Source organism: Dipodomys spectabilis, unplaced genomic scaffold (genome assembly GCF_019054845.1).
Source record: "Dipodomys spectabilis isolate Male_0828 unplaced genomic scaffold, ASM1905484v1 ptg000125l, whole genome shotgun sequence".
Taxonomy (NCBI): Eukaryota; Metazoa; Chordata; class Mammalia; order Rodentia; family Heteromyidae; genus Dipodomys; species Dipodomys spectabilis.
The window spans coordinates 16,473,053-16,599,238 of NW_024870802.1; the positions used below are offsets into that span (position 1 = coordinate 16,473,053).

The window sequence follows — 126,186 nt, forward strand, 5'->3', positions numbered from 1 at the left end:
TTCTGTTGATGTCTGTCCTGAAAAGATTCATAGAGTTGGAGAAGCTTAGCACATAATACTTGCTCTTGATTGAAGAGAGGATGATGATTGAACTGCAAACCCACGATATTGAGATCCAATTGGTAGAATTCTCGACCTTCTATTCTGCTTTTAAAGGAGCTTCCTAAGTCAGGTTTTATGGCCTTTTAAAGAAAAATGTGGTACAATGTTAATTTGATTCTATTTTTTAATTACAATTCAACTATTCTGTATAAAAATAATATCAATTATAGAAAAATTCAAGAGTTAAACAAAAGCAAGAAATAATTTGTCTTCTTTGAAATTATCATTATTAATTTTATAAAATGTATTTGTCTTATAGCATTTATGACCATATCTTAATCATGTTACGAGAATACTACTGTCACCAACCTCAGATACTGTTTACTATGGACATTAGACTCTTAAGTTATAAAATCAAAATTACTTCCTATAGGAACATTGTAACAAATAGCAGTGTAACTTTTGGATTAAGAGTTTGGTTACACTGGGCTGGGAATATGGCTTAGTGGTAGAGTGCTTGCCTAGCATGCATGAAGCCCTGGGTTCGATTCCTCAGTACCACATAAACAGAAAATGCTGGAAGTGGCACTGTGGTTCAAATGGTAGAGTGCTAGCCTTGAGCAAAAAGAAGCTGAGGGACAGTGCCCAGGCCCTGAGTTTAAGCCCCAGGACTGGCAAAAAAAAAAAAGAGTTTGGTTACATGATGTTGGAATGGTCATGTGTGGGCTAGAATTTAAAAGTGATTTATTTATTTTATTTTATTTTTGTCAGTTTTGGGGCCTGAACACTGGGCATATGCACTGTCCCTCAGCATTTCAGCTGAGGACTCAAACCCAGGGTCTCATGCATGCAAGGCAAGCACTCTACCTCTGAGCCACCTTCCCAGCCCCCTCAAAGTAATTTATTTAGTATAAATGTTTTATTATAATGTTTTATTATAAAACATTATGTATACTGAAAATATTGGAATCTGAGAGAAATCCCCTTGAGGAACTGAGTCCCTCTGAACAAATGCTACACTATAAGAAACTATGCCCCTCTATGAGCTTCTCTATTTGGGTACCTCATTGGTTGAAGTCTGCAGGCCTTAGATCCCACACACAAAATGGTTCCGACAATTTTATTTTTTTAAATTTTATTTATTTATTTATTTTGTCAATCGTGGGGCTTGAACTCTGGGCCTGGGCGCTGTCCCTCAGCTCTTCAGCTCAAGGCGAGTGCTCTGCCACTTGAGCCACAGTGCCACTTCCAGTTTTCTATGGTTTATTGGAGATAAGAGTCTCACGGACTTTGCTGCCTGGGCTGGTTTTGAACCGGGATCCTCAGATCTCAGCCTCCTGAGTAGCTAGGATTACCGGACATGAGCCACTGGCGCCCGGCTTCCGACTATTTTAAGCACATATGTTTGAACATGAATGTGATTGGTTTCTGTGATGTAGTTTAGCGGGTTAATGAGTTACTTAGAGTATGTACCATAATTTATGAATACCTGGCTATCAGTTAGGAGCCATGACTGCATCCACTAAAAAAGTAGCACACTGAGGCCTCTAGCTAGAAATGCTGCTATGATTTAAATATCATTTGTTAAATATCATTTATTTAAATATCATTTGTCCCCTCTGAAATTCGCAATGAAATTTGATTACCATTATGAGGTAGAGGTAAGACAAGGTGAGACTTTTAAGAGGTGATTAGATCTATTACCTGATGAATAAATTATTTTATTCATGTCATTGATGGGTTATCTTGGCAGTGGTTTTGCTATAAAAGCCAGTTTGATTGGGTATCTTACATGTTCCCTGTGTCTTTCTAAGTAATGTGCCTTTGGTCTTGATCTTAGGGATCTGCAGGCAAAATTGTCATCATCAGACTATCTTGGACCAGAACCAAGGGCCAAACCAAACCTCTTTTCTTTACGTTTTTGCACAGTCTGTGAGAGACACCATGTTATTTGCAAAGGCAAATGGATTAAAACACATACAGTAAGGGCCTTCATCCTGGTCACTGTCTATCACACTGAAAAAACGACCCTGCCCCACCCCAGATCTGATGTGGCAGACTTGATGCTCTTCAAGGAGGAGGCTGCCAGCATGATGCCTAAACCTCTGCCTTCCTGGTATTTTTTGAGCTGGGAACCTTTTCTTCTTCCTCACTGGGTTTTGGGAAGACAGGGAAAAAGTCACTATAGTTTTGTCTAATCTGTTTTCTACATAAGATCCAATTCAGAATTCACCTAAGGGACTTAGTCAATTATTAATATACTGATAAACCAGTCATTACCAAGTTAAAAAATATGCTCATAAATAAACTTACAGAAATTCAAGTTGTCTGTTTTGGTAAGTAGTTTGGTAACTATGTTGCTTACTTTCTTTGGCTTTCTTCTGAAGTAACATAAGTCTTTGCTCTTGGTTCTGCCTTATTTAGTAACTAATAACTGTGGTGCTCAGAATTATTGAGATGGTGGACTTCATAACAACAATAACAGGATGAGTATTTAGATTGGAGAGAAAAATTAAGGGGGAAGTGACCGTAGCCTTCATTTATTTAAAAAGCTGTCATAGAGGTGGAAGTATTTTATGGGTTCTTTTATGGCCAAATGAAGTCAAATAAGTAATCAGGAAGCAGACTTTAATTCAAGATCCAAAAACAGATTTTTAGAACTCCGCAACACTAGAATGAATTATCTTGGGAGATAGTAAGCTCTCTTTGCTACACTAGTAGAAGTTGACTAAAGGGACTTAATAGGCTTCTAGAACCAGACAAGTGTATTACACCAAAAGCACAAAGAGGTGTGTAAAACTGAATTAAAGGCTAGACAACAACATCCAAGCCTTAATGGATTTACACACACTAATCTGGTTATGGTTTAAATGACAGACAATACCTAGTGTTGGAAAGAATCTAGTTTGCATATAATTTCCCAAAACTACTTTTGAGAAGCTGACATTATACACTGAGACCAAACACATCAGATCAGCATAAGATCAACATTTTTATTCTGAGATACTTAATCAACAAAAAATACGTATACATATATTAGTTAAAACACATGTACAGAAGCTAGGCACCAGTGGCTCATACCTATAATCCTAGCTTAGTTAGAAGGCTAAGATCTGGAGGATCTGTTTGAAGTTAGCCTAGGCAGAAAAGTCTGTGAGACTCCATGTCCAATTAACTGTCAAAATGTCAAATGGAGATATGGTTCAGGTGGAGGGCCACTAACCCTGAGCAAGAAAGGTAATGAGAATGTGAAACCCTGGGTTCAAGCCTTGGCATCAGTACAAAAAAATCCATAAAAGTATTGGTAAGAAAAAGTCAATAAAAGAATATACTTAAAATTCATCCAAGAAAAGTAATTTTATTGTTCATATAATGAAATGCTGCATAGAAACTTGAGACTGGCAGGGGAAGAGATGGATGGGAATGAGAAAGAATGATGGGAAAGGGTCACTCTTCTCAAGATATATTGTACAAATAGGTGGACATGTTAAATTGAATCCCTCTTCACATCTATTTGAATATAAAAATAAAAATTTCTACACAGACGAGCAAACTATTGCTGTAGACAACAACAAAGTACCTATTTGTGATTCTGATTCCAAAATAATGAGTAATCTACAGTAATAGAGATTGTTACAACGCTTAACTTGAACAAAATTAATTTATTCATTTTTGGGAGGGGCAATACTGGGGTTTGAATTCCAGGCCTTAACACTTCCTAGACAGGTATTCTACCACCTGAATCACTCTTCCTGTCCCTTTTTGTATTGGTTATTTTCAAGAAAGATCTTACTTTATGTCCAGGCTCACCTGGACTGCAGTCTTCCTATTTTTAATTCCCTTTATTAATGGGACAACAGGTGCACGCCATTGCATTCAGCCACTGCTTGAGATGATGTCTTGAGAACTTTTCTGACCAGCTGGCCTCAAATAGCAATCCGTCATATTTACCTCCTAAGTATCTTGGATTACAAGCCTGAGCCACTGTGCCTGGATTACTCATTTTTGCAAAATTAGGGTCATAGATAATATTCTGCTGCTTTTCACTTTACATTTTATTTGGAGGATTTCCCTACATCATTAATTATTTCTCAAAAACAGTCTTACGGGTAACTTAATCTTTTATCACAATTAAGTCATTATTAGGCTTAGAATCTTTAGAGAGTAAAATAAAATGACAGAAATGTAAGATATAATTGATATTACAAGATTTTTTCAACTATCATTACAAATAAACTATTCTTAGTTACCTTTTTGTATATAGTCTTTAGTGCTGGATTTAGTGACTCTTTGCTTACGCTTAGTCTGAAATTCCAAGACTGTCTAATAGGTGAAGGTAATGACATTATTTCTCCATTTTCTTCAAACCAACATTTTCCCTATCAAAAATATTTACAAAACACAGCAATTGAACATTTCACTAAAAATAAATGTCATATACTATTAGCTGGTTTAATTTGTTTACTGGTATACTTGCCTCTTCTAGTTTAACTAGGCGATTTTCCATTTTGTTGCAGATTGTTTTATGTATTTCTGGTTTTCTCTGAATATATAGTCCTTCATCTTCTAAAATGCGTGGCATCATACCTTTTGGTAGTTTATACTTGCTGGCCACTTAATAATAAAACTTAGATATTAATTTAGATTCCAAAATAGAGGAAATATATGTTAGTGTAATTTTAGATTAATACTTTTAGTTTATCCATGATACAAATAAGTTATTATCCTATAACATGATTCATTAATAAAACATTTTATTGGAAAAGAACATTACCTGGAGAAGTACTTGGTACAAAAATATTGGTCTGCTGTTTTTCTATTTGTTTTTTATTATCTTCATATTCAGCAGCTTTTACTTCAAGTAAATCTGTAAAAATCACTTCTTCAATAAAATCTTCATCTTCGCTTTCAGCAATATTTTGCAAATTATCATCAAGTGAAAAGTGTTTGGAGTAACTATCTTTTACTGATCTCTGTTAAATATCAAAATGAAAAGTAAGTCTAGATTTTTGTCTTTAATGATTAGTATGCAGGTAAATGAAAGGTACTTGGTACGTAAGATTACATGCATGTTTGATGTGACACTTTTTAACATTCATCAAATATTGATCAAATGCCTAATATGTTCTGGAAGCAGATGATAAGACTAATGAAGAAAAATAATATAGGATAAGGGAACAAAGAATATTGGGCTAGGTAGGGTGGAAGTTACTATTTTAAACAGGATTGTCAGACAGTATCTTGTATCATTCAAATAGACACCAAAGGTAGCAAAGGATAGAGTATGAGGATAAGAGAACTTCCTAAGTAGATAAAAAAATAGAAGGACTCTAAACAGATAAAAAAAAAAATAGAAGGACTCTAAGGCAAGAGTGTGCTATAAGCGAGGAACAACTCCAGTGTGGCTGGCACTAGGTGAGAAAGGTGGAAAACAGAAGAAATGAAATGAAATGAGAGGAGTAATAGAGGCCAGATTATATAGGCCTTGAAGAATTGTGCATGACTTCAGCTGTTAAGTAGCAAACTATAAGAAGGTGAATTCATTTTTAACAGGATTGCTTTGACTACTTCGTGATATGGAAAAATCAGCTCTACAGGCAACAGTGAATACAGAAGTAGACTTTGGCAGTGATTCAGATAAGAATCACTTAATGGTTTTTTAAAGAATGGTTTAAACTAGGATGAAGGTGGCAAAAAATTGATCAGAGAATGAATACTTTAAAGGTAGAATCAACAGTATTTATTATGAATTCGATATAAAGCTTGAGAAAAAGGGAGACTTCAAGGATGACACTAAGGTTTGGCTGAATAATTTGATTTACTACTATACTGCATTTATATAAAATTGTGTGCATGTATATGGGCATAGGCACTTGATAACAGTGCATGCAAGAGGCTGAGGAAGGAAAATCTAGAATTCAAGGCCAGCCTAGGCTATATACTGCAATGTCTCAAAAAAAAAAAAAAAAAAAAAAAAAAAGCTGGGTGCCAAGGACTCATGTCTTTAATCCTAGATTACTCAGGAGCCTGAAATCTGGGAGTTAAGATTCTGAGCCAGCCCAGACAAACAAATCCTCAATATTTATCTTCAATTAGCTAGCAAAAAGTTGGAAATAGAGGCACGGTTCAAATGGCAGAATGCCAGCCTTGAGTGAAAAATACAAGTAAGGGAGAGCACAGGACCCTGGGTTCAAGCTCAAACCCTAGTGTGGGCAAGCCCATGTGTGTGCGCGCATGCACACACACACACACACACACACACACACACACACACACGCACACACACACACACAGTGTCATCAGATTTTTACTGCAGACAACCTGCAAGAAGAGCAAAATTTGAGCCAGATCATCTCTTCTCTAATGAGGATGCTGAGGAACAATTTATAAGTGGAGAAGCCAGAATGAACATGTCTTTAGGTCAAGCCCCAGTATCAAGTGGTAGAGCACTTGCCTAATAAACAAAGGCTCTGGGTTCAATCCCTAGGATAGCACCCACCAAAAATAACATGGAATGAAAGGATTAGAGCAGATGGCAATAACTGGGAAGTAAGCTGGAAGGCAAGTGGTGACCTAGAGAGACATGAAAGAAGTATCTTAGGGAATTTTCTAGAGGTGCCAGGTGTCAGGTGAAAGCATTAGGAATGGGAGGTTCTGGATGGCCAAGACCTTAGAAAACCTTGGATATTTGAGGGCATAGAGAAATTGGAGAACATCACAGGAAAAGCAGCAAACAATGAGGCAAGTGTGGCAGACAAGTCATTAGGAGATGGAGAAAGGGAAGAGTAATGGCAAAAAGGGCAAGCACAGAGCATCAGGAGACTGAGGAGTCTGAGAGAGGTACTTGGAAGAACTGATAGAAACCAGAAGGGTCTAGTTGACCTGGGAGAGATGGAAGATTCGGGAACTGTGCGAAGTGATGGAGATCATGGAGAAGAAAGTAGGACATGTGGAGAGAAGGACAAGAACAACTAAAAGAGGAGAAATCACTGGCTCTAAGGTTACACCTTACATAACCCAGCTTTGTGCAGCTCAGCTTTTCTCCATCAGTTTCCTCATCGAACACCTCACAGGTGTTTCACAAGGATTGACTGACACATTTCACTTCGAAAATTTTATCTTTAACTTTTTTAACATCCAGTAAGTACTCAAATGTTAGGTATTATCATAATGAACAGTTTCTCAATTTGAAGTGAAGGTATAATAATAAAAATTTTCTCTCCAAATCAAGCATTTCATTTTATGCCATCAACAATAAACATTGAGAGAGGAAGATGTAGGGGAGAGGGGGAATAAATCCAACCTGTTCAGAAGACTGGCTCAGAGCAGACCTTTCTTCACCACTCAGGATGAAAAACGAAAGACCTTCATCCAACAAGACTTCAGTCTGTGGGTTGAACAATCATAAGTCACTATATATTGAAGAAATATTTCTTTCTAACATGGGAAGCAGTATCTGTGATATTATTTATAACTACAAAACAGCAGTAGGACTGAGCTATTTTTATCACCTTCAAGTATGTTTGGCTTATGAGTTTTTATGGTTAATGTTCTGATAACTACAATAAAATCCAAACAAAATAGAGCCCAAATCCTTATCTCCCCAAACAATATCTCATCATTCTAATCCAAGTATTAAGAATATGACCTGCTCTGGGCATGGTGGGTATGCCTGTAATCTAAGCTACATGGTAGACTTACATAAGAAGATCATGGTCCAAAGCCAGCCCTGGGCAAAAAGCAAGAGACCCTTACTGAAAGTAATTGAAGGGAAAAAAAGGCTGGGGTATTGCTCAAGTAGGAAAGTATAAGCATAAGGCTCCAACTTCAAACTTAATCCCAACACACACGCATGCACGCACGCACGCACGCACGCACGCACTCATACACAGAGTATTACCTCTCAATTTGATCAAAATACTTTCCCACATCAAAATTTTCCCCTCCTTATTTTCAGGTGTCCTCATGTATACATTTGTTTACATATATACATAAATAACTATCATATTTCACCATCTTTATTGACATTCTTAGCTATAAATTTGATAAGACCTCGTTTTTCAAGGCTGTAAAGTCTTAATCTTTGACATATAAATCACATTGCTTCTTTCTTATATGCATACATTAAAATGAACTGTTTAAGAAAGGTTTAGAAAGAATTCAACTCTTTAATATAAAGTAAAAATCAAAATCACTAGGAATTAAAAAATTCAAAATATCTTGTATATGTCTATACTGTAGTTGTCATATCAACTTTAAGTTATCCATTTTGGAAAGCTGCTGTATATATGGTTGCCAGTATAACTTTTACTTCTGAACATCTCTGCTCATCTCAAAACTTTCTGCTAGTTATCTACTTCCTGAATAGAAAATTTCTATCTAGCATTTGGTATGGGAATTCTTTTTCTTACATGCTTTAATTTTTTATTTATATTATGATGGTGCTATACAGAAGGGTTACAAATACATAAGTCAGATAATGAGTACATTTCTTTTTTCCCAAATATTTCTTTATTGAGATTAAGTACACAAATTTCACAGTACTGTGGCATAGTTATACTTAGCTAAAGTCACAAACACATTTTAACCTTCACAATGATAATGATCATCATTCTAATCTGCAAAGCTTATGAACCCTACAAACATTAATAATAAAATTCTTCCAAATCAGGTGATATGTACATTTCTTTCCTTTTGCTTAGTATCAGCTGTTCCCTCTTTCTCTCTCATTCTCTCCTTCCCATTACTGGGTATGGGAATTCTTAAAAGCAATTTCTCTTCCATCTTACCTTTTTTTTTGATATTCAATGATTTAACCTTGGTAAACTTAACTATTCATAGTTATATACCCATGATACCCAAGTTAGGCATGCTTCTATTGACATGCTGAATGAGTAACATATACATAGGCATCCACATTAGTCTGCTTTTATTTTTAAATTTATCTAAATTTATTTTTTACTACAGAGGAAAGGTACTGTAAAGTCCATAAAAATGAACCATTAAAAAACAATAGAAAGATTTGCTTTTAAAATGTTCAGAATCTCTATGTGTTATGGCAGGAACTACCAATTGTTCATTGTATTTTCTCTCATCTCTAACAACAGAATCTGTTGTTAGCTGGATACCTCAATATTTCTCCCACATTCTTGTACTAGAAATGATGTGTGCAGTTTGCAAGTCCTGTCCTTGAAATATCAACTAGCAATCCTTTTGAAAAAAGCAAAGCTTTGCCATGGTCTCAGGGATGAAGTTGAATATAGTGGTAATCTCCCATCAGCTTGGACTAATTTACCTAGAAGGACAATTATTTTCAAGTAAAACTTCTATTAATATTAAGAAGTTTACTTTGAATCTTTTTGTTACAGCTACCTAGCCTATGTTCTGAATAACACGGTTCCCTAAAAATATGAAATTTTGGTCATTTCAAGCTTCAAATGTGCAACTGAATACTGAACTTTAAAACTAATTCTGTACACTAGAGATCATCTTTAATATTGTTTAAATATAATTAACTAGAAAAACATTGAAGAAAACTCTGAGAAGACAGCCCTTCCATTTTACAAGTATACTAGTAAAAGTGATTTACAGATTCAATGCAACCCATCAAAATCTCAATGACATCCTTCATAGAAATGGAAAAAACAAGCCTAAATTTTACAAAATACCCAAATAGCAAAAGCAATTATGAACAAAAACAGCAATGCTAGAGGAACCACAGAACCTGACTTCAAATTACACTGTAGAGCTACTGGACATGGAGTTAACATGCTGTGTATACAAACAGCTCAAAAATAAAACACCAAAACAAACAAAAGAATAAATAATCCAATTAATAAATGAGAAAATGGTTTTTAAAAGAAGTACAAATAACCAATGGCCATATGAAAAATGTTCATCATCCTTAGCTATGAAAGAATGTTTGACAAGAAAAGAGTACTCACTACCTTATGTATATAAGTAAGCCCTCTGTACATCACCTCTGTAAGCCCTCTGTACATCCACAAAGAAGAATGAAAAGAGTTTATGTTAAGTAAAATAAGCTAGCTTCAGAAAGACAAATGACAGGGCTGGGAAGGTGGCTCAGTGGTAGAGTGCTTGCCTTGCATGCCTGAAGCCCTGGGTTTGATTCCTCAGTACCACATAAGCAAAAAGAAAAAAGCCGGAAGTGGCGCTGAGGCTCAAGTGGTAGAGTGCTAGCCTTGAGCTGAAGAGCTGAGGGACAGTGCCCAGGCCCAGAGTTCAAGGCCCACAACCACAAAAAAAAAAAAAAAAAGAGTCTTAACAAATTTTCCTGCCCAGGCTGGCTTCCTGAGTTGCTAGGATTAGCCACTGGTGCCGAGCTGTTTTCCTTCCTCTTTCTCTCTTTTCTTTTAAAGCATAATGGAGCTCATAAGTCTTATTCAAAATATTTCAAATTTTGTGTGGTACTGGGAATTGAACTCAGGACCTCATACTTGCTAGTCAAGTGCTCTGTCATTGGAGCACCTGAATCAAGGCCAAATCAAATTAAATTTTATTTTCCTATCCTGGGCATTGAACTCAGGTCTTTAATGCTTATGAAGCAAGCACTTTACCACTACCACAATCAGCTCTCAATGTTTATTTTTTGTGTGTGTATTTCCCTAAGATATCATATATTATTACTATGACTAAATCACTTAACTTTGCTTAGTTTAGGTTTGATATTTTAGGATTATTATGAAATAAAAGGGCAGGAACTTGAAAGCTTTTGGAACTACAAAGCTATATTTAGACTGAACCTCAGCTCTTTCTTAACAAAAAACCAAGTTTATTACACTCCATATTTCATATAAAACTATAAATATGAAAACAGGATATATTACCTTAGTACTTTTTAGCTTTCCTCTTACTTTGCCTCTCAGTATCTTTGTTATGTTTTGACTGCCTTCTGCATCTGAATAAGAAAAACAATATAGTCCACAACATTTTATTATAATTAAGCAACAAATAATCTGTAAAAATAATTTAATTGTATGTATTTAGTATATTAGAATGTATTTGGTACATTAAGTTAGGGGGAGGGGAGCTTGAACTCAGAATTTGAGCAATGTCCTCTGAGCTTTTTTGCTCAAAGATAGCACTCTGCCAATTGAACCACAGCTCCACCTCTGGTTTTTTGGTAGTTAATTGGAGATAAGAGTCTCACTTCCTGCCTTGGCTAGGTTTGAAGTACTCTTCACATCTCAGCTTCCTGAGTAGCTAACATTATAGGTGTAAGCTGCCAATATCTAGCATTTAAGAGAACTTCAATGGATTTCATGATTCTGTTTTTTCTTTAATTTTTTATTGTGAAAATACCGTACAGAGGGGTTACAATTACATGAACAAGGTAATGACTACATTTCTTATCAAGCACTGTTGCCTCCCTTCCCATATCCCCCTCACCCCATCTCCTCGCCAAAGTTGTAAAGTTCGTTTTTTGACTTACATCTTGTACATCTCATTGTTGCAATGGGTCTACTTGTATCTCTATTTAAACAATTTGTTTTTTCCCTTCCCCTCCCCAAATTATAACCAACATCAAATACAGTGAAAACAGGGGTTATACCATGGGGGAAATACATACAAAGCAACAAAGAAATCATCTTATAAGTATGTTAGAAAAAATAGCAAAAAAGAAAAACCATTTGAGTCCTTATCTTGGGGTTCATGTCACCTAACATCAAGTTATCTGACCATTTCTGCTTGTCTCAGACATATACTAGTCATTGCAAATAAGGGAAACCATTGGACCTATGTTTCTTTGGGCCTGGCTTACTTCACTTAATATAATTTTTTCCAAGTCTTTCCATGCCTACATTTGAACATGGAATATTTGTCATTCTCAATCATATTTATTTCTCTTAACATAATGATCTCTAGTTGCATCCATTTTCCTGCAAGTGATTTCATTTCATTCTTTACAGCTGAATAATGCTCCTGTATAGACATACAAATTTCCTTTATCATTAATCAGTTATGAACAAGTAAGCTAATTCTACAGCTTGGCTGTACGAATTTACATTCCTACCAACAGTGTATAAGAGTTCCTTCTCTCCGGGCGCTGGTGGCTCACGCCTGTAATCCTAGCTACTCAGGAGGCTGAGATCTGAGGATTTCGGTTCAAAGCCAGCCCGGGCAGGAGAGACCGTGAACCTCCTATCTCCAATAAACCACCAGAAAACCGGAAGTGGTGCTGTAGCTCAAGTGGTAGAGTGCTCGCCTTGAGCTGAAGAGCTGAGGGACAGCGCCCAGGCCCACAGTTCAAGCCCCATGACCGACAAAAAAAAAAAAAAAGAGTTCCTTCACCCTGAATTTATTTGTTTTCTTGGGGATAGCCATTCTGACTAGGGTAAGATGAAATCTGAGGGTTGCTTTGATTGGCTTTTCCATTATGGATAAGAATATCAAACAGTTCTTCATGTCTATATTGGCCATTTGAACTTCATTTTTAACAAAAGTATCAAAAACATTGGAAAAAGACAGCCTCTTCAACAAATGATGTTGGAAAAATATGGAGAAAACTGAAACTAGATCCTGATTGTTTACTTTACAAAAATTAGTTCTAAATGTAACTACAAAACTAGTAGAAAATGTAAAGAAAATATAGAGAAAAATACTTGAAGATGTTGGCATATTAACAAATTTCCAAATAGGATTCCAACTGGTCATGCATAAGACCAAGAATTGCCTAATGGGATTGCATCAAATTGCATGTATTTCTAAGCATCATGACAATCATGAAGACTAGGTTACTGCTTAAAATCCAACAGATGCCCCTTTCTCCTTCTCTTCTGAAACGAATACTTACCTATGGTGAATTTTCTTTTATGACATCTCCACTCTCTGCCACCTTCTTTTGCTACTTCTAGTAATTAGTCAGTTGTTGGGAGCCATTGGGAGCTGACAGTAAAGCTCAAAGGTCCTCTTGACCCTTGTGCTCCCTTAAAGGCACATACAAGGAACTGGCTTACTTAAAAGACACCAGGTGCCCAGGATTCCTTTGCTATGTCTGCAGTTTGTTTTAAATTTTCCTTGTTTTTCTGGATTATAGTAGAACGGCCTGAGTGTGGGGGCCCACGAGGATGCACCGGGCCGCATGTGTGGAACTCCCAATACCCAGGCTGCTCCCTTGTTCTGAAGAGGACGACCTTACGAGATACTGACCTTTATATATGCCCAGTAATTACTTGAACTGCTTCTGCCATTTCTAACTGTGGGGGGACTGATGTTTGTTACTGTGCTAGGTGGGGATGTGAGGTAACTGGGACGGGCTCGTGGATCATGCACAAGGGCCCTCCCTATCCTTGTCTGGCAAATCTCGCCCCCCCAGACTTGCCTCGAACCTCCTGCATAGCCAATGCTATCCTTACCAATGTAATCCTGTTAAAATAACCTTTACAGAGGAGGGAAAAGGATAACTAACTGGGAGGTGGGTCTGCCATTAAAACAAAAAAGGGGGAATCTGTAGGGCACATGGGCAGCAAAGATGGCGCTGAGAGGGAGTTGAGTGGGCAGAGCCCAATTTGCTTTACGTTCAGTGCATAACCAGCTGGTGGAAGCTTAGGTGCATGATAGGGTGTGACCTCTTCCTTCCCTGCCATGCCACCCACTCTTTTTGGCTTTAAAAAGGGCTGCTCTCTGTTAATAAATGATTTTTTTCCTCTTGATTTGACTCCCCGCTGCGTCTGATTGTCTCCCGGGCTGAGGGAGGCTGGGGAACTGGTGAGCGGCCAACTTACCTTTCCTCGGTCTGTCTTTCGTGGGATGGACAAAGACCCAACAGTCAGTTTTTATTTGTAGACAGACAAAACTTTTAAATAAAAAATCAAAAGTTCTAGCCGGGTGCCGGTGGCTCACGCCAGTAATCCTAGCTACTAAGGAGGCTGAGATCTGAGGATCCAAAAGCCTGGCCGGACAGGAACATCTGTGAGTCCCTAATCTCCAATTAACCACCTGGAAGTGGTGCTGTAGCTTAAGTGGTAGAGCACTTGCATTGAGCTGAAGAGCTGAGGGATAACGCCTAGGCCCAGAGTTCAAGCCCCATGACCACCACCACCACCACCACCACCACCACCAAAAAGCTCAGCTAAACCAACGTTTGCTTTTTATTCCTGTTAGAGAAAATAATGTTCCATGAGAACACTTATATTCTACAGCTACAGATATTAAAATCAAGTTATTTTGATAGTTAAACTGGAATGGAAAAAGGAGTGGAAAAAAGATAAATTTCTAGGTTTCTATTTTAAATCTTTTGTAAAATCAGCATGATATATTTCACCTCTACGTTGGCTCTTAGAGAAAATGAAACAATCAGTCTTGTCGGCCATGAAGAAGGCTCCTACTTATGTGCCATGTGTTATTTTCTCTTCACCCTCTAAATGATGAACTGAATGGATCAATAACAACAGTAGCTGTAGAGTCATGGGTTCAGAAAAAAAAATCCGAGAATCTATTATTCTCTTGTATTTTGCCTTTTCTCTTCCACTGAATCCTTAAAGATAGTGTAGGCAGAAATAAAAGGTGGCCAGGGGCTGGGAAGGTGGCTCAGTGGTAGAGTGCTTGCCTTGCATGCATGAGGTCCTGGGTTCGATTCCTCAGCACCACATAAACAAAAAAGAAAAAAAGCCGGAAGTGGCGCTGTGGCTCAAGTGGTAGAGTGCTTGTCTTGAGCTGAAGAGCTGAGGGACAGCGCCCTGGCCCAGAGTTCAGGCCCCAAGACTGGACCCCCCCCCCAAAAAAAAAGAAATAAAAGGTGGCCAGAGAGAAAAATCACAATAGGTTATAAGACTCTTTATAGTCTTAAGGAGAGTATTCATTTGTATAATTTAAAAATTACTAGTCAAATTGTTAGTATTGTATTCCTAGACTTTAGAATGACAGATACTCAATAAATATTTGCTGAATACAAAACCAAGGATCAACTACTATTTATTTTTAAGGCTCCCAAGACTGTGAGCTTTCTGAAGCATGTTCTGTATGTATCTTTAAATTCCAATACAGTATCATTCAAGCATTTAGTGGATTCTCCATGCTTATGAAGAAAGATGGTAAAATAGAACTTACCTTTATTATATGAATTGATTTTTAATGTATTTCCTTATGTCCTCTATTATTTAGGAAGTTTGTGTTTTTAAACTCTTTCAAGAACTTGAAGCCGAGTGCCAATGGCTCAGGCCTATAGTCCTAGCTACTCAGAAGGCTGAGATCTGGGGATTGTTGTTCAAAGCCAGCTCAGGTAGAAAAAGTCCATGAGACTCATTTACTCAGAAAAATCCGGAAGTGGTGCTGTGGCTCAAGTGGTAGAATGCTAGCTTTGAGCACAAAGAGGCTCAGACACAGTGCCTAGGCCCTGAATTCAAGCCCCAAGACCAGCAAAAAACAAACAAAAAACACTTCAAACTCTGCATGAAAATAATCATTGACATCTTTTAACAAAATCTAAAACCTGGGGTACCTCTGATCAAGCACTGGACACTCAGATGGACAGGTTAAAAGTAACCCCCTTGTATAACCTTTTGAGGTTCCGAAAAAATGCATGTACAAGGTATCAAGGTGAAACTCCTTGAACAACTAATATTTACTTTAAAAAAAAAAGGACAAGAAGCCGGGCGCTGATGGCTCACGCCTTTAATCCTAGTTACCCAGGAGGCTGAGATCTGAGGATCAGGGTTAAAGCCAGCCTGGGCAGAAAAGTCCGTGAGACTCTTATCTCCAATAAGAGAAAACCACTAGAAAACCGGAAGTGGTGCTGTGGCTCAAGCACTCATCTTGAGCTGAAGAGCTCATGGACAGCACCCAAGCACAGAGTTTAAGCCCCATGACCAAAAAAAAAAAAAAAAGGACAAGAAAATAAGCTCTGAAGCAGAAGTACCAGTGGGAATTATACTTTATAGATATATATATGAAAATAGAACACTGAAACTCTTCTAAGAAGGGGGAGAGAGGATGAAGGACAGTATTAAAGAGTGTGAGACTGATCAGGGCATATTGCATGTTTCTGTAGAAGGGTAATAAAGAAACATCCCTTGTATACCTTGTGTGTGCTAATAAAACATAATAAATAACAAAAAGGTATATTACCAAATTAAGACCCAGAAACAACTTATTCAACAATTGGATAAATAATACTAAACATATAAAAAATGAAAACTAAGAACATCAGGACTGTAGTATACTGATTGAGAACCTTTTGAGAGATATTTGTCCACAATGCTATTTGTTTCTTCTGATTCCTGAAAAAAAAAAAAAGAAAAACAGGGGGAGTTAACTTGCATCAGTTTTTGTCATTGAACACCTTTTCATCAGCTTGTGATACTATCATTCCCTTTTAAATGATAATTTATACCCTTTGCTTATTTTCTTAAATTTCATCTTATTCATTTGTACGAGCTCTTTATATATGAAAGATTTGTTGTTGTTGTTGACAACAATAATCTATATATATGTAAGGAATTATAAAAGACAGTAAGAAGCTGGGCACCAGTGGCTCATGCCTACAATCCTAGCTACTCAGGAAGCTGAGATATGAGGATCTCGGTACAAAGCCAGCCTAGCCAGGAAAGTCTATGAGACTTTTATCTCCGATTGACCACCAGAAAACTGGAAGTGGAGCTGTGGCTCAAAGTGGTAGCCTTGAGCTGAAGAGCTTAGGGACAGTGCCCAGGCCCAGAGTTCATGCACCACAACTGACAAAACAAAACAAAAACAAAACACTAAGAAAATAAATCACTCAATGTTTAAAAGCAGACAAGGACAATGAATAGTTACTTCTCATATGAAAAGATACAAGTGACCAACTGTGTATAAAACATGCTCAACATCACTAATCATCAGAGAAATACAAGTAAATGACAATGATGATGTAGCATTTCATCCCAGTTGGAAAGGTTATCACATAAAAGATAAAGATGGTGAGAATGTAGAGAAAACAGAATGCTTTGCACATGGCTAGTGTGTTCGTGGCAATGTAAATTAGTACAGTTATGGGGAAAAAAAGTTTACTCAAAGAATTAAAAAAAAACCTACCAATCTCACTATTTGATACATATACAAAAATAAAAGGAAACTAGCATGAAAAAAAGATATCAACACTTCTATATTGAATGCAACATTCTTCATAATAGGTAAGATATAAAATCAACTGTGTGTCCTTTAACAGATGAATGGGTAATATAGTATACTTACAGTGGAATACTATTCAGCCTTTAAACATAAGGAAGTCATGTCATTTTTAACATAAAACTTGAGGACTTATGTTAAAATAAAGCCAGGCATAGAAAGACAAATACTGTATGAACTGTATGAAAAGTTGTATTCATACAACTTTAGTAGACTGGAGGACAGGGCTTGGACTGGAAGAGTATTGGGGATAGGTTGGGAAGACACTGATCAAAGGCAGGAGGAGTAAGTTAGAGATCTATTGCACAACATGATGCATGCTGTATGTTATTAACTGGAGTTAATAACCATTTATTCTATTTTGAAAATTGCAGAGTAGATTTTTAAAATATTCTCACCAAACAAATTAGGATGCAAGGTAACATGTTAATTAGCTCAATTTATCCTTTCCACAATTTATAGATATTTGAAAACATATTATACAAATATATATATGTACTTTTTTCCAAATGAGAACTAAATGAACTTTCTAAAATTTTAAAAAAGAAAAAAAGATAATCTTAGTTTGTTGAGCTTAATAAATATAACTCATGATTTTACTAAGACTCAATAAATTATCCTGTTCTTTTAGGAAAAGTAAAAAATGATAAAAAGCATTTCAGTTTCACTGTGAGAAATGCTAGATAATTAAAATTAACTACCAAGGGACACTGAAGCCCACACCTACTATGGATAAAACTACTAGGTGAATTTTCATTTGCCCGAAAGGAAGCAGAGGAATGATTTTTTTTTAAGTGCATTTTTTTTGTTTTTTCTTTTTGGCGATCACACCCAGGATGTTTCACTTGCTAGGCAAGTGCTTTGCCACTAAGCTACATCCCAGCCCAAGGGGGGATGTTTTTGTTTTGGTTGGTTGTGGGGCTTGAACTCTGTCCCTCAGCTCTTCAGCTCAAGGCAAGTGCTCTACCACTTGAGTCACAGCACCACTTCCGTTTTTCTGGTGGTTTATTGGAGATGAGTCTCATAGATTTTCCTGCCCGGGTTGGCTTTGAACCACAATCCTCAGAGCTCAGCCTCCTGAGTAGCTAGGATTACAGGTGTGAGCCACTGAGCCCCGCTAAAGGGGGATGATTTTAACGACCTCTATAAACCCTAATTCTATCCATTACTGTTAGGCTCAAGTCGCAGAAAAGTTGTTTAAATCAAAATGTTTGACCGGAAACACAAAAGCAAATGAGTGCAAGTGTAAATTACTTTTAGAAAAACTTACATCTTAATAAAATTTATTGCTATAAAAACATTTAGAAGTCCTTTGGAGCTTCATTAATACTTTACCTTTTTAAAATTATCATCTCTTCTTTTTGAGATACTTTTCATGATGATTCCTTCATTTATACTTTCTAGGTAAATAAGAAATATTCTTAAAAATCATGATAAAGAAGACTATTACAAGAATTGAGATATAAAGTATGGTAGGAAAGATTTGTAATTTAACTAAAAATAAAACAAAGAAATAATCACATTTAGTACTTAATATTTAGTGTGTATTCAGCCTTAGTATATAATAAAAATTCTGGTGAATGTACGACAACATGCAAAAGGAGTAAGGTATAATTATTGAGAGGGAAAAAATGTTTTATTTGTGGATGTTAGGTTTAATCTAAAAAAATTTGACTTAATAAAGAAGTTGTTAAGTGACAGTATAACTAAATACATCGTGTGTGTGTGTGTGTGTGTGTGTGTGTGTGTGTGTGTGCATGAGCGCGCATGTGCACGTGCATGTGCATGCATGCCAGTTCTGGTACTTGAACTCAAGGTCTGGGTGCTGTCCCAGAGCCTCTTTTTACTAAAAGCTAGCACTCTAATTGAGCTACAGTACCACTTACAGGTTTTTTGGAGTAGTTTACTGGAGATAAGAGTCTCATGGACTTTCTTGCCTGGGCTGATTTTGAATGATGATCCTCAGATTTCAGCCTCCTGAGAAGCTAGGATTATCAACATGAGCCACCAGTGCCTGGCACATACCTTTTTTTTATATGATGCGATCATGGAAAAAATCACTTCCAAACTGCAAGTTTGCTATCGTTCCTTCTCCTCCTCCCTCTCTCCTGTATATTTTTGCAATATTGCAGGTTGAACTCAAGGGCTTCTTGCCAGACAGGTGCTCTTCCACTTAAACTACAACTCCAACACTTTTTGCTTTTTAGTTACTTTTTTGTATATGGTCTTAAGTTTTTTGCTCATGGCCGGCATTAGACCATCATCTTTCTAGCTATGCTTCCCACATAGCAGAGACTAAAGGTCTGTAACATCATACTTATTCATTGAGATTGGGAGTCTTTTTGCTGGGGCTAGTGTCAAACTATCATCCTTTCCAAGTAGCTGGGGTTACAGATGTGAGCCCAGCTTACAACAGCAATTAAAAAAATTTTCAAAATACTGAGAAATTATCTCACAGCACTTTCCCCTCCAAACTACAAACCTTACAGTGAATAAGGGAAAAAAGAATCTGATTAAAAATAGAGATACAACCTGGTGCAGATGGCTCATGCCTATAATCCTAGATACTCAGGAGGCTGAGATCTGAGGATTATAGTCCAAGGCCAGTCTGGTAGGAAAGTCTGTGAGATTCTTACCTCAAATTAACCATCAAAAAGTTGAAAGTGGATCTGTGATTCAAGTGGTAGAGTGCTAACTTTTGTTGTTGTTGTTGTTGTTGGTCATGGGGCTTGAACTCTGGGTCTGGGTGCTGTCCCTGAGCTCTTCAGCTCAAGGCAAGTGCTCTGCCTCTTGAGCCACAGCGCCACTTCCGGTTTTCTGGTGGTTTGTTGGAGATAAGAGTTTCATTGACTTTCCTGCTCAGGCTGGCTTTGAACTGCAATCCTCGGGTTTTGTGGTGGTATATTGGAGTTAAGAGTCTCATGAACATTCATGCCCAGACTGGCTTTGAACTGCAATCCTCAGATCTCAGCCCTCCTGAGTACCTAGGATTACAGGCGTGAGCCACCAGCACCCAGCTAATGTTTGCCTTTTCTTAACATTTAGAAATCTCTAGGTCCTGCTAATTATCTAGTAATCCTTTCTACTATGATGAAATTGAAAGTTCCTAAAGTCGATTTGATGTTGTATGCAAATTTAACATCCAAATAGAAATGTATCACTTGCAAAGTGATATATCAATGTGAAATAGCAAAAAGCCAGACATTGGTTTGGAGTTTTAGAAATATTTGAGGAACAGAAATTAAAGCCAAGGGGGAGGGGAACTGGGGAGGAGGGTAAGTGCGAGAAAATGAGGTAAGGGGTCACTATGTTGACAAGAACTGTATACATTAACTTACTTTTATAACTGCAATCCCTCTGTACAATAAAATAAAATTTAAAAAGGTTTTATAAAAAAGAAAGGGCTGGAAATGTGGCTTAGTGGTAGAATGCTTGCCTAGCATTCATGAAGTCCTGGGTTTGATCCCTCAGTACCACATAAACAGAAAAGCCCAGAAGTGGTACTGTGGCTCAAGTGGTAGAGTGCTAGCCTTGAGCAAAGGCAGCTTAGGGACAGTGCCCAGACCCAGAGTTCAAGCCCCAGGACTGGCAGATAAGGAAGGAAGGAAGGAAGGAAGGAAGAAAAGGAGGGAGGAAGGGAGGGAGGGAAGGAAGGGAAGGAGGAAAAAGAAGAGAGAGGAGAGAAAGGAGAGAAAGAAAGAGAAAGGGGAGAAAGAGAAAGAAGGAAAGAAAGAAAGAAGGAAGGAAGGAAGCTTTTGAAAAGCTAAAAAAATATGGTTGAGATGAAGACTGACTTATGCAGGTAATCCAACTCAAGCAGGCAGAGATTGGGAGGATTGTATTTTTGGGTCCAGCACATGCAAAAAAAGTTCTCCAGATCTCCTTCTCAACTAATGAAACAGCGTGTGATGGTATGTACCTGTTATCCTAGCTACGTGTAATATAAACAGTAGGATCACAGTGCAGGCCTTCTGGGCAAAAAAACAAGGCCCTATTTCAAAAGTAACTAAGATTAAAAAGGGCTTGGGTGTGGCTCAAGGTAAAGGGCCTACCTAGCAAGCACAAGGCCCTCAGTTCAACTCCAGTACTGCTCTATCACAAATAATGGTTGTATAGTGGGTATGTTTCTAGACGGGCTTGCCCCAAAATGTTCAAACTGTATTTTTTTTTCATATAGTTTAATATGACACAAAGTCTACACATTATAGAGAGAACATCCAATCATTCACTAAGGCAAACACACACACATATATCAAACTGTAGATTTGTGTGCATTATTTATTAATGGTGTTGTTCGGAAATAGATGTGATAAATCCTTCTATCTTTTACTATTAACATGATGGCAGCACAAAAAATTTTACTGTAGATTCTGTATATTTGCAATTTCTTTTTAATAAAAATTAATGTGGAAACAGGTTTCTAAAATTGTGCTTTATTTTGAAAATTTATATCTAATACAATGCAATGTAATTGTGCAACCTACAAGTTAATGAGAAGAATTATTAAAAAATATTAATTTGGGCTGGGAAGGTGGCTCAGTGGTAGAGCGCTTGCCTTGCATGCATGAGGCCCTGGGTTCGATTCCTCAGCACCACATAAGAAGAAAAAGCTGGAAGTGGGCTGTGGTTCAAGTGGTAAAGCGCTAGCCTTGAGCTGAAGAGCTGAGGGATAGTGCCCAGGCCCAGAGTTCAGGCACTACAACGGACACACAAGTATTAATTGGCAGAGCAACCCCAACTATGACATCTAGGAGTTATACATAAGTCCTGTGATATTTTTAAATTTTATCCTGAAGAGGTATGTCTGTGTCTCTGTGTACGTATCCTCAAGTGATGAGAAATTCCATCTCAAAGCTCCTTCTCAAAGTGAGGCTGCAAGCCCATGCCATTTCCCCATGTAAGCCAGGCTTACCACTGATCTCCACCATAAACTTTCCGGTATGATTAAATTCTTATACACACACAACGTGTGTATGAATATATGTATGTAAATATGTATTTCCTGCTAGCTCAATCCTTTTTTTATTTTTTGGTCAGTTGTGGGGCTTGAACTCTGGGCCTGGGCGCTGTCCCTCAGCATTTCAGCTTAAGGCTAGTGCTCTACCGCTTGAGCCACAGCACCACTTGGGTTTTGAGTGGCTTATTGGAGATAAGAGTCTCACGGAGTTTCCCTCCCAGGCTGGCTTCGAACTGCGATCCTCAGGTCTCAGCCTCCTGAGTAGCTAGGATGACAGGCGGGAGCCACCGGCAACCGGCTCAATCCTTTGATTTTTACAATTTCTCATAAAGGCGTCCGTTCCCTGTTTCAAACCCTGCGTCTTCCGGTAGGTTGCTCTGCTCTGGCTCTCCAATTCCAACGGCCCTTACACGGTGGGTTGCATTCTGCTGCTAGTTCCTCACGAGTTCATCTTGCTGCTTCTCTAGTGTGCGGATGGGGACCAGGGCGTGGACCCACCCCAGCGGGGTGTTCCCCACCACAGGGCTAACATGCCGGTTGCGGGCAGCCCCTATTCGGGGGACGCTTTTCAACTCCCTCACTTGCCCACGGGGCTGCCTAGCCGCCATCTTGTGCGGCTCTGGCCCTAACGGATGGGAAGTCCTTCTGTACTCATTTGGCCTCCTCCCGGCTGCCGATTTTCCCACAGACCAGGGTTCAGAGACCTACCAGACTGCACGACTTTTGCCTGGATGGACAGCGCACTTTCATGTGCCTAGGAAGTGAAAGAAGGGCGCACTACCCTCGGACACTAGGACGAAGCACGACCAGCCGCCATGGGCCTCCGTACTGAGCATGCGCAGAGCCGTCCTCGCAGCTTGAAAACACAGGAGCATGCGCAGAGCGGTCCTCAGGCATTATGGAAATCCATGAGCAGGTGCAGCTTTGTCCTCAGGCAGCCTTGAAATCCAGGAGCATGCGCAGTGTTGTTCACGACCTGCCTTGCCTGAGCTTGTGCCTTCGAGAACCTTCTTGCTGCCTGACAGGAGGAGGTGGGTTATGAAAACCTGGGGCTGTGGAGAACTGTATCCCCCACCTGACCAGGTGAGTAATGCGCATGGGTGCCTGGTGGTGCGCAGGGGCTCCCTCGGAAGGCCCGGGTGGGAGCCACCAGTCCCACACTCTGCCCCACTGCTGGTTAACGGGAGTGAGGGGTAGGGTAGGGCTGTACATGGATTTCTGACTAGTGTGGCATCTGCAACGGCTCTCTCCATGTAGACATGACTTTTTATTTCTAGAGCTTGTTATTCGTGCAACAAATTTATTGTTATTAGTACTGGGGTTTGAACTCAGGGCCCCTGCTTGCTCAGGTTATGCTCTGTCATTTGAGTTACATCCCCAGCCCGACTTTTGCTGGTTATTTTGGAGATGGGAGTCTCAGAAATTCTCTCAGGAATTTGAAACGCAGGATGGTTTCACCATCCTCAGGATGTCAGCCTCCTGAGTCATGTGCCCTCATGCTGGGCTAAAAATATGTTTTCGAGTGTTTGGGTATTTGACATGCTTACCTATGTTTATTAAAATAAATAAATGAGACCACTTTTTTGGTGTGTTTTTTGCCCCTGTTCTTGTTTCAAGTTTTATAAAATGAGTTAAATGTTAAGTGTTGTGATACTTATTCTGGGATATTAAACAAAGATGAAGTTAGGAAACTTGCTAGCAAGTGTGCGTGTGTGCTTGCTTGGCAGGTTGCTCTATCACTTGACCCCTTTTGGGCTTTTGATATTCCTACAAGGCATGTTATTTTTGGTTCTGGTCCTGGGGCTTTGAGTCAGCAATTGGGTGCTATCCCTGAGCATTTTTGCTGAAGATGAGTACTTCTGTAAACCTATCTACTCAGAAGGTTGAGAGGATGAGATCTGAGGATCAGGTTCAAAGCCACCAAAAAACTGGAAGTGCATCTGAGGCTGAAAAGGTAATATGTTAGCCTCAAGCCCAAAAGCTCAGGAACAGTGCCCAAACCCAGGACTGGCACACACACAAACAGTATGGCCAACACCACCAGCAGGAAAGTTTGAATATTTCTTAATTTGGTCTCTAATTCTTAATCATAAGGTCCAGTAAATTCAGGTGTGACTATCAGAAAAAAATCACTGCACACAGCTTTAATAAGTTTATATTCACCAGCTTTTATTAAAAAAAATGGCTTGATCGTTCAAGAGATACAGGGACATTTGGCTTTTAGTTTGTAGGAGAGCTTGCTTTCTTTCTGCATCGGCTCAAAAGTCAGTCCTTGGATCCAGAAATGGACAGGTTGCCTGGGATAAGGTGAGAATGATACTACCACTCAATCCTGCTCAACAGGTTACTTGTAGCGATCCTTAAAGGAAACGGTAGGGTCTCTTCTTGTTTCCATGAAATTCCATAGCCATTTCTCCACAAAACATTCTATGAAGTAAATGAAGCTCATGCTTGTATAACAGCGATGAGAACACCACCTTCAGACTTGGTTCCTGGCACAGGAGAAAAGCATGCCACTCCACCCTAATGCTATACTCTCACTAAATTAAATCTTAGGATGATAAATGTGGCATGGCTTTAAAATTCAGTGAACCATCTTTGTAGTAGAATTCATTAGCACATTTAGCTGTCAGCTGAAAGATTTGTGATAGCCAACTACTTGGTGAATAAGTGTTATGAAGCAAAAGAGTGATATCTGCAAAACATTGTAAATATACTAAATGCTACTCAGTGTACTGATTTGAATGATAGGATAGTGATATTTAGGTTATGTGTATTTTTAAGATAATAAAAACAAAACTTGAAAGATTGCATTGGAGGTTTGTATTTTTCCTGACCCTGAGTCATGACTGAATTTTTCTTCCTAACATCTACAACTTAATATTCTCTTACATCTAAATATTCGTATGTTCATCTGACTTAAAAAAAAAAATCTCTGGTCCAAGTGTTCTACCTGGTAGCATCCTGGCCTCACCCAGGAAATTATAATTAACTGGCATACCAATTTTAAGGAGATTAACAATTGTATTAGATGCACAAATGTATATTTCCTTGCAAAACTCTTTGGCTAAGACTGAGAATGGGATTTATGTCTGTTCTTTCCAAAGGCATTATATGGCTTTTTTTTTGTAAGAAGGAATGAGGAAGGAAGAGATTCATAAAGATTCTGAGTGAGCCAGTTTCTGAGGTTCTTTTAACTACCTCTGCTTCCTGGCATGGGACTTAGAACTCTTACTTCAGTATTGTTCAGTCAGTATTGTTCATTTATAAAGCAAACATCATGAAAGGTGGCAGGTCTTTATAACCTATACAAGAATAAAGTACAACAGAGAAAGAGGTGACTGGGAAAGACAGACAAGATACAGTTATCTGCCAGGAGGCTCATGAGGCAGGGGTTGTGAAACACTTCCCAAGAAAAGGCTTCAGCAAAAACGAAGGAAGCCTCAGGCTGGTCTAGATTGGCCCTGGAAATCAGGGAAGGATAATCTTGCTGCTGCCTGGAAGGAAGTGCTCCTTGGACAAGTTATTGTTGTTGTTGTTGTTGTTATTACTTATTCCGGACAGCAGATTTCAGCTGCTCGTGCTATACCATTTCTTTCCAGAAGTAGGAAGGCTTGTTACAGATAAATATGCCTGTGATGAACACTGCAACCAGGATCAGGGAGAAGAGGACCATGAGGAAGATGTAAGTGGAATGTGGGAGACGTGCAGATGATGGTTGCTCAGCTGGGATCATGTTGGTCAGATTCAGCATGTAGCCCAAAGTCCAGCCGGCGTTGCTACCCTCGACCTGCAAAGAGTGAAAAGTTAGCTATTTGTGGTTAAGAAGCTAGTCTAGTTTATATACAACCCTATCCAGAACAGTGGAAGGATAGTAGGCACCCTGTTCTCAAAATACAGGTTATATTCTATACTAGGCATCTGGTTGTGAGGAAAATGGCAGCATATGACTAAATGAGAGTTTAGATTTTCACTTAATTCCAAAGTTCAGAAAGGAATATGGTAAATGGATTCTACCTGGAAGGACTTAATCCAATAGATCTTTGCTTTCTTGCTTTCTTGTTTATTTTTTTTTTTTTTTTTTAATTATTGCTTTCTTGTTTATACCAATAGGGTGGGCATAGGAGGTGACAGGAAGCAGACAAAGGATGAGGAAATGATTGTTCTATCCTGTCCCGTCCTTTTAACATCTTTGCCAGGCCTGGGCTGGGCTTTACTAGGGAAAATCTAGGAGAGGACAATCTGGGAAAATCTGTGTAATAATACCAACAAGTTAATATTACTTTATGGAAGCTGGATAACTCTATATGCAGGAAAAAAAGGATTCTTAAGATATAAGATATATTCTGACCCTGCCAGGTGCCTAGGAATAATTTCCAATCACCTGAGAGCTGACTGGAAAATAACTGGTCTTTGAATGGTAATTTTGGAAGTGGTTAATTACATGAGTTGTGCATGGTTATAGTAGAAAAATGCAAATTAAAAAAGTTCAATTAAGCTTAAAAAAGAAAATTTAAACCACCTTTATTTCACCATTCAGAAGTTGTTTCTGTTACCATTTTGTGACATACCTTTTAATTCTCTCTGAGCATAAAAAATATGGGAATTAAGTTTCTGTAGAAGAATTCACTTATTACTATCTTCATGTCTCTAGGTATTTCTATGCCATTTTAGGATTTAAAAATCATAGAAAGGGCTGGGAAGGTGGCTCAGTGGTAGAGTGCTTGCCTCGCATGCATGAGGCCCTGGGTTTGATTCTTCAGCACCACATAAGCAGAAAAAAAAAAGCCGGAAGTGATGCTGTGGCTCAAGTGGTAGCATGCTAGCCTTGAGCTGAAGAGCTGAAGGACAGCCCAGGCTCAGAGTTCAGGCCCCACGACCGGACCCCAAAAAAATCATAGAAAATTGGAAATGATGTATCCACTTTTAGACTCTTAGCACATACTGTCAATCTCCCAAAAGACTGTATTAGTTTATACTCCAACTAAAACTATGTGGACATTCTTCTTTCCTCCAAACCCCTACCAGTATTAGGAATTAGTAATTTGTAAAGCTTCAATGCTTTGTTTTGCTTGAAATCACCACATTTTAGAAGGGGACAAAATATTTTTGCCATTAGTGTATATAGGCTTAAAAACACTGCCCTTGATACTTTCAAGCTTAAGTCCCACACCTGGTGTGTATCTGTTTCTGAATACCTGCAGGTGGCACTACAGTAAAGCACAGCAGGGATTTTGCTTCTTCAAGGGCTTCTGTTAAGTCTGGTTTCTAAGTAACCAGCCTCATTCATAGCCATTCAGTCTCTTCCTTCACTCAGAGCTTTCAGATTGGTCAGTTTTGAAGCAACAACCAACAAAGCTTTCATTCCTTATAAGAAACTATGATGGTCCTTTCCTGAATTGAAGAAGGGGTCTAGGGAGGGGGGCCGTGGGAGTCTGAAGTTTGGAAGTGCTGTTACATTGTTTTAGTATCTCAGTCTTTATGAGAATTAGTCATTGTACAATGGGAAGAAAGGCAACAGAGAATGTAGTCAGCTCCCCTTCAGTCCCATAGCTGGATGATATTTCCAGAAGAGTGTGAAACAGAATTCCAGTTTGGATCAGAGGTGGAATGACAAAACAGGACATTGGGGCCAAAACTTCCATCACACTGACTCCCATCTTTTTTGAGCCCAAAGCTGCTACAATCAACACCACCCAACCTCCACACATCCAACAGGTGCTCAAATTACCTTGCCCATAAAATGAATTTGCTCCCAGGAATCATTTGTAAAATGATAGCCTTGCAGAAGAAGGGAGAGGATGTAGGCCCCAGAAAAGCAGTATTCACTCAGATATTTCTCCTTTATTTCAGGAAAAGATGTCTTTACCTAGAAGTGAAACGAAGGAAATATCATACCTGCACAAAAGGATCTCTCTATAGCTTTCTTTGTTACTACTAGACCTGAGAAGGATCACGTGGGCTTGAGGGTTGGCTTTCCCAGAAGCACTGGGGATGGTGCTGTACTACAGTGGGTGCTACAATGTTTTTCAGTTTATGGTATTGTACAGAAGCACTTTATTCCTAGAGCTCTATATGTCTAGGAAAAAAGTTGTTCCTGTGGTATAGTATGTTTTAAAGCAGTTAATTTCAGTATCTTTTTCATCCCCTAAACTTGATATTTTAATATTATTAGAATATTAATATTTAATATGAACAGAATATTATTCTATTTAGTATGTTAATGTATTATATAATTTTATAAATACAGTATATGAAAGGAGTCTGTTATTTTTTAGTCAGTGTTTCCTATATATTCATCAGATTCTTTGGCTAAGAGCCTCTATAAACATCTTAAGGGAATAATGTCCAGAAAAAGCCTTACCACACACTTAGCTTAGTATGTGTACTGACAGCAACATTCTCAAAGAGCATGTTAGTTCTCACCCCAGTCACTCAAAATTTGCACTTTCTGATGATTCTTGGGTGATTCATGTGCACAGTACAGTCTGAGAAACACATTCAGCTCTGGAAACATTTTACTGGCTAAGTACTTAGCTTGGTGGGAAAGCACTTGCTTAGCATATGCAAGGCCCTGGGTTCAGTTTCCATTACTACAAAGCAACAATATGGCCAATTACAAATGGTCAATAAATACATGAAGAAATGTTCAACATCTTTAGTCATAAAGGAAATGTAAATCAAAATGACACATTTTTATCTCACTTTAGTCAGATTGGTTTTCATTAAGACAACAACCAAATTTGGACAGAGTATTACTCAACCATAGAAAGAATAAATTTGCCAACTACTGGTGGCTCATGCCTGCAATCTTAGCTACTCAGAAGGCTGAATTCTAAGGATCACAGTTCAAAGCTAGCCTGGGCAGGAAAGTCTGAGAGACTCCAATTAACCACCAGAAATCCAGATGTGGAGCTTTGGCTCAAAGTGATAGAACACTAGCTTTGAGCAAGATTGCTCAGGGACAGTGCCCAAGTCCTGAGTTCAAGACCATTGACCGACCAAAAAAAGAAAGAAAGAAAGAAAAAAGAATGGTGTCTTTTACAAGAAAATGGATGTAACTGGAGATTTTTATGTTAACTTGAGGCCAAACATAGGAATATGAATACCTCATGTTTCTTCTCATATGCAGAATCTAAGTTTTTAAAATGGCATGAAAGTATATTAATAAGAAATAAAGTCTCTTTTTTTTCAGTTGAAAATGGCATGGAAGTAGACCAAAGAACTAACTTGGGAAGAAGAAAGTACACAGGGGAAAGGAAGGGAAAGAAATAGAGGAATTATTATGATTAACGTACTTTGCATGTATGCATGAAAATGTCACAGTGCAACTGATTTTGTACAATATATGCTAATAAAACCTTAAAAAAAAAAGAACACTGCATGGGCAGCTTAGTGGTAGAACACTTGGCTAACACATAAGGCCCTGCATTCAATCCTCAGCAACACATAAAACACTAACAACAAGATAAAAGGTAACATGTTAGTGAGGATATAGAGAAAAAAGAACCCTTACATGCTGGTAATAGGAATGCAAATCAGTACAGCCATTTTAAAAATATTACAGCCAGGTGCTGGTGACTCACAATTGTAATCTTAGCCACTCAGAACTGAGGCTCTTGGTTTGAAGTTAGGCTGGGCAGCTAAGTTCAGGAGACTCTAATTTCCATTTAATTACCAAAAACGTCAGAAGTGGAGCTATGACTCAAGTGTCGCGTATGTACATATGTTGAAAATATCACACTCTACCACATGAAAACATACAGTTATTATGTATCAGCCAAAAATGAAAGTAAAAGACGGTTAAAAAAAAAACAAGGGCAATAGTGTAAATACTGCAATTGCTAGCAGATTAGTAAGACAAGAGAAAGAAACAAAAGGGATCCAAATAGGAAGGAAGAAGTCAAACTACCTCTATTTGCAGATGATGTGAGTCTATGTCTAGAAGGACATAGATTCCACCCTAAAAACTCTAGACTTGATAAGCACCTTCGGCAAAGGAGCAGGATATAAGATTATCAAACAAAAATCAGCTTTCTATCAACAATGAGATGGAGAAGGACATTAGAAGAATACCATCATTCACAGTAACCTAAAAAACAACAACAAAACAAAACAAACCCACCAAGAAATAAACCTAACCAAGGACCTCTATAATGAAAACTATAAATCTTTGAAGAGAGAGATTGAAGCAGACACCAGGAGACAGAAAGACTTCCCATGTTTGTCAAACTGACTAAAGTATGGTAGGGATGGGTTTCCATGATGTAACCCCTTTGAGCAATTAACAGGCTAACAAGATAAATATCTGGAAGCTAAAACATATGAGGGTGGTAGGGCTGAGTGAACAGCGTGGATGAATGGAGAGAGGAATGGCAGGTGAATGTAGTCATAATATTTAATGTATATATGTGAAAATAAAACTAGGAAACCTGAGATGAGTGGGGATGGGTTAGATGGGGGGCAGTAATGGCAGGGGCATCACTGAACAAGATGAATTGTACACAATGGACGTGTTAAAAGCATTCTAAACAGCCAGGCACTGGTGGCTCACACTTATAATTCTAGCTACTCAGGAGGCTGAGATCTGAGGACTGAGGTTCAAAGCCAGCCCAGGCAGGAAAAGTCTGTGAAACTCTTATCTCTAATAAACCACCAGAAAATGGGAAGTGGCACTGTGGCTCAAGTGGTAGAACGCTAGCCTTGAGCTGAAGAGCTCAGGGAGAGCGCCCAAGCCCAGAGTTCAAGCCCCACGACCAACAAAATAAAAAATAAAAATAAAAAAGAAGGGAAAACTGAGGTATGGGGCTTCTGGCATAGCCTTTTCTATACACAAGTATCTGGTTCTACTCATGATTTCAGACAAAAGGGCCACATCCGCCAACTTGGGTCCATGATGAAATGCATACCATCAAGGTTGAAAAAGCAGTGATTGAGGTAGAGATGAACTGCTGACTCTGTCAGTAGAGCCTATTAAAGGACTTCATATAAAGTGAGAAACACCAAGGAATGTGGATAAATTCATTCTTTACTCCACCACTGGATTTCTCTAACACATTTACTGGATATTAGTCAAACCTGGATGAAGTTAAGAACAGATTCATAACCTCCCCAGTAGTGACAGCAATTGTGACAGTTTCTGTTTCTAGTTACTTACCTCCTCCCAGGACTTAGAGCAGAAATTTCCCATTATCTCAATCATCTGTTCCTCAGAGGACACTTTTTCCGATGTTAAGTTTAAAAAATCCATCACAAAATAGAAAGCTGAAAATGCCTGCGGTAGAAACACCCACAGTTTTAGGCTGTGCCTAACACACAGGGACATTGACTTGGTCCTTTTGGGGGCTCAATTTTGGCTCTGAAAATAGCAAAGAAACCCTCCACTGGCAATTCGCTACTATAGCATCTGTATGCTTCAATTCCAGTGAAAAGCCCAGTGGAAGTTTCTCAAAAGACACTGTGAGTTTTTTATTGTTTTGTTTTTAAACCATACCCCCGCCCCCACACACACACTACAGTGAAATGGTTTAAGTGGTACAATGCCAGCCAGATTGAAAAGGTATCAACAACACACACACACACACACACACACACACATCTCATGTGTAGTAAGTAAATAGTTAATAAAATTAATAACTGTAAATATTTCTATTTTCCTTTTTTTGGCATGATTTCTCCCCTATTTCAGATCTAAACAGTTGTCTGGCAATGTAGTTGACATTCCATTAAAGGTTTCCAAAAGAACAAAGTCAGAAAGTTAACCCAAAGCAACATTGATTCATAAAGGAATTAAAAACAACCTAAGTTGTGTTAAATCATTTTCCAAGGGTCAAATCAAAAGGTATGGACAGCACTTAGAAATATTAAGTGAAGCATCTGTAGTCACAGAAGAAACATGATCTTGTTACAGTTTTTTTTTTTTTTTTAAATCAAGGTCCTGTTCCAAACCACACAGCTGACATATCCCCTCCCTTCATAGAGCCAAGGGGAAACGCTGCTGAGTGAGCTGGGTATGTTCATCTTTCTTGCTGTACTTCAGAATAAGATCGTTATCTTCCCTTGATCACTCAGTTCATTCATATTCACATTAATTCATTTTCTCATTCCATCAGCCTGTCAGCTGAAAGACTTAATGACAACATTTATTGTATAAGTTTTTCAGAAATCTGCCACAGGCTGGTTTAGTACCTAAGGTCAATTTCTCTGGGAATATCTCTTTTGCCATCGACTACTGTTTATACAAACAGATTGGAATTCAAACTAGGAAAATAGTGTTGATAGACTGATGGCAGGGTTTAGGTTCTTTTCCCCGCTTGGTTTATGTATATTTAGAAAGTAACCTTAATCTTAGTTATAATGTTTTCCTTTTTTAATTCCAAGAATTATCCCAAATGACAAAAACCAAAAGCAAACAAAAAGTCTCCTCCTTTACCCCAAGCAGCAACATTTCTCAAACTCCCATAGTTGAGGATCACATCACCAAGTTTATGCCTGTGGCTGGAAGACACTTTAATGGGGCGGGGGGAACCCCACTATTCTGGTCTTGCTCTTAGGCTTCAGGAACTGAAGCCAGGGATTTTCTTTTGCCAGAATGGATGCAAAACCAATTCTTGAGAATGCCGACTCCATTTTAGGAATTCCTGAGTTTGTTTAACTATCGATAGGATACTGTCCTAAATCTGTGAACTGTCCCTTAATTCCCAAACTAGCAATCAATATTATAGTATTTTTCTTTATAATATTTTACTTGGTATCTACATCCTATGGGTCTACATTTGAGTAACAAATTAGGATAGAAACATTCTAAGTAATCTTCAGGAAGCATAGCTTTTTGTTTGTTTGTTTTTTCGGTCATGGGGCTTGAACTGTAGGCCTGGGCACTGTCCCTGAGTTCTTGAGCTCAAGGTTAGCGCTCTACCACAGTGCCACAGTGCCACTTTAGTCTTTTCTGTTTATGTGGTGCTGAGGAATCAAACCCAGGGCCTCATGCATACAAGGCAAGCACTCTGCCACTGAGCCACCTTCCCAGCCCCAGGAAGCATAGCTTTAAAAAGTCAGATCCTAAGTCAGAAGCCAGTGGCTCATACTTATTATAGCAACAGGGAGGTTGAGATTGAGAGAATCTCTGTTCAAAGCCAGCCTGGGCAGAGAATTTAACAGACCTCTTCTCAATTAGAGTTGAGCATGGTGGTATGGACCTGTTATTCTAGTTACATAAAGTAGTCTATAAACTAGTTGGACCATGATCAGGCATATACAGGGACAGGAAACTAGACCTTATCTGAAAAATAACCGGCAGGAAAGAGTTGGAGGTATGACTCAGCAGTATACCACTCACCTAGTAAGGTCCTGAGTTCAAGCCTCAGTACTGAAAATAACAAGTCAGTTTCTCATCTTTCAGTTTCTAGTTTAGACAGTATTTATAGAAAGTTATTTAAAGAGTATATGACTCTTTTCTTCTAGCTACTCTGAAATCTATTAAAACCTATCTCAGTGTGTTGTTATACAACTATAGTTCTAGATAATTTGCAAGTTAAGGGAGGAAGATCTCTTTTTTTTTGGGGGGGGGTCCAGTCGTGGGGCCTGAACTCTGGGCCTGGGCACTGGGACTGGGCTCTTCAGCTCAAGGCTAGCCTCTACCACTTGAGCCACAGAGCCACGTTTCTTTTTTGCTTATGTGGTGCTGAGGAATCAAACCCAGGGCCTCATGCATGCAAGGCAAGCACTCTACCACTGAGCCACCTTCTCAGCCCCGGGAGGAAGATCTCTTGATCCCAAGAGTTCAAGTGCTACCTTGACAAATTAGACTCCATCTAAAAAAAAGTTTAAAAAAATCTACATTACTATTTTCTACATCTAAACAATAGCAATCTGAAATCTGGATCTTGCCAGAGTTTCCAATTTCAGGGCATTTTGATTTGACATTAAGGATGCCCTACCTCTATAGCAACTTTAACCTGAAGGCAAAATATTTATGAGCCACTTACCATGTGATGATAACTTTTGGTGGTTAAAGCAATATAGATTTTTAGTCTATTTACTACCATTAATACAAAGTCTATTATAAAAATTTTAAAGTCAAAATGTATGTAAACCAAGATTTACATATGATACATGATATCATTCAGTCAAAAGAATGGTAAGAAAGAGCAGCATTAAATCACAATTCTACAAATACACTGTAGCCCATACTACATCACTGTGGTGGTTTCTTTCACAGTACCTCCATTTTGCTGTTATGGTGAGCTCAAGTGTGGCGAACCTCTGATTTAAATACATGTTACACATCTGATATCCACATGAGCAATTTCATTTCTCTAGTACATTGCATATTACAGTACATAGTGATCTTTTATGGTTCTTATGTATTTCCACTGTGTACAATACAGATAATGTAAATATGTGTTAAGTATGGTACGGGTAAGGCTTCTGGAATGACAGTCTATATTAATAGTAATTACATTTTGGAGGATTCAAGTTTGATCAGTACCAGGAACCTCAGAGATCCCTGAGCCTCATCTGCACAAAGGGGATGGAGGCGTGGCTTATGTGGTAGACTGTCTGCTTAGCAAGCACAGGGCCCTCAGTTCAAAAGATTAGACTTGGAGGGGGGACCAAGATGGCGACGGGGCAGTAGGGAAACGCCACAGCTCTCTCCAACCAAAAAGAGAGTTCGAGTTCCAACGTTTAATCTCCCCAAGAGACCGACAACAACAAAAAGACGAACACTCAGAGAAAAACCAGAGGTGGAAAATAACAAAAAAAGAAAGAGAGGAAAAGAAGAATTTCAGAACAGAGAAGAGCGAAGACCCCTCCCCCAACCTTTACTGGCCGCGCAGCAGTGCGCCAAGCCGCCGGCCAGCCGGCCCGGCGGGGGCTGCCGGAGCCACAGAGACACAGGGGGCTGCTTGCAGATCACCAGGTACCGGATTGCAGAACAGCCGATCGCCAGGAACAGAGAAACCTACCAGCCGGGAGTCTCCACGAGGATCCTACCCCCACCCCTCACTCTCCACCGGAGCGGAGAGGTTCCATCCCGCCAAAGCCGCCCGGCACCAGCAGCGCGACAAAGGGACCTGTCGGCAGACCACCCGCCCAATCGCGATCCCAACTACCCGGCGGGGGGCCGCCCAACCCAGCCCGCAACCACCCCAACTGAACTCGGATTGCAACAACAACTGACGACCTACAGGGTGAGTACCCAACAGGGGACAGTGAATCCATCAAGGGAGACCAGAGCTGGAGGGAATCCCCAGACCCTGACCTAGACTCCCTACCCCAACACCCGGACCACAGGACCCACTAAAACTGGGAACTGTTCGAGAACTCCACCAGCCGGTGGAGCACACTCTGCTGGCCAGGCCAGAGCAAGAGCGCCCCTGGAAGGGAGCTTAAATGCCCAAGCCAGGAACAGCGCCCCTGGGTCAAGACTACCAACAGTAGAAGAAATTTGAACTGTGTCCTCCAGGCTGCATAACCTAGGTGGTATAAACATTAGCACAGGCCTAACGAGCGCGCTCCAGGCTGGGGCCGGAACCAGGCCCGGGGACCGGCGCCTGAACAAAGCAAAAAGGGTCAGAAGTGGGGCTGTGGCTCAAATGGTAGGGTGCCAGCCTTGAGCTGAAGAGCTGAGGGACAGCACCCAAACCTAGAGTTCAAGCCCACAACCAGCCCAAAACAAACAAACAAAAACACATCAGGAGCCCATAGCAGACTCCAGTATTTGGGAGAGTGCATCCAGAGCATCTGTTCTTCCCAAGAGCACCCGCAGGAGCAAACACAAGCAGTCTAGGCTGCTCAACCCTTCCAAAGGCGGGAATTGCTACAGCAGAGAGCTGAGAATCCTAAGTAAGTCAGAATAGCAGCTGGAAATAGGCTCCCAACAGAATCCAGATCAGGCACAGACTCTCTCCACCAATACAGAATCAGCAACCAAGCAAAGACAGACACACCAAAAAAAGATTGAAGAGCAGTCTCCTGAACCCCCATGCGAAAATCACAGAGAAAAATCACAAGGTTTACCACTACCCAGGACAGCAAGCTCACCTCAAAAGCCAGCAGCCACGCAGGGGAGAACCCCAGTGGGAGCAAAGCAGGAATGGAAGACAAAAACTACATCCAAGGGTTGCTGGAGGCAATGACTCAAGAAATAAAGCGAGAAATGGATCAGAAATTGAAAGAGCACAAGGATGAACTATCAAAAGATATACAGGATATCAAACAAAAGTTGGATGCAAAAATAGAAGCTGCACAAACCTCAGTAAGAAGTGAGATAAACGCCAAATTAGAGGTAATGCATACTGATCTCACCTCATTGAGAGGTGAGATCAGTACTCTGAGAACCAACATTGAATCCATAAAGGGATCCATTTCCACCATGCAAACCACAATAGAAGCCACGGTCAACAGAGTGAATGAAATGGAAGGTAGAGTGTCAGATACAGAAGACAGAATACACCAACTGGACCAAAAAGTGACAGATATGGAAAAATCACTCAAATTAAACCAAAGGGAAATTCAAGAGCAAGCAGATAATGCTAAAAAATTTAACCTTCGCATAATCGGAGTGGACGAAGGTGAGGAATTCCAGAGCAAGGGAATGCAACACCTATTTAACAAGATAGTCAATGAAAATTTTCCCCACCTCAAAAACGACCATCTTAACTACATCACAAAAGCTTATCGAACACCCAACAAGCAAGATCCCAGGAGAAACACTTCTAGGCACATTATAGTAAAAATGATGGATCTGAATAATAAGGAAACAATCCTGCATGCAGCAAAAATGAAGAAGGAGCTATACTACAACGGGAAAAAAATTAGAATCACTGCAGATCTCTCCACACAAACAATGAATGCAAGAAAAGCCTGGGAAAGCACCATACGAGCCCTGAGCGCCAATAACTGCCAACCCAGACTGATATACCCGGCAAAGCTAGCATTCACATTCGATGGAGAACTGAAAACTTTTAATAGCAAAGAAAAACTAAATGAATACATAAACATTAAGCCAGCATTACAAAGAATTCTAAGAGGGGGGACACAACCTGAAGAAAGCAACCAGGAACTGGGACCTGCCCCAAACAGGCATTACTCAAAGTCTAACTGAGCAAGCACAGGAGGAAAGGAAAGAAGAAAAACTTAGGAAAACGGAATGGCAGGGACAACAATGCATCTCTCTATACTTTCTCTTAATATAAATGGGCTGAATTCGCCAATTAAAAGAAAACGAACTGAGGACTGGATCAGAAAACAAGACCCATCCATCTGTTGCCTTCAGGAGACCCACCTCTCAGCCAAACATACAAACAAACTCAGAGTGAAGGGGTGGAAAAGGATCTACCAATCAAATTCCCCCAATAAGAAAGCAGGTGTAGCTATCCTGATATCTGACAAAATAAACTTTTCATTAAAATCGGTACAGAAAGACAAGGACGGACACTACATATTAATAAAGGGAACAATCCAAGAGGAGGATATAACCATCATCAACTTATATGCCCCAAATATCGGTGCACCCAGATATGTCAAACAAATGCTCTCAAACTTACAGAATAAAATAGATCCCAATACGATAATACTAGGAGACTTTAACACGCCACTCTCACCAAAGGACAGGTCTACCAACCAGAGGATTGGCAAAGAAGCTACCGAATTAAGTGAGGCCATACTTCAAGCGGAATTAACTGACATCTACCGAGTATTTCACCCTAAAACAACACAGTACACATTCTTCTCAGCAGCTCATGGAACTTTCTCCAAAATAGACCATATCATAGTTCATGCAAGGAACTTAAGCAAATACAAAGGGATCGACATAATCCCCTGTATCCTATCTGACCACAGTGGAATCAAGCTAGCTCTCAATAACAAAGCGTACCGCAGAAATTTCTCTAATACATGGAAATTGAACAGCACACTCCTTAACAAGGCCTGGGTAACAGAAGAGATCAGAGAAGAAATAAAGCATTTCCTACAACTCAATGAAAATGAAAACACCTCACAAAGAAACTTGTGGGACACAGCAAAAGCAGTCCTGAGGGGCAAATTTATTGCCCTCAGTGCCCACATCGAGAGAATGGAGACAGACCAAGTAAATAATCTCATGTTGCAACTAAAACAGCTAGAAAAACAAGAAAAAATGGGACCTAAAGCTACTAGACGAAGCCAGATAACCAAATTGAGAGCAGAGATTAACCAATTAGAAAATCAGAAAACCATAACCAAAATAAACCAAACAAAAAGCTGGTTCTTTGAAAAAATAAACAAAATTGATGGCCCGTTGGCAAGATTAATTAAAAAAAGAAGAGAGGAAACCCATATTAATAGGATTAGGGATGCCACCGGAAACATCAGAACACGTACCCAAGATATCCAAACAATTCTAACAGACTACTTTCAAAAGCTATACTCTCTAAAGGAAGAAAATCTGGCGGAAATGGATGCATTTTTAGAGAAATACAAGTTACCCAAACTGAGCAAAGAAGAAGTTAACCAATTAAATAAGCCAATATCCTATAATGAGATACAGGAAGCTATCAAAAGTCTTCCAACAAAAAAAAGCCCAGGACCAGATGGATTCACAGCAGAATTCTATAAGACCTTTAAAGAAGAACTAATACCCATACTCCTCAAGCTCTTCAGAGAAACAGAGAAGGAGGGAGCTATCCCAAACTCATTCTACGAAGCCAATATCACACTCATCCCCAAACCAGGCAAAGACCCAACCAAAAAGGAGAATTACAGGCCAATCTCCTTGATGAACACAGATGCAAAGATCCTTAACAAGATTCTAGCTAACAGAATCCAGAAACACATTAAAAAAATAATACACTATGATCAGGTAGGCTTCATCCCAGAGACACAGGGATGGTTTAACATACGTAAGTCAATAAATGTAATCCAGCATATCAACAGAGCCAAGGTCAAGAATCACATGATTATCGCCACAGATGCAGAAAAGGCCTTTGATAAAATTCAACATTCATTCATGCTAAAAGCTCTGGAGAAAATAGGAATAGAAGGAACATTTCTAAAAACAATAAAAGCCATTTATGACAGACCAATAGCCAATATTATACTTAATGGGGAAAAGCTACAACCAATCCTCCTAAAAACAGGAACAAGGCAAGGATGTCCACTGTCTCCACTCCTCTTCAACATAGTCCTAGAACCCTTAGCCAGGGCAATAAGGCAAGAAAAAGACATTAAAGGGATCCGCATAGGGAAAGAAGAAGTTAAATTATCCCTTTTTGCAGACGACATGATACTATACCTCCACGATCCCAAAAACTCCATCCCCAAACTTTTAGAAATCATAAGTCACTTCGGCAAAATAGCAGGATACAAAATAAACCCACAAAAATCAGTTGCCTTCCTATACACTGATAACGCACAGGAAGAGAGGGAAATAAAGGGAGCAACCCCATTCACAATAACCTCCCAAAAAATAAAATATTTAGGAATTAACCTAACCAAAGACGTAAAAGAACTATTTAATGAGAACTATAAAAAGTTAAAGAAAGAAATTGCAGAAGACACTAGGAAATGGAAAGACCTCCCATGCTCCTGGATAGGCCGACTTAATATAGTAAAGATGGTGATACTTCCAAAACTAATATACAAATTCAATGCAATTCCTATTAAAATCCCAATGACGTACATCACTGAAATACAGAAAACAGTCCAAAAATTTATATGGAACAACAAAAGACCTAGAATAGCCAAAACAATTCTAAGGGATAAAGACAATATGGGAGGGCTATCCATGCCGAACTTCAAACTCTACTACAGAGCTATAATAACAAAGACAGCATGGTACTGGCACAAAAACAGACCCGAAGACCAATGGAACAGAATAGAAGATCCATAAATCCACAGGCCTACAGCCAGCTGATATTCGACAAAGGAGCCAAGGACATACAATGGAAGAAACACAGCCTCTTCAACCGCTGGTGCTGGGAAAACTGGGCAGCCACATGCAGAAAACTAAAAGTGGACCCCAGCCTATCACCATGCACCAACATCAACTCAAAATGGATTAAAGACCTTAACATTAAACCTGAATCTCTGAAACTACTACAGGACAGAGTAGGAGAGACACTTGAACTAATAGGCACAGGAAGGAACTTCCTGAACAGAGTCCCAGGGTCACAACAAGTTGGAGAGAGACTCGACAAATGGGACTACCTTAAAATAAAAAGCTTCTACACAGCTAAATCTATCGCAACTAAGCTAGAAAGACAACCAACTAATTGGGAAAAAATATTTACCAGCAATATATCAGACAAGGGGTTAACATCCTGTATATACAGGGAACTCAAGAAACTAATCCCTCCCAAACCTAACAAACCAATTACTAAATGGGCAAGGGAACTAAAGAGGGACTTCTCAAATGAAGAAATAAAAATGGCAAAGAAACACATGAGGAAATGTTCATCATCCCTGGTGGTGAAGGAAATGCAAATAAAGACAACCCTGAGATACCACCTTACCCCAGTCAGAATGTCCCACATCCACAAATCAGCCAACGACAAATGCTGGAGGGGATGTGGAGAAAGAGGAACCCTATTACACTGCTGGTGGGAATGTACACTTATACAACCACTTTGGAAAGCAGTCTGGAGGGTCCTTAGAAAGCTAAAGATTGACCTCCCTTACGACCCAGTCATACCACTTCTAGGCATCTACCCTGAACAACAGGAACCAATATACAAGGACACGTGCACCTCCATGTTTATTGCAGCACTGTTCACAATAGCTAGGATATGGAAACAACCTAGGTGCCCCACCACAGATGAATGGATCCAAAAATTGTGGTACCTATACACAATGGAATATTATGCAGCCATTAGAAATGACAAAATAATGGCATTTGCAGGGAAATGGATGGAGCTAGAAGGAATCATGTTGAGCGAGGTAAGCCAAGAACGAAGAGACAAACGGTACATGGTCTCCCTGATAAGTGGATGCTAAATCTAAAAGGTTAGGTGATACGACAAAACTAACAGGACTTAAGAAACAAAGAACTCCCGCTCATCTGGTTGAACCACTACTAAATATCCCCATGCTGCTGATCACAAATATGGTATATAACATGTGAACACTGTTATATATTACAGACTGTGGTAGACAATTTGCTCCAGGGAAGTTAGAATCAACTTGTGACTTTGAAATTATGTAATCATTTAATCACAATCAAAAAAAAAAAAAAAAAGAACCTCGGGGAAGGGAGGGAGGGAGGGGATGGTAGGGGGGAAAACAATGGAGGGGGGTAACAATGTTCAAGAGGAAGTGTACTCATAACCTCACTCATGTAACTGTAACCCTCTGTATAGTAGCTTTACAATAAAAAAAAAAAAAAAAAGATTAGACTTGAAAACCTCAAATACTATTCTTTTGCCCATTGACCAGATAACTAGAACTATCTGCATTATTAATATAGCATGTGGTTTTGATTATTTTAACTAAGAATTATCTTTTTGGTAATGACAAAAATTTTAAAACGCGTTTTTCTCAATATTTTTTTTTTTTGGTCGTGGGGCTAGAACTCTGGGCTTGAGCGCTGTCCCTCAGCTTTTCAGCTCAAGGCTAGTATTCTACCACTTGAGCTACAGTGCCACTTCCGGTTTTCTGGTGGTTTATTGGAGATAAGAGTTTCAGGTAACTTCCTGCCTGGGCTGGCTTTGAACCGCAGTCTTCAGATCTCAACCTCCTGAGTAGCTAGGATTACAGGCATGAGCTACCTGCGCCAAGCTTCAATATCCTTTTAAAGATTTCACTTTTACATCTGGTTAAGGTAAGATTTTATGGAAGGTTATTTAAAGAGTATATAACTCTTTCCTTCTATCTACCCTGAAATCTGTTAAATCCTATCTCAGTGTGTTGTTATGCAACTATAGTCCCAGATTTTAAATTATCTGATAAAGAAGGAAGAGAGGAAGGAGGAAAAGCTGAGCATGGTACTTGTAATTATTGCTACTCTGAAGGCTGAGGCAGGAAGATCACCAAGTTCAGGGTTAGCCTGTTCAAATTACTTATGCCCTGACTCAAACAAACAAACACTTTTTTAAAGGGTTTGAACATGTTGAATTTGTACACTAATTAAATAACAACAACAAATAATATATAAAATAAAATAAAAAATAATAAACATTTTCAAAAGAGAGGCTGGGGGATATAGGCTGAGTGATGGAACGCTTACCTAGCCTCTGCCAGTCTGATATTGACCCCATTCCCCGGAACTCCCGCAAAAAGCCAAGCAAGATAAAAGACAAACTGCACGCACCTGTTAATAAAGGCCCTGAATAGTTTGTGGCTTCTTTTGGGTTTTTGTTTTTAGAAAGCTGTATGTAGGGAGTTGAGTGTGGTAGTATATGCCTGTAATCACAATTAAGGAAGCAGAGGAGGAAAATGATGAGTTGAGGCCAGCTTGGACAAAGTCAGCAAGATTTTTTTTTTTTTTTTTTTGGGTCCAGTCGTGGGGCCTGAACTCTGGGCCTGGGCGCTGTCCCTCAGCTCTTCAGCTCAAGGCTAGCGCTCTACCACTTGAGCCACAGCGCCACTTCCGGCTTTTTTCTTTTTGCTTATGTGGTGCTGAGGAATTGAACCCAGGGCCTCTGGCATGCAAGGCAAGCGCTCTACCACTGGGCCACTTTCCCAGCCCCAAGTCACAAGATTTTGTATCAAAAACAAAAATAAAATGGCTAAGGGCATGGATAAAGCAGAACACCTGCCCAGCATGAGTTCAGAGTTCTATTCCCAGTATTAAAAGTTATGCATGGTGCCGGGCGCCAGTGGCTCATGCTTGTAATCCTAGCTACTCAGGAGGCTGAGATCTGAGGATAACAGTTCAAAGCCAGCCTGGGCAGGAAACTCCATGAGACTCTTATCTCCAATAAACGTACTAGGAAACCGGAAGTGGCACTGTGGCTCAAGCGGTAGAGTGCTTGCCTTGAGCTGAAGAGTGCAGGGACAGCGCCCAGGCCCAGAGTTCAAGCCCCACAACTGACAAAAAAAAAAAGCTATGCATGGATTTTTGCTTTCAAGTGAAACCAGCTTCCCTAACCTCTGTGTTGCTCAGTGGTCAGATGTATTACATGTATGTAAACAAATACACTTTAAATGTTCTAGTTCCTTACTGAATTTCTTTCTGGCCTGTGCTGTTTGTATAAATGATGCAATGTGGTCTTAAAAAATAATTCTGAAGTTACTCCATAAGTAATTCTCAACAGATGTTCCCTCTTCCTTTTTGGTGTTTCTACTTTGCCTACATTTGATTATATCTGGTAACTATGGCTACACATGGCCAAACTGATGAGAGTATTGCCAAGATTTTTTTTATTTGGCAGGGTTTGCTTTTGTGGTATTAGGGTTTGAATCTAGGGCTCAGGCTTGGTAGGCAGGTGTTCTATTATTTGAGCCACACTCCCAGCTCTTTTGTGCTTTATTTTTCTGATAGGGACTCGGGATTTTGCCCAAGGCAGCCTTGACTAGCCATTCTCTTACCTACCTACAGCTCCTATGAAGCTGGCATTATAATTATTCATCATAAACCCAGCTTCTCTGTTGAGATGAGTTCTTACTAAACTACCCTGGCCTCAAATTGCAATCTTCCGATCTCCACCTTACAAAAAGTTGGAGCAAAAATCCTCCCATCATAAATTCTGGTTTAGAACACCCAGGGGAATGATTTTGAAAGTCACAAGAATGAAGCTGGATTTTTGTTGTTGTTGTTGTTGTTGGTCATAGGGCTTGAACTCTGGGCCTGAGTGCTGTCCCTCAGCTCTTCAGCTCAAGGCTAGCGCTCTATCACTTGAGTCATAGCACTACTTCCATTTTCTGGTGGTTTATTGGAGATAAGAGTTTCACACTTTCCTGCCCGGGCTGGCTTTGAACCGTGATCCTTAGATCTCAGCCTCCTGTGTAGCTAGGATTACAGGTGTGAGCCACCAGTGCCCCGCTGAAGCTGGATTTATATGTTACAAATACCTATGTACAAATACAAGTACCAAGGACTTGGCAATGAGAACTCCTGCAGGAATGACAGGATGAAGGCTGCTGGGAAGAAGAACTAATTTTTGCCCCACACCAGTGGTTCATGCCTGCAATCCTAGCTGCTCAGGAGGCTGAGATCCGAGGATAGTGGTTTGAAGCCAGCCAGGGCAGAAAAGTCCCTGTGAGACTCTTATCTCCAATTAACCACTCAAAAACAGGAAGATGAGCTATGGCTCAAAGTGGTAGAATTCTAGCCTTGAGCAAAAGAGCTCAGGGACTGTGAGCAGTCAAGCCCCATGACAGCAATTAAAACAACAACAACAACAACAAAAAAGCACCCCCAACAACTAACGTTTTAGGTTTCACCTGCCACTAAGGTTAATGTAAGCCTAGACCCATGACACTACCTACTGCTGTTTTTTCAGACAGCAAGACAATGAAAAGCTCACCAAGTTCCTAAGAAATTAGGAATTAGGATTGGCCCTGGTAGCTCATGACTGTAATCCTAGTTACTCAGGAGGCTGAGATCTGAGGAGCTTGGGTCAAAGCCATCTGGGGCAGGAAAGTCCTTGAGATTCTTTATCTCTAGTTAACCACTAGAAAACTGGAAGTGAAGCTGTGGCTCAAAGTGGTAGAGTGCTAGCCTTGAGCAAAAGAACTTAGGGACAGGACACCACCCAGGCCCTGAGTTGAAGCCCCACACTGACGAAAAGAAAAGAAGAGAAAGAAAGAAAGAAAAGAAAGAAAGAAAGAGAGAGCGAAAGAAAGCAAGGAAAGAAAGAGAAAAATCAGGAATTAGGTCAGGTTTGATTACTGTAGATCCTGAGCTCTCTCCAGGAAGCTCTTCCTATGATCCTGTACTGAGTCAGGAGAACTGAGAGCTGCTCTCTGGAGGGGTATTTAGAATCAGATCTCCTTTTATCCATGCTGTCTTGTTTTTATTTTTTTTATTTTTTTGTCGGTCATGGGGCTTGAACTCTGGGCTTGGGCGCTGTCCCTCAGCTCTTTAGCTCAAGGCGAGCGCTCTACCACTTGAGCTACAGCGCCACTTCCGGTTTTCTGGTGGTTTTTTGGAGATAGGAGTCTCACGGTCTTTCCTGCCCGGGCTGGCTTTGAACCGCGATCCTCAGATCTCAGCCTCCTGAGTAGCTAGGATTACAGGCGTGAGCCACCAGCGCCCGGCTTGTTTTTATTTTTGAGAAGGGAAAAAGAATATGAAGGCAGACAAAGGCCTTTATTTCTTTGAATGATTTCTTGAATAAATTTATGTATCTATAAACACTTAGTCAATAATTGCTGCCTAACAGATAGTAGATAATTTTGCAATATACTCCTTGTGATTGCAATAATGCTTGGTGTCTCAGAACCAAAATATGGGAATCTGAATTACTATATCAAGAGGTCTGTCCTCCCATAATTGGAAAGGAATGAATTTGAAGCTGTAGTTCAAATACCTCTCAACTCTTCAAAATGTAATGCAATGTTGCAATTTCAATACTTCCTTCAGATTTAAATCTTTCTTGGGGTTTTCTGAGTTTAAATCTTCCTTGAGATTTCCTGTGTTTCTACTTTTAAATAAATGTCTTGAAAGAGGAAAATGCTCAGCTGCTCCAACTGCTGCTTTTCCTCCTGACATCTGGAAAGTCACTGTGGCAGATTCTAATGATGCCTGCCCCAGAGCCCTTCTTCTTGCTTACAGAAACCTAAATGTACCCACATAGAGGAAGTTAAGGTGCTCAGGAAACACTTCTCCCAGGAGACAATGTTTAAACCATTTTAATCCATTTTCCTGTAACACACCTTAGTGCATTCACCACATTCTGGCTAAGAGAATATCTATGGCCCTTCTGCATAATTAAATTAAGTGTGTAAGACAAACCCTACACTTCATTTCTGCATTGGTATTACTTGGGGAGATGTGATGCTTGGAGCAGTAGCTGCCATCTTAGCACCACAAAAAGGTCAAGGAGATAATTGAGAAGGTAATCCCAATTGCTACCCTTGTGTGGCCAAATAACCAGCCATGAATTTTCTCAACGTTATTATGAGAGCGAACAAGAAATCCTATAATTTAAACATATTCTCCAACATGCAACTAAAATCGTTCTCCAATATACCTCATTATTTTACAGACTTACCCCAAAATTCCCTTGGAGTGGTGGCAAGAAAATCCCATTGAAGGCGCAGCTTGAGTAAGGGCAGTAACTGGTGTTGAAGAGCTCAAGAATACTTTGCTGGCATTTTTGATAGTCTCCAGTACCCTGGATTTGAAACTGATCAAATGGCAGCATTTTCTGGAGCCTGTTGGTGCAGGGGCTCTTGTAGACCTCACTTACATTCATTGTCTTCTCATATCCAGAGTGAAAGCATGGGTCCCTGATGGTTCTGCTACTTGAAACCTGAATGGGAAAATTACTTGAAGGAATCCTGTGTAAATGATTTTGGGGACTAAAGACATACTCTGATATGGTCAATGTGAAGGCCTTAAGCAACATCATTGGCATATAGCCAATGGTACCATAGAGCCAGGCACTGGGTTCACACTTATAATCCTAGCTACTCAGGAGGCTGAGATCTGAGGACTGCGGTTCAAAGCCAGCCTAAGCAGGAAAGTCTGTGAGACTTTTCTGTGAGACCTCCAATAAACCACTAGAAAAGTAGAAGTGGCGCTGTGGATCAAGCAGAAGAGTGCTTGCCTTGAGCTGAAGAGTGCAGGGACAGCGCCTAAGCTCAGAGTTCAAGCCCCACAACCGACAAAAAAAAGAAGAAGAAGAAAGAAAGAAGAAGAAAGAACAAATAAGAAGAAGAGGAGGAGGAGGAGGAGGTACCCGACATCAATGTAGTAGCATATTTACAGAATGTTGATAGAGTGATTCTGGGTTCAGAAATGCCATTAGTTGGGACTGCCCCTTCATGCATAATCCTAATTACACAGGCCACATAAAGAAAATTCTCAGAATCTCAAAATTATAAGCCAGAGGTCTACACCCCGTCCCTTCCTCCCCTCCCCAAACAATCAGAAGCTCCAAGACCTGAAAAGTGCCTTATGTCCTTCAAGCCAAAAGTATAAAAACGAGTTTTACCCCTCAAAAGAAGAAAAGGGGCAGCTGTTGAAAAGAAACTTCACGGTGCTTTGAGGCCAGTGGGCATCACTCAGCAGCACCTATTCGTATGGTAGTCATCTTACGGACCAGAGTGCTGGGTGCGGTGGAGTTGTGGGAAAGAGAACTGGCTGTCCTTTCATGAAGACAGAAAAGCTGATGTGACACCCTCTCTGTGTCTGCTAGTCAGGGTGTGCCTGGTTCTCTCACGATGCTGCCTTCAAAATGCAGAGGCATCTGGGAATAAGATCTAAAGTATGGACTAACAAATTCAGTGTTGTTCTGAGGTTTTGTTTTCTTCCTCCTCTCCAGGTCATTTCTAACAACTCTGTTTTCTGTGATTTATAGGAAAGAGATTTAAAACTGGTCTAAATGAGCTTATAAATGGCAACCTTTCTTCTGAACAGTGCTCTAATGTGTAACTTTCATTATCATTGCCACCAGGGTGAGAAATTAGTTCCTAAGAAAGGATCTGACTTGTGTCCTTGGAGATAGTGCAGTAAACAAACACAGGAGGGGATGTCTGCATGGGACAACTCATAGGGGTCGACCAGATGTAGTTTGGTATCCTGCCTAAAAAGATTTGGAAAGCACAATAATCAGTTTCAGACCAATTACTGGATTAGAAAAAGGAAATAACAGGATGTGGGGGCTGAGGACCAGATGTGGAGAGAGCAGGTCTGAATTCAGTTATACTTGCCTGAATGTCCTTGGCCAGTTTCTGCCAGAGTGCTTGATCTTTCCCGTAGCACAAGAAGCTGTGTGTGTATACAGTGTAGTCTTTGCCATAAAGACGAAATTGCAGAGAGTTTTCGGGAGACTCCACAGTGTAGTTTAGGGGTACAAAAGTGATTTGTGTAGAGGCTCCCCCAAGGTCCAGAGCTCCAAAGGTTTCCTGACTTTGTGGAATGAAGCTGAGCCAACTCAATTTCTAAAAGAGAGGACAGTTACTAGTCTAGCAATCTGTGGATATCCTGATTTACACAGGATTTCTTGCACTCAGCAACTTCCTAAGTCAGTGAAGTGGGGGGCAAAGCTCACTGCAGGCTCCAGCATCAAATCAATAGCAAGAAAAGAGGGGCTTCAAAGATATAGCCAGACCCCAGCAATTTGGAAGCCCTGTGACTAGTCCTTACAAACAAGGGGCCTAAGGCAAGCTGACTCAAGTCTCAATTTCCACTCAGTAAGTCAGGAGATGTGTGATGTTGGGCAGAATAATAACCCTTTTTGGCTATTAATGTTAAGATCTAAAACAGAAATAATTTTGCCTCATGCTCTTGTTCTGATAATGCTCAGCATAGCACAAGACACACAGCACGAGACAGATACTAATCATTCTTTTTGGTTCCTTTGGTTTTGTTTTGGAGATCAGGTCTTGCTATGAAACCCAGGCTGACCTTGAACTAACAGTTTTTCTGCCTCAGCTACCCAAGTAATTGGTATTACAACTGTGTGCCACCTCACTCAGCTATTTTTAATTTTAATAAGGTTAAACTAATTATAAACAAAATAGATTCTATTTTCCCTCATGTCTCCTCCTAAGGTGAAGATAAGGCTCCAATACTCTTCACTAATAGAAAAAGTTCTTAAAAGACAAGTATACTTCTAGTGACTTTTACACAAGTGGGAATACATTCATTCATCCATCCATCCATCATTCTGGCTAGCAACTCAGATACTTTTCCGAGATAGCAATGGCACTGGCCCTCAATGAGCCACTTTCATGGATGCTGTGGGTATTTACCTGAGTGAATTTGCCCAGCAGATAGTTGATGGTAATCCATCCATAGGCACCTTCCTCTTGGCCAGTGATAATCCGTGCACCCTGGAAGTCAAAGGGGTAGTTGCTAAGGCTCCTTGACACTGCAGCCAGGACCCTTTCTGCCGACTGTTCATTTTCCATTCTACACAAAAGAAGAGGTGAGGTTACTATTTTGTCTTAAAAATGACACCTACCCATTCAGGCAGATTGTCCATGTAATACCCCAAGAAGTGGACCATAACACAATGAAGTAAGTAGAGACACAGAGATCTCTGCACATGGCAGTCAAAGGAACCTTCCCTTTAAGATGAGGGAGAGTTACTCTTTTGTCCCTTTTCCAGATCCAATTCTTTCTGTCCTTGAGTAAGTTGGTCTTCCTAAAGTAGTACAATTTTTGCTCTGTTGTTTCCTGGATTACAAATATCAAAAGCTCTTTTAAAAATTCTATGGTGGGAGCCTCATCATATCTAGAGCTACTGTGTGCTGTATTAACCATTAATGGTGGCTCCTAGTTGGTTACAAAGTTAGACTTGTTGGTATTAATTAGGGCTATAGTAGAACACAAGTGGAAAGAGATTGGGGACAGATACCCAACTTCCTCTGCTGCCACCTTGGGAAAACCAGTCAATTATTGTGTCTGTTTGAGACCATTAGACCTGAAGAGTCTTTCAGGGTTGTCATAGTACAGATGAAACTGCTTCCAGGATCTAGGCTATGCAACACTGAGTCTTGTGAGGGAATACAGCCTGCCAACTCTTGTCTGCCATTGAATGGTGTCCATTAGCTGCCTTCCCTTTATCGCTAGCTTTCTTCCCCTCTAATACATCTCTATTAGTGACACTAATTGTGTAACAACCTTAAATAGCTTCACATTGTCTCCAAGTTAAAACCCCAAATCCTGGCATCCACAAGGCCATTTGTGATTTGAACCTTGTCTTCTCAGAAACCAACTCACAGCTTGGGTCCTGCCACTTGCCAGGTATTGAATCTCATCTGTAAGCCACAGCTCCCTTTTCTAGCTGAATATAGTATCTTTTAGTCAGTCCAGGCAGGAAAGTCTGTAAGACTCTTATCTCCAATACACTACCAGAAAAGCTGGAAAGTAGAGCTGTGGCTCAAGTGGTAGAATGCTAGACTTGAACAAAATAAGCTCAGGGACAGTGCCTAGCTTCTGAATTAAAGCCTCAGGATGGAACACACAAAAAAAATCTCTTACTTTATAGAGTTGTTATGATGGTTAAACAAGTATGTATGTATTAAAGTGTTTGGCACAGTGTTAAGAATGTAGCAGTTGCCAGGTGCCAGTAGCTCATGCCTGTAATCCTAGCTATGCAGGAGAGAAGATCTGAGTATTGTGGTTCAAAGCCAGCCAGGACAGGAAAGTCTTTGAGACTCATCTCCATGAACCATCAGAAAACCGGAAGTGGTACTGTGGCTCAAGTGGTAGAGTGCTTGCCTTGAGCTAAAGAGCTCAGGGACAGCGCCCAGGCCCAGAGTTCAAGCCCCATGACTGACAAAAAAAAATGTAGCAGAGGCTCAATAAACATGAGTTGCTACTATTACTCTATCTCCTCTCTGTGCAGAAATACAGCCCTCTGGACTGTGTCTTGGTTTCCTTAATTTCCCTGCCTTTGCACGTTCGTTTGAACACAATCCCCATGAAGTCAAGGAATTTGCCTTGTTCATTGCTGAATCCCTAGTGCTTCCAATAGTGCCTGACACTTCACAAGTGCTTAATAAAAAGCAGTCACTGGATGACTGCTGTCTGTTTGCATGTAGCACTCGTTCCTTGCCCTCCAACTTGTCTGTCATGATAAAGGTCATATATCCCCTTCTCTGGCTGCTTCTCATCCTGGGCAGGGCCAAAAGCTCCCACAGCAGCTCCAAACATCCCTCTATTGAAGGACAATTCATTCTGTAGGGAAGCATGTTTTTGTGCTGCATATTCTGGGTAGAGCAGAAGCTCATCACATATTGAACCAATGAATGGATGGATGGATGGATGGGTGGATGAACAAGTATACAAAGAACACTGCTACCAAGAGGTAACAAGTAAAGATGTGTAAACTGTGATTATTTGCTTTAGGACATCTGTGGATCTCTTCTACTCATCTTCCTCCCAGATATTGATTGACTAAATCTTCAGCCTCAAATCTCAGAGATTAATGTTTCTCAACTTTTCCATGGGGAGACTGGTAGGGTTTTTTAGATACCTAGTCTTTCCATTGTACATACTATGAGTTAAAGAGTATTGTATTGCTCACCTGCTGAAATTTCCTATCTAGGAATGGACTTTGGAGTGTGTATAACTTGAGTAGGGGGATGCAGGGGGGGGGGGAGGAATGTGGTCCTCTCATAGTTGCACTGCCTCTAACTCGTATCCACTCTTGGTCCCTACATGCTACTGTACCTGAGTAACCGCATGCCTGCTGTGGCTCCCAGATAAACTGGTGTATCCTGATGTTGAGAACTTGGGATCACTTCTTTGGACTTTTCCATGCATTCAGTCAGGTACATGTCTAATTCATTTGGTTTCTGAACATATTTTGAGATTCCAGGACCTAAGGAAAGATATAAAAGGTGGTAATTTTTTTTTAAAGTATAAGCCAGGTTTTGGTGGCTCACCCTTATAATACTATCTACTCAAGAGGCCTAGATCTAGCCGGGCGCCGATGGCTCACACCTGTAATCCTAACTACTCAGGAGACTGAGATCTGAGGATCACAGTTCAAAGCAAGCCAGGGCAGGAAAGTCCATGAGACTCTTATCTCCAATAAACCACTAGAAAACCAGAAGTGGTGCTGTGGCACAAGCAGTAGAGTGCTTGCCTTGAGCTGAAGAGCACAGGGACAGTGCCCAAGCACAGAGTTCAGAGGCTGAGATCTAGAACTGCAGTTTTTGCCAGCCTGGGCAGACAAATCCAAGAGGGTCTGAACTCCAGATAACAAGAAAAAAAGCCAGAAATGGGGGCATGGCTTTTGTTGTAGAGCACCAGACATAAGCAAAAGAGCTAAGTAAAAGAGGTCCAAAGTTCAAGTCCTAGTACTATTACAAAAAAAATATAGGACATACATTGACAATATTAGAGAAAAATATTATATTTACTAAGAAAATACAAGGAAAAAAATATATATGAATGAGGTGGTACTTAGAGAGTTAAGTCACTGGGCCTAACATTGTTATTAATTTTCAAATTTTGGATTAGGTCTGTCTGGTGTTCAGTAATTTTTCCACTAGATGGCACAATTTTATATTTAACTGTGTAACAGTTTCTCAGATTTTCATATAGATCATTAGCTACTCTATTAATTGCTTTTGGGTGATTCTTCCACAAATTTTTAATTTATAACACTAGTTACTAGAAGATTTAAGCAAGGATGATATTTAGAACAAAAATTAAAATAAGCACCAGCTACTATTGTCTCCAAATTGATGAGACCAGAGTCTTAGAGTATCAGACTTCTGGATAGGCTTTTCTTTTATCTTCCTTCTTACTTATTAAGTTACAAAATGAGTGGACTCCTCAGGGCATCAGACTGAAAAGACAGAAGTGTTGCTAAGTGTGTCCTAAAATTTCTGAGGTGGAGTTTTTTTTTTTCTCTGTTAGAAGAAACAGGATTTGAAGCCATGCCTCCTTAGTGACTTTTTCCACTCCAATCTCTTGCTTTCCTAATAGGACTGTTATTCCAATTTTAGAGCAAAACTAACTGTTGCTAGGGAAAGATTGGAGCCAAGATTCTGCAAGCTTTTTGAAGTCAGCACTCAACATTTTTCTCTCACACTAAGATAAATATCACATGATTAATGCTTCACGGTGAGGTTCCTTTACAGATAATTATCTGCTCACAGATTAATCATAATGAGGAAATTATCTCTAAGCATGTGTTTTGATTCAGAAAATCTGGCTTTAAGTATTCAATTTTTCTTGAGGGGGGAAGCTATTGTCTTCATTAGTCTGAACACTCATGTACACATGGTCTGAGTCTCAGAGGAGAGACATCTAATGGATGAAAGAAGAGTTCTAAAATTAGAAGATAATCAATTTTAAAAAGGCCAATGAAATAAAGTACGGAAACCTTAAGAAAGTCAAGTGCTTTCTCCCTGTTGATAAGGCAGAGTTTCAAGAACATCAGCCTTCTCTTTAGAAGATTTTTTTCTCTTGTCTCCTCTCTACTATTAAGTTATAAAATTGGGGTAGACTTCACAGACCATTAGACTAAAAGTCAATTCCTTCTGAGATCTGGATTAACTGTCTGACTGAAAATAAACAGTAGGCTCCTCCCTCAAAAGGTGAAGGGAGACAAAGGTTAAAGTGATATGGCACCTTATCTTGATGTAGGTGGTGCAGTTGGGGTACTGATGGAGGGGAGTGGTGAGAACCAAAGTGTCAACAACCCTCCATGGATTATAAATTGAAAAGAAAATTGTCTGGGAAAACAATCAGGATATAATGCAATGGTTCAAATTAGTGAGAAGCCTGTAATATAGTTAGGAAACCTATATGCTTCGCTTGGTTCTGGTGCTACTTACAAGGCAGTAGTCTTCCAGATTTTTGGTTTCTTTCCTGCAAACCAAGATCCCATCCCTAAGCATCAGTGATCTGCTCGTTCTTGCTTATAGAGACTGTGAAGATGTTTGAGAACTTCACCAAGCTTCAGATTAGAGTACAAAGATGAGGACAGGAGCAGTTCTATGGATTTGGCAGCATTAGTATTACCTGGGAATGTGTTAGGAATACAAGTTTTCAGTCTTCTCCCTCAAATCTGTGAACTCAGAAATGTAAAATATTTGTGTTTTTAAATCCCAGTGGTTCTGATGCCATTTCTGAGACCTGCTGACCCAGATATGGGTTTTAAGTTGGGCATGCCTTGTTTTAAACTAAAACTTTATCACTTACTAAGTTAACCAAGTGATGTAACCTTTCGATTTTGGTATCTTCATCTTTAAAAAATAGGAATACAAACCTCAGTAGGAAATTATGAGGGTGAACTGAATTCAATTCCTAATCAGTGCATTACATAAATGTGGATGTGAGTTAGTTACTCAATTATTGTATATGTATGGGGGAACAGGTTGCTGAGGATCAGACCCAGTTCCTCATACATACTAAGTAGGTATTTATCACTTACATACACCTTCAGTCTCCCCACTATATAACTGTTTTTAATTTGCCTATTCTTCAAGGACTTGATCATCAAGGACTGATTTCAATATTATTTTATAATGATAATGACAATAGCAAATACACTGTGATCCTCACTTGACTTCCTGTCCCTGGAACGCCCTTTTCTCTTGTGTTCTACTTGCCAAATATCTCTTGTGTTGTCCCGATCTCCGTCTACCCCTCCTCTTCCCATCTTACCTTTCACTTTACATTCTTCTATCTGGCGCACCACTCCTGTGTCATTCTCCTTTTCAGCTGCCCATTTATAGATGTACAAGTTTGTGTGAGAAGAGCCTGCATCCAGCACAATCCCATACTGAGGACAGAAGAAAACTCTTATCAGTATCACATCATTCTTCTCCATATTCAGCTTGAAAAAGAAAGGGAATGCCATTGGGGAGGCATTTTAATTGAAGAGCATTGGTCAGTTTGGAACTGGAGTCACTCTAGTCATAAGATCTCCCAGGAGCTGCATCCCTGGAGAACAGGGTTCTTAATTCCAGCTACACACTAGAGATGTTCAAGGTGAGGCCTGAGCAGCAGGGATATAGAGGCTTCCTAAGGGACTGTAACCTTCAGTGAAGATTCAGAGACTCCACTGAAATAGTTGAGACATTCGTGGAAAGAACAGAAAGCAACTAATTCAGTAGTTCTCAAACTTGTCTATATAATGGAATCACCTGGAGAGCTTCAGAGGCTGAAGCCAATATTCCATCCCTCTGATGTAATATGGCCTCAGCTTTGGAATTCTTTTTTTCCATACAATTCTAATGTGCAGACAAGTTTGGGGACCACTAAGTTAATCCACTGAGGGCCATGTAGGCATATAAATATCTTCAGCGAGTAAGTATAGAATTGTGAGGGTTTGGGGTTTTTGTTTACTAGTGTCAAGTAGTTGTACAAAGGCATTTCATTTTGACATGTTCATTTATACATACAATGTATCATGGTTTGCTTACCACTTCTTTTTTGTTTTTTTTTTTGGGGGGGGTACGGTCATGGGGCCTCAACTCTGGGCCTGGGCGCTGTCCCTCAGCTCTTCAGCTCAAGGCTAGCACTCTACCGCTTGAGCCACAGCGCCATTTCCGGCTTTTTTCTTTTTGCTTATGTGGTGCTGAGGAATCGAACCCAGGGCCTCATGCATGCAAGGCATTGCTTACCACTTCTGTCACTCTCCCTCATCCCTTGTTTTTCTATCCAGCCAACAAGTTCCACTGTAACATTTCACACATATTCATATAGTATTTGGGTTGTATTAATCATCCTTCCCGCTCTGTCCTACCCACTTCCACTAATCCTCTTACCCTGGACAGGACTGAAGTTATGTTTTAAAGAGAGATAGAAAAGGGGCTGGGAAGGTGGCTCAGTGGTAGAGCGCTTGCCTTGCATGCTCGAGGCCCTGGGTTCGATTCCTCAGCACCACATAAGCAAAAAGAAAAAAGCCGGAAGTGGTGCTGTGGCTCAAGTGGTAGAGCGCTAGCCTTGAGCTGAAGAGCTGAGGGACAGCGCCCAGGCCCAGAGTTCAGGCCCTACGACCAGACCCCCCCCCCAAAAAAAAAAGAGAGATAGAAAATTCTAAGTATATTTGCTTTTAAATTAAAATATAACTTTAAAATGTATCCAGTATATTTGGACAGATATGTAAATGTTGTGTTTTCAGATCTGTAAGAGTGGAGGAGATCAAAGGACTCAGAAGGAAGGAGAAGACAAATGGCATGAAGAACAGTTATAAAGTAGATGCTACACTATGTTGAAAATGAACTTTACAACTTCAGTGGTGAGGAATGGGTAGTTGTGGAGGTGGGTCGGAAGGGATGGTAGGGGGAAAACAAAGGAGAAGGCAACAATGCTCAATAGGACATACACTCATTACCTTGCTCATGTAACTGTAACCCCTCTATAGCATTTTTACAATAAAAAACATACAAAAAAGTAGATGCTATCTTTATCCTTTCTGTATAAGTGAGGAGCTACAAAAAGGTTAATTCATGCAAGATATACAGCTAGTATATCTAGTATATATGTGAATCAGGGTCAGACTCAAGACCTCATGTTGAAAACCTAGTACCCAGAAACACAACAACAAGGGCTAGGCAAGGGTTTTAGAATTGATGCTCTTTAGAACATTTTTCTAGCCTCCACCAGGCTTACTGATACCCCAAAAGTAACCACCATGTTGATTTCTATCACCATGGATGAGTTTTGCCTGTTTCTGAACTGCAAAAAAGTGGACTCTTGGGGTGTGACTCCTTTAAGTCTCATTTCTTTCATTCTATGCCTATGAACTATATGGCTCATCCTTTTCCATTGCTGTGAGTATCTCATTATATGCATGCACTGTATTCTTACCCAGTTTACTGCTGATGTACTTTTGGGTTGTTTCTAATTGGGGCTATTGTGAATATAGCTGTCAGGAATATTCTTGTATATTTCATTTAGTGGAAATATCTTTAGGTCTTCATTGAATATCTACCAGGAATAGATTGTCCAAGTGCTCATTTTTTAAGTCAAATCATATGTATTTGCTTATATTCTTGAGCTTACTGGAAGGAAAATGCTATGGTTGATTAGTGGCATTTGCACGGGCTTGTGATAATTTGGTGGCATATGCCATTTTTAATCATCTCTATAGTAGAGAAAACATGAGGGAAGTGGGGGGAGAGCAAAAAGCAAGCAAAAGAAGAGGCACTTCTGAAATGTGAGCCAACTGACACACTTGGCTGCACATTTGAGCTGCACACTTCAAAGTGTGATCTGCCACCTGAAAATACTTAATTTGCCTATTGTATATATGTATATTATGATAAATATTGTGATATAGATGATATACATTGTCTTATAATCTAATAAGTCACAATAACCCCTTTTATAATTTAATAAGACCTAATAACCTCCAGGGAGAAAAGACAAGAAGACTTAAGAGACCTCCCTTGACCATTAGTAGTAACAGCTAAAGGTAGTGTGCACATTTCACTAACACCCAGGAAGTATCACTGTGCAGAGCTCCTGAGGACCTTTGACCCTCCATGACCTCTCAGCATTCCTTGCCTTGATGTGCACAGCAGGAGTCTCTCTAGTAACTGGCACCATACCCTTGGAAAGAAAATGACCTCCATATTTGCTTTGGGCACAGCAAAGAAGTAAGCCGGACTGCTCTGCAGCTAGCTTGCAATGGAAGGAATCCAAGAAATGGCAGATGTGGTGCTACTGTGGGCAGTGAGAGATGCTGATGGACGTGTGCAGCCTCTGGATCAGTGGGAAACCTCCCAGGATGCAGGAACAGCCTTCAGGGTTACCCAGTAGAAAACTCTATTGTTCCCTAGTGCCACCCCTGAATTCTTCCTGCCAGAAACTGTTTCAACCACAGTAGCTACAATAAAAGCAAGTCGGCAGCAGCATGCAGCCTTTATCTGGAACCAGGACGTTCTATTCTAACTTTGTTCTATTGCTTTGTTGCCATGAAAGCCACCCTTCCAGCAGAGCCAAGGAACCAGCCCTGCTTCCATCAGCCTGCTTTACTGGGCCTCACTCACACACTGAGGTAGTAGAAAGTTTGCTACATTTTGTGTGCAAGTATCTAGGAAGGAAGTAGAGGGCCTTTCAGTGCAAGAATTAGGACATTTCTCCTTCTGTGACAACATACCAGAAACCTAATCTGTTTAGTTGTGTCATAGACTTTTTTAAGTTTTTAGTCTGATTGAAGAGTCTGCCTTCCATGGCTACAAAGTGCACCTAAAGCCCAGAGAGCCTATTATTTTGTTCTCTTTCCAGCATACAGCATTCTTCCAGCAGAGGTTCCAGAAAGCAAAAAATAAACCATCCAAAAAGGTGGGGGAGTTGAAAATCTTAACTACTTGGGAGGAAAAGATACAGAGGGATCATGGTTTGAGGACATCCCAGGCAAAACGTTAGCAAGATCCCATCTCAATCAATAAGCTAAGTGTAGTAGAGTACACATGTAATTTCATCTATGACAGGAGGATTTTGGTCAGAAGTTGGCTTAGGCAAAAACAAGAAATTTTATCTGAAAAAATAAAGCAAAATATGTGGGGGAGGGAAGCTGATGGTGTGAGTCAACTACATGGTAGAGCAGAACAATTCTCTGAATTCAGACTCAAGTACTGAAAGAAGAAGTAGGAGAAAAAAAAAAGGAGGGAGGAAGATGAGAAGTAGTAGGAGGAGGAGCAGCAGCAGTTGTTATTTGGGAGATGTTCCTGCTTTTACTGCTTTCTGGATTTACCATCCACTACCTAGTGAATACCTTAGAGAAGTCTGCAATGAAGAAACCCAGTGTTTCTCTGAACCTCATTTTAAAGCGTTTTGAAAAGTGATATGCCCTTCATATTAAAGAAAAATCAAAGATTAAGATTCAAGTGTGGGGAAGAGATCTGATATTCCCTTAATATTATCATTTCAATATGATTTTGTATTCTAAGAGCTAAAAGTTTATTAAACATTACACAAAAGATAGAGGGAGAATGATGTTTAAGATTCTACCTGGGCATTTTATTATTAATAAAATACTAAGCTATTGTTTACATATTTTCTTGTAGTCTTTTAAAAATACTGTCATCTTACAGTACATGCAATTTTGTCCTAAGCTAGTTCGGAATGGTACATGTGATTTACTGACCATAATAGAGCTCCACAAGCTATGCCACAGGAAAGGAAGTGGTCTGGAAGAGAGAACAGTAGAAATGATCTTTTTGGCAGGAGTGCCCACAAGTGCAGGGTCCCTTGTGAAGACCGGAGATACAGGCTCTTATATGGAGTATATATGGACTCAGAGCAGATGCCCCCTAGGATGGAAGTAATTCTACCTGCATGAATGTCAGAGTGCCAGCCTTCTGGATAGGTCTCTTAGACGTGGAGAAAGAGAAAACTGGAATGTCAGGTGGCCTGCTTATGTCTCTGCAAGAGGTAGGACATTTAACCTTCTCATATGAGTCTCTTCATTCAGAAAACAACTCCAGTGCTGCATAAGCTGTTTTCAATTATCAGGTCACACAGCTTCTGTTCTAGGCCTTTGTCTAGAAACTCCTTTTCCTGGGATCCTGGACTTCTCTAATCCCTTCACATGAGGAGTTCATTAGAATGCCTATATTTTTCCTCTAAGGAAATAACTGACTACATGGTGTAATTATATATTATAATGACTCTTTAAGTTCCATATTCTATATTCTCTGTTAAGAGTGTAAGCTATCTGAGGGTAGGTCTACTTAGGCACAAAGAAGGAATGAATGAATGGGAAAGAGTAGAACTATATGATTCCTAATCCCATCCTAACAGGTTAGAATTTACAGTCTAGTATAAAGTAGTGGTAAGACTATGGTTTGAATGCTTCCTCTTCCAATACTCACGTGTTGAAAACTTAATCCCCAATGCAATCATGTTGGGAGGTGAGGCCAGTTGGGGTTGTTTAGGACATAAAGGCTCTGCTTTCATGCACAGGACACACTAGAATAGGCTTTGCTGAATGGGTCTGTTCCACATAAGGCACTAGAGTAAATGAGTACTATGCAGATGATACCCCATGTTATAGAAGGCACTTGAGCATCCACAGATTTGACTATCCATAGGAGAAATTCTGGAAGCACCCCCTGAAACAGAGCCCCTGAGTAACAGCTCTACATTTATCCCCATGATATGTAGGATGATCAGGGTACTAATTTACAAACCTTAACAATAAAGAAGTTTCCGTTTTTGTCCCTCATTTTAGATTTTGTAAAATTTTTCATGATATGGATTAGTCATTCAATTTAGTTTTGAATCACTTCAGAGATATTTTTAATAATACTGGAGAGCAACAATGTCCAATAGAACTTTCCACAGTAATGGAAATGTTCTGTCTGTAGTATCCAATAGTTCATTCCAATATAATTCAGAAATCTTACTAAAATTACAGTGTAACTTTGACAAATGGCTACTTTTCATGTATAAAGTTACCTTTGTGTAAAATAAGTTGGTGATATTGCTATAAAGATTCACTTTAACACCTATGGCTGCTCTTCATGCACTCACACTGAAGACCCTGTTCCATTTTGCCAGGGCAACTTAACAACACAGAACAGACTTGATGAATGAAGGAAAGCCACCCACGACCACAGTATTCACTGGGAACACAGAGCTCAAGTGTGTCATGGGTTTTGCCTTCTAGGCAGGCCTGCTTTCCAATGATGCAATACCAAATATGCAAAAAGGTCAAATCAAGAAAGCAATGGTGTGCTTTTGGAGCTGATAAACAAATAGCAAAACCAAGATGTCATGAGGCTTCCATTGTGAGTGAAGTTTTGCCAAGAGAACCAAAAGCACTCAACAGCGAATGGAAAGAGAACACGGACAATGTAACAGAATCAGCTCTGTTCTGACAAGACTGTACATAGCTGTACATAGCCCACTGGGTTGAACTTGTGTGACAAAAGGACATCAATATAAACCCATGGCTCTTCTACACAGCAAGTGATTTGAGTGTGTGGGAAAAGTTTCACAAGTCTGGCATACACATGCATCTTTCTACTCTTACAGAAACAAGAGAACGTATTTCTATACATATGTGCCATGACCTCCTAGTTAGGATAATATCTGGGTATATCACTACCCACATGTCCATATGTGCTCATTAGTATATTGGCATCATCTGAGCACTTAAAGAAAGGTTTCTTGTCATTTCAATGACATTTTAAATTGGCGTGTTTACAATGGAGTGAAAATGGATGGTACTGAAGATCATGGTAAGTGAAATAAGCCAGGTTCAGAAGCATAAATATTACATGTGTTCTCATTATGGAATCTAGAGTTTTTAAAACATGAAAGTAGAAGGGAGGCTACTTGAGGGCACATAGGATTTGACTTGCCTTAACATTTTCTGGCAATGGTTTGTTCTGGGTCATCCCCACAGCAATCAACGCTATCACAGCTATGATAGAGGAGAAACCAAGGATGACCAGGATGTTTTTGGAGCAAAATTTCTTCAATTCAGAATCTAAAACCAAAATCAAAAGACAAATAATCAACAGGAAATCGATAAACAATGACTTTCCTCACTTTTATGTCTGGTTTTGTGATAGCTATTTGGTGACACCAGAAACACTTTTTAAAAGGCCAATCTTTATCTGTGGGGCACTTGCAAAGCAATCTGGAAATCACTCAAGAACAAAAGGATTTGTTCGTACTGTGATAAAGGTCCAGACTGTGTCAGTTTTACAAAGGAGAATGGACAAAATTAGGCCACTGATCAGATATGGAACAAAAGGGAAGTCTCTCAAATTGGGTATTTGTTTAGTAGGTAATGTAAATCTATCAAAGATACAAGTAACACAACAACCAGGATTAACCTCATTTAAAAAAACTTACCATAGAATATTTAATATTCTTAAAAGTATCAGGTATATTCATAAAACACCAAATCCTACTACTTCATGACATTTTCTGGCTTGATAATACCTTTTGCATTTCAACCACCCTTACATGTTAGTAAACTATTGGTAATGGACTAGAACCTGAGGAACTATGACTATTTCAGGACACCATTTATATTATCTTTTCTGCCCTTAGTCCCACCCTGTCAAGGGAAAGAAAAACTCCTGGAGAGAACTATTGAGAAGTTAGCTTGATTGAAACAGATCATAGAGAGAAAGTAAACAGGAAATTGAGTGGTTACACCATTTTTGCCACTCTGACATCTTAAACTCTTCCTCATTCACCTCCCAAATTATCCTCAAACTTCTTAAGTTTTTTTTCTTTTTTTTTTTCCCAGAGCTGAGGACCAAACTCAGGGCCTTGCTCTCGCCAGGCAGGAGCTCTTCCCCTGAGCTAAACCCCCAGCCCCTCAAACTTCTTAAGTTTTGAGGAAGAAAGATAGGATAACATAAGCAAGAAGCATATAGAAACTAGATGGGTTCTTCAGAATAGTCTTCACTAAGTACACAGGATGGGATTAAAGAAGCTGAAAGAGGACCCCCAAGTCTCTCCTCCAATTTTTCCTGGTCTGCAGTACCTGGCTAAGGGCAGATGATGAAATTAGGGATTTTTCCTCATGCTCTTAAGCAAAAGCTTGCAATTTATTCAGAAGACTATAATTGTTTAAGTCTCCAGTTATCATCAATCCCCAGAATCTTGAAGCAGTCTTTACCAGCAGATCAAATAATAAAAACATGAGGATAAAATGTCTTATTACCAGGCTGGGAATGTGGCTTAGTGGTAGAATACTTGCCTCGCATGCATGAAGCCCTGGGGTCAATTCCTCAGTACCACATACACAGAAGAAGCCAGAGGTGGTGCTGTGGCTCAAGTGGTAGAGTGCTAGCCTTGAGCAAAAGAAGCTCAGGGACAAGTGCCCAGGCCCTGAGTAAAAGCCTCAGGACTAGCAAAAAAGAACAAAAAAGGAAAAGTCATTTTAGTGATATGTTATCTATTGCTCCCAAATGAAGAAGGGCCAATGAAATATACAACACTTGTGCCCTTTCCCCCTTTGCCTTCCAAAATGACTTCCATTTTGTTCAGACATCTGATTTCCCCCCAAGCTTAGGGATGGACCTAATTTATCATCAGTGTAACATCCTGTTCTCACCAGTGATTGTTTCCACAATGGGTAAATAGAGTCTATGAGAACTTAGAGTCTATGAGAACTTAAAGTATCATGGGCCATGAGTTTACAATTCAGTTAGGGAGACAGATAAACCAGAAAAGTAGTACATGAGCAAGTGATTTCAGATCATGATAAGGGCTAAGAAAAAATTAAGGCCAAGGAATAGTTATAAAGCAAGTGCAGCAGAGCTAAGGATATGGGAAAAGGGAATTAGACTAAGAAAAATGTCAGGATAGGTGACATTGGTGATAAGACCTGGATGATAAGAAGAAAGGTGAGAAAGAGTAGAAACATATCCAGAAAGGTGGACTAGAAACTTCAAAGGTCCTAAGTTGGGAACTAGCTTGATGGAACTATAATTGTTCCTTCCTTCTCCTAATGAAAATATTTGCTAACTCCTTATGATCACTAAGCAGTAGGGTATACATTTTTCCACATTTGCATTTCCAGAATATAGTCGTCTTTCATAATTTTATTTCATCTTTCATACTTGTATTTACTGAAAAAATTATGCCCTAAGAAGCTCTTAACAAAGTCATTACATCGCTTTTGTGATGGCAACAGCAGAATAGTGATTGTGTAATTACATTTTGGCAGGCTTGAGTAGCACACAGCATTAATACAAAAACCCTCGTGTTAACACTATGGCAGACAACTATGCTGTAACATGTAACACTAATCAATTACAATCAAAGTTTCCTTTTTTTAATATAAGCCATCAAAAGTAGTTTAAAACCTGTTAGTCCTTCTGCCTGTTCACTTTATTCTATTTCTTATTCAAGATCTGATACAAAAAAGAATGTATAGGAATGTACATTCATAATTTTCAAATTCTTTATTATAAAAATATGGCTTTTGTTTTCATTTAATCTGAATTGTCCAGAGAGGAGTAACTAAAACCCTGTTTTGTTTTAAATGAAAGACATGCTAGATAGTTGCGCAGGGCTTGATCACATGCAGGAAACCAGACTCTTCTCAGGAAGTGGTGCTAGACAGGGAGGTGTAAGTGGACACATCCGGGCATGCTCATAAAAGGGGAACGACTCAGATGGTCCTTCCACTTCTTATACCCGCAGAGCTCTTTCAGATCCAGCTATTGCTGTGGTCAAGTTTTATTACTGAAAATTCACACTCACCATCTTTCCCATGAAGAGCCTCTTTTGGACTCAGAAATGTGACTTCTATCATACAACGTAAAATGGTATTTCAGGAAACAATTTCAAGAAATAACTTTTCCAAAAATATTAAATTGAATACTATTTTCTTCCTTTGAATTGGATCACTATACTGGGGAATTAAATGCTGTCATCCTTTGTCTTTTTCTTCTCAATGTGACAAGTGAAAGAGTTTTTCTGTTTAAAAGAGTGAACTACAGCCAGGTAGTAACTTCAACTTTGAGAAAATAGATTGATTCAAGCCAATTAGCTACATCAGAAGCAAAAATTTAAAAAAAAACCTGATTTAAAAAATTTTCTAAATCATCATGATGTTCAGTTAGCATATATAATATCTTGAAACATTATTCCACCTATAAATAGCTTTGGGAAACTGACATGTTGTGTTTCAGGTAAAAGCAACAGGATTTACTTGGTAGATCTAGTTCAAATGACTAAATTCAAATTGTTTCCAATTTCCACACTTAGCCTTATTAGAAAACAGCCAATGCTGGACACTGGTAAGTAAACATCAGCAAAGTGCTGTGGTCCTTTTAGTGTTGACAGTGAAGCTCAGAGGGACTGGTCTCAATTTGGTTCCACCCTTCCCCCAGCTCCTAGAAATGGTCTGCCACCTTCCTTCCTCTTCACCAAAGACCTCACATTTAGGGGCTTTATGACCCTTTCTTCATTGAGCAGAGTGCATAAACTGACATGTTGAAACCCTTTTGCACAAAAGATTCTTCCTTATTTTCTTTATCTCAGGGTCTCTTATTCCAACTTCTTCTATGGTGATATTTACCACTCTCACCCCTAGTTCTCATCACCACTGCCTCTTTTCTGATCTGTAACATCCCTTTCTGGGGACTCCCACCCTTCCTACTTCTCTCCCCTATCAGAATCCAGCCTTTGATGGCTGAAGAGAAGATCTTTTATAACTGGAAGCTCTTCCTGACTGAGAACCTATGGGAGCTCCTTGCTCTTTGCTCTGTCCAATATCATAATGCTTGATACTATGATATATGATACAACAAATAGAAGTAAGCTTCCTGAGGACAGGGGCTTTTTTCATGGACTTATCCCCAAGTTGGGTGAATGAATGAATGAATCAGTGAGTGAATGAATGAATTCACTATTTTTTTTTCGCTATGACAGTTTCTTTACTTGTAATTCCATTCCTTTTATTCCCTACCAAGTATTTTTTTTCTTTGTCTCCTTCAAGATCAGGCTTATTAGAAGGGTACATTCCTCCCCCCCCACCCAGCTCATTCATTTTTCTCACAGCTCAATCATTCCAGTAGTCCACTATTCGTGTGCTACTTCTACAAACTTAATGATTTGAACTGAAGTTTTGTAGTGCTATGGTTACTGAAGAGGGGAGTATGTTTTGTTCATTCTTTCAACTAGTCAACAATTATTGAGTGAATTATACTATGTGCTAGATTTGTCATAGGCACTGAGACACAGCTGTAAATAAATAAATGTCCTCATCTTCATGTTATTTCTATTCTAGTTTGGAGGAAAGTATAATAAACAAGATAAGTAAGATAAATGGAATGTTGCATAATTGCAAGTGCTAAGGGAAGGGAAAAGAAAGTCGAAGAAAAATGGGTTGATTAGACATGGCCTCTGAGCAGGTCATGTTGAGAGTCAATAAAATGCACACCTTTGGTAAAGAGCATTTAAGGCAACTGCAGATGTATATGCAAAAGCCTGAGGTAATATAGTGCCTGGCTAGAATGCTGGCATGAACTATATTAACAGTAATAAGGGGAGAAAAATAAGGGATGGTCAGAGGGGTAACTGGGTGCTTTGCTCCACATAGCTTTTAAAGTCCCAGTGAGGGCTTTGTCTTACTCCATGTGATAGTACTTATTCAAGAATAATTTGTGTAATTTATATCCAGCACGTTAGAGGTAAACAAGAACCATCAGGAGCCACTGAAATTCCTGGAGAGTGAGGGAACAGTCTTTTATTTTTATATATATTTGTCCTTTGATTGCTTTTTAAAATTTTTTCGGGTGTGTGTGGGGGGGAATGGGAAGATCCTGTATTTCCCCTGTTTCTGTAACCAGTCTCTTGGTCTGCTTACGGTGTTTGGTTTTCCTGTGACTTGATTGTTTTTTTTTTTTTTGGGGGGGGGGGGGTCCGGTAGTGGGGCCTGAACTCTGGCCTGGGCGCTGTCCCTCAGCTCTTCAGCTCAAGGCTAGCACTGTGCCACTTGAGCCACAGTGCCACTTCTGGCTTTTTTCTTTTTGCTTACGTGGTGCAAGGCAAGCGCTCTTCCACTGAGCCACCTTCCCAGCCCGAGGGTACAGTCTTTTTTTTTTTTAAATTTTTTATTGTAAAAATACTGTACAGAGGGGTTACAATTACATGGGCAAAATAATGAGTACATTTCTTATCAAGCATTGTAGCCTCCTTCTTTGTTTCCCCTTCCCATCCCTTCCCAGCCTCCCCCCCCCAATCCTCCCTGCCCCCCCACCAAAGTTGTAAAGTTCGTTTTCAACGTAATGACTTGTACTTCTCATTGTTGCAACAGGTCCACCTGTATCCTTATTTAAACGACTTGTTTTTCCCCTTCCCCTCCACAAATTATACAGACATCAAATACAGTGAAAGCAGGAGTTATACTGTGGGGGAGGGACATACAAAGCAACAAAGAAATAATCTTATAAATGTGTTAGAAACAATCACATGAAAGAAAAAAAACATTTGAAAACATATCTTAGGGTTCATTTCCCTAACATCACCTTATCTAACCTTTTCTGCTTGACTCAGACATATACTAGATATTGCAAATAAGGGAAACAATGGGACCTATGTTTCTTTGGGCCTGGCTTACTTCACTTAATATAATTTTTTCCAAGCCTTTCCATTTCCTAACAAATGGGGCAATGTCATTCTTTCTGATGGAGGCATAGAATTCCATTGTGTATATATACCACATTTTCTTGATCCATTTATCTACTGAGGGGCATCTGGGTTGGTTCCATATCTTAGCTATAGTAAATAATGCTGCAATAAACATAGTTGTGCTAGTAGCTTTAGTGTGGTCTTGTTTGTAAACATTTGGGTAAATGCCCAAAAGTGGGATTGCTGGGTCATAGGGGAGATCTATGTGGAGTCTTTTGAGGAACCTCCATACTACTTTCCAAAGTGGTTGAACAAGTTTACACTCCCACCAACAATGAAGTAATGTTCCCTTCTGTCCACATCCCCTCCAGCATCTGTTGTTGTTAGAGTTCTTGATTTTTGCCATTCTAACTAGGGGGAGGTGGTATCTTAATGTTGTTTTGATTTGCATTTCTTTTATGGCTAGGAGGTTGAGCATTTCTTCATGTGTCTATTGGCCATCCTTCTTTCCTCTTCAGAGAAGTTTCTCTTTAAGTCTTTAGCCCACTTATTTATTGGACAGGCCGAAATTTTCTTAATAGAGACCCAGAAACACAACAAATCAAAGAAAGGTTGGACAAATGGATTGCATGAAGTTGCAGAGTTTCTGCATGGCAAAGGACATAGCTAGCAAGATCAATAGAAAGCCCACGGATTGGGAGAAGATCTTCACTAGCCATACAACGGACAAGGGTCTCATATCTAAAATATACTTGGAACTCAAAAAATTAAATCCCCCAACAACAAATCCTCCAAGGGTACAGTCTTGTAGGATGATATATACCTTTCTCTTGTGGTGGTGAAACTATCCCCAATTAGGTCTGGGCATAAGACAACCACACAGACAAGTGACGACAGACACATCTAATAGTAAAGCCATCACACAGACAATGCTTCATTCGGTACCTTCTACACTTCCTGGCAGCTCAGCACTGATAAGTGGTAGAGAGAAAAGCATCATGAATCTACAATCCATCAGTAGAAAGCCACAGACTTCCGTAGTATGGCTCATGCTCCAGCTTACCTGTTTAGTCTATTTCCTCATGAGAAAATTGAGAGTCGTAATAGTATCTACTGCATAAAGTTGCTTTATAAGATTCCATGAGCTAAGAATACCTTATAACCTACACTTAAAGAGCCCTTTAATGTATTCCATATTTTAGTCTTAGCCCTTTAAACAACATATTGTCATCAGAGGATCATAGTGAGGGTTAAACTTAACTAAGTTAAATTAGTTATGCTCCTTAGCATAAGCCAATCATATGATGTAGAGGTAGATACATTATTGCTATCAGCTCTATCAAATCTATATCAAAATGGGGTGCTGGTGGCTCACATCTATAATCCTAGCTACTCAAGGGGCTGAAATCTGAGAATCAAGGTTCAAAGTCAGCCAGGGCAGTCCATGAGAATTTTATCTCCAATTAACTACCAAAAAAAAGCTGAAAGTGGAGATACGGTTTGTTATAGTACTAACTTTGAATAAAAAAGCTCAGAGATAGCACCCAGGCTCTGTGTTCAAGGTCCAGAATCAGTTTTCTAGGTGTATTGAGAATTCAACTGGAGAGGCTGTCTAGACTGTTCTCATTGATGATATCCCCCGTGTAATACCTTTTACAATCATGGAGTCTGCACTCCTGACTCTCAGAAGCTTATGGATAAGTGATAGAAAACTTAAAGTTATGATTCTCAGGAAGATTAAAGGATATGCCCAGTTATATAGCTTACAAAAGGTAGAGAAGAGATTTGATGTAAGTCTTCCAATCCCAATCCATTGCTTTCCACCATTATCCTTCATTAGAGTTGTATAGAAATTATTTGGCTCATTCTTTCTCAGATGTTCAATTTTACTCAAATGAAAAGATTTTGTACCCTTCACATTTCTTCAAATGATCAATCCAGAATAAAGGATAAAGCAGTTTAACTTGTTTTTTCATTGTCCATATTTCACTTACAACAGCACAAGCCAAAAATGAAGCTCAAGACCTCAGTGATGACTCAGTAACAAAAGACAGAGGTCAGAGGTGGAAAATTATATGATGAAAGGCTGGCAGACACAGGTGAGAAGATAAAGAGTATAAGGGATGAGAGAGTGGGTATGAAAGAAGAGGAAGAGGGGCAATTTGAATAAATAACCAATGTATGTACTTGTTTTACTAATTTATTTCTCTTTGTTGTGGTGGTGCTGGAACCCACTGTTCTCTTAAACCACGGACCTCAGCGAAGTTATTGCCTTTTAGCTATGACTTTTTAATTTCCACCCTTTGAAATTTTAATTGGCTGGCAACTCCAGTTCATTAGCCAGGAAAGGAATGTATTCATCTTAAAGCCTGGCTGATACTTAGTGGACCAACTGAGGTTCAGTTTTGGTGGAGGAGAGCACACTAAGAGACCTCCAGGCACTGGAGATGGAAGTAGAGTGCAAAATCAGCTCTTCCTGCAAACCATACTCTACCAAGCCCAGGCTGCCCCAACCCACAGTTCTTGTCTATTGTGCTCTTCTCCACTCAGCAGATGTAACTGACTGCACTTGCTTGTGCTTGACTCAAAAAAATGTTAATAGGGGCTGGGAAGGTGGCTCAGTGGTAGAGTGCTTGCCTTGCATGCATGAGGCCGTAGGTTCGATTCCTCAGCACCACGTAAGCAGAGAAAAGCCGGAAGTGGTGCTGTGCCCAAGTGGTAGAGTGCTAGCCTTGAGCTGAAGAGCTGAGGGACAGTGCCCAGGCCCAGAGTTCAGGCCCCACAACCAACAACAACAACAAAAAAAAAGTTAATAGTTGCAAAAATCAAGAGCCAACAGAGGCTCTGTGTGTGGTAACTAAGAAATTTTCTTCCCTCATTTTTTCTCCTTACCATCCACCCCATTTGGCTGCTCCTGGATTCTTTTGCCCATAGATTACATTGAGCATAAAAGGCCTTTGTGGTCAGCATGGCATCCCATGTTTAAGTGTTGTGCTGGAAAGGAGTTGAGTTGTTTCCGGCAAAATGATGTCACTGAGACTGCAGACAGGAATTCCCTGTGTGCTAGCCAAAAGGCATAACAATCTGGTGTATTGAAGGTCTCTTTAATAAGCACATTGCTTCTACTAAATGAATCTTCTTCCATATCTGCAATTTAAAAAAATGTACCCTGATAAAGCTATCCCTTGTCAGCTGCAGCTGCATTTGTCAACAAGCTGTGTTTATTTACAGACAGTGGGAAAGACTGAGAAAAATCTATCCTGGCCCTGCATCACCAGTCTGGGTAGTTGTGGAAGCAGCATGAATTGACTCACTTTGCTTGCATAGACTTAATAGCCTCTTGTTTTATGTATCTTGCATGCATAAATTCACTTGTTTCGATCTTTTCATTTTTATTACCATAATGTGTAAAATATAAATATAGAGCTAGGCAAAATCCTAGTTTATGGGGACTGAGACTGGGAAGATGGTGGTTTAAGGTCAACTCAGGCAGAAAAGTTCATGAGACACTCTTCTCAACCCATAGCTGGACTTGTGGTTATGCACTGTTTTCTCAAGTCATGGGGAGGCTGAGATTGGGAGGACTGAGGTTCCAGGGCAGTGTGGGCAGAAAAAGTCCACAAGATTTCATCTCTACAAAGGAAAGCTGGATGTGCTAGCATGTACCAGTCATCTTAGCAACAATTGGAAGCTGAAAACAGAGGGATTTTAGCTCAGATGCATAGTCAGGCTGAAAGTGGGACTCCATGTCAAAAATAACTAGGGGTTGGAGGTGTAGCTCAAGTGGTAGAGCAGCAGCATAGCAAGCCATGAGGCCCTGAGTTCAAACCTTACTATTATCTATCATCTATAGAAAGATATGCTATAATCAAAGTAAAAGTAACCAAGAAAAATGTTTTCAACATTATGAAATACTTGGTTTCCCTAAAACATAAGTCATTAAAAACAATTAAAATGATTGAGTCTCAGATAACAGACAAAAAGTAAATGGGCAAATCAAAAACAGGAATCACATATTCTTAACAAACTAAATGTATTCTAATGTTTTATCAGAGGAATAAAAAAACTAATTTTTAAATAAATTTATAATATTTACTTCTCACTTATTGGAAGAATGTTTAAATGTTAATGTAGACATTGAATAGTCATCAAGAATTGGAGCAACCAGAACTCTTATGTATTCCTGCTAAGGATACCAAATGGACCAGCCACTTTGAAAAAGTGGTTGTCAGTGTGTTATGAGGTTAAATATATCTGTGGCTTCTCTATGTGCAGATTCAACCAACTGTAGACCAAAATATTTGGGAAAATAGTAACTGTACTGAACATGTAGACTTCTTTGTCATTATTCCCTAAACAATACAGCATAACAACTCTTTACTTAGCACTAATTAAAGGTGATAATTAAAGGTAATATAATGTATAAGAAGATGTGTATAAGTTATATGTAAATACCATGCCATTTTTTATTTATGACTCTAACCATAAAAATCCATGGATTTTTATATCATTCAAGGATAATGAGGTAGAACTGCATACATTTCCCATATGACCACACAATCCCACTTTTATGTATTTACCTAAGTGGAGAATGTCCACTTATTCTAAATATTTCTAAGAGCTTTACCCAAATTTATTAGAAACTAAAGATAATCTAAATGTCCATCCATCAACTGGTGAATACACAAATTGGCTTACAACCCTACAATAAAATTTTAGTTAGCAATTAAAAAGGAATAGGCTACTGGTCAGTACAACAACATGGATGAACCTTAAAGGCATTTATGATCACCGAAAGAAGCCAGACTCAAAAGGCTGCACCCTGTCTTATTAACATTCTATTCTGGAAAAGGCAAAATTAAAGGTAGACATAGATATACATTTCTAGAGAGACATAGAGTACTTGCAACAATAGTGGACACTTGAGAAATGGGCCTGGAGTTCTACCACAGAACAGGTAGCAGTGTCCCCAAGATTACCTTGGGTTTGATGATTCACTGGAAGGTCTCACAGGACTCTACATATAGTCATATTTAAGGCAATGATTGATTACAATAGAAGAATATGAAGAAAAATAAAAGAAGACAGGAGCTGGGAAGGTGGCTCAGTGGTAGAGTGCTTGCCTTGCATGCATGAGGCCTGGGTTTGATTCCTCAGCACCACATAAGCAGAAAATGCCAGAAGTGGTGCTATGGCTCATGTAGTAGAGCGCTAGCTTTGAGCTGAAGAGCTGAGGGACAGAGCCCAGGCCCAGAGTTTAGGCCCCATGACTGACCCCCAAAAAAAAAAAAAAAAAAAAAGAAGACGAAGACAAGATACATGTGGGGATATAAACAGGGGGAACTCTGGTACACATTTCCAAGGGTCCTCTCTAAGCAGAGTCACATGGGACCTGCTCAGTCTCCCCGGCAATAAGTTGTGACAACACATATGAAATGTTTACCATGGAAGTTCACCAAAGACCTGTGCCCAGGGTTTTCTCTGGGTGCTAGTCACAGGGATACCTTCTATCCATTGTCATACCCAACCATGCTCCCAGAAGAAAACAAACAAACCAGGTATAGTAAGCCACCCCCACCAGTCCTGGGAATGGTGGGAACTCTTCCAAAGTCCAAGCTCCCAGACACCACTGAGGGGTTAACTATCATAAAAAGTCTCCTTGTACGAAGGCAGGCTTGTCAACTCCTTTCTACACAGGACAATTCTTGTGGCTCTCTTTACTTCCTCCCCATTCCTTTTCCTTTTCTTACCCTCCTGTTTACTCCCTTAATTTTCTGGGCAATTTATAACTTAATGGAAATTTATGGAAAATCCAAGGGTTTGTGTTGAAAGGAAAAATTACAGTTTGCTAGTTTCCAGTAAAGTGGCAATGAGAATAGAGCCAGGAAGCTGGAAAACTGGTAGATGGGAAGCTATGCTTTAGAGTTCAATGTTGAGTTGGTGGACTATCCTTTCCAGCATCCTGTCAGCCAGTCAAAATCTGATTAATTGGAGCATCCTCCTCAGGGTTCCTATTTGTCCATCTTTTCCAGACCAAGGTCATGCCAGTTGTACTGTTTACAGGGCAGAACTATCAGGTCTTCTTGGCTTAACTTTGGATGGATTTAAAGCTCTAACCTGAGGGAAATTTGGCATTTTTCCTCAGTACCAATACTGCCATATATCAGTATGAGTGAGTGTTCCTCTGGTTAAGAGACAGTCAAACTCTAAATATCCATCAAACTTCATCAAACATCATCCAGTATCTAAGCATCTGTATCTCTGGACCTTTCAATGAATATCTATACTTTAGATATGTAATAACTCAATTTAGAATCAATTAGCAAATACTTCCTATCAAGAATATGACAGGCTGGGAATGTGGCTCAGTGGTAGAGTGCTTGCCTAGCATGCATGAAGCCCTGGGTTCAATTTCTCAGTACCATATAAACAGAAAAAGCTGGAAGTAGCACTGTGGCTCAAGTGGTAGAGTGCTAGCCTTGAACAAAAAGAAGCTCAGGAGCTGGTAAGGTGGCTCAGTGGTAGAGTGCTTGCCTTGCAAGCCTGAGGCTCTGGGTTCGATTCCTCAGCACCACATAAGCAAAAAGAACAAAGCCGAAAGTGGCCCTGTGGCTCAAGTGGTAGAGTGCTAGCCTTGAGCTGAAGAGCTGAGGGACAGGCCCAGAGTTCAGGCTCCACAACCAGACCCGACCCCCCCCCCCCAAAAAAAAAAAAAGAAGCTCAGGGACACTGTACAAGCCCTGAATTCAATCCCCAGGACTGGCCAAAAAAAAAAAAAGATAGGCTAGTAGTGGCTCATTAACATGATTGAGTCTCAGATAACAGACAAAAAGTAAATGGGCAAATCAAAAACAGGAAGCACATATTCTTAAACTAAATGTATTCTAATTACTGTTTTACCAGAAGAATAAAAAACTATTTTTAAATAAATATATAATATTGACTTCTCACTTACTGGAAGAATGTTTAAATGTTAATGTAGACACTGAATAGTCTTTAAGAAGTGGAGCTTATAATTTCAAGGAGACAGAAATTGGATGGGTAAAAGTTCAAGGCTAGTCCAAGAAAAAAGTTAGCAAGAACTTATCTCAACAAGAAAAGCTGGACATGGTGATGTATGCCCTGCCATCCAAGCTATGTCAGAGGCATAAATAGAAGATCCCTTGACCTTGAAGACAGGAGGTTCTTCTTAAAGGAACACTACAAAGACCAATATATAACAGATAAAGGTTTCTGCTACCAAAAATGACTACATTTTCATCAAATCCAGAATATGAGTATGTCCTACTTAATAGTATACTCTGAATGAGGAAGACTATGCTAGTGTGTTGGGGACAGGGTCATCTGCACTGAATAAAAAGGCAATGAAAATAATTTGTCATTGTCATTGCATCTGTAGCATGTTCTAAGGGAGAAGTATATAGATTTGAATATGGCATTTTTTTTTCTTTTTTGCTTATATGATGCTGAGGAATCGAACCCAGGGCCTCATGCAGACAAGGCAAGCGCTCAACCACTGAGCCACCTTCCCAGCCCCTGAATGTGGCATTTTCTTGAAAAGTTCTTTCTCACAGTGAAGAATACCCTCTTAAGAACAATCAAATGAATTCCTTGTTCTCAGATTTCATGTTCACCAAGCAATTGTAAGAGTCAACATAAAAGCTGCGTTTTTTCTGGGCCCATGAATTAACTAAAAGCAGGATACAACACAGGCATCCAGGTCTCCACTTTGCATCTGTACCCTATGAACTGAGCCATTCTCTCCTACAGTCACTTTGCAGTCACCTCCAGGAAAAGGCAGGCATCTTGTGTGGAAGGCAAACTGCTCCACAGGCAGGCAATGACTTCTTCCTATCATCTCATGGCAAAAGGCAAACTGTCCCAAAGAGAACCACCAGAATCTCAGGACAGAGCAGCTGCCAGACAACAGTGACTGGCTTGCTCCTGCTCCCTTCAAGTGGTGAAGTGACTACAACTTCCCCATAACCTTTCCTGAGACAGCGGACTGACAGGCCATCTCTGACCTCCAACCCACTCTGAACCTGCCTGTGACTTGGAACTCTTTTAACTATATATACCATTTTTACTCTCTGATTCTCCTTATTTAAACTAAAGTCAATGGCTATATCCAAATACAGCTGAAGATGGCTGAATGCTGTTTTCTGATGGCTGCCAAGCAATAAATCTTTTCTGCTCTTCATGTCTCTTTATTAGGCATATGGGACCAAGGAGCCAGATCTGACATGTGCAACTTCCTGGAATTTAGGCCTGGATCCTCCTAAAAATCAGTTTCACTAACATGGCAGGCAAATTTTTCTACAAGGTAGAAAATGAGCTGACCTTTGTTCAATAAATGGATATTATGTTTCATATATCCATCTTTTTCATGGACTCCCATTCTTTTTATTTTCATATATATGTATATATATAATTTTTTAATTATCCTCATGTAGTTGTAGCATTCTTTTAGTCTGTGGGGTGAAATATGTTCTCTGTACCTATAAAACACTAAGGTATTCCACAATAATATGCACCGGAGCCAGAGTCAGCACAATCTGAACTTGTTGCCTACACTCAGCTGCCTGCTTTCTCCTTTACTCAGGCTCATAGAGGTAGAAGGGTTGCAGCCCTACAAAAAGTCAATATGGGAGGGCCATAGACAAGATTGACTCCCATTTCTTCTCTCCTTGGAATTACCATCTTGTTCTAAGTGGAAGGAAAAATGTCTTCACAGTAAGTGAAGTAAGTATATAGTATGCTACTAGGAAATGACTACCCAAATAATTTGAATTCTTCTTTTTCTTTTGGTCAGTCATGGGACTTGAACTCTGGGCCTGAACACTGTCCCTCAGCTCTTGAGCTCAAAGCTAGTGCTCTACCACTTGAGCCACTGTGCCATTTCTGGTTTTCTAGTGGTTTACTGGAGATAAGAGTCTCATGGACTTTCCTGACTGGGCTGGATTTGAGATCCTCAGATCTTAGTCTCCTGAGTAGCTAGGATTACAGGTGTGAGCAACTGGCACCCGGCTTTATAATTTGAATTCTTTATAAAAAAAAATTCCTAAAACCCAAAGGCTCTTGAGAATACATGATTTGAAGAGGAAAATTCTATTCCACCTTCTGAGAAAGTCTTTGTTGTCGTAATTTGACCTTTAGGAATCCTTAGGTATGGAACAGCTAGTAAAGACAATATTTGGATATCACTTCTTCAGAATTTGGTGTGGCAAAGCTATTTCCTCAAAGACATTTATATGGTGCTGGCTTATCCTATTTCTCTCACCTTCAGTTCTTCCCTTCCAACATCCTTCCCATACCAGTTCTTCAAGTAACTTCTGATTTTTGTTTGTTTTCTCTTCACATGATTCAAATTCCTAAACTCTATCTCTATCTCTATCTTCCAACTCACTCTCAGACCCACTGTCTGCAGCTTCTGCCCCAAAGTTAATCATACAAATACAGGAACCATCTCTGAATCCAGTGGACACATTTCAGTACTTGAATTTCCTGTAGAATTTTGTTACACTCCACTTGTTACTACTTAACTTCTCTCCTTACTTGGCTCCATGGCACCACTGAGCTCTTCTAGTAACCTTTCTACTTCTCTGACCCCTGCTTTTCTGGTTCCATCTCTGCTTTATGCTCTCTAAATCTGGCTGTTCCATAGTACTGCATTCTGTGACCTTCATCCATCTCATACTCAGCTGAATGATGATGACTCCCAATTTCTATGGGAATAACTTTTAACCTGAGATGCCAACTCCCCAGTCTTTGTGGCCATGATTCCCTGATCTGCTTTTCTACCCCAAGCTTCTCTTTGAGCTCCATCCAGTTATGCAATGCTAGTCAGTTCCCAGACATATATGCTCAATGTTCTATAGTCAAACTTACCATGTCTAAAATTGAACTTTTCCTTTTCTTTTTCTTTGGGGGGGGGGGGGTGGTCGGTCGTGGGGCTTGAACTCTGGGCTTGGGCACTGTCCTTGTACTCTAAAGCTCAAGGCAAGCACTCTATCCCTTGAGCCACAGCGCCACTTCCGGTTTTCTAGTGGTTTATTGGAGATGAGAGTTTCACGGACTTTCCTGCCCAGGCTGGCTATGAACCACGATCCTTAGATCTCAGCCTCCTGAGTAGCTAGGATTACAGGTATGAGCCACTGGCTGAACTTTTCCTTTTCTAAATTAATTTTTTTTCTGTGTAATCTTCTCAGCAAAAGTCATCCCCCCAGCCATACACACTATTACATCTACCTATGAATAACTACCTATGAATAACTACCTATGAATATCTACCTATGAATAACTACCTATGAATAACTATGAATATCTACCTATGAACAACTCTCAAATCCATCCATTTCTATGTTTCTTCTCTCGATTCCTATACTGGTTTCACTGGGAGTTATTTCATTTCCAGATTCTTCTACCTCCAATCCATGGAAGCTAGCACAGTAACTCCCAAAAGATAGCCTGACCAGTGTGACCTTCATGCCCCTTAAAACTAAATCCAGACTCTTTAACAGTAATTTTAAGGCTATCCAGCCACAGAATCTGAGTGAAATTAACATGTAAAGCTCTGAAAATGGATCCTTCCCTTTCATATTCTCATGTTTTATAAACGGTTCCTGTTCTATTTTCTGCCTGAAACACTTCCTTTCTCTCTTTGTTATCCATCTAATAAAGAAATAATAAAACTCAGGATATTCACTTTGTGTGTTATATCTCCAAGAAGTATTCCTGAGAGCCTCTTATCCTTTGTGTAATGATGGGTTAAATACCTTCCTTTGCATTCCTCTCAGCTTCCTCCCAGTGAGCACTGTGAGAATTTTCACTACTCCTGCACCTAGACAAAAGCCTAGCCTATGGCACTATTCCACATACCCACTGAATAAATGAATGATTGAGACTGGCCTGTGTTTTTAGTGTATGATGTTTTCCATACCTGTCATCCTAGCTACTAGCCTAGACAGTAAAATCCATGAGACTCTTATCTCCAATTAATTACCACAAAAGCCAGAAGTGGAGCAGTGGCTCAAGTGGTAGAGCACTAGCCTTGAACACAAAAGCTCAGGAACAGTACCTAGGCCCTGAGTTCAAGCCCAGGAGTAGCAGAAAAAAAAAGAAATAAAGCAAGAAAGTAAACAAGAAAGAAACAGAAAGGAAGGAAGGAAGGAAGGAAGGGAGGGAGGGAGGGAGGGAGGGAGGGAAAGAAAGGAAGAAAGAAAAAGAAAGAAAGAAAGAAAGAAGGAAAGAAGGAAGGAAGGAAGGAAGGAAGGAAGGAAGGAAGGAAGGAAGGAAGGAAGGAAGGAAGGAAGGAAGCTAGAGAGTACAGGGGATTTATTGACTATTTCAAATGTGTTAACTGCCCTGCTGTGTTGGGACTATTTTTGTGAGCTGCCAGGCAATCTTACTTCAGTTTGCATGTTTTGTAGAAAGCAAGGGGACAGATGTTTGGGCAGTGGATCCCAAGTCTGGATCCCAGAGCTTAGTCATAGACTCCACAGGATATTTTTTCATTGAAAGACCAACAATAATAGACTCAAATTCCATGTTTATTACTGAAGGAACCACACGCTTAGGAAGTGGTTGACTCTTGTATCTGAGAACAAGTTACTGTGATTAAGGAGAGGCAGTATGATTAGGAAACAATGTAGCATCTTATTTACTACTATGAAATAACCATGTGACATGGAATCCCAACTCTGCCTCTTGTTTATTGTGAGACTTGAGCAGAGTGTTTGTCTTTCTAAATCTTTATTTTCTATACTGAACATTTAACGACATCACTTACAATGAGCTCTGTGTGAAGGCAGTGATTCCAGCCATCTTATCCAGCTCCATGGCCTATTTCCATCTACACGTGGGATATACTTTGTATTTCATCCAGGTATAAATGGTGTGATCTGTCAGATGCCTCATGGCCCTTCAGCTTAGATGATTCAGTGGCCCCCAAACTGAATTTCTGTTTCTTCTCATTCCTCAAAACTTTGTTCCTCTTCCAGCTTCCTACAGCTTAACAATTGTAGCTCAGTGAATATCTCCACCCTTCATCTTGTCACATCAAGAACAGCAGCAGCCTCCTCTATTCCCTCCTTATACTCATCTTTCACATCTCTAACTTGCTCATTCAGCAAATGTGCATGAGCCTTTTGCCAAGTCCTCAGCCTCTATCTTCCCAAGTCTGATACCCATGCATCACGTTCCATCCTAGTGCTGCTTTCTTAGTCCAAACACCTACCTCCTCGCACAGTGAGCTCCTAACTGGTCCCCTGAATCCCCTCTTGGTTCTCAACAATTGGCTTTCCAATTGCAACCAGAGTGATCTTTTCAGAGTATCTGTATGATCATATATAGCCCACTAGATTCTTAAAACACCATTGAGCTTTCTATCCCTTGAGGGAGAAAAAAAGAACAAAATCCTCACTGAAGCTCAGATGTCCTGCATGTTCTCTGGCCTCTTTTACTACAACTACCACCTTTCCTTCCCTCTGTGTCCCCTTCTCAGACCCTGCTCTAGGACCTAGGGTCCCCTTAATTTTTTTCACCTAAAACATTCATCTCCCACTCTCTCTTTGTTAGCTATTTTCTACTGAGCCCTCAGATTCCAGCTGAAAGAGACTTCCTCAAGGATGCTTGAAGGATCCTTTTCCTGAATCCAACACTATCTGCATTTATAAGTATTTTGCAAAGCCAGTCCTTCTCAATTCTGCTATACATTAGATTTGTTAGGGTCCCACTCCTAAAAATTAAATCAGTTTCTTGTGATGGGGCCTAGAATTTGCTATTTTTCATGGTTCCCTGTTACATATGACATGCATCCAGGGTTAAGAATCACTAGTTAGGAGAACAAGAACCATGCCTGCTTATCCATGACTTTATCCTACTGCAAAACAGTCAATGCAAGTAGGCAGTAAATAATGGAAAATGTAGTTGTCTTCGTTATTGTTGATGTTGTTGTAGTTAACAGCATGATTAGAGGCTGGGAAGGTGGCTCAGTGGTAGAGTGCTTGCCTTGCATGCATGAGGCCCTGGGTTCGATTCCTCAGCACCACATAAGCAGAAAAAAGCCAGAAGTGGTGCTGTGGTTCAAGTGGTAGAGCGCTTGCCTTGAGCTGAAGAGCTGAGGGACAGCGCCCAGGCCCAGAGTTCAGGCCCCATGACCGACCAAAAAAAAAAAAACAAAAAACAAACACACACAAAAACCCAGTCATGATTAGGATCATTAAACCTAGGGCTAAGTGTGGTATCTCACTCTTATAAGCTCAGCTAGTTGGGAAGTAGAAATCTAGAGGATTGTGATTCAAGGCCCACCTGGGCAAAAAGCTACCTAATAAGAAAGATCTCATCTCAAGGAACTAATTGGGTGTGGTAGTTCATAGCTTGTACTGTCTTGCCAAGCAAACGTAAATGGAGCTATGTGGGATACATAGGTAGGAGGACTGTGATCCAATTGAGGCATGCCATAAGCAAAAAGTGCTATCTGAAAAATAACCAGAGTGAGAAGAGTTAGGGGCATGACTCAACTGGTAGAATGTTTGCCCAACAAGTGCAAAGCCCTGAGTTCACCCCCAGTACCACCTACACACACACACACACACACACACACACAATTAGTAAATGATTGACTTAAAATTTACATTTTTTGCCTCTGTGATTCTTACCACATAATTTCTACAAAATGAAACTATAGGAGCAAATCAAATTCTCAAAATTCAATGGGTTAAATATGTTAACATAGAGCTTCAATCTAAGGATGGACCACAGTCCTATAGGCCAATGTTCTATTAGTATATATTAGGATATGTCTTAATAGGATAGTCCTGTTAGGATATGTTTTCATATCAAACCATAATTACAAGGCAAAACAAAAAACAGCACATTTAAACATCCAATTCATATCATATAAAATTCTTTTTCTTAATTGCCTTTTTTGTGTGTGTATACCTGTCCTAGGGCTTCAACTTAGGGCCTAGGTGCTATTCCTCAGCTTTTTTTGTTGAAGGCTAGCATTCTACTACTTGAGTCACAGCTCTACTTCTGGCATTTTTTGGTAGTTAATTGGAAATTAGTCTCACAGAGTTTTCTGCCCAGCCTAGCTTTGAACCACAATTCTCAGATCTCAGCTTCCTGAGTAGCTAGGATTACAGGTATGAACCACTGTTGCCTGGCTTAAAATTCTTCTTTATAAAGATACATATCAGTAATTATAGACATATCAATAGTGTTATTCTAATGTAAGGATAAGACTTAATTGGATTGGCCACTGTTTCTGCATTCTGGTTCTATTTGATTTTCCTCTTCTCTTGTTACTTTTTTCTCTCTGTTATTTGAACTATTTTGCCAAGCAAATATATATCCTTGGCTCAGTGGGCAGGACTGAACTTTCTTGTGCTTGTAGTTTTCCTGTCAGCCCTGTATCAGAGGGGATGCCCTGGAAAAATTGTCTTTAGAGAAGCTTCTAAATATAGTTTCTGTTTTCTTTTCTCTTTTATCATTTCTTTATATTTTTTTATTGTGCTGGTCCTGGGGCTTGAACTTGGGGCCTGGGACACTGTCTCAGCTTCTGTGCTCAAGGCTAGCACCCTACCAGTTGGGTCACTGCTCCACTTCCACCTTTTGCGGGGGGGGGGGGGGGGGGGGGGGGGGAAGGGGGGCTTGGTTAATTGGAGATAAAGAGTGTCACAAACTTTCCTGCCCAGGGCTGGGAAGGTGGCTCAGTGGTGGAGCGCTTGCCTTGCATGCATGAGGCCCTGGGTTCAATTCCTCAGCACCACATAAACAAAAAGAAAAAAGCTGGAATTGGCGCTGTGGCTCAAGTGGTAGAGCGCTAGCCTTGAGCTGAAGAGCTGAGGGACAGCGCCCAGGCCCCACGACTGGACCAAAAAATTTTTTAAATTAAAAAAAAACAAAAAAACTTTCCTGCCCAGGCTGGCTTTGAACTGTGATCCTCAGATCTTAGCCTCCTGAGTAGCTAAGATTACAGATGTGAGCCACCAGTACTGGGCTAAGACACAGCTTCTTTCATACAGTTCTCAACCATATAAAACCTCCATGAGGATCAAGTGGTAGAGTTGGTTAAACCCTAGAGTTTGACCTCTGGGTTTCTGATTCAGTAAGTCTGAAGTGAGGCCAGAAAATCTGCATTTCTAACAAGCTGCCAAGTGCTGCTGCTGCCAATGGTGGTCTAGGGATCATACTTTGAAAACTTCTGCTTTAATTCATAGTTTATTTTAGCTACAGAAAGAGACAAGAAAGAGAGACAAAAAACAGAGAGGCAGAGAAACAGAGAGACAGAGATATAGAGAGAAACAAAGGGAGAGCTCCAGTTGCTAGGCCTTTTGGAAGGCCTAAAAAGATAGAAGAATATTCAATTTATTCTTTGTGTTTAAAAAAAATTATCTCCAAATAGCTGTACAGGAAATGTCAATTTAACATGTCCATTCATATGTACAGAGGGGTTTCCTCTTCACTTTTTACAAACAACTCAACAATCTCATCCATATTTTTCCTTTTAGAAGGAGATTGTGAAGGTATGTGTGACAGGGCAGCAAGCCTTTAGTCAATTCCATATTAGGTAACTTGCTCAGTCACCACTAGTCTACTGTTTAAATGCAACGCTTTTCACTATCCTACAGCCAGTCAGCAGAGGGGAATCACTACACTCCTGCACTAGCAGGAGAGGGATTAAAATATCACCGAGGGAACAGCAAGAAGCTGTTCAAAGACAGTAGCTATGAAAAATTGCTTTAGGACACCTGCACATTCTTGTTTAGTGTAATACTATTCACCATAACCAAGCTGTGGAATCAACTGAGAAACAGGTAAAGAAAATGTGGCATATACACAATACAGTCAGATCCAGTCATAAGGAAGAATGAAGCATCCCTCCTACCTACTCAGGAGGCTGAGATCAGCAGATTGAGGTTTCTGACACCTTTCTTTCCTGGAAATGATGCTTTATGAACTAGCTTTTCCCGCTGAAAACAAGCATTGGCAGCCAGAATTAGGATTGACCTTGGTGGGATGGCAAAGGAGGAAGATAGAGCAGGGAGGCTGGGAGTAGGCACACCTTGCCCTCCTTGCAGATCTTGTCTCCTTCTAAGCTTATCCTTCAGGCTCCGTGTGTGTGTGTGTGTGTGTGTGTGTGTGTGTGTGTGTGTGTGTGAGAGAGAGAGAGAGAGAGAGAGAGCGTTCACGTGCCAGTCTAGGGGCTTGAACTCAAGGCCTAGGCACTGTCCCTGAGCTTCTTTGCTCAAGGCTCATGCTTTAACACTTGAGATACAATTACACTTCCATCTTATTTGGGATTAATTGTAAATAAGAGTCTTACAGACTTTTGTGCCTGGGCTGGCTTCCAACTGCAATCCTCAGATCTCAGCCTCTTGAGTAGCTAAGATTACAGGCATAAGCCACCAGTGTCCAGCCTTCAGGTTCTTTTTTAAGGCAACTGTAGAAGTCCCTTGCTCTAAGTGTCCTCCATCTCCCAATGTTTCTTGATCCTAATTGCTAATTTGGTGAAGTTAGGAAGAAATAGCCCTGTACGTCAAGATGCATTGTACTTATGAACTGACATTTTGAATGGTAATACCTTTGTGCAACTACTTAAATAATAGTAGTAGTAATAATAAAAGGAATGTGTCAACATGTGACAAGAACAAAAGAAAAGAACAAAAAGAAATAGCCTTATAGAGGGGGCCTATGTGGTATTTCTCACCAAAACCTAGCTGTGGCAAAGCAGAACAAGGAGAGCAGTAATCTGGAGGCATTATAAGGACAAGAAAAGCAAAACATCCCTAGGGAGTTGGAAGCACGGGGCCCTTGGCAGCACCTAGGCACTGGGTAGTAGAAAGGTAGGTCATTAGGCGTCAGTAAGTAGAAGAGAGCTCAGAAATGAGGACCTGAGATAAATGCATCTATTTTACTAGCAGCCAGTTTTAGAAAGTGCTCACCCTGCCTCTTCCCCCTCTCCTTAAATAACAAGAGCAGTATCAGAGAATTCTAAGCCAAGGAAAATTCCTGTTAAGCTCACGATCATCTTTTTCACCATGTGTTTTGTGTGTCCTGGTTACCAGGCACTTCACATGCATTGTTCATGAGATACTCACAACACTGAAGACATCCTTAGAATATTCTGCAACCAGAGATCAGAGAGTTTACTAATAGGCCCATGGTCACACAAATGATGAGTAGAGAATGGAAAATTGAACAGCTTGTCTGATTACTGGTATAGGTATTAGGAGAGACTGACACACTAACTTTCCACTCTCCCCGCTTACCTACGTACCTACTTCCTGTAGCCAATGTAGTCAGTTTATGTAGCCACCTTCTGAGAAAAATTGTCACAGGTGGTTTCTGCCTTGGAAATTGCTAGGTTGATTTTGTGGCCAGTCTTGTCTCCAGTGACCTTATGATCTTGGCTAAAAGTTCAGGCAACTGCTGCTTGAGCCAAAGAGAGCTATAGATTATGTTTGTATTTCTTCATTCAAAAGTTTTAAGCAAACTGGACACTGGTGGTTCACACCTGTAATCCTAGCTACTCAGGAGGCTAAGATCTGAGGATCACAGTTCACAGCCAGCCCAGGCAAGGAAAGTCTGTGAGACTCTTATCTCCAATTAACCACCAGAAAACTGGAAGTGGGGCTGTGGCTCAAGTAGTAGAGCTCTCACCTTGAGTTGAAGAGCTAAGGGACAGTGCCCAGGCCCAGAATTCAAGCCCCACGACTGACCCCCCCCCCAAAAGTTTTAAGCTATTATAGCTACCAAAGCCATTTTCCATATAATTAAAATCAGTCCTCAGAGAGCTTACATGGCTAAGGTTGTATAGCTAGCAAGAAGCAAAGTAGGACTAGAAAGTAGGTTCATTGGAGTGGTTTAAGGTGTGTTTTGTTTTGTTTTGTTTTGTTTTGTTTTTGAGGGATCAATGCAGTTGACCTGAAAGAAAGGACCTTTTTGAATACAAATCCTAACTAGTACAAGAAATTATTCAAACAATGCCATGGGAGATACAGGCAGAGGAACCTAGAAAAGACTGGGTTTAAGGGTAGAATTAATAAGGAGGGAGAATTCCACAGTGGCTGTCTGGTCATGCCGGCTGCTGCAATGCCTTCATCAAAGGAGTAACCACTCCATAAAGCTTTATGCAGAGCTCTGGAGCCTGCTACCTGTGTTTCCTGACAATCTCCATCACCTCTGTAGCCAGCTACAATCCCTGTGGCTGGGCATCACACACACTACCTTAGGCCTGCCCTCCCCCTCATTTTCTTAGCCTGCTGGAGTACAGTAGTGCCAGCCTTTGAGCTCTGCAGACCCTACTGATTATTTCTTGCTGCTACTACCTCAGCCTCTAGCTTTACTTTCTGTCCTCCTTCCTCATTGTTCAGTAGCTCCAGAGAATGAGTATTGCACTCTAAGGGTTCTTTCCAAGTTCTGGGTATTGTGAGTTTGCACCAAACATTTCCTGAGAGAACACAAGAGGTGGGTAGTGTACAACTCAGGAGGTCATATAGCTACTGGTCTCCCAAACTGCCCCTCAGTCCTGCAAGGACCTAAGAACAAAGCACAGTATTCTTCTCAAGTCTTTATGCCCTGCAGTTAGTCCTATTCTTTACAAAAACAGCAGCACGCTCAGAGGATGGCTGTAGCAAATTGCTGCTGGTGCTAGAAGTACCGGCAACGAGCCACAGAAGACATTTTTAGTGTCTCCATGAAGTCTATATATTCTAAGGAACTTGAGTTTGTGACTAGCTGGTACTACATCATTTAATGCCACACATAACAGGTAATTCCAAGAAAGATCAGGAATACAAGAATCTAAATTTCCTGGCTTCAGTGTCTTGGATCTTTAAGATCAATCCTGTCATATGGACAACTTGGTAAGCATTCAAGCTGATTGTTCTTTTATAAATGAACAAGACTTGGGTGATAGTGACTGGGGTCTGTAATCTTAGCTACTCAGGAAGCTGAGATCTAAGTATCATGCTTTGAAGTCAGCCTGGACAGGAAAGTCCTTAAGACTCTTTTATCCAACTAGCTACCAAAACAGCCAGAAGCAGAGTAGTAGCTTAAATGGTACAGTAATATCTTTGAGCGCAAAAGCTGGAGGACAGCACCCGGGCCCTGAGTTCAAGCCCCAGGACTGGCATAAAACAAAACAAAACAAAATAAACTAGAAAAACACTTGGTTATATAAAGCATTCTTCTCTCAGCAAGGCAGGATACAGTAATCAGAAACAGACAAAAACAACAAAATTTTGCTTAATCGTTTACCTCCTTCATTCTTCTCCTGAGGCTTCCTGTGGCTCTATTATTTATTAAAATTGCCCCAGTGACCAATCTGTTCCTCCTTTCCATAGTCAGCAATATCTAGAAGCTGAGTTCCCAAGACAACCACAAATATTTGTTATTATTTCTGCCATGTGACTTGCCCTAAAAATAAATTCAAACATTTTTTCCTACAATCAAAATGCCAGGAATAATATAAGCAGATATCATTCTTTTTCTGCATACCTATGAAATAAAAAAAAAAACCCTAATGCTACTTAGCTAAAATTTCTAAGAATACTGTCAAACCCCTAAAATAGAAGATAATACAATAACTGGGGCTAGGCATTGTAGCTCTTAGGAGGCAGCAGTTGGGAAGATCATAGTGTGAAACAAAGATGGACAAAAAGTGAGAACCTGTCTCAGCTAATAAGCTGATAAGCTGAGCATGGTGGTTCATGCCTGTCATTCTAGCTACATGGAAAGCATAGGTAGGAAGATCACAATATGAGAATGGCCTGGGCAAACCCACAAGACCCTATCTGAAATATAACTAAAAAAAAGAACTAAAGACAAGCAAAGGAGGGCTTGGGAAGAGATGACTATGGAACAAGTTATATTTACCTGTTAGCCTTTTTAGAAAGAAGGTAGCAAAGCATAAGCGGCATAAGCCACTAGTAGCTGGTATAAAATACATTTATGTCTAGACTATTCTCTGATTCCCCCAAAAACTTCCTAGGTCACAGAGGGCATATGCGGGTACAGGAGTACACACGTACACACACACACACACACACACACACACACACACACACACACACACACTTAACAGGTATGAGAAAGCTGAGGCTAAAGAGCAAGGAGACTTGCCCAACGAAGATGGAGCTGAGCATTAAATTCAGCTAAAGCTTCTACCTCCACCTCAGTCTTTTTTTATCCTATCCCTGCTCCTATCACTAAAGAATCCTAAAACCACTAAGATTGTGATCCAGAGGGCCAGGGATTGAAAAGCAAATTTAAGAGCTTTTAGTAAAAGAATGAAATAATTGTGAGGGAAATGAAACAACAAAATGAAGGAAGAGGTAAGATCAACTAATGCAAAATGCTAGTCACTGAGACAAGAAGGAAATTTTCTTCTTCCTTCACATCCTCCCTATCCATGAGCACTTGCCCTCTAACACTGAACTTCCCCCCAAACATCCCTATAAATAACCCTTTTTCTCACTATTAGATTGTTCTTGTCAGGTTTATGTTAGTCTCTTTAAATATCTTGGCTAAACTTCCAGACAGGAGCAGATTTCCAGTGCTCGCCTGGCACTACTATATAACAGCAGGCACATTAGTTTTCACTGCCTCTTTTATATGTTCTTCATATGTCATGGTCTCTAGATCTTTCTCCATTCTGAGAAGACCCACTCAGTTTTTCGGTACCTTATTTCAAATGTGAAACAAAAAGAGAATGTACTACCCATTGTTAAAAACATCCAGAGGTAATTACAAGCAATTGCTTGGATGACAAAAATGGTATCAGATCCTGAGTTACTTAAGCTTGGTCCTCCAAAAAAATTGATCAAAGCAGGAGGTCATGGAAAGATAGCTTGTAAACATGCCTAACACCCATCTTGGTCTAACTGGGCAAAACTTGCCAGTCATCTGTGATAGCAGTAAAAGCTAAGGTTGTAAAATGTAAATCCAAAACCCTCTGTATCTGCTCCAAGTCCTAATTGGCAGTAACTTTTGAGCTGGTTAAATTCATCTGTTAAAAAGCTTGTAGAGCTGAGATTATGTCCCTATTGAGATCTGTCTAAAGGCCTATACAGGTAGGCCTTGTTGCGGCCACTAGAAATTGGGTTCCTCCACCAGCCAAAAAAATGCTTTTATAAACCAAGGTGTTAAACAGGCTATGCTGCTGTAGCCCATAAAAGGCCTGTACATTTGTTAAAGGTTAAATAATGTATATAAGCCACTTTAAACAGGCTGCCCAGAGGCAGTGGGCAGCACTTAGAGTGCCAATCAGTCGCAGGTTAAAAACATCTACTGAGTTTTATTTAAAAAACTCTGACAAGTAACTGAATTGTTAACAAGTTATAGGTAACCTCTACCTCTTTGATCTCCTTGTTGCTTTAATTGGAAATAAAAGGGCTTTTGTAACAAAGACTCCTTTTGCCACAGTTCAAAGCCATCTAGAGCAAAAAGAATCCCTCTAAAACTTCATCTCTCAGCTAATCAGCACACAGCCAGGCTGGAGGCATGGCTCAGACTCACCTCTAAGTATCCAGCCGAAGGCTGAAAGTGGCATTGTGACTCTAAATGGTAGATCACTTACCTTGAGCAGAAGTGCTCAAGGACAGTGCCCAGGCCTTGAGTCCAAACCGTAAATGCCAACTAGGACAAGCTATCCCAGCAACGGACGCTGAGACACTTGCCAGGACAAAGTCAGTCCTGACCATGGAAAGCCATGGAGAGGAGTAAGAGGAGATGACAATCTCAATGGAGTCACTTTACACTCACCCTTTCAAAATTAATCAGAGCTGGGAGATCAAGAGAAATAGCTGCTTGCCCACCTAATATCCATACCTGTCTACCTTCTATCTAGACAAAAAGTTAGCCATCTTGTCTTTGTTGCCTGCTATTTGTATCTATAGTAGCTTCTGACTGGTACTCCCAACAAGTCCATCATGCTCCCCCTACCCAGTTACCCTAAAAAAAAAAAAAACAACCCTAGACACCTCCTCTCTACCTTCTTTCCCTGAGTCCAGTTATTACCTCCTTCCCTGTAATGGGCTACACTTGGGCTTTATACTCCAAATGGAATATTTCTGGCCCATGGCCAATGTCCTATGTCATTCATGTTAACTGACCTTGTCACCTTGTCAGTGTTTTGCCTGATCTTTCCAAAAGTCTCTTTCAACAGAATAACATCTCCTGCCTAGGATACCACCTGGGAACAAGTCAAGGCCATCCTGTTCCTTCAGGCAACCAGAGACATCACTTACACTGCCCTGCCTTGCCCAGTGCAGACCCGGACCCTAAAAACCCCAGCTCCAGGGATTCCTTGATGCCCCCAGTCCAGCAGGAAGTAGCCAAAAGAGCCCATGACACCCATTGGCTCTGATACCTTTAAATATCTCTGCTACCCCCTCCTCAGGTTACTGTGATCCTAAAGCAGAAAAGTCTTACTCCCTCTCCTCCAGGATGCCGGGAGTCAGGTACCATGCTATGTCTCCAATCTGAGACAAAAAAAGACAATTTCAGGTCTTTGATAGCCCCTTCTGGAAATCAATCCCTCCATGGCATATTCTTCTCTTGGGCTGCTTACAGCAATTTTTGCCTTTTATTAATTGTGTCTTACATTTTAGATAACTATTGCCATGGAAAAAGGAGGACCCTTATCAACCAAACTGTCAAACAGATGCTTCACGGATGGTACCTGACCGAGCAACAAAGCAGAGACCTCTGACTACCTCGCCCCTTGACAGCAGGAAGTAGCTCCAGAAGAAAGTACCTCTGCCTATACCCCCTATTTTTATTAAACAACAGAGAGGGGAATGTTAGTATTATACTCACTTTTGGTCCTCAGCTCCACCCACACCTGCGCCCCCTCCCATCCCTGGAGTTCCCTCCATACAGCTGGCCCCTTCCTCTCTCCCCCCAGACCCACCTGAACTCCCATCTACCTCACTTCCTACCTCAGACCCTCCTGCTACCTGGATGGTAACAGAGGCCATGTGCTCCCTCTTGGGGAAATATGGCTCCTCTAATAAACTTTGTAATAATCTTTCTCCTGTGCCTGCCTGCCTCTGCGTGGTCCCGTGGGATGGATATGTGGAATCCTTCTTCACCCATAAAGTAACTTTCAGTTCTTCACTCAATAAATCCCCCCAAGAGAAATGAATATGCATTGAATCATGAGAAAAACCTTTTTAAAAAATTGTTTGAGAAGAGCTGGGAAGGTGGCTTAATGGTAGAGTGATTGCTTTGTATCTGAGGCCCTGGGTTCGATTCCTCAGCACCACATAAGCAAAAAGAAAAAAGCCAGAAGTGGTGCTGTGGCACAAGTGGTAAAGTGCTAGCCTTAAGCTGAAGAGCTGAGGGACAGCGCCCAGGCCCAGAGTTCAGGCCCCATGACCGGACCCCCCCAAAAAAAATTGGTTGAGATAGGGTCTTGCTTTGCAGCCCAAACTGGCCTCAAATTCACCAACCTTCTGCCTCCTGAGTTCTGGGTTTATAGGTGTATGCCACCACATCTGGCCCTGAGGTTATTTGGGGGGGGGGGGGGGTGATAGAAATATTCTACATGAAGGAAAAACAGTGTTGTTGTGTAGGGGTGGGGAACCTTTTTTCTGCCACAGACCATTTGGATATTTATAACATCACTCACAGGCCGTACAAAATGACTGATACGGGCAGATAACAGAAGCAAATGTGTCGGTCCCATAATGCACCAAATGACTTCTCCAGGGTTATATAGCCCCAAGGCTGGGTGTTCCCCATCCCTGGTAGGGTTAAACAAGGTGGTAAAAGTCAGTTAGCACAGAATATGGAACATTAAACCCTAGAGAAGACTGTAATCCAAACCTCTCATGTGATCTACACTATTATCTTTAGTTCAGAGCAACGTATTTTGAGAGTCACATTCACTAACAGGAGAAAAAAAATCCAAGAAGACAAAGGCACTCCTAGCCACAAAACTGTCACTAACTGGTCTCTCCTTTTGTCACTACATAGCAGCCCTAGTGAAGACATAACATTCTCATCTTCTGAGGACCAAACCCACCCAATTACTAGAGTTTATTATGGACTTTCTTTATTCTAGTGGGAAAGCATCTGAAATGCTATTATTGCTCCCATCTTGTATCTTGGAATTTAGTGTCCCTTGGGGTCTGAGTGAAATTCCTTAGCTAAATCCATTCCAGAGTATGTAGCAGCCTGTTTAACTGACATGTCTGGTTACTCAGTCCTAGTTCTTATTTCAAGTCATCCTAAATACAAATGTTGACCAAACTCATACAGGCTATTTCCATTGGTTTCAGTTCTTTTGCACAGGGTCTGACTTCAGTTTGAGCATGTATTTGGAGACCAGTGAGAAAGACTAAGCACTTGAACACAGACCAAGAATGTATTCCTCAGATGCTCTTGCATCTGGACCCCACACCTCAGATCAAAGCTTTTGGATACAGACATGGCCTGAATTCAAACTCATAATCAAACTCACACTTAATCCTCTCATGGACACAATGATCTGAATTTCCCTGAGCAACTTCTTCTTACTCTCTCCCTCTTTCAAAGAGCAGATATTCTACTAGAGAGCACTGACATTGAGGAAGGAAAAAAATTACAAAGGATAGGCACATGAATGCATGAAACAAAACAGTCTATGGAGGATTTAGTGACCTTAAGGACATTGCTTTTTCATAACTTCATTCATTAACCCTTATACTCATTCACTCATACATGCTTACACTGATTTGAATCATATTTAATTGCCTAAATGTGCTTGGTATTGGATACAAAAGTGTAAGTAAGGCCAGTGGCTCATTCCTGTAATCTTAGCTACTCAGAAGGCTGAGATCTGAGGATCACTGTTCAAAGCCAGCCCAAGCAGGGAAGTTTGTGGGACTCTTATCACCAATTAATCACCTGAAAAACCTGAAGTATAGCTGTGGCTCAAAATGGTAGAGCACTAGCCTTAAGCAAAAAGAGCTTAGGGACAGAGCCCAGGCCTAAGTTCAAGTCCCATGAATGATAAAATTAATTAATCAATTAATTGATACGTGTGTGTGTGTGTGTGTGTGTGTGTGTGTGTGTGTGTGTGTGTGTGTAGGTGTTTAGGAGTCTTGTTCCTACTTTGTCTTATTCCTATTTATAGGGCCATATATCTATCAGTATTTAAAAGAACCATAAAATAAGTGCTCAAAATGTCCAAGTTATCACCTTGAACTATCAACTACAAGCTTTTACCTTTTGGTATGCTTGGTTAAAAGGAAATATGTAGTATCCCTCAGTTAAAATAATTCCATTCTGGGCTGGGAAAGTGGCTCAGTGGTAGAGTGCTTGTTTCACATGCATGAGGCCCTTGATTCCATTCCTCAGTATCATATATACAGAAAAAGCCAGAAGTGGGCACTGTGGCTCAAGCGGTAGAGTGCTAGCCTTGAGCTGAAGAGCTCAGGGACAGTGCCCAGGCCCAGAGTTCAAGCTCCATGACCAGCAACAACAACAAAAAATCCATTCAACATCAGCAGCTATAATTAGCATAAAATGTAATGTGAGAAGTTAACTTCTCTAAGTTATAGCACTACTACTGTGGGTCTGGTATTTCTAGGTCTGCTTCTCACCTTTGTCCCTCCTAAGTATAGACAGTGCCCTCAATTCCTCATCTCTAAAATGGGAAGAAAAGAGATCTTTTCTGTGTGTGTGTTGCTGTGAAGGTCAAATGAAACAATATGCACAAAGTGTTTAACATTGTCCCCAGGAAGTCCTCTTACTGTGTGTTCTTTCTCAAATATACAGATGATACGTTTTATTTATGCAGTTTACATTAACGGATATTATCCTAATAACTTCGCACCAGTGGCTCACACCTGTAATCTTAACTACAAAGAGGCTGAGATTTTAGGATAACAGTTCAAAGCCAGCTGGAGCAGGAAAGTCCATGAGACTCTTAACTCACCCATAAAGTACCTGCTGAGGTTTAAGAGTCTTATCTTGTGTCTGCCCATTTGTGGACATGTGATTTGTTTGCTGGAGAATAGAGTTGGGTTCTAGTCTGTAATTAGCCAATAGATGATGCATATAATGTATCATGCACAACTTTTGCTGGTTCTTTAGTTTGAAGTGAGTTTCTTTGTTTATAGTGGTTCACTTGAGGTTTTTTGGGGGGGGTTGTTTTTTGTTTTTTTTGAAAAGGTGATGAGCTGGGGCGGGGCGGGGGTCGGGGGGGGGGGGGACACTAGGAATGTGGCTTAGCGGTAGAGTGCTTGCCTAGCATTCATGAAGCCCTGGGTTCAATTCCTCAGTACCACATAAACAGAAAAAGCTGGAAGTGGTGCTGTGGCTCAACTGGCAGAGCACTAGCCTTGAGCACTGGATGGTGCCCAGGCCTGAGTTCAAGCTCCAGTTCTGACCAAAAAAAAAAAGATGATGAGCTGGGTGGGGGGGTTACAGTTACACTGGGAAGGCAACAAGTACATTTATTTTTAATCATTGTTACCCCATCCCTCTTTATCTCTAGAAACATCTTTGATATACAGACAGAATATGGAAGGACAAGTTTTTGGAATAGGCAATGAGACAAAAACATATAAAGGCGCATATATATATATATATATATATATATATATATTTCTTTCCACCTGAAACATTGTTATAGGAAAATGTAGCAAGTAGATAGCAGCCTAATTAGTCCACTGAGAAGTTAGAAAGCATCTGTCCATTTTGATTTAACAACTGTTCTTTTTTTTTTTTGCATTGGAATGTAATAAGAAGGGGTTTTTTAGGGTCGCATGGAATGTTTTTGCAAATTATAAATTGCACAGCTTCTGTGTCTGCTATTTTCATCCTACACCTGTTCCATACACAGTATATCAGTTGTTTGTAGTAGCCCTGGTTGTGGGTACTTGAGAGTAATGGGAGTGCTTTAAGTATTTTAGCAGGGATAAACTGGAATATTTTCTAGAGCATGTCTTTGACATCTAGGATAACTTTATGTATTATGATGACTCGTAAGAAAATGCCAAACAATATTTAAAAAGGAAAATGTCATTAACGGTTTTTGCCATTCAAAACTACTGATTTCTAATGCGTCAAACCAGTAACTATATTGTCCGACAAACAAAAGTACTGTAAGTTAAACCTGTCTAAACTGACATTGCCTTGAGGTTTATTAGTTAGGCAAGGGCCATCAGTGCAGTCTGTTCTAATATGTGGGTCTTGGTGTATATTTGCTACCTGGCTGAATGGGTTGGGATGAGTCAAAGCAAACCAAAGCTGGAATAAGATGGGGGAAAAGCATTCTATCACCAAAATCCACTGGAAGATATACAGCAGGTTACCGTGGCTCATGCCTATAATCATAGCTACTCAGGAGACAGATCTGAGGATCACAATTTGAAGTTAGCCTGGGTAGGAAAGTCCATAAAACTCTTATCTGCAATTAACCAGCAAAAATCTAGAAGTGGAGCTGTGGTTCAAGTGTTCAAGCATATCAGCCTTAAAGGAAAAGCTAAGGAATAGCTCCCAGGCCCTGAGTTCAAGCCACAATACAAGCACAAAAATAAATAAATCATACATACATACATACATACATACATTAAAGCATTGCAATGAATTAAGAAAAATATGTGTAACTAGTCTAATATAATTAAGAAGTCAGGAAAGCCCCAGGGATCCTCTACATGTATTAGGGAGTGGCTAATTTATGATGGCTGTTGACTATGGGGAGAATATTTGTAACCTAAAGAAGAAATGTTTCTGACAAGAACCATTGTCTCTCATGGGAAAGGGCATCTCTGACTGTTCTTTTACAGAAAATGTCTGTAATCAGGGTGGTCCATCAGTATCCATCAAAGGTTCCAATAAATTGTTCCTTCCTAAAAGATTTTACATCTAGGATACACAGGACAGACTATTTCTAGCTGAAGTGAACATTTGTTGTTGTTGACTGCCAAGAGTCCATTTCCCCTTCTTCTGGCACCAGGACTCTCAATTTCCTTTGAGGAACCACACCTTCCTCTCTCTCAACCAAGTTCTTTAATATCACTAACTCTTCCTTAGTCTGGACAGAAGGATGAGAGAGCACTGGGACTAATAACCGCATGGAGAATTTTACTCCACCAAAAGTGACTTATAAAACTCACTGACAGCTGAATGCCAGGGGCTCATGCCTGTAATCCTAGCTATTTAGGAGGCTGAGATCTAAAGACTGGTTTGAAGCCAGCCCAGGCAGGAAAGACTGTGAGATTCTTGTCTCCAATTAACCACCGCAAAACTGAAAGTAGTGTTGTGACTCAAAGTGATAGAATGCTACCACTGAGTGAAAAAGCTCAGGGACAGCACCCAGACCCTGAGTTTAAAGCTTCATGATTGACCCCAAAAAAGTCACTGATGACCTTTGTTGTGCTAAATGCCATGACCAAGCCTCAGTTTTGTCTTATTTAACCAACGAGCAACCTGAGACCCAATTTACCACTTCTTCACTCAAAATATATTACTTTTCTTCACTCCCAGGATAACATACTCTCCTAGTTTATCCCCTTTCTTTACTCCAACTTCTATTTCCCCTTCCCTATGTACCTTTGTCTCTTTCTCTTTGTCTGAATAGTTTCTCCTCTTTAAAGCTGGGCTATTTCAAGGCTGGAAACTTCTTCCCCCTTTGAATTGTACTCACTTCTTTGGTTATTTCATCCAGTCTTGCTAGATGAAAGCTCTGCACTCAAATTTCCAGCAACAAACAGAATATCTTTTCCCTACTTCATATCTTACAGATACCTCAGATTTAGCATCCAGCTTTTAGTTGAAATTGGGTCCCACTTATATTTTGCCCAGACTGGCCTTGAACCACGATCCTCCTGAATACCTAGGATTACAATGTGAGCCTTTTATGATTATTTCTAAGTGTGCCAAAGTAAAGAAAAAAACTAAGCAAAAAATGGTATCAGCAATATTTTATACAACTTAAATTATAATATGAACATTAAGCTATTATTTTTCTATTTACTCACCTTCTCACTAGGAAATTTTGTGGGTGTCCTTTTTTTCAGTGCAATACCTAATAAATTATCTTGCTGATGACACATCTCTTCAAACATGTTTCTCTGAATGTGTCTGAATAAAACCATTCTGGTCTTATGGCTCAAAGATTTTGTGTCTCATCTTCTGAATCTGGCCAACTGGACCCCAATATCCTAGTTCTAGGCTTCTAGGGCCCATCATGGTCATTTGAGAGGAAAGGCCTGAAAATGTCTAGTCACATACATTCTACACTATAACTTTGAAGACACACAAGGTTCAACTCCTCGAGAAATCATTCAAGAATAATTCCCTACCATCCTTTATCTTTCCCAAGACATTGACTTACTTCTCGGCATTTACTTATCTTCATTTCATATTCTCAACTTCTCACTACCCTGTCCATTTTCTATTAAGTTCACAATAAAATAAAAATTATTCATATCTTCTTTCTCTTTGGAAATAAAATTTGTATAGGCATTAATAAGATATAAAAATGTATATACACTGTAACTTCACATAGGAGAAAATTATAATATAATTGAGAAGACTGGATTAACATGTCCAGTTTTATATCATCAGAAGAATGTTCTATTCACAAGTATTCACTGAAAGTTCACAAAAATTTACCATATGCTTAGTTACAAGAAAACCCTTAGAGGGCTGGGAATGTGGCCTAATGGTAAAGTGCTTGCCTAGCATACATGAAGCCCTGGGTTTGATGCCTCAGTACCATATAAACAGAAAAGGCCAGAAGTGGCATTGTGGCTCAAGTGATAGAGTACTAGCTTCGAGCAAAAGAAGCCCAGGGACAGTGCTTAAGCCCTGAGTTCAAGCCCCAGGATTGGAAAAAAAAAAAAAAAGCCCTTAGAAATCATACAGCCGTTCTTTCTTACCATTCATTGTGAAACAAAATAAAATTAATAATGGGCTAAACAAAAATTAAAACAATTTAGAATTTTAAAACTGCTGTAATTTCAATACTGTGAAATATGTGAAATTTACATAATCTCCTAATCTCAATTTTAAAAAAAGAGAAGTGAGAGAAGGGTTGGGAGCGATGGGTGACAATGTCAGACACCTTGTATTCGTATACTGTTTTGTAGAATGGCAACTTTTTTGGACAACTACTTAAAGATAATAAAAAAATTTAGAAAACTGCTGTGACTTAAAGAGGCACTAAAAATGTAGTGTGAGTGCCAGGTATAGTGGTACACACTATAATACCAGCTACTCAAACACTCTCTGAAAAACTAAAAGTAAAATGGAGCTGGGCACTAGTTGCTCATACCTGTAATCCTAGCTACTCAGGAGGCTGAGATCTGATGATCGCAGGAAAGTTCGTGAGACTCTTATTTACAATAAACTATTCAGAAGAAATGGAAGTGGTGCTGTGGCTCACATGGTAGAGAGCTAGCCTTGAACAGAGAGCAGCTCAGGAACAGTGCCCAGGCACTGAGTTTAAGCCCAGGTCCAGCAAAAAAAAAAAAAAAAAAGTAAAATGGACTGGGGGCATAAAGTATTCACATGCATAAGTCCCTAAGTTCAATACTCAGACAAAAAAAAGAAAAAGAAAGTAATATCTAAATACTTAGCAAATTATACAACTCTATATGAGATTGTGTTGGATCTAATCATAGTTGCAATTCATATAAATAGACTAAGAGTAACCAGGTCCCAGTGGCTCATGCTTGTAATGCTAGCTACTCAGGGGACTGGGGTGTGAGGATTGTGGTACATAGCTAGTCCAGACATTTATGTCTAGGAGACTCATATCTCCAAATAACTATCAAAAAAGCCAGAAGTAGAGCTGTGGCTCAACTGGTAGAGTACTAGCCTTGAGCAAAAAAGCTCAGATACAGCACCCACACCCTGAGTTTGTGCCCCAGAACTGGCATAAAAACAAAACAGCAGCAAAAATCCTAAGAGCAGTTTCAGAGAAACCATTATTACAAGTATGGTGAAAAAGGTGAATATCTTTATGTAATGAAGCACTTACATCATTTAAATAGGCATAAGGATATTAATAGTATCCAAAAGGTAAAGAAAATTATGTAAAAAATCAAATTCATAGTAATGAAACAAATGAAAACTAAAACTTAAAAGTGGGTAAGACTGTCAGGTGCTGGTGGCTCAGGCCTGTAATCCTAGCTACTCAGGAAGCTAAGATCTGAGGATCACAGTTCAAAGCCAGCCAGGGCAGGAAAGTCCATGAGACTCTTATTTCCAATTAACCACAAGAAAACCAGTGGCACTGTGGATCAAGTGGTAGAGTGCTAGCCTTGAGCTGAAGAGCTCTAGGACAGTGCCCAGGCCCAGAGTTCAAGCCCCACCACTGACAAAAAAAAAAAAAAAAGTAGGTAAGATTTTTTTTTTTCAAAATAATTGAGGTTGGAGGCATGGCTCATTTGGTAAAGCGCCAGCCAAGGAGCAAAAGCATCAAATACTGAGTTTGCATCCTGGTGTTGGACAATATAAAAATGAAAAAGCTGTGAGGGATTAGTCAAACAGAACTGCTTATGGGATCACAAGGAGTCCACCCTTTGGGAATGCATCTTGGCAACAGAGATGAAGTACTTTAGAAAATATTTACAAATTTTCAACAAGTAATTCTACTTCTGGGATTCTATCCTCAGAGTGAATACTTACTTATGGAAAAATTTCCCACAAAGACATTTATTGGAAGTGGGAAAAACTTAAATGTTCAGTGAAATAGGGAATTGTTACATGAAGTCTGTAACTATACAAATTATGCTAAGAGGCCAGGTGCTGGTGGCTCATGCCTATAATCCTAGCTAGTCAGGAGGCTGAGATCTGAGGATCATGGTTCAAAGCCAGGCCAGGCAGGAAAGACCGTGAGACTCTTATCTCCAATAAACCTCTAGAAAACTGAAAGTGGCACTGTAGCTCAAGAGGTAGAGTGCTTGCCTTGAGCTGAAGAGTGCAGGGACAACACCTAAGCCTAGAGTTCAAGCCCCATGACTGACAAAAAAAAAGCTAAGAAAGGCTACACTATAAAATGGAAAATGCTTGTAATTCACTGCTGCTCTAAAAACCATACTTTAACATACAGTCTAATGAGTGTGGTGCTATCTCTTAGCTTTTTGAGGTCCTACTCAAAAATACTAAACGAGAGAAACAACCTAGGCATAGAAAAAGGTGACTTCAGCCAGGTACCAGTGGCTCATGCCTGTAATCCTAGCCACTCAGGAGGCTGAGATTTGAGGACCACAATTCAAAGCCAGCCCACGAAGGAAAGTCTGTGAGACTCTTCTCTCCAATTAACCACCAGAAAACTGAAAGTGGCACTGTGGCTCAAGTGGTAGAGTACTTGCCTTGAGCTGAAGAGCTCAGGTAACAAGCACCCAGGCCCAGAGTTCAAGCCCCACAACCGACAAAGAAAAGAAAAAGGGGACTTCATAGAAACACACCAAAATATCATGAGGGACTATTTTTCTTCTCACCCCAATTTATAGTCATAAAGAACTATATGACTATATTTATATCCTTCAAAAGAAACCCCTTGTCTTTTTAAATGAAATTATTCCTTAAATATGGACTCCAAAAGGAATCCTTTCAATCACTTCATGCATCATTATACTTTCATGCACCAGATTTCAAATGTGCTGGTCATTGGTTTTGAAATGTCATTATCATACATCACTTCTTACATGTTATTTCAACTATTATGTTTTTTTGTTGTTGTTGTTGGTCATGGGGCTTGAACTCTGGGCCTGGGCGCTGTCCCTCAGCTCTTCAGCTCAAGGCGAGCGCTCTACCACTTGAGCTACAGCGCCACTTCCGGTTTTCTGGTGGTTTATTGGAGATAGGAGTCTGGCGGTCTCTCCTGCCCAGGCTGGCTTTGCACCGCGATCCTCAGATCTCAGCCTCCTGAGTAGCTAGGATTACAGGCGTGAGCCACCAGCACCCGGCAAACTATTATGTTTTAATGTTTGAAATTATTGACATAATACGCATGTCTCCTTTTACAAAATACCTCTGTTGCTCAGTATGATGGCACATGTCTATTGTCCCAGTGGAATCAGATCTCAGGCAGAAAATTCAAGACCAGCCTAGCTTAAAAAAGGAAATCCTATCAAAAATCTTTTACATGAGCAAGGTGCCAGTGGCTCATGCCTGTAATCCTAGCTATTCAGGAGACTGACAATCAGGGTTTGAAGCTAGCCTTGGGCAGGAAAGTCCATGAAACTCTCATCTTCAATTAATCACATAAAAAGCCAGAAATGGCTCTGTGGCTCAAGTGGCAGAGTGCTAGCCTTGAGCAAAAGGAGCTCAGGGACAGCACCAAGGGCCAGAGTTCAAACTCCATGGCCAGAAAAAAAAATATTTTTCATGGAAAATAAAACCATAATATAACTAAAACCATCTTTGAGAAAGGAAACACTTCTTACTGTAGGGCATATTTTCTGCCACTATTCCTGGGTCTCTAATGTCACTTTGATATTGTAGCTGAAAAGTGCAAGATGCATGCCTGTAAGGCAATCTCTTCCCTGGCTTCTTTCTCCATAACTTCAGCTACAACCCCCCTCCAATTTTCCAAACCTAAAGAAAGTCCAGTGTATTGCTGTGCATCCATTCTCCTGCCTTTGTGTCTAGGATTCCCACTTTGCTTCTTCAAAGTGCAGACAATGCTCCAGGCGTGCTGCTCCCAATCTCAGGGACCTGAGTCTCCACCATGCCCAGTTCCTCAGGACTCTAACACCTGCACCAAGTTCTGGAGACAGACACACATTCCACACTAGCATTTCTTAAGCAGGAAGTAGACAATAAGAGAAGCTTAGGGAAACCTAGAGCCATGGAAACAAGGTAGGAATGTTTAGGGACTCCAACACAAGTGTGTGCTGAAAATTCAGGCTGGTTCCTAGGATATAGCAAACTAGGGGCCTGACTGTCCTGTTCTAGGACGTACATTTGATGAATGAACAAATGAAATAGGTTTCCCATCGTCCTGCATTGACAAATAGCTGACTGGTGATTCAAAGTGGTAGCTGGGACAGGAAAGGGACATGGTCAGTTAGAACCAAAATAAACCCTTAGACTATAGCATGCAATGACTCTACAGTATTGCTAGTTGAAGTGTAGTCTGTGGAGGGTCAACATTATCATCACTTGGGAGTTATAATGCTAGACATGCCTAACTCCAGCCCTATCTCAGAACTTCCAGATGAGAATCTGCATATTAAAATTATTTCCAATGATTAAAATGTGTATTTGAGGAACACAGATTCAGGAAACACACACATACACAATCACCAAGACTAAGCTTGTAACTCCTTTCTTCTGTACTTCCATCAAAGCCATAAAAATGTCAGATGATTATTCACCATAGGCACTACCCTCCATTTTGGCATCTCTCCAAAATGTTTCAAAGAATAAACTCTATGTTATTCTCCCCAGGCCTCACCTTCCTTCTGCACAAGCTGAGCCCAGCACATCTAAACAACTGCCAGTGGAATTAAACACTGCTTCCTTTGGACACAATGATTGTAGAGATTGGAGAAATCACCAAGAGGGGAGGGAAAAGAGGGGAAGAGAGAGAGAGAGACAGAGAGACAGAGAGAGAGACAGAGACAGAGAGAGAGACAGAGACAGAGAGAGAGAGAGAGAGAGAGAAGAGAGAGAGGAGAGAGAAACACTGCAAATGTGGTTTGGCCAAGTAAAAGCAATACCAATAACAATAATTTGTAAAAATGGCTTGCCAGATGTATCTTATCACCAGACAGGAAAATTATGATTAAGGAAATCATTTAATGTGCAGCTGATTCATTTGTAAAGGTTTATTTGATTATATCATTGGTAATCCCAAACTTATGGCCAGAGCTAGACTCTGGACTTCTGCCTTTAAATCTCCAGCATAGACACATAAATATTCTGCTCGTTCAGAACTTGGAAAGGAGAAAGAGCTTTTAACTCTCCATTCTAGGCTATTGTTTGGTTAAGGGAAAGAGAAAAATCCTTAAGCATTGTTGGGAGGGGGAAGGACTTCTAATGAGTAGTAGGCTCCAAGTCCAAGAAATGCTGCATTCCCCCCCCCAAAAAAAAAGCCATCACTCCCAATTCTGCTTCTCATTGCTTTTCTTTCTTTCTTCCTTTCTTTCTTCTTTTCTTTCTATCATTTCTTTCTATCATTTGTTTCATTTCTTTCTTTTTTTTTTTTGTCGGTTGTGGGCTTGAACTCTGGGCCTAGGCGCTGTCTCTTAGCTCTTAATCTCAAGGCTAGCACTCTACCACTTGAGCCACAGTGCCACTTTCCTGCCTGGGCTGGCTTTGAACTGTGATCCTCAGATTTCAGCTTCCTGTGTAGCTAGGATTACAGGCATGAGCCACCAGCGCCCAGCTTCTCATGGCTCCCTCTTTATACTACTATATGGCTCTTAGAAGTAAAAACTCACATTTTAAGAGACCAGGCTTTGTATCCTAACCACATGAGTCAAAATTCACTCTCTACCTATTACTAGCTAGCTGTGTGACCTTGGCAAAGTTAACTTCCACCTACAACTGTAAGATACAGGAACCAATATCACAGAGTTGTGAAGATTACGTGGGACAACACAAGCTGGGCGCTGGCGGCTCACACCTGTAATCCTAGTTACTCAGGAGGCTGAGATCTGAGGATCATGGTTCAAAGCCAGCCTGGGCAGGACAGTCGGTGAGACTCTTATCTCCAATTAACCACCAGAAAACCGGAAGTGGCACTGTGGCTCAAGTGGTAGAGTGCTTGCCTTGAGCTGAAAAGCTGAGGGACAGCACCCAAGCCCAGAATTCAAGCCCCACTACCACCAACAACAACAAAAAAAATTACAGTGTCTGACACATAATAAATAATCAATGTTAGCTATTATTAGTACTTCACTGAGCCTGGTTTCAGTTAGAGATGGTTGTGTTTATGTCTCCCTCCCATACTAGATCAAGACAAGCTGTTTATATACCAAGCAACTGGCATAGGAACTTACAAATGGTGGACACACAATAGTACTTGTTGAATTGATTTGAAGGTATGCCAGGAAGAGGAAAGGGAGGGTGTGCTGGCAACAAATTGAATGTACTTTATCATTTTAACCAGGGCCAACCTCTGTAGTGTTTGTTTTTCTTTCACTGTGAGAGCACCCTGTCTCAGGCACCAAGGTTGCTATGAAGTGGGTCTGGGAAGCTCAGAAACAGCAGAGAAATACCAGGACACATTTAAAATCTCCAGTTTGGCTCTTTGCTGAATAGGGGATGGATCTAAAACTCAGCTAAACTTGGTTCTCTGGCAGAGTCATGTTAGCAGTAAACATCATCCATGGTGAGAGGAGACACATTTTGATTTTATGTATCTACCTACAAGAATGTCTTTACAGATTGTGCAGAGTTGCAGGCACCAGCAAGGTAGAAGCCGCTTCCTGACTTTTAAGTGAAAATTAGCTAAGATAAAAATACTTATTTACTAGATCCTTATTAAGTGCTCATTAAGGAGCTCAAGGTGCTCATGACTGGTCAGTATCTTCCTGACTTGCACAGAGATCAGGGTATACCACCCCATGGGGAAAGATAGCATCTTCTTTAAGATGGACAGTACTTCAAGAACCTGTCATGGGAGCTGGCAAGTGTAACCACCAAGTGACTCACAATAAGGATGTCAGAAACCTGTAGTGGATCTGATGAAGAAGACTCTGGGTTTACTCCAAACACTGGCCACTGCATCTCTCCTGGATCTTCCTGAATCAGCATTCAGTCAGTCAGCTTCTGAGTGGCTTCTAGCAGCAAGTCCTCTAGGACTGCTGCACAAGCACCCACATTGGGCCCCTGACTTCTGTGCTTCTATGATGATGGAGGTCTCTCTCCTACCATCCTGTCCATGCTGAAAATCATGTGGTTATGAGTTTGAAGACTCACTTTGAACAAGGCAAAAACAAAGAAATTGTAACTAAGGAAGTGTGGAAGGTGGTTTAAGGGGCAGGAATATAGATACATATAATTGTCACCTTCAGCATGAAGAGTGAGATACTGTAGAAACATCCAAGATGGGATCTAACTTGGGCTCAAAGTACTGGAGAAGGCTTAAAGGGTTTGTAATCCTCATGGTTAGGCTTGAAGGAGCAATAGCAACAGCAAACACTCAATGAGCACCTATCACTTATCAGACCCTTTTCTAAGACCCTTGTATGGATCTTCCCGTATTGTCCTGACAACAACAATATGAAACAGATATTCTTTTCATTTTACAGGTAAGAAACTGAGGCACACAGTAAATGATAGAGCCAAGATTTCAAATGAAGCAAGTTAGCTTCAGAATGAAGTAGTAAAGGGGGTAAATTGCCTTAAGGTGCAGGAAAGTGCCTTGCAACAATCTAAGAGGAAGGGAAAGAGCAGTTCCCTTGGGGAACTGAAAGTAGCCCAGTAGTGATGACTTAGCTGGGAGAGGGGGGAGGATGTTGGGGCAGAAGTTCACAGATGACTGGGCTCACTCTGTAGGTAGAAGAGAAATGAGAAGCAGGGAATTTCTGGTCTGATCTAGACTCTTCAACAGCTAGCTGTATGATTCATATCACCTAACACTTCTTGACAGTTCACCTCTTTTGTAAAAGGCCATAAGAACAATATCCACTTTTCTCTCATAAAGAATGCCCTTGAGCACCAAATGAGAAAAATGTATATGAACCTGATTGCGAAGTTCAAGTTCCTTCACATACCTGAGATTTTATCAGCATCATTTCTCCAGGTAGCTTCAGGAATTCACAAATGTTAAGGCATCTGGGAGAGCCTTGTGAGCAGCACAGTGCAAGGGGTGGGGAGCAGAAAAGCCCTTATATAGATCCTGCTCACAGCAACATTCACCACTTCCTAACTATGTCATTCCCAGGATGAGTTATTTTCCCAGTTCCTCAACTTCCTCATCTGGAAAATGGGGATACTAATGACAGTACTTACCTTCAATGGCTGAAGTGAGGACTAAACAGCACATGTGTGGAGTAAGCTTAGAACAGCTCCCAGCACAGAATTAAAGATTTAGTCAACCTTAACAGCTATCATTACTTTAACTGTAAGCAATCTGTTGGCTCTTCATCTTATTCCTCCACAGTCTTTGTGATAAAAATGTGCTGGTATATTTAAAGTCAGGGATGAAGGTTTGAGACTCTACTTTCCTTCACTCCTGCAGAGATTCTTCCAGGCTTCTAAAGTCTGGCAAGCAGCTGGCTCTCTGTCCTGGCAGAAAATGCCCAAAAGAGGTAAAAAGACAGAGCATGCACACCATTTGTGCAAACATGCTGTTCTTGTGGTTTGAAACAAAATATAAATGTAGTCAGTCAGATATGACCTGCTCTTTTGAGACAGAACTCTCTTATGCTTCCCTTCACTCCTCCTTACCCTTCACTGACAAGCACACTCTCCCACACATCTCAGGAAACTCTCAGCCTTTTGTAAGACTTGCTCCAGGGTCCTGTTGTGACAGCCTTTTGCCACATTAACTTATCCATCCAACTCCCAGCAGGGAAGCCTTTGCTAATTTCACCACAGCAAAGTACACAGGAAATTCAAAAACAAATCTACACAGAACCCAGCATCTTCAAGAAAATACATTGCTGAGGATCTAACACAGGCTAGATGACTCCAGACTGTAGATGAAGCAGCTGCCAGTTAAAGCAGCAAGGGAACAACAACAAAATCCATTCGCCTCTAAAAAGCACAATTTGCATACAATTAATATTCATGAGTTCATCCAGCTGGCTCAAGATTCACTCTTGATTAAAACCCTGAGCTTTGCTTCCTAAAACTTTTCCCAAGTTCTTTCTCTGCCTCCTCTCACAAGGAAGAGGGTGGGAAAGTTCATTCAGGGCTTTTTGCCTCTAGTTCTTTCAAGTACTTGCTTTTGATCTAGGCTTCCCCCCCCCCCTCCTTTTTTCTTAACACTTCGGATCAAATCAGTTTGGTCTTACCTTCTATATCTTCCATAAGTAGCAGCTTTTGTTTCCTTCCTCTTTCTTAGTTTTGTTTTCTGTTTTTTGTTTTTCCAGCCTGGATTGCTGTGGTCGGTCTTAGTGAGAGAGGTACTCAAGGATCAGAGATATAACAGACCCTTGGGCTTGTGGGAGGGGCTAAATTAGCCAGCCCCGTTTCGGAAGGAACCTCGAACCCTATGTGTTTTTCATTGACAGAAAGGACAGATTGGCCGAAGAGTCTAACAGCTCATTTCCCTAGTTACTCAAAGGCTTGCCTGCCTCGTGTTGCAGCTTTTCCTGTTCTTGAACAAATGTATTTCCAAGCTCCCTCTCTCCTTTTCTTCTCCCTCCTTTCATCCCCCCCCCCTCTTTTCTTCCTTTCATGTCTTATGTCTTTTCTCTCTCTGTAATAGAAATCCAGTTTCTCTCCCTAGGAAAAGTCATCTTGACTACAAGCAAAAAAAAAAAAAAAAAAAAAGTTACTTAAGTTTTACAATTATGAAGCCAAATAACAATACATTTGTTATGCTGGAGAAATCTATAAAGGCAAGAACTTTTTTTTCTGCCCCATAAGGTAGATCACTTCTGATCCCAAGACAGACAGCAATCCTTTTCAGGATCATTATGACAGAAGCTCATCAGGTCACTCAAGCAATGTCCAATTGCAGGAGAAGCCAGGAGGCAAAGGAGGCTGCTGGCTGGAACCTTTTTTTTTTTTTCCTGGCTCAGGGCCTGGGTGCTGTCCCTTGGCTTTTGCTCTCAGGTTTGGTACTATACCACTTGAGCTACAGCTCTACTCCTGCCTTTTTTTGGTGTGTGTGTGGTTAATTGGAATTAAGAGTCTCATAGACTTCCCTGCCTATGGTAGCTTCAAGTTTGATCCTCTGATTTTAGCCTAGGATTACAGGCATGAGTCACTGACTCCCCGTGGGAACCTCTATCTTGGCACAGGTCATTCACCTTTTCCCAACTTTGATTTCATACCTCCATAAGCTAACCTTCTATATGAATTGGCTTGCCATACCTAGACTTTACAAGATGATCTAAATGTCTGACCAGATCATTTTAAAACTATTTTCAAGCTACTATTTTAAAAATTATTTTTAATGTACAAAGTTTTTTTGAAACTAAGACAAGTGCTAACCCTCTTACATGAAGGTAAGTCCTCAAAGCCTTAGGCAGTTTCTCCCTCCACCGAGTGGTTACAAACCTCAATCAGCATTTGAGGTTTGACAGAGATCTCAGATATCCAGTCTAATCCAGGGATAGATGCAGTTAAAGAAAGGACCTGCTCCGATTGGTGCAGATAAAGAGCAGGAAACTGGTTTCCCCATGGTCCAAGTAAGGTTTCTTCCACACAGTGGGAACTCAGGAAATGTTCCATAAATAAATGTTGGATGAACGAATGAATGAATGAATGCATAGCAAGAAAGTTGGAAGGCAGACCTGGCTTCCAGATTCCTGACATTTTTTCCTACATTGTTTTATCATCACACATTTTGTGTCTAAAGCTAATTATACTGTAAGGCATCTTTTTGTTCCACTATTAGATTGGTGACCACCAAGGATTGATTTCTGTCTATACAGAGACTACAGTTCCCATTATACTTTCAGTCATTCACTATACTTTCAGTCAATGCAAGGACTGAATTTAGTTTAGACATCTCATTTAATAGTACATTAATATTATTATGAATGTTATTAACCAAATAAAAAATTTTGAATTCTCTAATGAATATGGAGCTATATAACAATACTTTGTCTCACTAAATAGGGTACTTACAGGATTTTGTATTTATAATAATAACTAATTTTACTAAATGAAAAAAATCCAATAGATGCCTTTTCCAGAGCCAGTTAGACTGTAGCTTTAATAATGAATAATGGTTTGTTATGTTGTTTTTAAGAAATTATGATAGTGTTACAGACTGGTGGCTCATGTTGTAATCCTAGCTACTCAGGAGGCTGAGATCTGAGGATCATGGTTAGAAGTCAGGTCAGGTTGGAAAGTCTATGAGATTCTTTTTTGTTTGTTTATTTGTTTTTGGTCCGGTTGTGGGGCCTGAACTCTGGGCCTGGGTGCTGTCCCTCAGCTCTTCAGCTCAAGGCTAGCGCTCTACCACTTGAGCCACAGCGCCACTTATGGCTTTTTTCTTTTTGCTTATGTTGTGCTGAGGAATTGAACCCAGGACCTCAGGCATGCAAGGCAAGCATGCTACCACTGAGCCACCTTCCCAGCCCCTCTATGAGATTCTTATCTCCACAAAAAACTGGAAGTGAGCTGTGGCTCAAGTGGTAGATTGTAGTCTTGAACACAAAAGCACCCAGGCCTAGAGTTCAAGCCCAAGGACTGGCAAAAGAAAGGAAAAGAAGAGGGGGGGGGAAGGGAAGAAGGGAGGGAGGGAGGGAGGGAGGGAGGAAGGAAGGAAGGAAGGAAGGAAGGAAGGAAGGAAGGAAGGAAGGAAGGAAGGAAGGAAGGAAGGAAGGAAAGCAGGCAGGGAAGGAAAGAGAGAGGGAAAGAGGGAGGGAGGGAGGAAGAAAGGAAGGGAGGGAGGGAGGGAGGGAGGGAAGGAAGGGAAGGGAAGGGAGGGAGGGAGGAAGGAAGATGGATGATAGAGCCTAGCACCAGTAACTCATACATGTAATCCTAGCTACTCAGTTGGCTAAAATCTGTGGATTGTGGTTCGAAGCCAGCCCAGGCAGGTTTGAAGTTCATGAGACTCTTATCTCCAATTAACCACCAGAAAACCACCAGAAGTAGAGCTGTTGTTCAAAGTGACAGAGTGCTAGTCTTGAGCAGAAAAGCTCAGGGACAGCACCTTGGCCTTGAATTCTGACAAAAAGAAAAGAAAAGAAATAGGATATTTGTCAATATCAATAATCTTTATGAATTTATGAATGCCTTTGTACTACTGTTTGGGGGGGATATGAGAAACAGCATGCTTACAACAAGCTTGTGAACTACAGGATGGAAACCAGACTATCAAAGCCCTCCCTCCCCAAAAAAGAACTTAATGATTGAGGGAAAGATCTAGAATGTATGAGGGGATCAGGTACACACCTGTATCTGTCAATGAGTGCCTTACTGTGGGCACTGAAGCAAAGTTCTTCATTTTAAACAAAATTATAATTCAAAGCAACTCCTATCATGTCCTACTTGCATACTGTCAAATAAAGGTGACTTCACTCATTCTGTTAGTCTCCTTTGGCCTCATGGAAGAGGACATCGAAAGACCTGTGCAAATTCTAGCTCAACCAGGAAAGGTAAAATTCTCATTTGTATCTAACGCTTTATAAAAATGTAAAGTTCATCTGACTTGGCTACACAGTAAAAGAAACAAAGTTTTAGTGCCTAACTCATTTACATGGACCTTCTGGTGATATTTAATGCTTTTTGATGGTAGCATGCTCTACTCTGTGCTTCAAGTTAATCATATTGTCCAGTGTACACACACTCTCAGCATGGTGAAAATGTTATGGTTAAGTATGTATTACCTACCATTCACACAAGAATAAGTTACAAAAGAAATAGAGGAGGAATCTGTTTAAAGACTCAAGACCTTATCTTAAAAATCAAATCTTGTAGTCTGGGAATGTGGCTTAGTGGTAAAGTGCTTGCCTAGCATGCATGAAGCCCTGGGTTCGATTCATCAGTATCACATACACAGAAAAAGCTGATAGTGACACTGTGATTCAAGTGGTAGAGCACTAGCCTTATGCAAAAGAAGCTCAGGGACAGTGCCCAGGCTGGCCAAAATAAAGTTAAGTCTGGTTTCTAAAAAAAAAAATCATACTTATCAAAGTTATTAGTTTTTTGCAATAGAAGTAGTAAATACAAATAAAAGAAAGGTTGGACAAATGGGATTGCATGAAACTGAAGCAAAGGACATAGCTAACAAGATCAATAGAAAGCCCACGGATTGGGAGATCTTCACTAGCCATACAATGGACAAAGGCCTCATATCTAAAATATACTTAGAACTCAAAAAATTAACTCCTCAACAACAAATCCTCAAAGAAACAACTGTCCAATTAATAAGTGGGCTAAAGACTTAAAGACAGACTTCTCTGAAGAGGAAATAAGAATAGCCAATAGACCATAAAAGAAATGCAAATCAGGGCTGGGAAGGTGGCTCAGTGGTAGAGTGCTTGTCTCCCATGCATGAGGCCCTGGGTTTCATTCCTTAGCACCACATAAGCAGAAAAAACTGGAAGTGGCAGAGCACTTGCCTTGAGCTGAAGAGCTGAGGGACAGAGCCCAGGCCCAGAGTTCAGGTCCCACAACTGACAAAAAAAAAAAAGAAAGAAATGCAAGTCAAAACAACACTGACATTCTACCTTACCCCAGTTAGAATGGCTATAATCAAGAAATCAAGAAAGTTAATAACAACAGATGCTGGAGGGGATGTGGCCAAAAGGGAACCCTACTGCATTGTTGGTGGGAGTGTAAACTTGTTCAACCACTTTAGAAAGCAGTATGGAGGTTCCTCAAAAGACTATACATAGAGCTCCTATGACCCAGCAATCCCACTTTTGGGCATTTACCCAAATGATCACAAACAAGGCCATACTAAAGCTACCAGCACAAGTATGTTTATCGCAGTATTATTCACCAGAGCTAAGATATGGAACCAACCTAGATGCCCCTCAGTAGATGAGTGGATCAAGAAAATGTGGTATATTATACACACACATATATAACTATATGTGTATATATACAATGGAAGTCTATGCCTCCATCAGAAAGAATGGCATTACCCCATTTGTTAGGAAAGGAAAGGCTTGGAAAAAATTATATTAAATGAAGTAAGTGAGACCCAAAGAAACATAGGTCCCATGGTTTCCCTTATTTGCAATAACTAGTATACAGCTAGAACAAGCAGAAAAGGTTAAAAACTATGTACATATGACCATATAAGATGATGCTAAGTGAAATGAGCCCCAAGATAGGGACACAAGAGGTTTTATCTTTGTTTTTTGTTTTTTTGGACGTGGGGCCTGAACTCTGTGCCTAGGGAGCTGTCCCTCAGCTGTTCAGCTCAAGGTGAGTGCTCTATCACTTAAGCCACAGTGCTACTTCCAGTTTTCTGGTGGTTAATTGGAGGTAAGAATCTCACTCAGCCTTTCCTGCCCAGCTGGCTTTGAACTGCAATCCTCAGATCTCAGCCTGCTGAGTAGCTAGGATTACAGGCATGAGCTACCAGTGGAAGTGATGCTGTGGCTCAAGTGGTAAAACCCTAGCCTTGAGCTAAAGAGCTTAGGGACAGCATCCAGGACCAGAGTTCAAGCTCCACAACTGACAAAAAAAAAAAAAAAATCAATTTCTGGTGTTTAGTGGGTACACAGCTTAGTTTTGCAAGATTAAGAAGCTCTGGAGATTGGTTACATTAAGTAAATATAATTAACAATGCTTAACTATTAGTCAGAAATGGTCAATAGGGCTGGGTACCAGTAGCTCACACCTGTAAACCTAGCTATTCAGAAGGCTAAGATCTAGAAGACTGTAGTTTGAAGCCAACCTGAGCACCCCGCCCCCCCCCCCTCCAAAAAAAAAAATCCTCAAGACTACATCTCCGATTAACTAGCAAAAAAAGTCAGGCACCAGCTGTGGGCAAATTGAATGAGCATGAGGTCCTTGAGTTCAAGCCTTGGGAAAACAAAAAGAAAGAGGAGGAGAGGAGAAGAAGGAGAGAAGAGAAAAGGAAAAGTCAGTGGGGTAAGTTTTATGTTGTATGTGTTTTACCAAAGATTTGAAAAATCAAACCATTCCTTTCATCGGCCCAAGCCTTTCCTTTCCTTCACAAACAACAAATCTAAGACTGTGGGCTACACTGTGCCTTCCTTTCCTTGCCCCCTTTCACTTTATCATTCGTTCTGTTCTTCATTGCATTACATTCCAATTTCTCACTCTACAACATTAAGATCACTAATGGCCTCTAACTCAAAAATTAATTTTTATTTTATCTTCCTTAATCTTTATAGCATGAACAGTTAGAGGCACTTTTCACACACAATCTTGACTAAGCAGCAGCCACATAAATTGGGCTGAGTAATAATGGTAATTACTCCATCAGTGGGGGCTAGGAGAAGGAAGGGCAGTTGGCTGGATAGAGTGGAGGATGGGCATTCTGGTCCCTACATTGTTTCTAGTTCTCCATTAAAACAGAAGTCTATTGATAAAACTAATGAAAAGAGGTACTCTAGTTTTATGTATAATAAAATAAAAGCCCAGGGTAACTATTGTACAAAGTAAGATGCTTTCCCAGTTTCAAGACTGCCATCAGTTTTACTGTATGTGAATATACTAAAATGCTTCTCATGATATTTGATACAGGGTTCAAATTCTGTGTCATTTTTGATATATTTTTGTTATTTTCTTGGTTGTGGGGCTTGAACTCTGGGTCTGGGCACTGTCCCTGAGCTCTTCAGCTCAAGGCCAGCACTCTACCACTTGAGCCACAGCACTACTTCTGGTTTTCTGGTGGTCTATTGGAGGTTAGAGTCTCAGGGGTCGGGTGCCAGTGGCTCACACCTGTAATCCTAGCTACTCAGGAGGCTGAGATCTGAGGATCATGGTACAAAGCCAGCCCAGGCAGGAAAGTCCATGAGACTCTTATCTCCAATAAACCACCAGAAAACCAGAAGTGGCTTAAGTGGTAGGGCGCTAGCCTTGAGCTGAAGAGTTGAAGGACAGTGCCCAGGCCCAGAGTTCAATCCCCATGACCGACAAAAAAAAAAAAGAGTCTCAGGGATTGTCGTGCCCGAGCTGGTTTTGAACCATGATCCTTAGATCTCAGCCTCCTGAGTAGCTAGGACTACAGGCATGAGCCACTGGCACCTGGCTTAGATATTTTTTAAATAGAATAGTCAGCTCCAAGATTATGGGGAAACTACAAGAATGTATTCTTATGACTGACAGAGATGTATAATCATAATAAATTACAGTACTTCTAAATCTTGGGGGAAAATCTTACATGTTGTATAGAAATTAATAAACCTTACCTTAGGAATTCATTTTTTTCTCCCCACCAATATTCATTTCTTTTTTAAATAGGTTTCATTGTAACAATATCATATAGGCATGCAACACAATTTGATAATATTTATCTTCCCATTGGTAGTACTGGGGAGTGGACTCAGGACCTTGAGCTTGCTATGCCCTTAAATAACTAAGTCACTTTACTGAAAAGCCTTTAACTAGGTTTTTATTTTTCTATTTTTTGCAGTCCGATCTTTAATTGAAACATGGAGCTTCCGCCTTTACAGCTTCTCACTTTCAACACCTTAAAAGTTTCCAATTATCTTCAAATTGATTTTTTTAATAAAAATATACACAAAGATATTCACAGACTGAAGAGGCTTTCCTATTATGAGTTTTTCTGGACAATTACTAAAATCTGCTTCATTTTTCTCTTAATTTTTTTTCACTGAAGGTAATGGATTAGAATCAGAAATATCAGAATCACCTATGTTTAGTTCAATACAACTATATATCAATAAATATAGCAAAACTTATAGTGAAATATAACAAAAATAACAAAATTTATATACACAAAATTGTGTATAGTTGTGTATGTATATATATGTATATGTATATATATATATTACTAGAACCTCCCAAAATAGTACCCAGGACAAAGCATCCAACACATGAATCTGTAGGGGACACTTCACATTCAAACTATATCAAATAGGTAACTTTAGGAAATAATGATTATCAATATTGGTTCATTAATTTAATCAAATATACTATATTAATGTAAATAAGAGCCTATCATACATCTTACATAATGTAACTATTCTTTAAATTGAAAAGTATTCTAGGGCTGGGAAGGTGGCTCAGTGGTAGAGCGCTTGCCTTGTATGCCTGAGGCCCTGGGTTCAATTCCTCAGCACCACATAAGCAAAAAGAAAAAAGCCGGAAGTGGCACTGTGGCTCAAGTTGTAGAGCGCTAGCCTTGAGCTGAAAAGCTGAGGGATAGTGCCCAAGCCCAGAGTTCAGGCCCCAAGACCAGACCCAGAAAAAAAAAAAAAAGAAAGAAAGAAAAGTATTCTAAAATTAAGTTTATTTAATATACATTAAATTTAACAATGTATAGATGTTTAAATGCAGCTGTCACGCTGAATCTCCTTGCTAAAGCACATGTTTATTAAAGTAACTGTTACAAAATAACGTATTAGAAATGCTTTTCCAAAAGCATTTGATACACATGATTTCTTGTTCAAACATAGAGCATTATATCCATTTTCAGCAAAACAAAGTTAACTTGGGCTGTGTGCCAAGGCAGACAAACAGCCTTACTTATGTTCAATGTGATAGTAGTATTCAAATCTTTCCATCCATGACACACAATATTCCCATTGGTGGGAGGGGTGCGGAAGTAGTCTCTCAAGTTGATTCTTCACTGGCTCAAAAACTTTCCAAATGAGTGTGTCAGGGGAGAAATGAGAAATTCTGGGGCCAGGGAGGGCAGGAAAGGAGTAGATGCTGGTTCCAGCACTTAAAAAAAATTAAAAACATAATAAAAGGAAGGAAAAGGCCTAGGCTTCTACAGACAGGACCACCCTTTTATGGGAACACTGCCAAGGGAACTTAAAGTAGCTCTGAGAGAGAGGAGATGGTATTATAGAAAATTTACCACATTAGCTAACTTTTATTAACCACCCCCCCTCCCCCGCCAGGATTATACATTCCAAGCAGTCAAGATTCCATAAATCTTTGTCTTCTAGTCCACTGCTGTTCTTAAAAGGCCGTGGAAAGTTTTAAAGGACAAACAGCTTGCCTCTAGGGTCATGCTGATTCAAAAGACCACTGTAGCTCAGCTTGCAGCAGGAAGCTATTGTATTATTGTGGGTGTCTCCACCTTTGCAGAGCTCAGCTAGAGGTGACAAAGCATTGAGACAATGACAAAACTAGGCCAACTTTTCTCTTTTACATTAGGTTGTTGGTACCGATCTTGTGACCTTCCTCAAATTTCCATAAGGAAAACTAAATGTAAGTCAGATCTGACCCTTTTGGCTAACCAATCAAAATAGCCAGGAAGTCATAATGACTGCATCATGACCTGAAATTGACTAAATTATGCTGATAAGTTGAAGTTTATATTTTTTAATCTATCAATCATTTCTCCAGGGCTAGAGGTCAGAACACAAATTCTTAGGCACTTCTGGCCCTTGTGTGCACAGGTAAAGTGAGTTCTAACAAGCTGAGGGCTGGCCAGGTTACAAGAAGAGCAAGAACACATCAAGAAGCAAGGTTTACAGAACTAATAAAGAGCTGTAATAAGCTGTGGGTCACTTACAAATCTGCTATAGATAGATCTGTAACTAACAAAATATTGATGATATTCTTTTTACTACAATGTACATACATGTGCACTTCATGTATGAACATGAAAGAGGACTCGTAAGAATTCTTCTCTAGGATGGGTTAGGAGCAGTGGGTATTGTCAGACACCTTGTATTCATATAATGTTTTGTAGAATGGGAATTTCTTTGTACAACTACTTAAAGATAATAATAATAAAAATGTTAAAGAATTCTTCTCTGAAGGAGCAACATGGAGGGGAAATGGTTGCAGAAGTGGGATTATGAACCTTTTCTTCACATGTTTTATATTATTTCTACTAAATATCAAATGTCTTAACAAAAATTTAGGAGAAATTGTTAGACAAGTATATATTTTCAAGTAGAACTTTTTAGCACATGAATTGGTCACATAAATGTCTCAAAAATTTGAAATTTTCTAGTCCAGTCCAAACTACGTGACAATTTCTATTGTTTAATGGTCATCAATCAGCATATGGGGAGGGGAGGTGTTGTGAAGGACTGTGCCTCAACAGCAAGCCCTATTGCCTAGGGTAGAACATTTCTAAAACACCAAGCAGCTTTCTGCTCTAAAATACGACCACTATGACAAGACCACATAGTCAAGGGTTCCCACTACACATGACATCACCGACCTCCTCCCCTCTCCAGTATCCTAGAAATTCTGCTCTTTCCTGACCCTCAAGGGTACTCTTTATTCTTCCCTATTAACTTCATATTTTATTCAATTTGAACAGTAAGCCACGAACTCACAATAATTAACATCTTACCAACGTAGCCTGTCACTCACTGTTATAATTTCTTCTCACCCAAAAGTTTCCTTCACTTCTCAGCCTATCCTATATTTCCAAGCTGACTTGAAGTTCCAGAAGGGAAGGCCTGTTTAATATTCATCTAAAACAAGAATTTTTAACCAATGCACTTGAGGATGTAAAGCCATCTTAGCAGTTCTTTATTTTGTTGATACATAAAAAGAAAACATTTGGAATCTTTAGCTCCCATTTCCTGCATGGGGAGCAGGAATATTTCTCTTTTTCTATTTCTCCTTATTTTAACCCTATTATACTAAACTAAATCCTTGCTAAAACTTCACAAAAAAAAAAATAGGAAAGATTATTTTTATTTCTGCTATAACTCAGTATAAGTACTGTCATAGCAATGCCTGAAATGATAAATGAAACATATCAAGCAGCCTAGAGTCTGGTGGCTCACACCTGTAATCCTAACTACTCAGAGATCTTGAGGATAGCAGTTCAAAGTCAGCCCAGTCAGAAAAGTTCATGAGACTCTTATCTCCAATTAAAAACACCAAACAAAAAAATAACAGAAAATGGAGCTCAAGTGGTAGAGCACTAGCCTACCACTAGGAGAAGGAGAAGGAGGGGGGAGGGAGAGGAGAAGGAGGAGGAGGAGGAGGAGGAGGAGGAGGAGGAGGAGGAGGAGGAAGAGGAGATCATTGGAGGAGGAGGAGGAGGAGGAGGAGATAATGATCTGAGCATCTAGGTTGGAAGCCAGTCCAGGCAGATAAATCTGAGAGATACTTTCCTTCAATTAATGAATAAAAGGCCAGAAGTGGAACAGTGGCTCCAGTAATAGAGCACCAGCAAAGAAGCCAAGTAAGCAAGAGTGCCACAGTACACACACAGATACACACACAGAGAAGTGGGAGTTGTGTCATCATATCTGTACTGCAGAGAACTTGAAGGAAGTGCAGAATCAGGGCCAGAATAGATTTTTGCTAACAGCAAGGATCCTGAGGAGCAATCCATAGCAACTCTAGTGATTTTGATGCCATCAGGTGGCAATTACATTGTGATCATTGCTGGCCTTAATTGTTTTGTTTTCAAATATTTCATTATCTCACAATATGTCTCAAAGACTTTCAAAGTTTGAAGTAGCTTTCTGTGGCTAAAAGAATAATTCATTATTTTTCTTACTCTCATCTTTTTAACTAGAAGATCTAATATTTAGCCACATCTGATATATCTTAATTTCCCTTAAATTCTCTGTAGACCTTAATTTCCCAACAAATCAATAAGCTTTCATTTTCTTTCCTTTAAGACCCTGCCCTTGTTATGTTGTTTTTTTTTTCTTCAAGAGGCAATGATCTGCAGGTCTTTATTCTAGAACATGAAGGGTGCCCTTGTTATTTTCATCAGCACCAAGCTCATGACTAGGGAATACTGGAAGAGATGTGGGTAAATGAAACTGAGCACAAAAGAAGGCCAGCACAGAATGCAGATCACACTGAGTGCAACAGGGGCTCGGTCTTGACAGAGACCTCTGGAAGATGGTGTAGAATACAGTTCATAGATGTCCTAACACAAGGAAGCAGAAGTGGAGAAATTTATCCACCAATCCCTGTACCTCACTGGATAAGAGATGCATTCCTTGAAAATAGCAACTGTCTGGTCTCTCTTGCTTACCCTGTGCATGGGCTGGACATGTTTCTACAGTTTCTACAAGTCCTTAGGAAGAGAGTGGCAAGTGTCTTTGAAAAACAGAACTACTATCATGCATAAGGAATGCATGGGACATCATCTCCTCAAGCCCTTTAACCTCCTGCTGAACCTGAACCAGAAACCCACAATGAACTATTAACACTGTGGCAAGCCTCTCAGGACAGAACAGGATAGAGAAGGGTGGACAATAAACAAAAATATCCAGCCCATCCGCCTTCACACATTTCCAAGCTTCAGTATTTAAATTCCCTAAAAGCAGTCTGACTATAAAAATATTATCCTATGTTCTTATGTTAATCTAAAAATCAAGGAAATTGGAAAACTCCTTGGAAAAGTTAACCTAGCATCAAAGAAGTTGAAAGAGGAGAAAAAAAAGTCGAAAGAGAAATTCTAAATGAGAGGAGACTTGTATTCTAGTTTTGATTATGATAATTACTAATGTTGCCACTTTAGGTAAGTCCTCAGCAGGAGAAGCTGAGAAAGCAGGCTCCTTTATGAGGCTGTTTTCTCACTCTACTGACATAAAGAAACGATTGTCAACTGGGCATAATAACAAGACCAAGACTGAGGCAGGAGGTCTAAAAAGTATAATGAGACCAGGTCTCAAAAAAAAAAAAAAAACCGACAACCAAACAAACACCAAAAAACAATCAATCAAGCAAACAAACAAACAAAAGCTTTTGTGAAAATAAAAAGAAAATGGAAGTACTGTGCTGCTGTGTAATTACAAAGGTTGTTTGGGGATAAGGAATTAATATATTGTCATAGATAAGAACTCTGATTTTAGCTGGGCACTGGTGGTTCACACCTGTAATCCTAGCTACTCAGGAGGCTGAGATCTGAGGATCATGGTTCAAAGCTAGCCCTGGCAGGAAAGTCTTTGGGACTCTTATCTCTAATTAACCACCAGAAAACTGGAAATGGCGCTGTGGCTCAAGTGGTAGAGCACTAGCCTTGAGCTGAAAAGCTCAGGAACAGTGTCCAGGCCCTGAGTTCAAGCCCCACGACTGACCCCCCCCCCCCCAAAAAAATCCCCCTCATTATAAAAGCATTCATTTGGCTGCCTTAATACTTTTCAAAATGGAACTTTAAGGGAGGGGAGATTGATTGTTTCAAAGTGTATCCCTACTAGGAAAACAAGCATGTATTATTCTTATCCATTACAAGAAGGTGGGAAACTTAAGAGCCATTAAGGATACAAAACAAGAAATTTCTTAAGAGTGAACATAAAGCTGCCATTCTTATGGCTGGCAATAAGAATGCTATTGTTTCAAAGTTTTGCAGTGGGTGGGAACAGGAAGATTTAAAATTGTAGGGCAGGAAAAGACTTTGCCCTTTTCCTTAAAGCAAGTCTACTAGATTTTGGTTGCTTTTGAGCTGTTATCTCTTTTACACAAATACTGCAACACCTAATTATCACACCATCTTGAGGAAACAGACACTGCCCTCTTATACTTTGATAAGAAGCACAATATGCAGCAGCTCAGGACTGTCCGTGCTAGAAGACAAAGTTTCCATTAGTTTTACAAGAAACTACTTCTTGAAAAATCTCATGGCATATGCCTGTAATCCCAGCACTGGGGAGGTTATAGGCAGAACATCCTGAATTGAAGTCCAGTGGAGGCTATGTAAGCAAGACCCTTGTCTCAAAAAACAAAAAACAAAAGAAAAGTACTCGAGCTCTGCCCAAGCCCTGAGTTCAAGCCCCATGACCAAAAAAGAAAAAAAGTATGTCTATGAAAGAAGCCATTTCCCATACAGATATGTCACATAGGTGTTCTCCTGAAGATTACCTGTAAGACTATAACAGGCACTTAAAAACTGCCTTTGCACAGGCTGGGAAGGTGACTCAGTGGTAGAGTGCTTGCCTTGCATGCATGAGGCCCTGGGTTCGATTCCTCAGCACCACATAAGAAAAAAGCTAGAAGTGGCACTGTGGCTCAAGTGGTAGAGTGCTAGCCTTGAGCTGAAGAGCTGAGGGACAGTGCCCAGAGTTCAGGCCCATGACCAGATCCAAAACAAAAAACTGCCTTTGCTGGAAAACACTGATTCACAAGTTAACTGGAAGTAGTGTAAGTAATCTGACACCCCTGCCTCCATATTACATCTGCTTTGCCTGAGCAGTCATCTTGCTGCCACCCTGGAACTCTCCCAAGGATAGGAATAAACATCTTGTGACAGAAATCAAGCTACTTCGTCAGGCAGCAATGACTTTCTTACTGTGACCAGGCCCCACCTGCCCAATCCTGAGTGATGAGCAACTGGTCACACCTGCAACCACCTCTGACCACACTTGTGACAGGACTGCTTCCTAATTGTTATCTCACTGAAGATCTCTCAGCCTAGCCCAATTCTTCCTCTCTTTACGCCTAAAACTCAGTCTACACCACAAAGATGGTCTGAAATGCTATTCTGCCTCTTCCTTGGCATGGCTTTGCCACATACATAATACATCTTCCTCTGTCCTTCATCATTACTCTTCTCTTTATTTGGTGCATTAGGGCAAGGCCCCAACCTAACATGTAGGGTTTGGAGTTGGACTTCTCACTCAGAAGTCTATAGTTACAGGAATGGCATTTAAAATACTAGAATATCTGATATGTTTAAAGAGAGAGAGGGGCTGGGAAGGTGGCACAGTGGTAGAGAGATTGCCTTGTGTGCATGAGGCCCTGGGTTCGATTCCTCAGCACCATATAAGCAGTAAAAGCCGGAAGTGGTGCTATGGCTCAAGTGGTAGAACACTGGCCTCGGGCTGAAGAACTGAGAGACAGCGCCCAGGCCCAGAGTTCAGGCCTCACAACCAACAACAACAACAAAATAATATTTCAATAAATAAAAAGAGACAAACAGAGCAGTGGTTCATGCCTGTAATCTTAGTACTTTGTAGGTTATAGCAGGAAGACTATAAGTTCAAAGCCAGTTTGCACTATTCATCCAGATGGGGAAACAAAGATAAAGATGAACAGAAAGCAGGGGGAGAAGATAAGGGAGAGGAAGGAAAAGGGAAAAAATTGAGAATTTAAGTAATATGAAATAAATTCCATGGGTAGGTATTCTTAGGCTTTTGTGTATGTGTGTGTGTGTATGTGTGCGCGCGTGTGTGTGCGTGCATGCGCGCGCACGCACTCCTGTACACAGGCTGGACTTGGGCTTAAGCTCAGGACATGGGTGCTGTTCCTAAGCTTTGTTTGTTTAGGGCTGGCACTCTACCACTTGAGCCATAGCTCCATTCTGACTTTTTGGGTGGTTAAATGGGGGTAAGAATCTTACGGACTTTCCTGGCTGGGCTGGCTTTAAACCATGATCTTCAGATCTCAATCTCCTGAGTAGCCAGGATTACAGGTGTGAGCCACTGGCACCAGTCAAATTATTACTGTTATTTTCTCAAACTTACTAAAGATTGTTCCAATTCACTATGTGTAAAATAATAATTAACTTCCCCAACAATTTTTTAAATTTGGATTTAAAAAGATACTTAATTTAGCTAGGCGCTGGTGGCTCACGCCTGTAATCCTAGCTACTCAGGAGGCTGAGATCTGAGGATCGCGGTTCAAAGCCAGCCCGGGCAGGAGAGACCTTGAGACTCCTTTCTCCAATAAACCACCAGAAAACCGGAAGTGGCGCTGTAGCTCAAGTGGTAGAGCGCTCGCCTTGAGCTGAAGAGCTGAGGGACAGTGCCCAGGCCCAGAGTTCAAACCGCACGACCGACAAAAAAAAAGAAAAGATACTTAATTTTACAGAGGATATCTACAGTAATATTCTGATGTTTATATAACTGTCAGTCTGAATATGACAACTTCAAACTGGCTTAGCTTTGGGCATCAGGCTATGAGGCATAGCCCATATGTAAGCCATTTTATTTCATGTTACTTTTAGGATGCTGCTGTATCAAAATAAAAGTCCAGTTCTTTGCTATTTGCTTACTAGTATATTACATTTTTTAATCTATACTTTAACTTCACAGTTGCTTACAAATAGATGACAAAAGTAATACCAACAGATGACAGTTCTAGATTAAAATACTAAAAATGTATAACCTGAGAGAACTACAAATATTGATATTAATGAGTTATAGATATATATTTAGACAATAACTAGTGAGAGATGAATAGAGATATCAGTTTCCCCAAGCAGGTTTTGAGTTCTGACAACAGACTGCTGAGTGAAAGGACTCCTTGCATAAGAAATATGTAATAATTAAAATAAACTACCCAAAGGGAATTCCTGCATGACACATGTAAACAAACTCATACTCCTTCCTCAAAATTATCTTTTAGATTTTAATATTGTATATCAAAAGAACTGAGATTCTGTTTGTTGTTCAGGTTCTCAGCTTTAGGCAAACCGAAACAAGATTTAGATAGTCAGAAGAAAATATGGGACATGGTAGGGATAATGATCGTGCTTAATTCAAAGCTCCTTACCTACACACTCATTCATTGGGTGTAACAACAGCTTTAGCCCCTAGAATAACCCTATATTGCTCATTGCCCATCCCAGTGTAGACTCCCAGACTCTGTACAGCAGCACCAGCTTCATTCTGTTCACAGTTCACAGTATATGTCTATCAGTATAACTTCAGCTGCTGTATCCTTCAGTGACAGCACACTGTCCAAAAGTAGTATCACCCCACTGCACCCTGTCTGTCCTTCAGTGGTATCTATTTATACCCCCTCTAGACAAAAGTAGCATCTAAACAAGGATGATCACAGAAAGCTGCACATGCACACTTAGTCTCAAGTCTACAAACAGTTATCAAAGACAGCATGTGCTTGAAGCAAAATTATGTAGATATGCTGAACCAGCTGAGTCCTAGTCCTTGGGAAGTACAGGCTCAAAGCCCTCTAGAAGCTATGGCAAAGAAAGGCTGACTTAGTCCATTTATCCTACACTGTATTACAAAGATTCCTACTAACACACAGTGATAACACAAGTAATATTTCATTTAACTATAACAAGGGGAAAAAGGAAGATTAAAAACTATTATTAAAAGTTCTTTTGTTCTGGTCCTGGGGCTAGAACTCAGGAGCTGGGCATTATTACTGAGCTTTTATCTTCAAGGCTAGTGCTTTATCACTTGAACCACAGCTCCACTTCTGGCTTTTTGCTGGCTAATTGGAGCTAAGTCATAGACTTTCTTGCCCAGGCTGGCTTTGAACTGTGATCCTCAAATCTCAGCCTCCTAAGTAGCTAGGATTATAGGTGTGAGCCACCAGCACCCAACTTCTAAAAAACATTTAGGTATTAAAATTGGAAACTTTGGAGGGGGGGTAATTGGGATTTAAACCCAAAAGCCTTGTTGCTCAGCTAGTGCTCTTCCACTTGAAATATGCCTCTAGACCTGCCTTTTGCTGGTTATTTTGAGATGAAATCTCACATAATATTCTACCTGGGCTGACTTCAAACTATAATCTTTGGTCTTAGCCTCTTCAAGTCGCTAGGAATACGGTGCAAACCACTGGTTCCCCATCTTGGAAATTTTTAAGCAGTGCTGAGGATCAAAATCAGGGCCTTGCACATGTTGGCAAGTACTCTACCAGTGAGACTGATCCCCAGCTCTTTAAAGTACTAAAATTAAAAAAAAAAAAATCAAGGGGCTGGGAAGGTGGCTCAGTGGTAGAGCGCTTGCCTTGCATGCCTGAGGCCCTGGGTTCAATTCCTCAGCACCACATAAGTAAAAAGAAAAAAGCCGGAAGTGGCACCGTGGCCCAGGCCCAGACCCCACGACCGGACCCCCCCAAAAAATAAAAAAATAAAAACTAGCTCAGTGCTGGCAGGGATGCAGAGAAAGAGGAACCCTATTGCATTGCTGGTGGGAATGTACACTAATACAACCATTTTGGAAAGCAGTCTGGAGGTACCTCAGAAAGCTAAATAGAGACCTCCCCTATGACCCAGCCATACCACTTCTAGGTATCTACCCTGAGCAACAGGAACCAGGATACACATGCAGCACTGTTCACAATAGCCAAGATACGGAAACAACCCAGATGTGCCACTACAGATGAATGGATCCAAAAATTATGGTACCTATATACAATGGAATATTATGCAGTTATTAGAAAGGACAAAATAATGGCATTTGCAAGGAAATGGATGGAACTAGAACAAATCATTTTGAATGAGGTAAGCCAAGATCAGAGAGACAAATGGCACATGGTCTCCCTGATACATGGATGTTAAATTCAAAAATGCAAGGAGAGCTGGGCACTGGTGGCTCATGCCTGTAATCCTAGCTACTCAGGAGGCTAAGATCTGAGGATCCAGGTTCAAAGCCAGCCCAGGCAGGAAAGTCTGAGACTCTGAGACTCTTATCTCCAATTAACCACCAGAAAACCAGAAGTGGTGCTGTGGCTCTAGTGGTAGAGCGCTTGCCTTGAGCTGAAGAGCTGAGTGACAGGGCTCAGGCCCACAGTTCAACCCCCCCCCCCCCCAGTGACAAAAATAAAAATAAAAATGCAAGGAGATATGACAAAGTAAACAGTACTCAAGAAACAAAGGACCTCTACTTAATTTGTAGTATTATTTCTAAATGACTCCATGTTCTTGACCACACACACACACACACACACACACACACTATATATATATATATACATATATATATATGTATATATATATATATATATATACATATATATATATGTATATATATATATATATATATATATATATGTGGCAGCAATGGGAGGGAGGGAATGAAAGGGAAAGAGGGAACAGCTGACACTAAGCAAAAGGAAAGAAATGTACATATCACCCAATGTGAAGAAATAGTTGTATTGTCAAAGATCATAGACTTCACAAACTTTATAGACCATGATAATGTCACTTTGCCTTGTGAAGGTTAAAATGTGTTTGTGATCTTAACTAAGTATCACTCTCCCACGATACTATGAAATTTATGTAATTTCAATAAAACTATTTTTAGAAAAAGTAGCTCAGGTAGTTCTGAAATATTACTTCCTTGTCACTCAATCCTAAATTACTTAATTAGCCGCTTTTTTTTTTTTTTTGCCGGTCCTGGTGCTTGAACTCAGGGGGCCTGGGCATTATCCTTGAGCCTCTCTGTGCTCATGGCTAGTGCTCTACCACTTGAGTCACCGTGCCACTTCTAGCTTTTTCTGTTATGTGGTGCTAAGAAATCGAACCAGGGCTTCATGCATGGGAGGCAAGCATTCCAAATTTTGAAATATGAAATAGTCTCTGATCAGATGTACATATTCTATAGAAAGAACTGTAATCCTGACATAAAACAAACTATTCATAGAAGTTAAATCTAGAGTTCGACAAAAAAATCTATAATACACTTCCTAAATGTTTAATATAACATCTAATATGTCTTGGGAACTGTTCTGGGAAAGGGAATACATTAGTGAACAAAATTAGTAAACAAAACTTTCTGCTTTACATAGCTTTTATTCTAGTAAATGTAAATATATACAATTTGAATTATCTGTTTTGTCCTTTTAAAATCTAAACAAGGGCTGGGAAGGTGGCTCAGTGGTAGAGCGCTTGCCTTGCATGCATGAGACCCTGGGTTCGATTCTTCAGCACCACATAAGCAAAAAGAAAAAAGCCGGAAATGGCACTGTGGCTCAAGTGGTAGAGTGCTAGCTTTGAGCTGAAGAGCTGAGGGACAGCGCCCAGGCCCAGAGTTCAGGCCCCACAACCAGACCCAAAAAAATAAATAAATAAAAAAAAATAAAATAAAATCTAAACAAATTACTATTAGGTAGAAGAAAGTTTTAACACCAAACACAAATATGTTTATGTTTCATAACAGCAATCTATTATTCAATCACATAATTTGAGAAACTTATAATACAAAGATACACTAGCTAATAAGTTACAAATATTAGCAAATCAAGATCCTTCCAGAGAATATGAGCAAGTTCAGGTGTCTTAAAATGTCTGCCTAACCCGGGTGCTGGTGGCTCACACTTGTAATCCTAGCTACTCAGGAGGCTGAGATCTGAAGGTCCCAGTTCAAAGCCAGCCCAGGCAGGAAAGTCTGAAACTCCTATCTCCAATAAACCACCAGAAAAGTAGAAGTGGCGCTGTGGCTCAATTGGTAGAGTGCTTGCCTTGAACTGAAGCACCCAGGCCCAGAGTTCAAGCCCCATGACCAAAAAAAAAGAAAAGTCTGCCTAAGTGATCTGTCTGGAAAGGGAAACATAGGCTAGATTTTAAATAAGTATACTAGATTTCAGATAATTCTTAACAAATCTTAACTCATATTCCCAAACCAAAGAACTGAAATTATGCAGATGTAAGAACTGTGGAGACAAGAAAGTATTAGGCATAACAGGAACGATATTTTAATTATCTAGGATTCTAAAGTCCAATACCACAGGTACTAGCCACCTATGATTAGTTAACTCTGAATTAACTAAAAATGCATTTCCTCAGTCACAGCAAGCAACTGTGCAATAGCTTGTGGCTACTACATTGGATAGTACAGCTATAAAAAGTTTCCTACATAGCAGAAAATTCAATTGGACAGCACTGTCCTAGAGAATCAAAAGAGAGGTAAATCACATCTGGAAAAAAAAAACCACAAAAAACAGAAACGCTAAACAGTGTTGGAAAAAAGGCTTCTAAGGACAAAAAAAAAAAAATTCTCTCCTCCATCCCAAGGATATTTTCATTTTTGTATCTTTTCTCTCATATCCTAGAAAAATCGATTCCTCTGCTGTTAATTCTTTCTTGCCCTGTTTCCTCACATTC

The 126,186-nt window shown here is 40.2% G+C and overlaps 2 protein-coding genes across 6 annotated transcripts; both read right to left on the minus strand.

Annotated features, from left to right (window-relative positions):
* Positions 1–4,796: 4,796 nt before the first annotated feature.
* On the minus strand, positions 4,797–22,731 carry LOC122115855 (protein CC2D2B homolog). The gene is made up of 5 exons (XM_042689425.1): positions 22,567–22,731; positions 16,235–16,280; positions 10,890–10,954; positions 7,346–7,441; positions 4,797–5,015 (listed from the first exon to the last, which is right to left on the minus strand). The coding sequence occupies exons 1-5, from the start codon at positions 22,729–22,731 to the stop codon at positions 4,797–4,799; spliced, it is 591 nt and encodes a 196-aa protein (XP_042545359.1).
* A 1,535-nt stretch (positions 22,732–24,266) lies between these two features.
* On the minus strand, positions 24,267–105,824 carry Entpd1 (ectonucleoside triphosphate diphosphohydrolase 1). 5 transcript variants are annotated; one of them, XM_042689414.1, is made up of 10 exons: positions 105,668–105,824; positions 61,001–61,128; positions 54,345–54,462; positions 51,393–51,543; positions 48,965–49,124; positions 47,921–48,151; positions 46,258–46,518; positions 31,281–31,397; positions 27,855–27,992; positions 24,267–25,913 (listed from the first exon to the last, which is right to left on the minus strand). In XM_042689414.1, the coding sequence occupies exons 1-10, from the start codon at positions 105,681–105,683 to the stop codon at positions 25,707–25,709; spliced, it is 1,527 nt and encodes a 508-aa protein (XP_042545348.1). In that variant the 5' UTR covers positions 105,684–105,824; the 3' UTR covers positions 24,267–25,706. The 5 variants fall into 5 exon arrangements, with proteins under 5 accessions (XP_042545348.1, XP_042545347.1, XP_042545349.1 ...); XM_042689413.1 differs by lacking the exon at positions 105,668–105,824 and adding an exon at positions 104,661–105,232; XM_042689415.1 differs by lacking the exon at positions 105,668–105,824 and adding an exon at positions 104,423–104,438.
* Positions 105,825–126,186: the final 20,362 nt, after the last annotated feature.

Excerpts from the sequence above, each read along its gene's own strand:
- LOC122115855 (XM_042689425.1), bottom strand. The coding sequence starts at position 22,731 with ATGGCGGCTAGGCAGCCCCGTGGGCAAGTGAGGGAGTTGAAAAGCGTC. Across the intron at positions 16,281-22,566 it reads AGAAGCAGCAAGATGAACTC|GAATCAGAAGAAACAAATAG; the intron begins GTGAGGAACTAG and ends TTTTTTTTTCAG. Across the intron at positions 10,955-16,234 it reads GGACAAATATCTCTCAAAAG|AAGGCAGTCAAAACATAACA; the intron begins GTTCTCAATCAG and ends ATTCAGATGCAG.
- Entpd1 (XM_042689413.1), bottom strand. The coding sequence starts at position 104,694 with ATGTGCTGTTTAGTCCTCACTTCAGCCATTGAAG. Across the intron at positions 46,519-47,920 it reads AACTGGCCAAGGACATTCAG|GTTTCAAGTAGCAGAACCAT; the intron begins GCAAGTATAACT and ends TTTCCCATTCAG. Across the intron at positions 31,398-46,257 it reads CACTCCAAGGGAATTTTGGG|GCATTTTCAGCTTTCTATTT; the intron begins GTAAGTCTGTAA and ends TTTCTACCGCAG.